The 141025-nt window shown below is 46.6% G+C and overlaps 7 protein-coding genes across 27 annotated transcripts in view; 5 read left to right on the top strand and 2 right to left on the bottom strand.

Annotated features, from left to right (window-relative positions):
- The window catches only part of gdpd2 (glycerophosphodiester phosphodiesterase domain containing 2), a 7570-nt gene extending 6038 nt beyond the window's left edge, over positions 1 to 1532 (top strand). For 2 of the 3 annotated variants that reach the window (XM_040174905.2, XM_078100604.1), the window contains 4 exons: positions 203 to 350; positions 439 to 521; positions 620 to 648; positions 1218 to 1532. In XM_040174905.2, the coding sequence (XP_040030839.2) occupies positions 203 to 350; positions 439 to 521; positions 620 to 648; positions 1218 to 1285 (328 nt within the window). In that variant the 3' untranslated portion in view covers positions 1286 to 1532. Of the gene's footprint in view, positions 1 to 202; positions 522 to 619; positions 649 to 1217 lie in introns of all 3 variants that reach the window. The other variant, XM_078100603.1, reaches the window with a different exon arrangement.
- Positions 1533 to 1715: 183 nt separating this feature from the next.
- On the top strand, positions 1716 to 63043 carry dlg3 (discs, large homolog 3 (Drosophila)). 16 transcript variants are annotated; one of them, XM_040172870.2, is made up of 24 exons: positions 1716 to 2063; positions 2875 to 3006; positions 7324 to 7409; positions 10796 to 10909; positions 36351 to 36404; positions 36794 to 36844; positions 38026 to 38150; positions 38634 to 38803; positions 39065 to 39201; positions 40051 to 40195; positions 41112 to 41256; positions 47133 to 47289; positions 47899 to 48001; positions 53944 to 54058; positions 55662 to 55838; positions 55940 to 56015; positions 57307 to 57352; positions 57987 to 58028; positions 58204 to 58254; positions 58349 to 58450; positions 58554 to 58726; positions 58922 to 59034; positions 59117 to 59208; positions 59930 to 63043. In XM_040172870.2, the coding sequence occupies exons 1-24, from the start codon at positions 1727 to 1729 to the stop codon at positions 60034 to 60036; spliced, it is 2850 nt and encodes a 949-aa protein (XP_040028804.2). In that variant the 5' UTR covers positions 1716 to 1726; the 3' UTR covers positions 60037 to 63043. The 16 variants fall into 16 exon arrangements, with proteins under 16 accessions (XP_040028804.2, XP_040028797.2, XP_077956718.1 ...); XM_040172863.2 differs by lacking the exon at positions 57307 to 57352 and adding an exon at positions 56548 to 56647; XM_078100592.1 differs by having other exon boundaries at positions 40051 to 40196; positions 41095 to 41256.
- A 39-nt stretch (positions 63044 to 63082) lies between these two features.
- tex11 (testis expressed 11) lies at positions 63083 to 72040 on the bottom strand. Its single transcript, XM_040172860.2, has 29 exons — positions 71875 to 72040; positions 70895 to 71007; positions 70503 to 70587; positions 70276 to 70355; positions 70092 to 70172; positions 69888 to 70007; positions 69582 to 69662; positions 69394 to 69479; positions 69255 to 69312; positions 69058 to 69153; positions 68868 to 68949; positions 68413 to 68491; positions 68110 to 68261; positions 67906 to 67991; positions 67591 to 67728; positions 67336 to 67438; positions 67116 to 67240; positions 66682 to 66767; positions 66077 to 66130; positions 65945 to 65985; positions 65784 to 65861; positions 65612 to 65682; positions 65286 to 65399; positions 64987 to 65059; positions 64735 to 64884; positions 64524 to 64632; positions 64267 to 64387; positions 63498 to 63665; positions 63083 to 63410 (listed from the first exon to the last, which is right to left on the bottom strand). The coding sequence occupies exons 1-29, from the start codon at positions 71906 to 71908 to the stop codon at positions 63342 to 63344; spliced, it is 2733 nt and encodes a 910-aa protein (XP_040028794.1). The 5' UTR covers positions 71909 to 72040; the 3' UTR covers positions 63083 to 63341.
- Positions 72041 to 74706: 2666 nt separating this feature from the next.
- kdrl (kinase insert domain receptor like) lies at positions 74707 to 109879 on the top strand. Its single transcript, XM_040174198.2, has 30 exons — positions 74707 to 75281; positions 81077 to 81167; positions 82436 to 82647; positions 83837 to 83964; positions 84900 to 85059; positions 85158 to 85294; positions 85397 to 85568; positions 85762 to 85885; positions 85994 to 86163; positions 87166 to 87322; positions 88925 to 89039; positions 90979 to 91087; positions 92149 to 92433; positions 92555 to 92701; positions 93339 to 93467; positions 94424 to 94530; positions 94908 to 95037; positions 95625 to 95729; positions 97291 to 97404; positions 97512 to 97600; positions 97687 to 97840; positions 98422 to 98519; positions 98926 to 99048; positions 99352 to 99463; positions 101412 to 101511; positions 103626 to 103731; positions 104589 to 104713; positions 105348 to 105426; positions 105772 to 105875; positions 108057 to 109879. The coding sequence occupies exons 1-30, from the start codon at positions 75218 to 75220 to the stop codon at positions 108238 to 108240; spliced, it is 3930 nt and encodes a 1309-aa protein (XP_040030132.2). The 5' UTR covers positions 74707 to 75217; the 3' UTR covers positions 108241 to 109879.
- A 6500-nt stretch (positions 109880 to 116379) lies between these two features.
- cdx4 (caudal type homeobox 4) lies at positions 116380 to 119777 on the top strand. Its single transcript, XM_040172576.2, has 3 exons — positions 116380 to 117136; positions 118312 to 118457; positions 119064 to 119777. The coding sequence occupies exons 1-3, from the start codon at positions 116701 to 116703 to the stop codon at positions 119295 to 119297; spliced, it is 816 nt and encodes a 271-aa protein (XP_040028510.1). The 5' UTR covers positions 116380 to 116700; the 3' UTR covers positions 119298 to 119777.
- An 837-nt stretch (positions 119778 to 120614) lies between these two features.
- On the top strand, positions 120615 to 126273 carry chic1 (cysteine-rich hydrophobic domain 1). The gene is made up of 6 exons (XM_040174141.2): positions 120615 to 120904; positions 122187 to 122241; positions 123259 to 123414; positions 123800 to 123856; positions 124314 to 124373; positions 124862 to 126273. The coding sequence occupies exons 1-6, from the start codon at positions 120759 to 120761 to the stop codon at positions 124910 to 124912; spliced, it is 525 nt and encodes a 174-aa protein (XP_040030075.1). The 5' UTR covers positions 120615 to 120758; the 3' UTR covers positions 124913 to 126273.
- Positions 126274 to 127460: 1187 nt separating this feature from the next.
- On the bottom strand, positions 127461 to 140619 carry lnx2b (ligand of numb-protein X 2b). Of its 4 annotated transcripts, none has more exons than XM_040174136.2 (10): positions 140274 to 140619; positions 135697 to 136276; positions 134448 to 134641; positions 133059 to 133258; positions 131706 to 132131; positions 130746 to 130895; positions 129738 to 129912; positions 128973 to 129216; positions 128718 to 128876; positions 127461 to 128623 (listed from the first exon to the last, which is right to left on the bottom strand). In XM_040174136.2, the coding sequence occupies exons 2-10, from the start codon at positions 136101 to 136103 to the stop codon at positions 128488 to 128490; spliced, it is 2091 nt and encodes a 696-aa protein (XP_040030070.2). In that variant the 5' UTR covers positions 136104 to 136276; positions 140274 to 140619; the 3' UTR covers positions 127461 to 128487. The 4 variants fall into 4 exon arrangements, with proteins under 4 accessions (XP_040030070.2, XP_040030069.2, XP_040030072.2 ...); XM_040174135.2 differs by having other exon boundaries at positions 140449 to 140619; XM_040174138.2 differs by lacking the exon at positions 140274 to 140619 and adding an exon at positions 137211 to 137343.
- Positions 140620 to 141025: the final 406 nt, after the last annotated feature.

The raw sequence follows: 141025 nt of genomic DNA, 5'->3' as shown, positions 1-141025 counted from the left end.
CCGTATAAAAGGACTGAAGAATGATGAACAAAAAAATGTGAATGCCGCGGAGCAACTTCTTTTGAGAAAGTGAAACTACATAAAAAGGGCCGATGGAACCGTACACCTTTTTGATCACAACACCACGGCCCTCATTCACATCCTCGCCCTCTTCGTTCACCCCGCTGCCACCTTCTTTCAGCCGCGTGTTTTCACCCGACAGGGGGCTTCGCGGCAGCGGGGTCACGGTGAACCTGTGGGTGGTCAATGAGCGTTGGCTGTTCTCTCTGATGTGGTGTGCGGGGGCCAGTTCCGTTACCACCAACTCCTGCCACCTGCTGAAGGACGTGGAGCGGCCTGACTGGTTAATGGTGAGCGCCGCACACGCCCGCGCGCCGTTGGTTCCCTTTCCGGTTGTTTCAGTGGCGTTCAAGAGCCACGTGTTTGTGTGTGTTCCAGGCGCCGCTCACTTACCAGGCGATATGGATCACAGTGGACGTCGTGTCCGTCCTGGTGATGACCGGATTCTTCCTCTTCCAGCGGTAAGCGGCTCACACTTTAGCGCCTGTTGTTGTTGTTGTTGTTGTATAAATATGTTGGAGTGAAAAGACTGACTCATCCGCCTCACTGTTTCTGACAGGAAAACCCATTGTCTCTGTAAAAGAAAAGGTACGGTTTCAACATGAGGTTTATGTTGTCATTAATCGATTATTCAATTAATAATTAAAGAAACAAAACAAATTTGCCTTTTTGCTTTAAAAATGACTTAAGTGATTAATTGATTATTATTTTCTCTTGATTGACTGACCTATTAACCAACTCTTTTATTGATCCAATCTATAAATGTATTTAAAAATTGTGGATCTATTGCTCAATCAACTTAACTAATTTAGCTTCAGTAAACAGTATTTATTGAGGATAAATTTATCAACATTTTATGTTGGATTGCCAGGTTGTAAAAAAAATCTTAGTCTACAAACGATTTAAAACTGCAAACAAGTCTTTATTGACACGGTTTTGTGAGAAACCAATCGAAATGGTATAAAGGATTAGGAATATTATGTCATCATTCAGATATATAAGGTACACATTATTCTACAACCTGGTTACCCAAACGTTGTGCCTAAAAATAAATCTAGAAATTATTAGAAAACTATTAATCAACCAAAAACAAATCTATAGTAATTCAAAATGCATTGATTTATTTGTTTTTATAACTTTCTTGTGACTCTACACAGGGGCAGAGGTGCAAAGAAATACTTCAGCCTGGAAGGAGAGGGAAATGTCCCCTTTCTTATCCGGGTAGTTTGCCGGACTTCAGCCGCAGTAATCTGATATAAATCCACGTCTGAGATTATCATTGCAGGAAAGATGTGTGCATATTGTAAACCTGAGCCAAATGACTATTTTCTACACTGTCATTATAAACATTCTTGTTTCTTCATGTAACAAATGTTTACACTCGTGTTTCACTCGGTATGAAATAGACCATAACTTGTAATACTTTTTTTGCATTTTTTACTGCATGTAAATAAAGAACTCCATCACTGAGAATACTGATGCATATTTAAGTCTCCTGTGTTTCCTCCACAAGAAGATGCCTTCACTCCTCACTTCACAATCCTCTGACTCACCACTGTTGCGCTGTCATTGGGCTGCGGTGTCCTGCAGCACCACCAGGTGGCGCACTGCGCAAACACTTGGAGGAGAAGCTGCTCGTGGAGGAGCCCGGTCCACGCATGCGCGCATGCGCGTGCGCGCGCGAGGGGCGGGGGAACGTGTCTCGCTCCGAGGCCGTTCGTTCGCCCAGCGGAGGAAAAACTTGTGGAAAGTTGACGTGGAGCGAGTGGTCTCCGGTGGACGCATCTCGGGCTTGTGGGCGTGGGACCTTCTGGGGAAACGTGGACGGGTTTTAAAACTCGACTTCTGTCTCGTTTGTGAAGGACGAGGCGACACTTGCGGTTTGTGCGTTTTACTCGGGGCTGTTATTATAAATTTCAAGAAAAAACAATTAACAACCCTCCAAACTCCTGGTCACGTGCCCTTTTTCCCGGAGTTGTTCCCCACAATGGTCCATAAATACGGTGAGTACCGTTACCGTGTCCTCCTCGTGGAAGGGTTTAGATGAACGTCACACAGTCGTTGACGTTTCTTTTTTTTTTTCTTCATTCCACGACTTTTTAAATGACTCAAGATTTTTTTAATTTTTTTTAAGTAAAAGGTATCTGAATAATTTAGCGACTTCCGGGGAGAAAGTTACCGTTGAGATGTTTTCACTCTTCGATGAACATGTTGGGGCTCCGGTATGGAGCTGTGAAGTTGTGGATGTGCATCATCTCATCTCCACCCACCAGGTTCAACCACTGTCTGCACAGCCGTGACGCGAGAGAAACTTTCTATAGTCTATTATCTAGTCTACTATTATTATTATAATATAACAGTTCACGTAACGTGACGTCATGTCTGTGATTGGTAGAATCATTCTCATATATAATGATATTTAATCTTCTGTCACACTTTTGGTATTTTGAGGAGTTCTGCATTAACTGATTGTTTTAAATCTGTTATTGCTTGTAGATTTTTAGGGATCATTAGAGATTTTGTAGATTAGCAGAAATGTAGTCCTGCCATAATTGAAAATACACTTTTTTTTATCAACTATTAAAATAAGCCACTGAGGCATCTGTATAGTGGCTGGTAAGAAGAATAACACACGTAATGATTCCAGGGGGGGGTTATCCTATCACATTTTTTAATTCTCCCGTTGGATCAAATGACTTTCAAGAGCAATAAAAAGCATATTCATCGTAAAAGTTGATGAGAATAACATGAACAACTGCTGCCTGGCGTGTGCAGTCCCGTTGTGCTGAGTTGTGTGTTCATTTTGTGGGGCAGACGCCGAGCGAGCAGTGGGGCTGCTCACGCGCTACCAGGCCAACCTGACCAGCCCGGGGGAGCAGACCCTGAAGACCAGCGTGGGCAAGGTCTCCTCCATCCTGGGCAGTCGGCTGTTCCACGCCCTTCTGGGTAAGAAAAGCACTCGTTTTGCAGTGGGGAGTATTTCTAGAACTTGGCACGTATCTTAAGTTACATCACCGTTTTTCTCATGATGAACTCTTCCGGTTAAAAATAACCTTCCTCTTTTCGAAACGGGACGGATGGTCATCGCCTTGTTTTCTTTCTTTCGGCTCGCTATGGTCAAGTTATTTTGGGTGGTTTAAGTACTCTTGAGCTGTGTTGTCATGTGATTGGCAGCAGGCAGACGCAGGATGTAGACGGGGTCAGGTTGTATTTCTATGAGAAGCTGACTGGCTCTAAATGTTTCCCAATTAAGTCTTATGAAAGAGGCCTTTCAGTCCGCCTCACAAAGGTTTCCTCTGTAACGTACTCGCATTGTAATCAAACCCCAATAAAACAACCTCTATCTATAGAGGGGGGTTGTTATAAGCTCACACTCGTCGCACTGCGAGACCACAATTCTTCCCCTGAATTTGACAAAATGGCCTCGTTTGTACCACATTCCTCATGAACGTAGGTTATTTATCATTGGAAGCCCAAAGCTTCCCCTACTAAAGTTGCTGCTGAGCAAACTCCCTAAAACTTTTCCCCAGGAGCATCTTGTAGCTTCTAACGAGTAACTGAAGTCACTATTATTATTTTATGCAAAGAGCTCCACCCGTCACCGTGAGTCTGGTGTTCTTGAGAAGAGCCCAGGGAAGCCAAAGTGAATCCCAGGCGCTTTTTTCCCCCCAACGCAGATAAAGCACATTACTTGAGTTCAACTGACGGTTGAGTGGGCCTTCTAATTACCGCAGACATGTTATAATGATGCTGGCCCCTGGGTCTCCTCCTGCTGACCCACTGCTGGGAACCCGGGGGGGGGGGCAGCACTTAAAGAAATACAGTATGGCAGTTTGCACCAGTGATGATGCATTAGTCAACCCACTTTTATTATATATTTTCTTGTTTGCCTGATGCAAAAGTACCATTTTAACGGAACTAATACGAAGTATAAGACTTGTATGTATTTGCTCGTTTTCCACCACAGTGAACTCTGAGTCCGGACTCATTTTTTGTATCCCGACATTTTAAGGTAAAATAGTGCTCAGTGGTCCAACAAGTCACATCGCAAAGGCTTCTTGGAACCGGTCAAAGATAAGCAGCATTCGTTAGGCCGAGCAGGACGTCGGCGCTGGTGCTCGTGGCTACTTACAGATCCCATTTTCATTCATATCTTGAGGCAAGAGGTCGAGGGTCAAATCTGGACGAATTTAGGGTAAAAAAAACACATTAAAAACGTCTCTGTTTCGCTTGTGTTTTACGTGCTATTTTATCAGACATGTTCATGTACCTCTCAAGAAAAATATTTGTCTGTGAACAATTTTGATCTAATAAATATTGATATCAGATGTGATACATTTTGTTATTTAGTACTCAGCGATCCGGAGAGACGACCGGCTTTCTGAGTGAGAATTCCAAACATTCCTCACGAAGAATGTTCAGTCAGGGAAATAAACGGCCGGCCCTCTTCCTCAGCTCCCCCCGAGTCATCCGCGCGCAGCGTGAAGGACGGAGGCCTTCGGTCGCCGGGTCCCAGGTGCAGGGCTTCGTTGAACGTCGTCGGGGAGGGCGCAGCGGAGGAGGAGGAGGAGGCCACGCAGCGCTGTGTAAACATTACTCATCCTCCCCTCCTGTGGCGTGTTTGCATTGGCATGCTCGGGGCCACGTGAAAGGATTCTGTGGAGAGCTTTCTGAGCGGCGCTGACGATGCCGTTAAACTTTTCCCGTTAAACTTTTCCCGTTTCTCTTCTTCTTTAGTCAACGAGAAAGTTTTGCTGCTTGGAGTCCGATGCCGTGTGGGACGGCTCGGTACGGGGAACTTGATTGGATCTCTGCATGGTTGCACAGTCACGGACAAAGGTCGCCTTAACCGTGCGTCCAGCCTTTTGTTCCGGCATACAAACATGCAGTGGGAGGCATTGGATGGGGGGGTTGCAGAGAGTTGTGGCACACATGCATACGGTAAATTACAGAAGACCCTAAATGTCTGGGGATCGTTTTTATCGAGGGAGTGAATTGTTTGCCCTGCTTTGAAATTGTGACCTAGTTCTCTGTGAATGTGTTATTCTAGTGAGCTGTGACTTGCTCGTCATCATGTAAAGAACCACGGGCGCACTCTTTTTGTTGTTGTGTGATTCACCCAGGCAGGCAATGCAGGGATGACTTTATTCCAATTGAATAGGTACATGACAAATGGGAGAACTCACTGATCTGCATGCAGAGGCTTTGTGTGACGGGGGAGTAGGTGCAGGGACTTCGCTGCGACCAGGCCGTCCTAAAATAGTCAAACTGCATCAAAAAGAGATCTGGGAGCAAGTCCTGTGAGGGACTTCTGGCTTGGGTTTGTACTTTTCATTCCATGGCAAGAAATGTATGTGGTCTGTGAGGGTTTGGGTGAGTTCAACGGTTATTTTGGACAAGTCACAATGGTAAAAAACAAAACTCTGTGTGACTGTGAACCTCAATCTCAAAAACCTTTTTTTTTTGCCTTTGCCAGGAATAGATATTGTATTTAATTAGAGTCATTAGATGTGTGAAAGTAAGTAGGCAAGCCAGGTGCCTGCGATGCAGCCGCGTTCTGCAATACTGAGCCGATGCAACATTCTCAAGGTTATTTTAGCAATGAGTCACATGACGCTTAGTGCCACAATTCATCTCAGTTTTAGACAGCCTTTTAGTGTTTTTCATCTCATTGTTTTGGTTTTAACCAAACTTCACCTTTTATGAACCCTGAAAAACCAACTGTACACTAAATGCTCCGCACCAAATGAGAGACGTAGTGGAGCATTTTTGAGCAGTCAAATATTTCCATAAATCATATTTAAAAAAGAAGGTAGAACATTTAATATATTAACATTTTTAAAATAAACCGCAATCAAATGGAAACACTTGCAATAATAGAAACATTTTGGGTCATATAGGAGGGAAGAATATTTTATTTTCATTCTCGTTCAAAAAGTTCATGTTGCAACGCAACTTTAGCATTTGGTGGTGCATCTAAAACATGCTGCAGGGTTATTGCGAGTATCTCTGTGGCCGTATGGAGGTGTGTATATGCAGGTAGTGTGTGTGTGTGTGTGTGTGTGTGTGTGTGTGTGTGTGTGTGTGATCTTGGGAGAGTGAGATCGCTCTTCAGTCAGCTGGGCAACGAGCTCCTCTGCCCACACATGGCTTCACTCCTCCACATGCAGACACCGGGATGAGTCACATGCTCCATTCTTACACTTTTGTTCTCACAGTGTCTTGTTGGGACACACTCACTCTTGTCCCTCCATCACACACACACACACACACACACACACACACACACACACACACACACACACACACACACACAGCTTTTAGTCCGCTTTTAACAAAAAGGTTCACATTAATTACATTAATTGGAAAAAAAAGCTTTTTCTGTGGGACGTCTTGTCCTGAGATTGAACTTTGGGAAGTTGAGGGACGCCACGGCAACCTCTTTATGTCAACAGTGCAGTGACCAGTCCGGTGTGTGTGTGTGTGTGTGTGTGTGTGTGTGTGTGTGTGTGTGTGTGTGTGTGCGTGTGACATCAGCAGACTTGTCCAGGAGCATTCTCATCAAACGGCTGTCACTCAATAGGTGACCCCAGGACACGGCCGTATAATGAGCCAAGAGCTGACGAGTGGAGAAGGGACGAGGACAAAGGAGTCTGAAAGGAAAACCCCAACTTTAAAAGACACATCAGTAGTTTAATAGAAAAAGGAAAGAACACTACTCTCCAATCGAAGCATGTCACAGCGTATCAATTGCCCACTACTCAACTAGGGGGCAGTGTCTACATGTATTCTCCATGTGCAGCATCTCATGTACCCCAACCCTAAATCGTAGCTTCAAAGAAGCAAAATGTAGCGAAACGGTGCATTGTGCTCTGGTAGCATGACGTGTTATAACGCGGGCCTCGTAGACACCGAGTTGATGATTTATTTATTCAGTCACTACCTGAGCCATATAGTTCAGCAACAAGATAAGAAGAGCGCTCCACAACTGTGGACACATCACTTCCATGTAAACGGACGGCTCTGCCTCCCACGTTTTCACCCTGCTCACCGCTGAGGAAAACCTCTCCCCACGTGTCCCCCATTGATCGCCGGATTCCTTTACTCAACCCAAGCGGTGCACTTTGGGGGGCTGCGAGACGACATAAACACAACTAGATATTACAGAGTGGGAAGGAAACAAAGGGCCAGCAGCTGTTTTTTTTCTTCTTTTTTTTGCAAAGCACAAAGAAGCTCATTATTGTCTGCTTGTTTTTCTCACAGATATTCAAGAGTGTTACGAGGTGACCTTGCAACTGAACACGGAAAAAGCTGTTGCGAAAGAAGACGGCAGGAAAGATGCGATGGCGGTAATTTTCCTTCTTTGCGTTAATGTAGTTTGGGAGAAAATGTGCATAATGTTTATCTGGTGTCACGTCTTTGTGTTTTGAATACTAAAAGGTCAGCTAACTAAAGGGTTCACTCTCACTCGGCGAGAAAACGTGGTCGTGAGTCACGGCGGCTTCGTCCCGGCGAGCGAGCGTCGGCCGGGGAGGAAAAGTTGGAAGAGGGGGACACATGCGTAGAAGGGAGAAGAGGGAATTAGACGGAGTCAAAGGAGCGCTGATTGCTCTCGTGAAGTCAGCCGGTCCTTTTCGCTTTAACAAATTAACCTGTTCGGTCTACGACACCAAGCACAACGGCAGAAGTGAAGGAAGCACAGCTGCTTTTTGTGGATTTGAACCATTTTCAGATTCCACACGAGAGTGGGGGGGGGGGTATGGATAATATGGATAATTTAGTTTGTAGCTGCATGTCACTGATCTCCTAATGGTCTTCCGATGGGCAGGAACCCCTGACTTCATGTCACTTACGTGATTTAATATTGCCTCATAACCTTCCTTCAGCTATGCCAAAATGTTAATTAAATTTATCTTTGGCTGACTTCTGGAGCCCATTAGCTGAGCGATCTGTGGCCCGCTTTTGAGCCGAGATTAGGAAAAACACAGTAGCTTTTGCTCAATGTGCGCGGGTCCGCTTATTTGGCTCCACTCAGTCGGACAACATTGGGCCATGTGCGACACGTGTGGGGGAGTGTACGGATTTATTACGAAAAGGCGGAGAAGTATCTATGGACATGCAGCACGCTGCCGGAGAAACCAGCACAGATCTCCAAATTCACATGTTTCGCAGTAGGCTGTCGTTTTAAAAATTTACGGCAGAGAGACGGTCGGGAAACGTGGGGCGGAACGCGGGGCCCCGGCCCCCCTGCGGTTATATGGGTCTGTGATTAGACTAGTGGGCCACGTGACACCCCGGGTGGTTTTCTTTGCTTGCGTGCGCGGGCCGGGAAAACTTGGGCTCAGATGCGGTTGAGACGGAACCTTAAAAGTATTGAATATGTTCTTCCACTTGGCTGTGAAGAAATGCCTCAAGATAAACTGTTACTTACACAATAACATTTAGTGCTTTTAGCTGCAGTATTTTAATACAACGCAATGTTCTGTGTGCTCATTTGGGACGTTCTGATTAGTTATGAATTACTAATGACCTGTTGCTGCTGCAGGAGCGTTGTGCGTTTGGCTCTATGGGATCTATACTTGATTTCAATCAGAGCTCATGAAAATAGATCTTTACATACGCACAAGTATTTCTAAGTCATGTAGAGTGCAAATCACTATTCAGTGCTTTTTAGACCTATATTATAAAGGTGGTATTAAAGTGACACAATTTAGTCCTCACATGGGATAAGAACTTTTAATCCAACATCCTTCCTGTGTGCTTAACGGCCCCTCCATTCAGTCAATCACTTAATGGCAATATGTTATTGAAATTCATTTTCTAAATCTGAACTGGATTATGCACGGTCAGTCGAACAGGGGAACTAGAATAAACTTGTCATTTATTAGACTGTATTAAATGGACGCTTAAGTTGTCCCGTCTATGACTGCTCCTGAACACGTAACGCTCGGGCGTTTAAGAAGGATTCTTGATGGCGTTTAACTGTTAATATAAAAGCAATTACATGTAGATTTGAGTCGAACACTGTTCCTGAGAATAAGGCTTTTAGACCATCGAATCATCACTACTTGGATGAGTTTGAAGTTTGCATTTGCACTACAAAGTGGAACGCACAAGGCGATATATTCCCTCCTCCCGGGTAGACAGGAAGGTAAGAGACGAAATGTAGGTCAGCGCCCCTCCTTGATGCTGAAACGCATCAATTGCAATGCCAGATGTTCATCATGGAAGAAAAAAAAAGAAGAAAAAAAGAAAAACTATGACTGTGGTCTGAATTTTATTCTGAAGCCTTAAACTCCTCTCAGTATATTCTGTGATCCACCCCGTCGGGCTGCTAAGTCGGTGCAGGATGGCTCCTGATCTCTCCCCACCTCCTCTGCTCTCTCGATCCCAGCTGCTTGTGGGGCCCGGGCCCAGTCCTGGGCAGAGAAGGGGACGTTTGAGGGGGAGGGATCTGCTTAATGGACACCCAGTGAGCTCATCAGTATTCTAGCCATGCTGTCACCTGGCTGGAGGATGGGATGGAAACTAAATGAGTCTGCAAATTCCCTGATTTTGGTGCAGAGAAGCAGGTGAGGGTGAAGAATGGCTCCTTTTACAAAAGAAATGAAAGATTTTTTGTATTGTAATCTGTTTTCACAGCGAAAACCTGTAATAATCCTGGAATAGCCAAGAAGTAACTGAAAAATGTCATACATCCTAAATATTGTATGACTTCAAATGATTAATTCATAGACGCATTTCATATGTGTCCGCACAGTTTAGTAAGTGCAAGCGTGTTTGCCAGGATGTAAGTGTGTGCGCACAGTGCAAAGGGCTTAGTTGCCACTATTGTCCAAAGTCGGTTGTCCCGCCGGCCAGCACTGCCGTGTGGGAATATAACCGACAGAGAGAGGCTCACCTCTCATCCCTAAAATCAAACACACTACATCTGATCCATACCAGTGGAGCAGCAACCTAAAACAAACCCCTGTGTTTTCTTGCAAACAACCGGCCGGTGGTGGCTTCACGCTTCGGGGTCGGTACATTGGTACATGCACTGTTGAGCAGCTTTCTTATTTATTAAATGTATCAGCTGAGAGAGAGAGAGTTTGGGAAATGTGTGTAGCTTGTTTGTAAGACTTTGCACCAGTGATGATGTCCGGCTCTGAAGGCCGCCCTCTGCTGTCCGGTGAGGTTCCGTCTGGTCTTTCACCGCTGGGACGGTCCCAGTGAATTACGTCTGCACTCGGTGGGCACGAGCGCGGCCAAAGTGCTGCCGGAGCCAACAGCCTTGATCTCGGGAGGGGGGGGTGGTGGGGACCGGAGGTCGGGTGCTACGCTCCCGCGACAACAGCTTATAGGCCGTGAGGGCTGTAATCGCCAAATGAGCAGCGCCTGTGCTGCTCACATGCACAAACGTGCACCGAGGGCGCGCAAAGCCGGCCAGGCAATGTCAATAAAGCAAGGAGGAGCTTCGATAACAACAAACAGAGGGAGCGGATTCTTTCTCTTTACGGATAGATGTCACCCCACTCTGTATTTTATGTAAACAGTGGTTGTTTGCTGCTATGTGAATGCTGTGGATCTGCTGTATCGCACCTCTTAGAGACTCTTATAACCACCTGGATGTCAATAAGTGATCGCGTGTTTGCTTCACGGTAAAAAAAAAAAAGAAGAATTCCCCAAATGTTTGACGCACTCTTTTTAAAGATGTTGTCGATGCTTGTAATCTTTGACGTCGCCTGTCCCGCAGGACCAGGAGGAGAAGGACGGCGTGTCCCGGGTGCAGGTGACCAGCAGGACGAGCCCTCCCAGAGTGGAGCGCGTTTCGGGCTTGGTGGCGCTGTCCCACGTCGAAGTGCCAAAGGTCAGTAAGTTTCCCCACAGGGTCCTTCTGAGCACAACTTCTGAGCGGTGGTTCCGAAAAAAAAAGGCAGCTGCTGCTAATAGAAGCAGATACTAATGAACCCGACGATGTGATGATCACGCATTCACCCTGACGGTTCAGTGAGGCGTCGCAAAACTCATGAAACATCCGTTTGGGTTCCTAAAGGTTGACGACCTTTTCTGAAACATTTTATTGATGTTGAGACAAGACTGCTAAATCAGAAAGTAGTCCAAGGAGTCCAGGAATTTATTTCTAGGGATTTGGTTTGAGCCGTTTAAATGGATTTAGTCTGTGTGTTTTTATTGTTGTCATGCTAAAAATAAATTTAATTCATTTTCTCCTCATTTTAACACAATGATCATTTGCATATATTACCCTCACGCCGATGGCAGTAATTAATAGTATTTAGGACAGCCACGTAGTGAATATTATATGAATATACTCTCTTTACCTACAGCGGTAAAACACCTCAATCCTAAAGTTTTGGTTTATTTGTACCGCTGTGTTGCTCTCACTGTGCCCTGTGCTATTATCAAAGATTTAAAGGAACAATTCAACACACCTTATCCGTCCCATTTAAAAACAAAACTAGCAGCAGGTGGTTAGCTTAGCTTAGCATAAAGCCCGGGAAAGGGTGGAACGGTTAACTTTACTCTGTCTCAACAAAATCAATAAATGTTGCATGCGCAACTGTCATGACGGAGACGTGTCTCGCGGGCTAGCCGTGTCCCTCAGCATCGTTAAGAGCCGCGGTGTCCACATGCCTTCCCCGATACAACACAGCCGGCGGCCCGTGGCAGCACAGTGGCCGCAAGCGTCAGCTTTTCAGCTGAGGCCGGAACTAGTTCAATGGAGGAGGGAGGGCGGGGGGGGGGGGGGGGGGGGGGGGGGGGCAGGGGGCTTGGTGAGGGTAAAAGAGGAGAAGATGCACGCTGTAAGCAAATGGATTCCATGTGTTTCGTATGAAAATGCATGAGGATATAGTGACGACACAGGTTGACTCTGGATAATGTGGAGCTTGCTGTGTGTGTTTGTGTCTGTGTGTGACTCCCTCGATCACATGCAGGAGGGAGGTGAGGGAGCTAAAGAGTCACAGGGAACGTGAGGGGGAGATTGAAAGGGGGGGGGTATAGAGAGAAGGATATAGTGGGGGAGGCTGGAGAGAGGGAGAGGGAGAGAATGCAAGGCGGAGGAGAGGCGAGGGCCGGTGCAGTGCAGAGCTGGAACGGACACCCAGAGCTCAGCCTTCCTCGCGGTTGCCATGGAAACCACATTCCTCCCCCGCCTGCATCCCTACAGACTGCTCCGACTCTATCTCTCTCCTCGCTTCTCTGTTCTTCATCCTGTCTTTTTCATTCCCCTTTTAATTTGTGTCTTTGTCCCCCCCCCCCCCACTCCCCTCCCCACTCTTTCTGCTCTGCTCTACACCATCCCGGCATCGAGCACAGTCGTGATGATGCACACTCAGCAATAGCATTGATTTCATCTGCGTCGCTCTCTGGGACGAGGTGAATCGCTAATCAGACAGGGTTTATTTTGCATTCCCCTGCGCCATCAGACCCATGAGAACTCTGTTGTTTTCTCGGCATCTCTCTATTTTCTGCTGTCTATTTTTATTCCCCCCCCCCCCCTCCCTGTTCAGCACCATGCTTCGATAATGCCCCCTCTAGTCATCGCGTTTCTACCCACACATACGGCACCTCAGCTTCTTCTCTCTTCAGTTACGGTGTCTGTCACGGGCCGACGGCCCCTTCGTCGTATTTGATCAACTGCTTCCACGCTCATCTCTTAACCCTCCACTTGCAACCCTTTTGGTAGTTCTCTTCCTGTCTGCTTTTATCTTTCGGTGCCAGACCCTGTTCCTCAGCCACGCAGCTCCGATAAAATCTCCCACTCTCGCCATCATGTGTTACTCATTTTGCTTCATGTGCATGCTTCTCTCTCTCATTATTCCATCAGTTGGAGGTGCTGTGTTTGGTGTGTGTGTGTGTGTGTGTGTGTGTGTGTGTGGTGGAGCAGCAGCAGCTGCTCTCTGCCACCGAGGCCTATTAATAGGAATCTTAGCCATGTAGCTTTGTTTTTTTTTCGGCGGCCGCATTGTTGGGAAAGCATCGCCGAGGCTCCTCGCCAGGTTACGCTGGCTTTTGGTACCAAGCTGATGAGAATCTTTCATTCTGTCTTGAGGGGGATGCTGTTGGGGGGGGGGGGTCTTTCTCTCCCTTTGCTCCTTCACACGTAACAAAGCTACAAGTCCTTGAGCAGTGACAGCATTAACTGGAAAGACTCTCTGAAATATTTATTCCTTTCAATATCGGCTTGGAGGCAAGAGAAGTGGATTTTTGCTAAGATGCAATGGTGCCTGGGAGAGACTTTTAACCCACCCCGCCCCCCTCTTGCAGTTAGTTAAGGCTACAGTGAAGCTGCTCAGTGCGTGTTGATATGGAGCTGCCTCTTTAAGGCCGCCTCACTACCGACTGTCCTTTTATGGCACCGCATCCGGTCAGGTGACGAAGGAGTAGTCACAAAGCTCCTCTGAGAAATGCCTAGAAATGACTGAATAGCTCAATACATGGTGTGGTGTGGTTGGGGGATGGTGATGAGGGAGGGGGGGGTTGTAATGCTCAATGCTGTGTGTGTGTGTGTGTGTGTGTGTGTGTGCGCGCGCATGAGGGTGTCCAGGTTGGTTTATGTAATAAAGGGCTGTGCAGGCTGATGCTGCGCCGATAGGGTTGGGGGGGGGAGCTGCCAGGTGGGATGCGGGAAGAGCACCTCTGTTCAAAAGCACAGGATCGTTTCCTCGTTTATGCCATAAATCACGGGTCCTTCTTTTCCATTTGTCAAGGCAAGGTCAGAGGTTACTGCTTTCATTTCACAAGATAAATTGCCTGATGCTGTTGATCCTGTTTAATTGGGCTCAATATTTATCAAGGGCTGCACACACACACGGAGAAACCCCCCTCATGCATGCATGCATGCATATGTGCACGGATGTGTATTATAGGTGAATGCTTTGTATTGTCCTGAGTCTTACGGTATTGCTGTAGTCTTCTGGGTATTCTAAAGACATATTGTTCTTGTTGTATTTTCTACGATAGTTATTACATTCGGTAAGAGTCAGAGTGTAATTACGGGCGAACAGTTCAATCCTCGTGTCAATATGTCCTTCCCGTAATTGTGGCAAGGAGGTTTATTACTCTTCTTTGAAACTGCAACATCTTTGTCCACATGTTGGAAGAAGAACTAGAAGATTTCCACATTTCTTTGATGGTTTTACTACCATCTCTAGTATTATTTATCTTTAGTCACTAAAGAAATGCCAGTAACGGAATATTGCTTTTCCTGGTGGCCACTGTGTCACAAATGGAAAAATAATCGTATATATTTGACAGCTTTATTACGTTATAAACTGCTGATTAAATTTGACAATATCATGTAATCTAATACAAGGACACTGCAAACGACAACCTGAAAAATAATAGTGTAATTGAGTTCAACAAAAACACGACCGCAAAAGAAATCTGCACAAACTTTGTATTTATTGCCGGGCCATGGATTTTGATCACATGATATTGTACTCATGTGCGTTTTATGACACTCGCATGAGGTTGCAACTGCATAGATTTCACACTCTGCTGACACGCTGTTACACAAGCAGGAGTGAGCAGCATTTCATTTCTTCAGGAATATGTTTTGTCATCATCCACAAAATGAAGCTGGCAAATTAGACGTCTTACACGACACGTACACCAACACTAAGACTGTATTTCACTTCCTGCTATTCTTACAGAAAACCAGCCATTGATTGGCTCTAAACAACCTACAAAATCCTTTAAATATTTTATATTATGTAATATTTAAAGGGAGAGTTTTCTATCCCCCCGAGGTACGGCATATGTCTACTTAACTAGTTCATATCACGGATCTGTGTGTGTGTGTGTGTGTGTGTGTGTGTGTGTGTGTGTGTGTGTGTGTGTGTGTGTGTGTGTGTGTGTGCGCGCCCACCCATACAGATCACATATCTGTCTTCGTTCGGGATCTTTCTGTCTGTCTCTCGTGCATTGATGATGTGAAGCTTCCCTGACGTTCCCTCGTTTTGTGTGCCGAACAGTATGTGTGTGTGTGTGTGTGTGCACATGTGTGTGTTTTTTGCAACTACAAATCTCCTGTGTGGTAAATGTGACGTGGACAGTTTATGAGAGAGAAGCAGCCGGCCTCGGTAAGGACGGTAGCAACATGTGCTCGGTCATGTGTGCTGTGATCGATATGCTTACATCGTCCTTTCAAGCCGCTGCCTTGTAAGCCCCGCCTCTCCGCTCTGATTGGCTGGGTCTGTGGCTGCATCCGACAATTTAACTGGGGGCAGTTGTTGTTTTTTTTGGTCTCTGTCCAAAAAAAATGCCCAAGTTTCTCCTCCTTTTGTCTGCTGCTCGGCTCACCTTTGCACGTCGGAGTGAAAGAATGCCATGATGATGGAGTTAGCGTTGCATGCCATTTAGTGTCACTGAGCCTGCTGTGTGCGCCTGCAACACAATGTAGTGTGCCCCCGCCTGAAAATGTTTCCCAATTTAAAAGGAAAGTGGTACATTGAAATGCAGTTTGAAGGCACCGGGTGCTGCAGTTTAACCAAAACAATGAAAGCTCTGTATCATCATGCAGGCTCTGTAAATAAAATGTACTCCCCCCCCCCCCCCCCATGCAGACACACCCTGCTCTGTTCCCCGTCACATTTCATTAATAATGCATGTATGCAGGGCTTTAATGGCAACACTGTAACATTCTATCTTAAAAGAAAATACACCTTCACCCTCCGTGTCAGTGTGTTTTGTATCGAGTTGTGATCGACAAACAAATTCACAAGCATGCAAAACTGTTCACGGGCAGAACAATCACGTTACTGAAGATTTAACCGCCACACATACATGAAAGCATATAGTCGCTCCTCTCCCCCCCCTCACACATCCTCACTCTCAATCCCTTCCTCCACCCACTCGAAAGCCCAGGCGTGTAATCTTGTTGGTTTTGTACACATGTGTTGATGTCATCATTGTGAACATAAAAATATTTCACTTATGTTTCTTAAACGAGTCTCCAGGAGTGCAGTTTTTTCTCTCGCTGTGCTAATTGGACCGAATACTGCAGGATTAAACAATGCGATTAATTCAGCTGCAGTGCTGCTTTGCCCGTGATATTGCTGGGAGAGGGAATTGGGGTAGAGAGTGATGTAGAGTAATGCAGCGTGATTCAAAGGCATCAATGCTGAGAGGCAGGACTAGTGAGACCCAGCTGAAGAAGAAAAATGGTTTCTATCTGCTGCTCCATTGTGAGATTACAGATGTCTGCTGGGACACGCAGTCTGGCGAGAAAGCCGTTAAATCTGCGGCTGAACTGGAGTTGACCGTGGAGGTGACCAGTTACCAGTCGGTGGGTGGGGGGAGGGGGGGTTGCTCACTGTAAATTGAATTTTGGCTGCAATGGTCTGATGAAAAACGTGGATTAGACCCACAATTAGTGGATCGGGGTCATGCGTCGCACAACTTCCTGACCTTTGTGTTTTGTTTGTTGAGGAATTAGAAGAACACAACGCAACGCCTTTCATTGTGCCTTGATTTGTGAAGCAGCACCTTTTCACCCGAGGCGGGCGGCGAGGTTCAGTCGTCGTCGTCGCCGCCGCCGCCCCTTTAAGAGCAGCTAGCGAAGCGCTCGGTCCTGTTGGTGCTGCTGCTGCTGATGGCAGCGCTGCCAGTTGATTGGTTGTGGCTGTCAGGGCTGAGGTGCTGGAGGGATGCTGCTACGTATCTCTCTCCCCCACCCCTCCCTCTCTCTCTCTCTCCCTCTCTCTCTCTCTCTCTCTCCATCTCCCTCTTGCTTGCTTGCATCCCTCTGAATAATCCACATCTAGGGCAAGCAGGCTGAGAGGCGATCCAGTGCTCAGCTCCTCTCTGCAGGCTGAGAGAAGAGACAGAGAGAGAGAAAGACAACGATTTTCAACGCAGGAGGAAAAGCGTGAGATTTTGACGGACCGGGGAAGATACCAAGAACAGGAGAAGATTTTCGTCCGAGGATATTATTTATTTATACATATTGTTTATATATCTATATATATATATTTGTACACACACATATAGATATTTCTATATATACATTTATCCCTGTACATAACTGTATTAGTGCTCGTCTGTTTATATTCATATTTTTATATGTATTTGTGTGTGTAAATATATATGATATATAAGCAAAAGAATATATATATATATATCTATGAATTTATATGCGTATCACTGTGAACCAAGAGAAGCAAGAGGAAATTTCTACCATCGGGGCTGGTCTCTGATTGTGTGGTCGTATACAATATTTTGAATTTTTCCTTTTGATCTTCTACGTCAAGAGGACAAAGACTACGTGCCCATTTTGTATTTTTGTTTTCCCGTTGCCGCTTCTCCTCTCTCTTGATCCTTTTTTTTTTCTTCTTTTTTCTTTTTCTACATCCGAAAGGAATAAAGCGGAGAGAGTGGCAAGGATTTGACAAAAACGAAAAAAATCTCTAAAAATTCCTGCGATCGGCGTTATTTCCGTCGGCATTAGCGCTCCGTGAGCCGATCACAGCGTGTACTGTGAGATCTGAGGAGGCAGCAGAGACAGAGTGCCACGCCGCTCAGCTCAGCTTCGGTCCAGCCAGCGCAGCCGGCATGCACAAACACCACCACTGCTGCAAGTGCCCCGAGTGCTACGAGGTGACCCGTATGGCTGCCCTGCGCAGGATGGACGCCCCGTCGTACGGAGGAGACTGGCAGGCCGAGCCCTATGGATACCCGCCGGGGTACGGGGGAGGCCAGACCTTACCCCCTCCGGCCTCGGGGGGAGGTGGAAGCATGGGAGGAGGAGGAGGAGGAGGTGGAGGTGGTGGTGGAGGCAGCGGTGGAGGAGGAGGAGGAGGAGGAGGGGGCACTTTGGGGAGAAGTAAGGGCAAGAGTATGGCTGGTGGGGGCCCTGGAGGCCCCAACCCGAAGGGCCATTCCAAGTGTGGCCCCAAAGTCAACGGCAACTCCAGTGGACAAGGAGGATGGTGGCCCGAGTGCACCTGCACCAACCGGGAGTGGTACGACCAGGTAACTCCTCTTTCTCACTCTGCTAGATAGCTGAGGCCTGTGAGGCCTGTCTGTGTGGGTGGGGGGGGGGGGGGGCGCAGGGGGCCGCTGTTGTAGAACAGAGACCGTCATGTATCAGCTGTCGATCCAGAGGAGAGAATTCATATTTAGTATTCATCCCAAGCCCTCCGTTTCCCCCCCATTTGTTGACCGTGGGTCCTCTGTTGGAAGGCGAGTGAGGAGACGAGAACAGGACTGAGCCGGTTCCGCTGCACGCGCACAGGGGATGATCTTCATGTTTGGATTGGATGCAGATGACTAATGCTTATACATTTAACACACCTAGTGTGTGTCGTCGAAGGCTCACGCCGATGCAGTTACCGTAGGCCAACAAAATGGTGCATTTTCACCCACTGAAGCAGCACCTGGGTGCAGTTTGCAATTATTTCGAGTTACCTCTCAAGCTGGTAACATTGACGACTGGTTTCGCGCATCAGACGTAAGAAATGGATCCCTCAGAGATCGACTGATGTAGGATTGTGTCTCATTGGCTCAGGGTAGAGAAAGAGATGATGAAGTTGATCTCTGAGACCAGGTCCATTTCTCATTTGGCCTCCATCTTTTTAGCAAGCAGTTATTGCTCAAAAGGATCACCATACATCGAACGTGTTGTCAGGAAAAAAAAGAAGGGAATCAGCAGTAATCTGTGCCCAATCGCTGCCTGTCACACACGCCGCACAGTGTGAATGAAACGGCCTCTTTGCATGTGTCCATTTTGTTTCTATTATCCCCCAATTATTTACATGTATTTCTAAATCCCAGTTGATTAGAAGGTCAGAACAGCTTCAGAAGCGCAGTCTTTAATTAAGGAAGGTGCATTGATGTGAGCACGAGAGTGAGCCCGGGTGGGGGAAGGGTAGCTCGGCGAGCATGAGATTCAAGGAATGATTCTAGCTGTGCATGAGTATGCGCCTACGTGGTCCCGTGCTTGCGGCGAGCGAAGCGAAGCTGCATCGTTTGTCGTCCCTGCGTCGTGAGGCCACGTTTTGAAGAAATGTGAGGCCACGGGAGGAAAGGGAAGGTGAGAAGAAGCACAGGGGTAAAATGGAGGCTGAGATTTTAGTGGCAGAGTGCAAGAGATCCCCCTGAGCTGAGCCCACACATGAACCGCAAACCCGGCTGCTGTTGGCGGATTACTACAGGAGGCAAAAAGAGATCGACGCGTTCTTCGGTGTAAAATCTATCCGAAGACTTTTTCTTCTTGACCAGTCGGGCTTAATTTCATGTTTCACACATTCCAAAGCTCACAGCAGATGGGATTATGTAAGCCTTTATTGCTCACATGGAGCATTTTACTATCCGACGGTTATCGCCGGCTAATTTTTCTACCGCTCATTTCCAGCATTCCACATTCAACTTCCACAATGAAACAAACTGGCGTCTTAATTGTGATCCGTGTTGGGATCACACGTTGTTGAAGCAGCACAGTTGATGGACGAATCCTATCTGGTCCTTTACGAAGCATCCGTGCTGTAACATGTGAATGTGCACCACACAAAAGGCTCTGTGCCTTCAGACCAGCAGCCTCCACATCGGAATAAAAAAAAAAATAGAATGAATCAGCGATGGACGGCGGCGAGGAGAAAGCAGCAGTCCCTGGGGTGAAAATGCCAGGGTTGAAAAAGAGAGAAATAAGCCAATAAAGGCCGGCAGTGGGCCTGGAGAGGGGGAGGGGATTATGTAAGAGGAGGCAGTTGGTGGTGCTGTCAGAGAGAGAAAAGCGAGCGAGCCCTGACACTGTGGACAAGCATCTGTCCCTCCGTCTCTTCGAAAACCGGGCATGCAAGCGGCCAGCGCGCTGCCCGGGAACGGCCCGCGGCGTGGACGGAGACGCACCCCACCCACCACCGCCGCCGCCTCCGCTCCATCCTCAGTCATCGTTGCCTATCCTCGGGTGGGGAAATGGGAACGCTGCCCCTCCCCCGCTACCTACACAACACACAGCCCGGAGAGCAGGGCAGCGATCGCACACACACACACGCGCGCACGTCTATTATCTTACAGTTTCCGCGGCAACTCTGTATTTCTTTTTGGGATGCTAGCGCGAGGAAAAAAAAACGATAAACCTCACACGGTCACCCGGAATTATCTGAGCTGGCTTTTATCATAGCTGGATCGTTGACATTTTCAATGGCTACTGTAGCCGTCAACCTTTCATGCACATGTGAGGAAATCGTTACACAACCCCGAGACATGATGATGATGGCGGCGTATTCATTCATTTGTTTCTTATTTATTTACCAAACAATTGTGCCGTTTCTGTCAAGCGCTTGCTAGGTTAATTATGGATGATCACAGTTGGGATTATGAGAACATTCTTTAAAACAAGGGCTTTTGAATTTAAATCTGAGAGAAGTAGAGACCCCGGTCTACCGGGAGCGTCATTCAGAAAGCCCCCCCCCCCCCCCACCCCGGCCTTCAATATGTCTTTGTGTGTTCTCCAGCGCCGTGGCTAAAATATTAATTGGATTTTACTTTATTTATCAGCATGGAGATTTGGCACCGAAGGCTCTGCCCAAGCCGTTGTTCTTAACAGGCCTCCGCGGTGACTGTGGTAGTTTAAGTGCAGGCCGAGGCGCGGTGGGCGCTCCATCTCAAACACTCCCAGAGGTGATTACGACTGGAAAGCCTTCGGGCCCGGATAAAAGATGTTGGCGCTCGCGTGCGTGTGTGTTTCTCTTATTGTCTCGTTGATTTATTGGTACCATTGGTTTGTACGTCTGTGCGGTGAGATTTAGCGTCGGCCGGATTTCATTTGCCATTCCTGTAAGAGCAACCCGGAGAGTATTAACGGATGGGATGTACCTGTGCTCCATGTCCCGATATCGCGAGCTGGATCCCAGGCCGTTACCCTGAAAGGCTCCATCTTAAACTTGGAATATCATCATCAGATGAAGGGAGATTTAGATGAGCTCGTTTTAGGATTAAAAAAAGACAGAACACATTTTTTTAAACAGGTGAGGGCTGCGTTTAAATGCAGATTAAGAATGGAGTAAAGCAACGAGGCGTAATGGATGTTCTTGATAATTCTAAACCAGAGGTGTCTCTCACTACTCATAAACGGAGGACTCCTCGTGAGGCCAGACAACGTCGACCTCGAGAGACAAGGACACGTTGAAAGCGCCGCCTGGTTGTGGGATCTTTCTTCTCATGGGACACAAAATATGTGCTTGTGTCTGTCGTCCCTCTTGCGGTCGTAGGTTTCCTTCACGTCACAGGCGCTGGTGTGAAGCAGCTGCCGTTTGGTCATTTTGTACGTCTGGCCGAGATGTCGAGATGACGACTTCAGTCGTCGCTCGCCCGACACACGTCTCAGGTGTGGGAGAGTTTGAAGGCTTTCTCAAACCCCAGATTTCTGTCCACTCGGCGCATTCATCCTTCTTTCTCTAACGGAGCAGTGGTCGCGGTTCCGATGATGTGGCTCACCCCAACAAGCTGAAACAGTGTAAATACCCATTGAGATCTGTTCATCCTCCACTTCAAACCCTGTACTCATCTGTCTCGGACACATGCTTAATGTCAGATTCAACCAGAGATGCTCACAAGTCAAGTCAAGAGTCCAAGTCAAGTCTCAAGTCTCTGAGCTAGAGTCCAAGTCAAGTCTCAAGTCTCTTGTGGTTATAATAAGTGTTGCCACACGTATATTAGCTTACAATTATATGTCCAACAAAGCCCACCTGATACCACAAGGTTATGAACTGAAAAAATGGTACTCTGGGTATCAAGAAAATATTGCAAAATGCAAGCAATGAAAATTAGTTTTTCACTTGCAGAGCGTAATAATTTGTTCCCGTAACGTTGGGTCGTAGCTAAAGCCAGAAGCAAGCTAACGGTAGATGGTCAATGCTTGCTTAGCTAAACATGTTTACTCACCTATCGGTGAGTTTTCAGATGCCTGATAAAATTGGACGTGGTTGAGCCCGAATCTTTTATGGTAATACCGCATGAATTGCATTTCGCGGTTCTTTTGTTGCCGTCTTGTAGGAAAGTTTTGAACCCAAAGCTCACGGCGAATGGCACAGTAGCGGCCGGTGCATTCGACATCTTTGACAACACACGCGCCGCCGCAGCCAGCAATATATGTCAATGTATGTGTTACGTAGGCAGGTATCGGAGGGAAACATCTGATGAGCTCGCTATACCGAGCTCATCAGATGTTTCCTAAAATTAAACATTGTTCACGAGTCCCAAAGCTCAAGGTCGAGTCTGAAGTCTTTCGAGGACGAGTCTCAAGTCAAGTCTGAAGTCACTGTGTGTGCGACTTAAGTCGCACTCGAGTCCGAGTCTCAAACTCGAGTCCCCATCTCTGGATTCAACCACCAGCAGCGGGATGTTAACCTTTTAAGAGTTTGAATTTCACCACCAGGAAAAGCATGCAGGTCTCGGTAAACTTGACGTTTAGCCATCCAGACAAATGGCTTCAGATCAAAGGATACAGGAGATGCCAAATATCTCTGGTTGGTTCCTCCCACTTTATCATGAGGCTGTTCATCTGCAAGCTCATTGTATTCACAAAAACAACCATAATTTAAATTTGGGCGAACAGGACCGATCTTTCTTAAGTAGCAGGAGATACTGTTCTCATCTGCTAGTTGTTTTTAGTGTTAAAGACATTGTGTATTTTTAAATACACCTCCGATTTTGAACCCGATGCGAAATCTAACGACAGAATGTTGCCCTTTCTTGTAAGTGTTCTTGCAAACTGTGCACAGCTATTCGAAAGTGTTTGCACCACAGTGAGCTCTGATTTTAACACCATTAACGGCTTTTAAGTACTTTTCTGGACTGCGGTTGCTTCAGCGAAGGTGCAGGTGCACCACCTTTACTCTTGTGTGACGATGCAGGCAGTAACAACCAGTACTTATGTGAAGCCTGTGTTGCAGTGTAGTTTCTCAATAATCCGAATGAAGGTCAACAATTGTTAAGCTCTGCCAGACTTTGCACAAGATTATATAAATCTGCTAAATGTAATACAACTTTGCAAGTTTGGCATTCCAAATCCACAGTTTGTTAGATAAAACCTTTACTTAATAACTACATAGAGCTGCAGTTGCATCGTAGATGTGTTGTTCATCCAAGCAAGAAGATCATTGTATCTGTACTTTGTTATGTGGACTGCAGAGAACATTCGCTGTGGTTCATTTCTACAAGAACTAAATTATGATTTAAAACCCAACGTCCCATTTTGCAGATTTCATACAATTTCATAGTAGCACCCCTTAATTGTAGTTATCTGCAACAAGCAAACCTCCTACATCGTATCTTCTGTACTGCCCCCCCCCCGAATCTGCTCTCATACGCGGATCCGTGCGGTCATTGTCGGAGGCCCTGCCAGGGTTCAGACCCATATCAGCTCGCCGGAGGAGGGAACGGAAGGGAGAGGGAAGGGGGTCCGGGGGGGGGGACGCTGTTTGTTTGCGTGCTTGGTTTTATTCAGTTGTCTCTCTTTTAGCTGATCACAGCTACGACGGGGCCCAGAGATGTGACTGTGCTGTGCGCGGCCGAGTGGGCTCCTGATTCAGCGATGGAAGCGTCTGATTTTCTGTGAGCGAGCGAAGCGAGGGACACGGGGGCCTTTGATAGAACACGTTAGGCGCTGCCGTCGGCGCGGCTGTTAATTAAAAGAATCAGACGTCGCCGTGTGATAGATGGTATGTGCAGATATGAAAGCTATTTTATCCCCCCCCTCCTTCTGTGCCCGGCTCTTTTCAGCGAGAACGTGCGAGCGTTCTCAGCCAGGTTTTCGCCAGCTCCATCACCCACGTGCTGCCGTGGAATATGTGTATATCCAATCAATACCACAGAAGAGCTGGTCCCTAAGCCTTCTGACTCCTCTTCATTTTCGTGTGGGTGTGCGGGTGCTTTCAACAGCGCTTGTGCTTTCATTGGTTTTACTCAACCATCATATCAGCTGTTATTTTGGTAACACTTTACAAGAAGGTACACAAACTCCTGAGCGGTACAGTTCCATATCAACAGGGGCTGAGGGCTGAATAATGCATCCCCATAACCAATAATTAGGTTCCAAATGATTTCAAATCAACAGCTAAACGGTAGATAAGCATGTGGTTCCATAGAAAAGACACAGTAGATATTGTGTTCAGCTCACATTTAACAGGCTATGGCTGTTAGTTGTTTTATATATTTTCGTGAGAAAGTTATTTGGCTTCTGAGGAAGCGTAGTTTCCTCCGTGTTCGCCGGTTGTCCTGATAAATTAATGTATTCCATCCGTAAAGCTACATGATCATGTCACACTCACTCCTTTCTTGCAGTTTTACTGTTTTTATTCAATAATTCAGTCGCCACCATTTTCCAGTTTTTTTAAAATTGCTTTTAATAAAAAACACTGCCTTCTCCGATGTTTCACAATAAGAGCGAGCATTGCACATAGGGAATAATGTCTCCCATTCTAGGCAGGCTTTTAATTTGGAGCAGTTGCAGAAAGTGTTAAACACGCTTGTCTTCTGTAGTGTACAGAGAGGGTCCTCCTCACGGACCTCGCCGCCATGTTTTAGCCCAGAAGCAAACGCCGTCCCTCCGTAGTTCTCCTACACACTTGGCACACAGTAGAAGCAATGTGAAGTGAGTCAAAGGCAGCAGCTTCACCGGTAGGAATTCAGTCAAACTCCTGCAGAGATCTTTAAAGCCCGGCCGTACCTGGAGATGTATAAACTCCAATAAGTGATCCAATGTTCATCTCTTTAAATCATCATTGCTCTTACATTTTCCGGGGCACATGTCTGTAAGTACGCCGCTGCGTGGGTGTGGAGGAGGACATTTGGCGAGGCAGTGCATTTCCTACCATGTGTAGCTGCTCTGAGTGCCATCTCTGCCTAATGCATTATCCAAGCGGCCCTTCAGCCATTTGGTCTGGCCTCTCTTTTTTTTTCTTCTTTTTTTTGTACGTGCGTTGTTTTCTCAGTGTTCATCATTTCTATCATCCCCCTCCTGTCTTCCTCCGCCCTTCTCCTCCTCCGCGCTTTATTTCTTCTTGCATAGTACGAATCAAAGGCTTCATTTTCGCGTGTGCAGCAGAATTCAGAGAGGACGCTGCAGCAGCAAACTCATCCGTATGATTAGTGTAGCATGTGTTTAGTATGTACAGGAACACACAAATCTATGCCTCGTCACGTCATGTTCACAGCTGACTGAGCTTGGTGACGATTGTTTGACTTTATGTAGATGATGAAGATCTTGAACACATGCCCAATCTATTCTAACGCTAAAACTGCCATGTGCCAAGGGCGGTTGGCACTGAAGTTCACAGGTTAAAACTAGCAAGAGCAATCCCAGTTTTTAACCACTTTTAGAGTGGATATTTAGTGGTGGATTGTGACGGCATATGTTTGGCTCAAATGGACTTCCTGTTTTCCCCCACCAAACAGACAATCCTTTATTATTTTATTACCATTATCTACCCGCTGAGACGGATAAAGAGAGATCAGGCACTCAACCTGTCGGGGATGAAAACAATGCAAGCGATCCCTGCTTAATATCATACGTCTTATTACGCTGTTGTTAGTACATCTTTGCCTTTGAATTGCTTTTATGGATATAATACCAAATCCAGATTCCTCCTCACCTTTTCTTGGGTAGATTAGTTTTATATGGCCTTATGTAGAATAAACTGCAGAGAAATGTGGACATGATGTTGCCAATAGCTTTCTGGATGAATATATATATATATATTTTTTTTTTTATTGCTGGAATAGGGTTCTATTTTTGTCTGCAGTCTAGCCAGTGGTTTGTAAAGCAGCGACAGCCAGGTATGATCAGCTGAGCCACCTGACCATCAATTCGGCCTCTTGATGGAAAGGTCATTTTTCCAAATTACCAGCAGAACAATTGCTAATGAAGGTGCGACGCTTTTTAGAATCTATTTTTAGTCAAATACCAGCCGAGGTTTCTGTTTTCCTAGAACATCCAACAGCCATGTCAGTGGGATATAGGGTCAAATGTAAGTTAAAATCTTCTGGATTACCATGTTATGCTAAAGGTTTCTGTTTATATCAAGTGGTTTGCACGCGGTGGTCCAACCTCTCAGTTTGCAGCTTCATTTACATTCATTACTTTCATGACTGATTGTATTTATGTTTAACTCCGTCAGCTTTATGTGTTTGGGATTGTCTAGGCTCACATTCACATTCCATGTTTTGCATAATTAGTTTTGCAATAAATGATCATTGTTTTATCACTAAATGACGGCTTCTACAAATCATTCATTACAGTAGTAGTATGTTTGTGGGGAATGTTTCAGTAGTGCAAATCTAGAAAATTTAAGTTAGATTTTATATTGCATCTGCATTCTGAGGATCGTTTAATGTACAAAATACTCAACCAAGAATAACGTAGATAGATATATTACCCCCTTTAGAGGAAAAAAGAGAGTGTCCCACTGGAATTTGAATAGCCTAAAGCAGCGGTTAGGTACTTAGCCCATTGATGTCAACGCAAGGTCAGGTGGATTTTATAGAAAGGTTTCAGTAAGAAGCTCACAGATCACACCCGTTAAGTTCAGTATGCTGTCATATCAGCCTCCCATAAGGACACAATACAATGTAATGTGCTCATTTGTTAGTTTCCGTCTTTGCACTTTTAATAATTATTAGCAGCTACAGTAAAGTCTGTATTGCTCATGAGGCGTCTGACAAAATAGTGCATTGATACTCTCATTAGCAACTTTGCATTTGGCTTATTTTCCATTCCCAATACCTAATCATAAAGTATATTCTTCAGATTACTGTAAACCCTTCTCTTACTGCTGTAAAAACACTACTTAGAGGGAGGAACTGCTCTCTCGTAAATACCTCCAAAGCTGCAAGATGCCTTTTTCTACCCACATTCCTCTCATCCAGATGGATCCTGGCTGGATGGACTGAAATAAATTCAGATCAGTTAATGCGCACAAAAAGTTGACACATCGCCGCCTTTTCTCAGGCCTCTTCTTTGTTTGGTTAATCCAGTCGCTAATTATATATTAATGTCTGTTGCGTGACCTTCTCTTTAAGACAGAGGGAGGTGGGGGGGGGGGGGGGGTGGAGGGGGCGGAGCATGGGCTGGACACGGCGCTGTTGGTTGCCATGGTGCCGCCTCAGTCAGAGCTGCACAGGAGCTTTGCCGCTCAGCTGGCTAATTACCCACAGGCTGCAACGCTGATACGCAGGCGGATGTTTTTTGTTTTTCTTTTAAATGCCGCATTGAGACCAGAGTACAAGTAAAGTACAACCTATTCGCACGGAGAAAGAATGGATCGAAGATGGGCTCACAGAATAGACGCGTCCTGAGGGCGAGCTGTAGGTACGCGGTGAGCGGCGCTCTGCTGTGTCCGACGCGCCTCCATCGTGGTGTGACGAGCTCCTCCAGCCAGCAGCTCCATCGCCTGCAGGTCCTGATCGGCCTGCTTGTAAAAGCCAATACGAGCCATTGAAATGTCCAATCGTGTAATCAGCCACGTCCTGCATACCAGCCAGGAGTAAAGGTCCTTATGATTGTTTATATTAGAGATGAATCCTCCTTGAAACATATTTATTGAAACACGATATTTCAATTTCGCAATGCTGTTTGTTCATAACGAATTTCAACGCAAAACCGCTGTGCTTTTTGATTTCATCGTCAAACAGCTGCTTTGCTAAAAACACTCAGACCGGAGGTTTTCATAAAATTCTAACAATGAGAAATTGTTAAACATCTTACATAAAAAACAATGACCATGATTGTTTTTTTTTTTGTTTTTGTTAAACCACTCACATTCACAAATGCGGAATGATCACTACAAATTATTTTTGGGGGGTGGGCGGAGTTTAAATTAATAGAAAATGTATCGATTTGGTGTTTGACAGTAAATTATTTAACAGTTTTCATAAAAGATTATTACAATATAACAGGATGCTATTTTTGGTTCTCATCTTTGACTTTGAGCTACACATTTATTAATCAGACAATCCCCAAATGAACATTGTTATCAGATAAATCCCTATTTATTTACATTATGGATTACAATTTTCCCAAGATTCTCGAAGGAAACCTGCAGATGTTAAATTGAATAAGATAAAATAAAACACCTCGCTGCTTCTCGTTGCATTCAAATTGTATTTTTGAGGCCATCTCACCCCATATTCTGTCCAGCAGAGCTGGTTCTGACGGCCAGCTGGTACCGAGTCTGTGATCAAATGAACCTCTGCTAAAGCGTCCCGGCATCAACGTTTGAGTGTTTTCAGATCAGCGTTTGTGATATCTCTTCAGTACATTTAAGCAGCTGCTTTCATCGCACGCTGTGAATCCTCAGCGCTCCCCGAGGTGGGCAGAGAAGAAGGGTAAATCTGGACCCTCGACAGGAGGCAGATTGATTTGGCAATCGCCAAAGTGCTACAAACGTTAAAAACAATGCCCTGTTTTCTACTCCCTCTGCTATTTGGCGCTAAATACATCAGCATATGGATAAATGTGCTCATGTATTCATAACTATCACAGAGAAACAAGAGGCACGGCTCCTGTTTCTGTTGCCTCGCCCGTTGTCCTACTTACTGTAATTCTTCATCACTTTCAACACCTACACTTATTGTGAGCCAAAACTCGCGCTATTGTAGTGAATGGAGATATGTGGGTGCGTGGGCGTTCCCCCGTGTGGAGCTTATAGGACGGCACGAAAAACTCAACCACGACAGCAGGATCGCTGCCGCTGTACGTGGAGACGGGCTGTGACTTCGGAGCCCCCCCCCCCGGATCGCGAACCAGTATCAGCTGAGGAGCCGTAGTTTCCATATGTTCTAGTCTGAAATGTTGGGGCCACATTTTAAAGACAAAAAGGAAGAACAACTGAATGAAGGATTACGGTTTTTAAAGGTCGTAAAGGGATGTTTTTCTGCATCAGATGGGTTTAAGGACCACGGTGGCCTGAGGGGAGAGTGTTTCTCACAACCATGGGTTCATGACGCAGAATCACACTCCAATGTTCCCATTTAAAAGAAACGAAAAAGTCTTAAATTGGAAGGGACTAATTGCAGCTCAGAAGATTGTGTTCTGGGGTGGAAATGAATGAGAGAAATGAAGGTGACAAAAAGTGAATCCGATCAGAGTGGAACAGATTAGAGAGCCCTCCTCGTAAAAGTACAGAGCACTGTGGTTCATCAGGGGAGTTTTCTGCTACTACATGTTTTTTTGTGCATCCCTTTTCAGCTGCTGTGAGCTCATCTACTCAATAAGTTTAAGCTGCAAGGAGAGAGTTAAGACTGATGGAGGCAGCTTAACACCTTTTAAAAAGGAACACTTTGGGAAATTTGCTTTCTGGCAGTGTGATAGATCAGAAGATTGATACCTTCTACTTATACCTAACTCCAAAGACTGAAACGGCAAGAGAAACTAAATCTGCCTCCACTGGGATCCCTGAAGGTCATTATTTCTATTTTCTCGTTTAACTCTTGCAAGTCTTGTGTCGTCTAAGCTCAGAACAAGCCGTACAAATGATACCACCGTTATTGGGCTTTAGAGGCAGCAAAGCCACGCTAGCTGTCTTTATGCTAAGCTACGCTTCTTACTTGGCTGTCAGTCTCTGAACTCACTGTTAAGCAAATCGTTTGATTTGACTTACAAGTATTTGATGCGCTTTGCTTTGACTACACTAAAGAGAGCCTTCATAGGAAAATGTAGATGCAGCGCTTTTGTAGAAAGATGAATTAGTGGAAGCGTCTCTAATCTGTTTGCACAGGGAGATATTTCACCTGTCAAATAAAGACCGTTTCCTTGGCAACACCGTCAGCATCAAAAGGCGACACACACACACACACACACGCTCAAATAAACAGAAAAATATAATGATTAATATAAATCAATCAAGACAATCCGCGTCTCCATAATGACGCCACAGCAGCAGAATCATTCAATATAAACGTAATACAACAGCGCTGGCGGAGGTGACAGTGGCGAAAGCATCAAAATGGAAGCGCTCTCAGTTGTGTGGTTTCAGGCCGTCGCCGGTACTCAGCGCAGGATCCAAAACACCAGAGACGAACGGGCTTAGCAGCTCTCTCGGCTTAGCAACAAGGGATAGCAACTAGTCAAGAGCTGTGAGGTAACACGCCGCAGTGACCTCTGATGTAGAGGAAGCAGTGGGGGCGGGATCATAGGAGGCATGCTGATGACTGGCTCCCTTTCATTATGGAGCCTTTCCAATCGGCAACTTTCGCCGCGGCCGTTGCTTTGTGACGCAGCGGCCTGGTGGCGTTGGCGTGGCCGCCGTCATTCCGCCAGGCAGGGGATGAGTCGATCGGAGAAATGGCGCCGTGGCGTCTCTTCCAATGTGGCTTTGCACACATGGGTTTGTCGGCGCTTGTTGTTTTTTTGTGTTTAAAATCAATTGTGATCTAGTGGTCACCAGTGCACATGTGTACATTCTGCACGCACACGGAAATCACGCACACGGAGCCGGCTGCCGCGTTCAAAACCTGATCAATCGTCCGCAGAATTGCGGAGGGCAGCAGCGTTCTGAATATTCATCACGCTAAGTACATTCCCCTCTGTGGCTGCACTTGTGAAGGTCAAAATAGCCAGCTCTCGTTCGGAGCTGCCCAGCATGACGGAGAGGTAAGCCAGAGCATGCTTTTGCAATATTACATAAAGATGAGGAGGGAGCGCCGCTGACAGCTGCGACTGGCTATTAATTATGGTCTCGCGAATGAGCGTCTGCGGCGTTGGGAGGGTTTGGACGAGGGGGCCAACACGAGTCACAATGCTCAATCATAGCCATCAAACCGCAAAGACTTTTAGCTTTAATGGGGCCATTTTATGAGAGCTAATTCATTTCCTTGTGGCTGCCTGGTCGAAATGAACGGCCGGCGTCGCGGCACGAGCGGGGAGCGGTTGACCTTTGCCGCGAGGGGCTTTCTTCTTTATTACATCTCCGCCATTTCCGCCTTCGTCCCCGAGCAGCGGACGCAGCGGCGAGCTTGTCGTGGGTTCTGGGCTCCCGTCAATCCGTCGCTCACCTTGCCCCCCCCCTCCTTCCCTCTTCCCTCTGGCGCCGGGAGAGGGGGAGGGAGGGAGGGGGAGAGAGCCACGGCGTGAACGAGATGTTGGCTGCATGGTAATTGAGTCGGTATCGATTGGACTGCAGCGCGGCCTACGAGAGGCCGACGAGAGCCGCAGCGGCACCGGAGGCTTCGGGAAAGGAAGGAACACGAGCACGGCCCGTTTGTCCTGCACGCATCTGCTGCCGCCGGCTTCGCCTTGTTGCCGAGGGAAGAGCTTCCTTTGGCGTCGGCTGTATCAGTTGAGTGACTGGGGGCATCTCACTGCGATGTCGCCACTGGAGGCCGGGCTGCCATGTCGGCGTGCCCGGCCCAGAGAGGAAGCCCGAGCAGGAAGGGGTTACTGCGCTTGCATCTGCACATGTGAACCCCCCCCCCCCCCAGCTTGTTCTTCCCCTCCATGCTACCAGCAAAAAAGTATCATCGGTATCATTTGTGTCATCGTGCATTTAAAAAAATCGATTTTCTTTTGATGGTCAGCTGCAGCGCATTTAGTTCTGTTTTTGGGGCATTTGCTAACAGCATCACTGGTATGTTGTAAATAAAACAAGTTTCATATTTGAGAGATAACTCCTTGCTGATTATGAGATGACGTCTTCGATACCACTCACAGTTCGAAGCTGAGCCGCAGCATCCAGTTGAACGGGTCTTTGCTTAAAGACTGAACACTACAGGGAAACAGTCGGCCTGAATCCGCCCGACGGCAACAAAGTGGCTAACTTAAATGTTTTTGTACGGATCAAACCAACAAGATATATTTTGCATCATTGAGTCGTGGGTACATTTTTCTACCAGTTTAGACGGAGCAAACCAGCCCTCCCCCACTTATGAGACCACGCTGTGTTAGCCGACAGCTTTCTGTTTACAGACATGAAGGCGGCCTCAGTTTTACCATCTATTTTTCAGCCAGACGGTCAATGATGGTATTTACCGAAATGTTGAGCCGTTTCATTTACGCCCAGATCATGTAGCGTATACAGATATATTCATATCTATGTACAGCTATTAAATGCAGTGTGGTCGAATTGTCAGCTGATGCATTTGCGTGTCAGTGTTTGCCATCGAGCTGTTTCCTGACTCCATTGCAGCGTTAACATGTGGATTTAAGGAGTGGTGTGTGTGTGTGTGTGTGTATGTGTGTGAGGCGTGTGTGTGTGTGTGTGTGTGATGTGTACAGGGAGCAGTGAAAGGCAGCTGGGCACAACCGGCCCCCATCAGGCACGTGTGAGCGCAGAGCCGCATAAACTGCAGTGAGAGAGCCCTGTGAGGTGAAGCGGGGAAAGCGGTGGGGGGGGGCGGGCGGCTGAGCGGGCTCGCGGGCCAATACTGTGCGAGCCCCGGTTACCATAACAACACATTGATTATTTAACAATTTGGACGAAGCCCGTGCCCCTTTTTCTCGCCGAGGTTCAGCGGGAGTCTGTGCGGCCCCGAGGGTCCGCGGGGGCCGAGGTCGGCGCTCTGTGGCGCCGGGACGACGAGAGACAAGAGGCAGACGCACGCGGTCTCAGCTGACACCACGGCGAGATGATGGATTGATGAAGAAAGAAACCATTGCGAACAGATGGGCGGAGGAGACGAGGCAGTGAGAGGAGGAGGCAAAGAAAGACGCGTTCTTCTCTCCTCGGCGGTCACGTGGGACCCGTTGTAATGATCTCACGCTGTGGGAGCAGTCTGGCCGCATTGTCGTTGTGCGTACACGATGTCTCTGTGTCACTCGCCTCCACGTCTCAGTCCACATGTACGAGTGTCCACGGATCGCCTGAGCCATTGTCGTCCTGAGTAAATTACAACTGTCTGTGAAAACATTTCACAATGACTGAATTTAAAGGAAAGGTGCAGATTTGATGGTAACCAGGATGCCAAATCTCAACACAATAGAGCTGCATTTATGATGGTTTCTTGGACCGGGCACGTCCAACATTGCTGCCTTGCTCAACAGGACCATGGATCAGATGTCACCATCCAGAGAATAAAGGGGTCACGTGTTAATACCAGGTGCAAATGAGGCCGTCTTGTCAAAGTGTCGTCCATGTAAAAGGTCTTCACAGGTAGAAAAGTCTTTCCGGTATTGGATTTCTGATCGTTGTAGCGTTTGAACATTTTCCTTTGAAAGCCGCTAACAGTGATCCTCGTCCTTTTCGATGCAGAGGCATAATGTGTGAAATCTTGTTCTGCCTCATCCATTGAATCTCTTTCATATGAGCCACATTCACACGGAACACACCCAAAGACATTTCGATCGCCTCCTGTCCTAAAAACAATCAATCTGCAAGAGGCTGCTTTTCAAATGCTATTCAATTTGGTCTCCTGTTAAAGGCCCTTAAAGGCAACTTCCAGAATGTGTCACAAACATCGGTGGTGGTCAGAACGGAAAGTCTTCAATCCACCGTTTTTGCTCCTCTGGGCGTCTGGTCAGCGAAGACGTTTACCAACAGTCGTAAAGGCCCGTCGGCGTAATCCATGCTAATCCAAGTTACCTGAGTAAATCGCCGAATCATATTGAGATTATATTTCATTATTCCTTTTGTCCGCTTGTTATGTGAGATTTAAATAAAGGGATTATGCGGCAATCCCGGGCCAGGATAATACGTCCGCTTCCTCCAACTGATGGGTTTATTGTCTTTCAGATGCTCTTCTAGGTCCAGTGATCCCACCCGGTGGGGATGGGGGGCGGGGGGGCATTGGACCGCTCTGATACTTGCGATAAGCACCGCAGGCATTAGACTGCAGCAGGTGTGTTTTGGCACATGTGGCCTCGGTGGTGGATTCGGCAGCTCGGCCTGCCGGTCGACGAGGGGCAGCGGCCCTCCCCAAAAATCGCAACGCAGCCATGTCAGATGTGCAGACGCGAGCGCAGACGCGAGCATCTGTTGGTCCGTGTGCAGATTACAACGGCGGTCTGATTGTGCTGACGGCGGGGGGGGGGTTACAGCCACAACTGTCCAGAGTCATAGCACATCATCACCGAGTGGAGTAGGTCAAATCTGCTGCTCCTGCTTATACAGCGACCCTTCATTACCGTGAACGGACTCGGTGAGGAGGAGGGGGGTGGGGTGGGGGGGGGGGGTGAAGTGACACCTGCACACAGCTGGCGAGGAGATGAAGGGTTCAAGCTTCCGGCTCGTGTTCCGCCAACTGGGTTATAAACCCCTTCGGTGCCTTTTTGCCACATGATATTGCCAATGTAGTGTAATTTTTAACATTTCTGAGTAAATTGTTGAGGGAACATGTTGCCAATGTGAAGGTAGAGTTGGAGTTGTCCATTGGGGATCCCTTTAATGTCTTTGGATATGTTATACCGTTGTGGGACATTTTGTTATTCGCAGAGCAGGACTGCGTTTAGGTTCTTTCATTTTATCACTGGGATAAAATAGCTTCACTTGTCAGGTTAAAGATGTCAAATGAAGAAATTCCAATCCTTTTTATTTTAACCAGAAAAGTACTAATTACATTAGTAGTATAGCTATTTATATTGGAGATGTACGGTAATGTTTTTCTGGAAATACAGTTGAGAATTCAACATCTATATTTATATTGAGCACATGGTGATGTCAAAAAACGTGGTTCTTGTGATGTTTTTAAACAAATACCAAAATATCAACATATATTAATCAAAAGGGGGGCTCACTACTGAAGCGTTTGAAACGCTTTTGAGGAATCTGTAATGTGAATATAATGAAAGTACTATAATTCCTTCTTCCTTCATTCCATTAAGCTGGAACACTCAAATATTGCCGGAAAATGAAATCACTAAACTGAAAATCAACCTTGAAAGCCTCTAAAAACTACCAAATCCAGGGTAACATTGAATCTTACATCACTATATCCTATTTTATTGATTGATTATCCAGCGCTACATACAGTATATGTACATGCATATTGTAATACAGACAATCGTTCACAGATATCTCTGCAGGTAGTTCCACAATAAACAAGGAAAAAGTGCTGATTTTCTCCTCTGTGTCGGACCTCGGCAAGTGTAACGTCCCCCAGCAGCGGCGTCAGCATCCCGCCGCCCGCGCAGCTCAATCGGATCGATGAAAAGTAGACCGCCGGCGTGCGGAACTACAAAACGACCATCAAGCTGCTGCCAGAACAACCGCGCCGCAGACCTCACATTGGAAATAGAAACACCAGGGGGCGCAGCAGAGTTGAGCTGAACTGTGGAGCTTAATATGTAGCTGCGGCGGTTTGGTTGGACTTGGTCGTACTGGCGGATTCTGTCACCGAGCATCGACGTGTATCCAATAGTTCATTAGTTTGTTTCACGTGCTCCAAAAAGACGAACAGAAACCGCTTTTCCCCATAAAGTTGTATTTATGCTGCAGGCGAAAGAATCAAAAATGAGATTCAAGGTCAACAAATACACTGTGTAATCCATGATGATACATTTTTATATGAATAAAGTATAGAATTTAACATTCAAACTTCTTTAGCGATTGTGATTATTAAGTCAGCACAATTTTTGATCTACTCCCACAGATGAATTGCTATAGCATTATTTGCAAGAATGACACATTCATTCCACACTAAACTGATGTTTAACACGTGGTAATTCTTTTTCATTAATTGATTAATAGGTAAGCTTCCAATATCAGAAAATAAAGAAAAATGTCCTGGATGACATGTTTAAATTATTTGTTTTGTTTAAAAGACCAAAAGAGTTAATCAGAGAAAATCCTTATTATAGAAACGGGACCAAGTACATGACTTCTTGCTTGATAAATGGCTCAAACAATACATTCATTATCCAAATTGAATAATTGTGTCCAATCTGTCAATCAACCATTTCAGCAGTACACATAAATTAAACTAAATTACGTAATCAAATAAGCTTATTTAGCGATTCCTCGCAGTGTTCTGAGAGTATCACATGTTGTCAATCTAACTGAATGATTAAGTAGCCATGAAATCATGAATTCTTTATGCGATCATATGTGGTGGTATTTCTGTGTGAAGCCAAAGTGAAAAGGATTTGTGTGATAAACGTATCGTCCCGACGGCTGGAACCACAAGCCGGCCGCTATTATGAGACGTCTGCAGGACGTCCTCCAGCTGTGGCGGTTAATAAAGACACACACACACACACACACACACACACACACACCGTATCATCCCCAAAGAAATTGAACTGACTGTTCCCATGGCATCCGTTGCCTTTGCTCCCGAGTGATAGCGTGTGTACCGCGTGTGTGTGTGCGCTGCCAGCCTCGCACAATAACATAACGTGTATTTCTTCGTCTTCACAGGCCAACCCTCCCCCCATCATCGTCAACGCGGACTCAATAGATGCGGGCCCTTATGTAAGTATCTGGTCCCCCCCCTCTCTGTACAGCATACATCTCTCTCCTCCACGCAGCCTCCTCTTTGCATGAGCGCAGGGTCTGTTTGTGTGTGTGTGGAGGGAAAGGCCTCCTCCTGCTAGCAACATGCTGTTTGCCATGTGGACCGACATCCATTATGCCTCTTACCCTGCCGGTTTGGGGTGAATGTGCATTCTGCAGTCGCGCGTTTTCTTTTTGACGCGTTGCTTGTGCACCGTTAAAAGGAAAGACACCTTTTGATTGCAACAAATCAAAAAGTCTACTCTGTAGGAGTCTGGTGAAGGACATGGCTGCTTTTTCTAAACTGTATTTCTAGCAAATGCGGTACTCGGGTATGAAACTAACCATCATGCTCTTTGTTTTCACAGGTAAATGGCAGTGATGGGATGTACAAATATGAAGAGATCATTTTGGAGCGGGTGAGATTTACCTGTTGCTTGTTACAACACATTACACAACACTACACCTTCCCCCTTAATTCATTTTCCGCATGACAGAAACATTTCTCCCCACTAGGTGGTAGCAAGCAGCTCAGTCCTCCTTCAGGGAGTTTAAAGAAAACCCAGAGAAGGATCCTGATTACTGTACTTCAGGAGAATCATACGTTCTTCTGCGGCGTCGGTGATGTTTGTAGCTGTCGCATCGCCGCTCTGTGCCTCATGCGAGCCTGAGCACAGCATAGCGGCGATGAGACGACCTTTTTACGTAATCCCCATGCGCGCCGTCCATCCGCAGGCAGCAGAATTTGGGACGTGCTCTCCTGTTCGATTGTTCAGCGGCGGTTCAGCTTGTAGTGGCCGAGCTTTATGTTTCTACTCTCATGGTTCAACCCACATACGGCTGCACCTCCGATCCACTATAGATGCACACGGTCTCTGCCGCTTCCACTCTTCCAAGTGGAGATTTTAAATAAGCTATGCAGTCACACACACACACACACACTAAAAGGCCTGTGGCTGTGTAACATTTGGCCGTGAGGCCCCGCGTACTCCTTTCTGCTCCGGAGCAGCACACTGGGAGGCCTCGGCCTCACTCTGTCCTAATTCGTTGTGACCGTTGTTCATTAATTATAGAATGTAATAAAGCGAAAGTCTTTTCTCGACCGTCTTGTATGCCGCTGGTCTCTGTGGCAACCGCTGTCAGATGCAGCAGTGCACTTCGACCCACCGCATCCAAGTGGGTCCTCTGTCGTTTCGGCGACGGGAGGTGCTGGAGTGTGTCTCCAGCAGAGGGTGAGATGCAACGGGAATGATGCTCCTCAGCTCGTCTTCGCTTTGGATCTTAAATCAACCTTCAGCTCTAAACGCGGGGCATTCCTGACACTGATGCATCTCTGCCGGGTTGACGGGATGACTGTGACGTTTCAATGAAGGGCCCTCCTCTAATGAAATACGCAAGGACACGCACACATGCGTCCCGAAAATGCACATCAGAAATGCCCGGAGCAGCATGCATCGATCACGGGTTCTTCTGAGATACCGATACACTGAGGAGCCACATTGCACTGACCCTGAGCCCACATTGGGTGCATCACTTAGCGCTGTGTGTGTCTGTTGTCTGTGGTTCCCCACTGAGGATGCCAATCATAACCTGTGTGCAGGGGAACTCTGGCCTGGGCTTCAGCATTGCTGGAGGAATAGACAATCCCCACATTCCCGACGACCCGGGGATCTTCATCACCAAGATAATTCCCGGTGGAGCGGCTGCTATGGACGGAAGGCTCGGGTGAGTTCCACTCCTAACTGTGCAGATACAGGTGCTGCCCAGGTGAATGAAGAGCAGATAACAAGACGAAGGAAGCAAGACAATAGAATCCTGGTTTGAAAACGCCGTGAAATAGATTAAGAGCTACTTTAACGGTACTATGAGAAAGACGGTGCGAAGTCAAATCTAGACTAGATGTCCCCCTCCCTCCTCGCCTCCTTCTTTCCCTCTTCAAGCTCCTCTGCACCTTCTGTCCTCTCCATACTTTAACCTCCCTACTTTTCGAGCTCGCCACCACCGTTTCCCGCCAGGCAGAGCAGCGTGGGAGGCGGAGTCTCCGCAGTCCTCTGCCCCCGGGCTCCGTGTGTTTCCTCAAAGTCGTGATTCACTGGAACACCAAAGCTAGAAATATGAAATAGTCATGACACGGAGTGCGTTCTTTGCCACCTGACAGCGTGCGATGAATGTCCGTAACTAAAAACGTCCCCCCCCCCCCCTCGACAGCGTGAACGACTGCGTGCTGCGGGTGAACGAAGTGGACGTGTCCGAGGTGGTTCACAGTCGGGCGGTGGAGGCCCTGAAGGAGGCGGGGCCAGTGGTGCGGCTGCTGGTCCGACGGAGGCAGGCGCCACCCGAGACGATCCTGGAGGTCAACCTGCTGAAAGGGCCCAAAGGTCAGGGACCCGTCCCACTCATCCCTCGCTGAGATGGAAATACATCTCTTCTCACGATAATGCTGAACGACCACTTAAGACGGTTTTGAGGCTTATTAAAGACCAACTTGCTGGAATAAGTAGGTGTTAGCTGACTTTTAGGGATAATGGTCATTCAGTTTAGACTCCCGGAAGTGCATTTGTTATAGAGAAGGCCTCTCACAGGTCACAGGTGATGTGTTTACCTGCAGACGTATCTCACTGTGTGTATTACTCCACCAGGCCTTGGATTCAGCATTGCTGGAGGGATCGGCAACCAACACATCCCAGGAGACAACAGCATCTATATTACCAAGATCATAGAGGGAGGAGCCGCCCAGAAAGATGGACGGCTGCAGACCGGAGACCGCCTGCTCGCTGTACGAGCCTCCCTCTGACTCATTCCCACATTGAATATTCAAATCAAAGGAGAACTCGTGTAGTTCACTGGGGCGTTCAACAAAAATCCAGCTGTCGTTAGTCGGACTGATTATGAGCACCTATCGCTTCAGCCGGGCACGTATGTGCTTTGCGTAGATAACCGAATGGGTTATGTTGTCCTTTCCTGTCATAATAAGCTGACTGAGACAGACGACACACATTGAGCTTTCCTCCGTTGGCCATTACTCGCATCCGATAACTGGCTGCATCGAGTGTGCTTGTTCAACATGCTTTGTACTGGCTCGACCTTCCCAGTGCAGCAACTTCTGATAAGACATAATGTAAAAAGTATTGTCAAACAACCCTAGAATTCACTGCCCTTTCTGATTAGCTTTTTTAATGCAAAGGCAAATAAAAGTAAATAAACATTCAAATTACGATTATTAAGAAATTATAATTTACTTAACTTACTTACTTTAATGACTACTTTATTACTTACTTATACTTATTATTAGACTGGTCGAGATCCAGACCATTTCCCAGTTTACACAAACTTTCCTGGGATTCCTTTTTAAAGAGCAACTTTTCCACATTCTATTTCCATTTCATTTCCGATTTCTTTTCTTAAAAGAAAAACCGCAGAAACTCAGAGAGCGTCTTGCCTGCCTACTTCTTTTGACCTCTGTTAACGCTGTACTGCTAAAAATGTTCTAAGCTGTGATTCATTGTCTCGGCTGCTGTGATCGCCGGCGCTGCGGCGCGCGACGTTGTCACAGCGCAGGTAAGAAGCTCTGCGTTGCAGGTGTTGATTTTTCCTCTTCTCTCCTCGTGACAATCATCCCATCCAGGTGAACAACATCGTGCTGCAGGACGTGCGTCATGAGGAGGCGGTGGCTGCGCTGAAGAACACCTCTGACATGGTTTACCTCAAGGTGGCCAAGCCGGGACCTGTGCACCTCAATGACATGTACGCCCCTCCAGACTACTCCAGCAGTACGTATCTCCCTCGTCTCCCCACCGGTCACACACTCCCACTACGTCTTTATACTCAGCGGCCAGCTGCAAAACAACAGCTGCTTGAAACTGCCTGAGGTTGAGGGTGTTTTATAAGTCGCGGCCCGTGTTGGAGCCTTTTTTCTTTCACTGGGAATCATCTTTTTTTTTTTTTAAATCTTTGTCAAAGATGTTGGTGTTGTATCTCTCCCCAAAAGCTGCTATGCCCAGACACCCACATAATGAATGTAGTGAATGCACACACACACACACACACACACACACACATCATTCTACCCACAGCAACAACAAGCGCAGTTCTCTGCCTCCCACCGAGTGTGGATGGTTTCTCACATCCCACCTGCTCATGGGAGCCCACGATCTTGAGCTGCAGCTTCTCAAATTTCCTAAGAACAGTGATGTAGGGAGCTAGTTTCTATGTTCTAAAATGTTTGCAAGGAGGGTTTTTCCGGGTTCTGAGTGCACCTTCACTGCAGACTTAACCTCGCTTAAACAGCATAACCGTAACAGATTGTTTATGTAATTCTCCGACTTTTCAGAAAGAAATCCACTCAGTGGAGAAGAGGACGGACCGATTTAAAATAAGTCTAGATTACTGGAACAGATCCTGGTCGTTAAACAACATATTACGTCTAAAAAGCCAAATGTCATCTGAATTCTGGTTTCCTACAACCGGGATCCTATTTTTTTTTAATTTTGGCCACCATTCCAATCGCTAATAATATCCATGGATGTCACTGAGTTAAAAGAAAAGAAGAAACACAAGCAGAGAACTGCAAAAAAAATCATGGTCATTGTTGTTTTTGTTGCCTCATTTACAGTTTGTCTGCACCTTTCGCTGTTGTGTTGCGTAATCATGTGTTCTTTCCCCCTGCTGGCCTGGCCCTCCCTCCAGCCTTTCCCACCATGGTGGACAACCACGTCGGCCACAACTACATGGGGGCGATGGAGCCCAAGCCAGTGTACCCGCCGCCCCAGGTCACCCCGTCCAGGTACTCGCCAGTTCCCCGTCACATGCTGGGAGAGGAAGACTTCACAAGGTATGTTGCACCCCACTTCCTCCATGATTGACCCCCCCCCACCCTCACACATTGCTTGTGGAAATCCACTTTTTGAAGATTTAACTGCTGTGGAGCTAAATTCTAATTCTGAGTCTTTTTTTTTGTTTCCATGGGTTTCCCTTTGTCTCCATTCTCTTTTAAAAAAAAATTTTCAAGGCGTTGTTATGGTGTCGAACAACATATCTACATACAGCAACTTCAAAATTGCTCCAACGAAGCGTTTCATGAAGCAAAAAAAGCAATGCTTTGTTTCCCGTTTCCTCAGCTCGTCGGGGCCCTTGTGGTCGCGTGCTGCGTTGCGGCCCGACAGTGTGTTGGGTGTCTGTGTGCTGACCAAATGCTTTGCAGGAAGGCCCCTTGTCACTTCTTGTGCTTGTTATGACTGTGTTTTAACCTTTGACCTCATATCCAAGTAGTGGATCAAAAGTAGCATTCATAGAGGCTTGATTGGAGTGCCCCACAAGGCCTTGAGTCATCTTAACCCACAGCTCCAGTCATCTTAGCCCACAGCTCGAGGGGAGAAGGGGGGGGGGGGGGGGGGGGGGGGGGGGGCTGTGTGTGCGACACTGCATGCGGGCGTTTGTGAGCCTGTGTGCAGGGAATGTGTTACTGGATGAGTGTTTCGCTATGTGGCCCCGCAATGTCCCTTGTACAAGCTGTGTACGTGACTCGTATGTGCATTCGTGGCATCTTTGTCGGTGTGTGTGTGTGTGTGTGTGTGTGTGTGTGTGTGTGTGTGTGTGTGTGTGCTTTGTTTGTGTCCCGTTCACTGTGATTCCTGTACCCCACAGCAGGGCTGAACCTATTTACAGTGTCATCCACAAACCTGGGGACATCAAGGTGCCCCAGGCCCTCTACAGAGGCTTCTGTCCTTCCCCTGCTCCCTTGTGCCACGGTCCGCTCCCCTTCTCTGGCAGGTACTAACCTAGACCATCACGCCTCGCTCAGCTGACCCTCGTCTATGCAGCTTAGCACCGGGGTCCGGCATTAGACAGGGGTAGGGCCAAACGGGAACCACGACCACAGCCAGTCGCACGTTCCGCCACAGAAATGGGCCCGAGAGGAGAAAGACGGAAAAGGAGTTCTTTTAGCGTTCTGTGTTTGCATGTGTGTTTTCTCACCGCCCCGTCTTTGCCGCTTCGTATGCTGTCACGCCAAGTGTGTTGCCGCTTCGTTATGTTTGCTATGTATGCTAAATACTATAAAAGCAAATTGGCTTATTATTTCGTGCCTTTAGTGGCTAGGTTTTGTTTTGGGATTTCAAAGGTTCGCCCTGCGGTTATTTGTTTGTCCATCAATTTACGACTAATCCGCTCACATCTATGAATCCAAATCGCTAGTGTCCTGTTTATCGCACTTTAAAATGGAGTCGTACCTGCTCCTCTCCAACACATCTCCACGGGAGTGCAGCCGAAAGGGCTTCACGCTCCCACAAGCTGCTCAACTCCATCTGTCAGGAGGCATCGACAAAACCAAGCCTCTATCACGGACCGAGCTACTGCCACCGGTGGCTACTGAACAATAACACACATGATGCTTGTGGCAATTTGTTCGGCGTTACCAAATGTGAAAAAGGCCTCCTGTTGGTTGATTTAGTTTAGCTTATTTGTTTCTCATATTCATTGCATTGCATCTACAGTCTCGCCCATTTTGCTTCACTGCACGCATGAAAGCCCCGGTGTGTGTGTGTGTGTAGCATTGCTTTTGTGTAGTGTTTTTTTTTTTTAAAGTAGCTCATATTGTGTGCCATTTATGCATTTTTTTGCCAGTATGTGTTTTCCTCTGTGTGTGTGTGTGTGTGTGTTTGTGGGTGACAAAAGGACCGAACATGGTGTTGCTGTGACTGAAGGCCGGTTGACGTGTTTAAAAGAGGGGCCTGATTGGAGACACCCAACACAAATATTTGTTGGAATGTTTTAGCTGCTGCTCTATTTATGTAAATATAAACACCAAGCCTTGCTGTGAATATAATGGGAGTAGGAGCCTGATCTGTAGGGGCCAGCGGACCAGTAGCAGCAGACAGTCCTGCAGCTGTCATGTTTCATCAGCACACTGGGAAAACCAGGCCATGCACTCGGGTCTTAGCCCTCTCATCACCAATGCTGCCAGCACCGATCACACACACATACTGTACGCTGACACACTTGCTCATAGCGTGCTGACACGTAGGAGCGCTTCGCAGACGAAGGCGCTTTAAGTGCAATGCACAATAACGACAGGGACATATACCTGTGGGTATACATCCTGCACACCAGACAGCTATATCAGCGGTGCAAATGAAAACGGACCACATACTGTGACCACGCGTGCACCTGTCCGTCCCTCGTGGCTTTTGTGTGTCATGTCCGCTGCATAATCAGAAAAGAATGTCTCTGAGGACATCATGGTCGACAACCGACTTGATCCCAATCACAGCGGATGAGCATCCAGCCGCATCACACTGTGACGGACACGTAGCAGACCCCTCCCTCCGAGCTGCAGCAGCTTCCCCCATTGGCTCCGACCGGGAGGGGCTTTTTTTACATGGATGCTGTAGTAAGCGCGGGCCTCTGCAGAAAGGGAGCAGGCTGGTTGTGAGGAGTGAGTCAGATCTTGTATCAGTCCTCTGCCCATCTGCCCATCCCTCTCAGTAGTGTCATCGCAGACACATCCTCCCCCTTTCCCATCTGATATTACCCCCTTTTCTTCTGGGGGACATGTTGGTACTTTACGTCCTTTGTCTCTGCCTTTTTTGCATGTTTGGTGTAAACATACTTCAGTGGTGACAGTGTGCAAAGTCCCTAAAAAATAGGGACTATAAATAATAAAAAAGCAGCTCCCCTCTGCTGGTCGTACCGGGGCTGCAGTTGTTAGATGTACACAACAATGCTTGCAGCCAGGCTGCTTTGTCCAAGCACGGCTTACATGAACACGGAAGCTGCTGCAGCAGCAGGTGAGCTAATCAGTTACTTAATGCGTCTGATGTACATGCACAAGCGCAAGAATTCAGTCATGGATAACAGGGAACACGTTTACCTTTTTTATTTTTTATTTGAGCACATTCAGCCTATTCTCCTCTTAGGTGTTAATCCTTCATCGCTCTGTTTTATTCTTACTCACGACCAGAGGCTTGAAATATCTCCAACCGTCAATCACTTTTGCAGTGAATTATTTTGTCCCTCCGAGGAGAAAATAGCGAGGAGGAGCCAGACACAGGAAATACGTGGAATTAAGCAGTGAGAAAAGGAATACCGCGACAACGCATCATTTTACTTTTTGATCAGTACACGCTTCTATTCATAGGGGGGGGGGGATTCAAAGTGCAGCGAGAGGTGGCGCCTGTCTATTGAAAATGGCGTCCATCTGCAGTGCCCAACATTAATCAGCCAAGCGGAGCCAATTACTGGGCCGAGTCCAGGGCAGCATGACCCGCTGAACCCTGCAGCCCAGATATCCATTCACAGCTTTGGGATTGAGCTGTGACCAACCCCGAAGCAGACCGGGGGGGAAATAGCCAGGGAGAGGAGGGAGGGGGGGGGGGGGGAATTAGAGAAAATAGTCGCAGGAGAAATGGCCGGGCAGAGAGAAAAGGTTTTTACCGCTCTGACTGTTTACATTCCTGGCACGGATGAAAAGGCAAAGGGGGGGGGGGGGCAGGTCTTGTGATAGCGAGAGAGGACTCGATCCCTGCATTTCAAACTGTACGCCGTCGCTCCCATTTTCCACGAGCGTGGTCCGGCGATGCACATTCTGCAGGGAAAACGGTCTATGCAGAAACCCACGCATGCACAGGGGGCCGGGCCTAATGCGGCTGCCAGGTCGCAGGAAATGTACCATAGTATTATTATTATTTTTCGAGGGGCTACTGGGAATGTGTCTGCCTATTCTCCCGGGGATCAGGGCTGATGGAGAGGAATGCTGGTGTGCTGTATTTCCTTTTGGTTGAAGGGGGGGGGGGGGGGCTCCTCTCTTAGAATTCAACAGACGTTGTTTGAATGCATGGGAGCGTTGGGGTTAAATGTTCAGTCTCGCCTTCCTGGTGATGCTGTGGAGAGAGTGTTTGTGACAGCCTAAAAGAGGAGCTGCTTCCCATCACAGCACACAAGGATGAGATAGGGAACGCCGGGCTCCAGACTCACGAGCTTCTAAAACCGTGGCCCGCCTCTCGGTGGAGGGCCAGACAGGAGGAGGGCTCGAGGAGTTAAGGCGATGTGCCCACAGCCACCATGTTCACGGTCAACATCTCATCTTCCGTGTTGCTCATGAGGAATCTGCCTGAATGCACTGTTAGGAAATGCTCTTTCCAAAGCAAGCGCCATTTCCGGACCCTACGGTAACCATGGAGACCTGAGTGCCTCGTTGAGATGGAAAGCAAGGTTATTTTAAGCTTGACTCGTTTGAAGGCTAGTCAGTTGTTTTAGCATATTTCAAGGCATTCTGCACTTTTTATTTCATTTGAGCCTTTTCTCTCTTATTACCAAGAAGAAATAAAAAATAGTTCTCTTTTAAGCTTGTCGGTACGATCAGAATCTGTCCTTGATTCTGCCTTTGTATAAAAACTACTCGCTGGGAGTCCTGCAAACCCAGACTCACTATGCTGCTTTGGATCTTATGCAGTGGTCTTACTAAATATAATCTGCATCTAAGTGCAGTTAATTTCAAAGGAATACACATTAACAGCCCGGTTAAACATCCGGGAGCCTTTCTGTAGGCACAGGTTTACTATTTAGGACTTTCCGATGCTCTTAATTTATTTTTGTGGAGCAATCTAAGCGTTTAGTCATTCCAGTCAGTCATGGGTACGATTCTGAGTGTGGAATGCTGCCTCGGGCGCCGTCAATTGGGGAAGATGATCCAAACTGCAAGTTCGAGCGCAGCCACGAGGGATTGAGTAGGAATTGTTGGTGTACACTGCAGGCTTGAGTCCTCAAAGAAAAGACCACTAATGGAAACCATGCAGTGTTTGCTGTTAAAAACTTGAAACTGTGTGTGTGTCTGCGTGTACGTATGTAGGTGCGTGCGTGCGTGTCGGTCTATGTGCGCTTTTCTAAATAATGTGTACATGGGTGTGTGTGAGTGCGTCTTTGTGCGAGGCCAACGCTGAGCTTCCTGGAGTGTGTGTGTGTTTGCGCTCGTGTGAAGTGTGTTCTCAGAGGGCTTTTTGCCGGACCGTTGCAGCGGTTTGGCCTCTCTCGCATCTTAAAACTGTGGCAGTCTGAATCGCCTGCTGAAGGATGAGTCATAGTGGCTAAAGCTAAAGCAGAGTGGGTCTGTCGAGCAGGAGGTGGCTCATTGTGTCTGTGCACGTTAATATGAGTGGGTGTTTAAATGTGTACACGTGTGCGCATTTCCATGAGATTGCCATGCAAAGCAGAAAGTCCTATGGCCAGCAGTTGATATGCATTTTGATCTGATCGTGTTGCTGCTTGTTTTATCGCATCCATTGTGTCTATTGCCGAGCGCTTTGCATTGTGATCAATGTAACCCACATCATCTATGTTTAGGATCACAAACGAGCTTTAGATACTTTGGATTTCTCCCAAGGACATTATCCACTAACTTCCACAACAATAACTAAATGATTACCTCATGGTTAATCATTGTGTGTTTCTGGTGAGTGGTCCTGCAGAGGTATCATTCAAATGTTCTATTTAAAGCACTCACAATGGAATGTATGCACAGTGCATCTTCTAAAAGATCTGCAGGCCCACGGCTTGCAGCACTCGACATTTTTGCGATCACACACACAACAGAAGATGGCTGTCGCCTCTGTATACGCCTCGCCTTATTTCGGTTTTGCGCATATCTCGCTCTGCCCGTTTCTGCTGTGCTCTCTGTCCTGCCCTTCACCCTGGACCTGTCACTCTGTTTGGCAGGGAGCCGAGGAAGGTGTTGCTGCACAAGGGCTCCACAGGCCTGGGCTTCAACATCGTCGGCGGCGAGGATGGAGAGGGCATCTTCGTCTCCTTCATCCTGGCAGGAGGTCCGGCTGACCTGAGCGGCGAGCTGAGGAGGGGCGACCGGATCCTCTCGGTCAGTATCTCAACCCCAAGTTTCCTGTTTGCCCACATAAACGACGGTGAAATGTTTTAGGCAGTAAAAGCAACCTCCCATTGTCGGAATATGATAGAATTATAGAACACAGAATTAAGCTGGCCTAGTGTTGGTAAAGCCCGAAAGCATCTGCTCTGCTGGAATGTCCTTGAGCATAACATTAAATTAAAGAGGTAGCGGAGCTGTGCTCTGACGGACGAGGTAATTAAGTCGATCAATAAAAAATGTATTAAATTACATATTTATATCCCTTGACTTTAGAAGCCACTTTTGCTCCTACTATGTGTTTTATGTAAAATGAAAATATACTGCGACACCTTCTCAGAAAAACAAAAACAAGTAATTCCAGTTGTTCTAAGCGTGAATTATTTGCAAAATTGAGGTCAAAAGAAGTGGTCTTTCTGTAGTGGCATAATATTCATACAAACCTGTAATCGGATTATATTTATTGAGAGCAGATCTTAACTGCTCCTTCCAGCTAGACTTGTTTCTTCTTCAGAACTACAGAATTAGACAAGCGGCACACCTTTAGGACGTACACTGGGGTTCATTGTTTAAAGATCTTGTTGTCTGCCTGGTTCTTTGCAGGTGAATGGAGTGAACCTAAGGAATGCCACACATGAGCAGGCGGCTGCAGCACTGAAGAGAGCTGGACAGACTGTCACCATCATAGCTCAGTACAGGCCTGAAGGTGAGGCCGTACTGTCTCGCATCACACATTTAATACTACATGGTTATTGAGCCAAAATGGGTCCGGAAAGCAGTTTCGGAAAGTGTTATCAACAATCAAAAATATTCTTGAGCCAGATTGGCCTGTTGGGTACAGATTGTTGTGCTATATGGCCCCAAGCCCCCCTCCCCCTCCTCACACATCTATTGAAACATGGATTGTTGCCCACTTCTGGTTAGTAATCCAGTTTTATATTGCAGCCTACTTTAGCACGCTTATGTCTGTCTGGTCAATGTTTAACGCACTGCAGCTCAATGCAACCTCCCAACGACGACAAGATTCCAGGAAATACCAGCCTGTAAAACCAGACTGTCTGTTTGTACACTACAGATTATGTAAAGATGAGTTAACATGCGGTACATTTAGTGGCGCTAGTAATAAGCTTTTGTTTTTTAACAGAGGCTGTGCAATGTTTTGTTTTTACTTTTTTTCATTGGTTTCACAACTATTTTGTATTACTATATACTGGCTATGTGGGGCTGAAAACTGCATTAGAAATTATATTCATTATTTTATTATTATAGGCAGGCTAGCTGTTTTCACCTGTTTCCAGGCATTGTGCTAAGCTAGGCTACTAGATGTGTAGAGTGGTGGACATCCTCTCTCGGAACTTTCTATCCCGTTTCTCTCCCACGGACATTGAGCAAAGAAAAAAAAACACCTTTTAGGGCCAACACTAAGAGAAAAGCAGAAAATACCACTTAAAACTCCCAAACGAAGCCTCAGCGGCCACCTCGGTTGGCCGGTGGATGCCCGGCCAGCAGCTAATGAGGGCAAAGCCCCGGCGAGGCTCTGCGTATGCAGCATCCAGGTTCCGGGGCGGTTAGCAGGGTTAGCGTTAGCAGCGTTAGCTCGTTGGCTAGCGGGGCTGAGGAGTTGAGCCGAGGCGGGCAAAGGAGCCGCTGCTGTCGTCCTTCCTCTTTTAAGCACTCCGGGCAGCGCCGTTCGTGGGCACCGAAACCGAAAATGGAAAGACGACACACCTGAGCTTAAAAAGCGTGACCCGCGACGCCGGAAGGAACGTTTCTTTAAGAGCTTTTAAACAAAAGGTGGAAAACGAGGGTGGAGGGGAGGGGGGGAGAAGAGAACTTCCAACTGTTATCTGTCTAGCAGTCCCGTGCGGATGGGGGATGGGCCGGACTGAAAGCCGCGTGAACTCCCGAGTGACTGGGTGAAGAAAAACCCGGCGAAATAACAGCCAACGGTCCGCTCTTTGCCGAGGGGAGACGAGGGGAGAAACACCGCGGAAACCGCCGGGCAGCCGACAGCAGGAAACTAAAACCCGCACGAGGTAATTAACAGGTCCGTCTCGACCGCTAACGTCAGCGCACCGTCGGCGACGTCGGCTCGCGTCTCTGTACCTGTGAACCCGTTTGGACTCAACGCGGACGCCACTCGCGCAAACGCGACGGTTACGGAACGCGGGTTTGGCGTTTCCCTCCCGGGAGAGTTGACGAGTTTCGGTCTTCTAAACGGCGTGAAAAGTGAGTTTGTCGCGAGAACAGCCTCACCCTGCTGTCCTCACCGCGGCAGCTTCCCGGGTGAACGACTGCTGCCATTACCTGGGCCTGTTGGTTTTTCGTCTCCTTCTTGGAGACAGTTTTAAGACGCTTTACGTCGTAAGTGATACTATGCGGGAGTAGTGTTGGTCACACTGTTACTGTGTTTGCTGTGTCACAAACCTTTTTTTGTTTCAGGTGGGGACACAGGTGTGTTCCAACAGGTGTTTGTCGGCCTGCTGGTGGCGGTTTGGTGACGTCGCCCTGTGAAGCTCTTGTACGAGTTGGCTAATTAACTAATACTTAAACAGTTTTTAATTTCACGAGTCCACCACTCTTTGTTCGTTACAGCTAAGTTACCTGTGCAGCCAAATTCTCCCTCTGTGTTTTTGTACTTCTGTGCATGTGTACTTAAGCGTGCTGCAGAAAGGCTGTACCAACAATGGGAAGGATAGCGTGAGCTTTAGAATCCAGGGCTGAGTTCTGAAGTTGGACTATGACAGGAATGTGAAGGGGCATACGTTGTAGCATGCGCTCACTCCACATTTCACTCCCTTTCAATAAAACACAAGCCCTAAATGTCCAATAACTCTCCAAGGTCGTTGACGTTTAGGTGGATCGGTGAAGTTGAGCAAAGGCGCAGGCTTGGATAAAAATGGGCTGAATGGCTGGAATACTGATGCACAATGCTTCGTTCTGGCCCACGTGAGTAAACGTCGTCCTGCCTGCCAGGCCGACCGGGCCCGCGGCTTGAATGACGACGTGGCTGGCTGAAGGGAGCCTTTTGTTTTCCTGTAGCAAACCATCCTTTCGGCTTTCGCGACCCCCCCCCCCTCTTTTGTAACACGGTGAAGGACACTCGTCTGTTTGTGTAGAACGCTCGACTGCTCAAAACAGACGAGCCGAGCGCCAGCAAATGATTGACTTCCTGCGTCTCCCCTGGTGACCTGAGATCTGTCTGCAGTGATTCTGCTGGCATCCTGAAGCGCTGTGACATGTCGTACGTTTTTGAGTTTGGAGCGGGAGGAACCCCCCAGTGAGATGCACAGTTGCTGGGTGGATTGGGGGGGAGTTGTGGGTGAATGCCGGTTTACGCAGGGCAAACTGCCTGCAGAGTATTCTCGGGGGGCCCGGGGCGCTGAAATATCTCTGATGGAAGGCCAGCACTGAAGACTACAAGAAGCCGCCCGGACTCTCCGCGGCCTACTGGAGCATCAGCGAGTCTTTGACTGCTGTTCAGCTGGAAGGAATGGAAGCGAGGGCTGCGTATCCACGCGCTGCCTCGCCTCACTGTCAAAGAGCGTAATTACACTAAAATCTTTTGCGTGTAGGAAATGGGAGGAGAACCGAGGAGGAAACGTTGAACTCGACGGCCCCCCTCGGCAAACTCGCACCAGTGTGCATCACAGAAATAGTGGAGGCAGGGTCTACATGTTCCTGCTGCAGTGTATTACTGGGCAGAGGGTGGGAGTGTGTGTGTGTGTGTGTGTGTGCGCACTGGGTCGACTATCCCAGAGAACATAACAGTCTCCCATTACACGTACATGCCTGCTGTGTTGCATAACCGGATCAAATAAGAAGCCACCGCCCCCCAAAATGAAAAGGCTGGACGCCTAATGAGGACACGCAGTGGCAGTGGGTGATCGAGTAGTCCCAGTTTCTATTAGCTGTCTTTTTTTTTTTTCCTGTGGGTCACTCCTAAAAATAAAGGCTAGCTCTTGTGTATTTAAGCGCTTTCAGGGACAAAGTTGTACCGTTAACAATTGAGGACTTCTGATCCCCTGTATTTCAGCGGTTTAATCGTGAGTAGTGATGTGAATGAATAATTGATGTCGGGGTGATCCATAAAGACTCAGATTAGCCGAGATTTGTATGAATAAATCTCCTATACGGCTGATTCCTAACAGATATTCTGTTCTCGTAACAATCTGTAGCCATCAGATCGTTTCTAAATGTAACTCAGTTCACCGCCCTGATTGTGGATAGAAAAATTGAGTGTTCTGCATGTCCATCCATTACTTGTTCTATTCCATACAAGTTGAGCAGGATTACGTTTTTATTGTCTCCCTTTAGTTCAGCTGTTTAATATCAGCAGGCACAGTGGGAGCAGCAAGTTGGAGTAATTGCACTACTCTTTTCTTCTCACTAGTCATTTTATTATTTTCTGACTTGTATGATTCTCAGGAATCAGGAACATTTATTACCAAAATATGTTCGACGTACAAGGAATTTGCCTTGGCATTTGGTGCATAACATCAGACAGTAAAACAATGGACAGCAAGACCGATAAGAGAACATGGTGCAAGTAAATGGCGTGTTAAATTGACAAATTTACCATTTGAGGGTGTTCAATATCATTTTTGAGTCCAAAAAATATTTTACAAGACACCAATAAGATGAATGCATGGAGATACAAAGGTTTATTCCTCTAAGCCACACTTGGTTATGCAAACTGCTTTAGTTTGCCTCCCTACTGGTGGGCGATCCCATGAATAAATGCTGCTGTTACAGTTGTGACTAAGATTTGTGTCATTGGAGCATTTTTGTCCTCCTGTTACCCGGTTTCAGTATAATCTTCTGATCTCCTGTGGCTCTGTTGTGATGTTCATTCTTCAGTAGCACAGGGATTCCTGTACTGGGAGTGTCCTTCCATTTCTGTGTAAGAGGTGTTCGCTTCCACTACTGTTGCATGTCATTCTGAAACGACTGCAACTCGAAAGTTCTTCCTTATAAAGAATGTAAATACAGCACACCAATCCGAGCCTGATTGGTGTGTCGCCCTACTCTGTTGCCCAGGTGTGTGACGAAAACGTATGTATGTGGATGTTGTCGTTGACGACAAGGCGCGGCAGCAATTGATGGTGTAGCTGAAGATTCCCACCCTAACTCCCGAACGATCACAGTGGGTTGTAGTTCAGCGCTCCTCTTGAATGTGTGTGACGATTCATTTGGAAATGGAAGAACGAGAACAAGGAAAGCGCTCCGCTCCTCCACCTGCCCCACATCACCGGTGCAGCTCCCAGCCGGCGCTTCCGGCCGGGCTTTAGGAAAGACACCTCAGCTACTCTTTATATCGTCCCGAGGAAACAAAACCAGCAAGTGGACTTGTCTTAATGGCCGCCTGTGCCGTCGCTGTGCTGAGGGGTGCTTGAAGCGTTGCTCGTGGTTACGGGCAGTCGCGCGGTGTCTGGTTACCTCACTTCGCAGCGTCACCCTGTTGTGTCGTTAACCCTTTGAGCGGAGACCAGGGTGGAGAGCTGGCGCCGGGCCCACTTACGGGTTTGCTTTGACTTCTTTCGCCAGGTGGTTGGAGCTCGGCGGCCATGAGTCTGTTGTTGCACCTGCTCACAGCTTTCCAGGGACTTGGCGTGTCTTCTGCTAAAAAAGCATTGCAGGCATGGGCGTTTTTGTTTTTCAAGGCTTTATGCAGGATCATAATCAGGACTTTGATCTCGGGTTGTTCACGTTACAGGAAGTACTGGCAGCTAAGGATGATTAAGCCATAAGGTAGGAGACGGCTCCTCGGGTCAGGGCAGTAAAAACAGACGTGTGGAATGAATGTGAACAATATTCTGTAGCACCTGTTTCCTTTTTATGGGCTAATTGGGATCAAGTCATGTGTTGTGTTTTCAGAAAACGTGATTGCAGTTTTTTTTCATGCACTATCTTCCCTGCCACAGCTTTAAAACCTGAAACGGCGAAACACTCAGTCCTTCTTGCGATTGGTTTCCTGTTATCAGCAGTGTAAATAGTGTTTTATTATTTAAACGTGTAACCATGGTGGCTGCTGTCACTGCTGCCTCCGTGTGGCCCCTCACGCCTCCTTTGTGTGATCACACGAGGGAACTTGTTTTTCTAGCTGCATCTGCCGCTCTGTTTGTCTGACCGTGTGCTCCGGTAACCTGCCTCGTTCCAGCAGCCCGGGCACAGCGGGCTAACGAGAGCCTTCTTAATGAGGAGGTCCAGGTGGACTCGTATATCATCCCTGTGCTCCAGAGCTGCAACTGGATCCACACACCTAATGACAAATGGGCATGCTTTTGGAAATTGTTGGAGGCCTTTCTCTCTCTCTTTTTAACCACACTAAAGAGCCCATGTAGAACTTAATTAATCTATGTAATTAATTGCCTGACATGAGGCATTACTGAATGTGTAAGGCAGATCTGTGATAAACCCTCTGCTCCCGGGGTCATTAATCAGCGGTAGGATCCGCCAAACCTCTCCTCTCTCCTCCGCGCCGCCAACCGAGGTCTCAAGCGGTTTCCCGGTGGAACGAGGGAGCGTCGTCCTCTTTGGGGGGGCTTTTTTAATAGACGATGATCAGTACCACCTCCCCAAGTGGCCAGGCAAACTTCCTTTTTGACACGGTGTGTTTTTGTCTGTTCCCCCCCCCCCCCAACGCAGAGTACAGTCGCTTTGAGTCCAAGATCCACGACCTGAGGGAGCAGATGATGAACAGCAGCATGAGCTCAGGATCAGGCTCCCTGCGCACCAGTGAGAAACGCTCCCTCTATGTCAGGTAAAGCTGCGGCGCGCACACACACACGGGGGGGGGACGCTGCTTGCACTCACAACGTGATATTGTAAGATCTGGAGTCCAAAAACCTCTAATGTCTACCTGCCGAGGGGGAACCCTTACAACACATGTTAAAAACCTTTTAAAAAGAGGCCCCACTGTCAGAGTTCAAACACATGAATCTTCCCACTGCGCTTTTTGTAGGGTAACGTATGATCTACAGTATGGTGGCTGCAACTCATCACTGCTGTTGATGGACGCGCCGCCCCTGTTGTTGTTCTGATGCCTCATTTGACATTGACTCTACTTTGCGTAACGCAGACTGACATCGGAGCTTGTCGGAGGGGCCTGTGTTATGACACTTTGGGCCGGTTGCCAATCTGGACGGAGGCTCGTTTAGGATTTAAAACCGGAGACATTGCTCCTCTCGCATAGAAGCGGCGAGTCCAAAGGGCTTTACGGGGGTCAAGGGGAAAGGACGGTGTGATGTAACACGCCGCGGCCTGAGTCCTTTGCTGCATTTCTGCCGCAGCACGAATGCGCTTCACTTAACCTAAGCCTAATGGCGACATTACCAGATTGATTTAGGCCAAGTTCAACAGCAACGCACCGTACTCCGATGTATCAAAAGTAGGTGTTATCTCATTGGACCCCCGCTACAGAGAGAGAAGTGTTAACCATCTGACTCACGCCTCCCTCATGGACGGGCTCCCACGGGGCATGTAGAGCCTAGCCTGCTCCTGTGCGCGTGACTAAGCCCACAGTTATGTTGGAAAAGCTGTCCAGCTCGCCGACTGCTGTAGGAGCCGCCATGTCCTCCCTAACGCGAGCAGAGTCTCAGGAATGTGGAGGCGTTAAAGGTGTTCTCCAAAAAAAACAGCAACGAAAAGCCAACAGTGTGACATGTGCTCACTCTCTGAAACCCTTTTGGAAGTAACCGGGCTATAGAAGGTTACGGTTAGCGATCTGAGGTAAAAATATCGGGATTGTCACAGTAATTACTTCATCAACTTCTCATGTGATATGTCCACATTGCCCGTTTTACCTGCTCGTCTGTCCACATAAAAATGTCACCAACATGATGCTGGGATTGACAGCAGAGTTGTCACTTACCATTAGAACACTTTAATAGAAGGCAGTGAGTGCATTTACATAATTAGTTACTAGCAATTTATCTTCCAACTACAGCTTTGGCCACAGGTCTGGCATCGGTTCACCCATCGAGCAGAGCAGCATACAAGCTTCCACAGGATTGCATCATGAATATATCCTACATGTGCTGTCGGCTTGTGGGTCAGGGAAACGGAAATACCTTTTTAAAGAAATGACTGGGTTTACCAGTCTGACGAGACGGTGACGCACTCGGAGAGACAATAAGCGCCGAATGTTTGTGGGTGAAAAGTATTTGACGTGGAAATCCATGAATGACACACTTTGTGTGTGTTTTTTTTTTATATTGTCAAAACTAATAAAGTAATGCAATAAATGTAAATCCTGCCCTTGTGTGCCGCGTATGTAGTAATTGGATCTCAGCGAATCTGGAATCTCTTCATGCAAGTTCAAGATGAAAAGCCGTAACCCCGGCAGCTTTTTTTTTTTTTTGCAGAGCTTTGTTTGACTATGATCGAACGAGGGACAGCTGCCTGCCAAGCCAAGGCCTGAGCTTCTCCTACGGCGATATCCTCCATGTCATAAACGCTTCTGACGACGAGTGGTGGCAGGCGCGTCTGGTCACGCCGCACGGAGAGAGCGAGCAGATTGGGGTCATCCCGAGCAAGAAAAGGTACACTTCCCCCTGCTGACGGCAGACAGCGCCGATGCAACGCCTGCCCTTCATGCCCGATTCTAACCTTGCCCCCCCCTCTTCTTCCTTTCTCATCTCAGGGTGGAGAAGAAAGAGCGGGCCAGGTTAAAAACAGTCAAGTTCCACGCCAGGACGGGCATGATTGAGTCCAATAGAGTAAGTGAAGCGGGCCAGCTGCTCCCCGCCCTGGTGCCGGCGAGGCGACCCTCAGAGCTGCTGCTGGCTCCCAGGGAGATGGCCTGCCCCCCCCCCACCCCCCCCCTCCCTCCCCCCTCCCTTACTCGAGACCAGCGCTGAAGCAGGGCACAAGAAGCGCTCGTGTTACTGTATAGATTACACGGGAGCTCCATGGAGACGCGCGGCCCCCCCGCAGGCCCTCGCTGGTATTAAGACGCGTGCTCTTAGGAAATGGCCGGACCGTGGGAAGTAATTTGCGGAGGAATAATTCAGCTGTAATGTTGACGGCCGGTCGGGTTTGATGTGAAACGCTTCACGTTTACGTCACTCATTTTCACCCATTACCTGCTTCCCATTTTCATCATTGGATGTGCTGTTTTGTTTTTTGTTTTTTTTTACATTTCATTTGTTTTTTGCGTGGATGTTGAGTACCCTCATTGAAACCCATTCTGTTTTTGTTTTCACCCTCCCCCCCTCGACCCCCCCCTCTCACCCACACATCGACAAGCAGACAGTCAAGGTTAAGCGCAAAAAAAGCTTCAACCTCTCACGCAAGTTCCCGTTTTACAAGAGCAAGGAGAATATTGTGCAGGAGTTGGGAGATTCTGAACGTGAGTACCAGCTGTTTGATCGGGGAGGGGTCTGGGGGGGGTCGGGGGGCGGGAGGTTCTTTTTCTTTGTCCTATCTCCACCTCATGCTTCAGTTCTGTCTCTCAACTTTCATCTTTCCGCTCACCTCCAGGGACGCTGTGTGCGACGGCACCACTCTCATCCCCTCTCACACCCCCCGAGAGACGCCCCACCTGCACAGTCGGCCTCGGGCTGGATGTGTGGGGTTTCTCTCTGGGGGTGTGTGTGTGTGCGTGTGTGTGTGTGCGTGTGTGTGTTGTGGGGGGGCCTGGCCGCATTAACACACGGGCCTTCTAAAGCCGCAGTGCTCCTCCCTGTACGAGTCCTGATCAATTCTGCAGTCAGTCACTGACCCACAACAAGAATCTCCTTAACCGGACCGCAGCTTTGACACTTAACAGGTCAAAATCCCATTTTAATGGGATTGGGTCTTGTGTAATTGAAAAGGGCCGTGGCCCCCTATGATCAACGTGGGGCTCAGGCGTAATGCGCACAGCGCCATGTGTCAGTGGGACCGGCGAGCACTGCACAGCGCTCCTCTGCCTCCCCCCTTCCCCTCCCCCCAAACTCTCACTAACCTCTTCTTCTTCCTGTCTGCTCTCTTCTCTTGGTTTCTGCTCTCACCTGTCGGGACACCTAGGACTTCCCAGGGTTAAGCGATGACTTTTATGGATCAAAGAGTTTGAGTAAGTGTGTGGTTGTACTGTGTCAAGCAACTGTCCCCCGAGCTCAGAAAGGAAATGCTTCGTCACTGCGGACGCAGCAGGGAATGCTGAACCACACACACATTTAGTTTAGAGTGACACACACACACACGTATATGTACAGATTCACAGCACATGTAAGATCTGCATTCCCGAGGGAGGCGGTGAGCCGTACACTCGCCCTGACTGTCTCATGGGGTCTTTTGGATAAATGTATTGGCAGATGAGGTCACAGAGAGCTGCAGTACATCTGTCGCACAGAGCCGAGTGTTGCTGTGCCTCCAGTTCCCCTGAGTCAGTCAGCTCCTGCCTCCCTCCTGTGGACGTCTGTTTTTCCTTTTTGTTTTCCCTGTTATGAGATCGAGCAATAGGAAACCTTGGCCAGGGATTTGGGGGCATTTGGGATATTGTCAAGGAAGCACTTAATTTCCTATTGCTTGCCCCTTAAACCACTTCCCTGATATTGCGAGAAGCATGGCTGCCGCCCCACACAGTACTTCTCCTTTATCCTGTTCTTTGTAATGGTGCAAATGTTGAGGAACCGGGGTCTTTTTTTTCCGGAGGCTGTTGAGGCAGGTTTTTAAATGTTCTGTGACTCGCTCTTGTGCTCCTGCAGAATGCCTGACATCCAACACAAGTGACAGTGAAAGCAGTTCGAGTGAGTCACCTTTGGTTTGTTTTACACTGCCCACATAGATGAATGAACAACATGCTAGATTACGTTTACCTGTGACATAACATCTCTAAATGAATATTCCCCTCGGTGTTTTATGGTCCCTCTCGCCTCCTTTTTGTATTTCTTTAAATGAGGTGATTGTGTTTTGTTATTGCAGAGGGTCAAGAGGACACAATTCTTTCCTATGAGCCCGTCATTCGACAGGAAAGTGAGTCATTTGGCTTCTACACAACAGGCAAAGTGCAAACGGTACATTGTGCGTTCTTAAATGCGTCCTCACCCCGTCCTCGTCTCCGTTGCAGTCCACTACACGCGGCCTGTGATCATACTGGGCCCAATGAAGGACCGAGTAAACGATGACCTCATCTCCGAGTTTCCCCACAAGTTCGGCTCCTGCGTACCTCGTGAGTTCACAGGCGCGAGCGCGCACAGGCGGTCCGACTCAACGCAACGGCAGCGACGGCTAAACACCCCCCACCCCCCCCCCCCCTTTTTGTTTCGTTGCAGATACGACTCGTCCGAGGCGAGAGAACGAGATGGACGGCCAGGACTACCACTTCGTGGGCTCGCGAGAGCAGATGGAGAAGGACATTCAGGATAACAAGTTCATCGAGGCGGGCCAGTTCAACGAGAACCTCTATGGGACGAGCATCTTGTCGGTCAGAACTGTGGCGGAGCGGGTAAGCACCGGGTCGACCAGGAATCGGGAGGCGTGTGCCGCTTCCTGGCGACTTCTGAACGCAGATGTTTGTAATTAATGGTCCACCGGGTTATTAGTCTGCACTTTTGAAGGAACACGTGAACCAAAGTGAACATGTGGCTCACCTGTGTCCCGCAATCTGAAAGTGTAACAAAGATGTGTCTGCGCCTTCCAGCAGGGGAAGCACTGCATTCTGGACGTGTCGGGGAACGCCATTAAACGACTGCAGCAAGCACAACTTTATCCGATCGCCATCTTTATTAAACCAAAATCCATTGAAGCCCTAATGTGAGTCCCAGCTTCTCTCCCGCGCTGCAGTCCAGTCGAGAAACGTAAGCGCGTGACTGATGCAGCTCGTTGTCGTTTTCAGGGAAATGAATAAGAGGCAGACGTACGAGCAGGCCAATAAAGTCTTTGACAAGGCGGTGAAGCTGGAGCAGGACTTTGGAGAGTATTTCACAGGTTGGTCTCGCTGCGCTTCTGCTTTTTGGGTCACTAATGAATATCAGTAGCTGATGAACATTCGTAATATTTAATGTCACTAATATCCTTTGATTACTTGCTTAATGAAAGACAATTGGAGAAAATATTAGATAAGAGAAACGTTGCTGTCAGATAGTCTCAACAATTAAAACCTGTTTAAGAATCTGATTTGTGTATCAAGCATTTACGTCACTGTTGTAGTGGTCACTAACGGGCCCGGGAGTGAATGGTTTTACGCTTATATACATTTGTAGAATTATTTTCCAGCTGTGGCTTCTGAAGACGTGATCGTTTTATTTATTTATAATTGTTTTCAGCTTTTTAAGAGTAAAAATTGATGAAATTACCCAAAATTCACAGGTTAATTTAGCAAAATATTCTTTTAAAATGAATATTAATTTAGCCTTTCAGAAAACTGCAGTAAGAAAGTGATCTCTAGCTCGTGACATATCCGGCGCCACACCGCCACAGACAAGTAATATTCATCAAGGGAAATTGATTTTCAAAAAAAGCACCGATGAATCACTTCCTCCAAAATTAGGATTTCACCGAGAACCTCAATAGAAACGGCCCCTATTTATAACACAAATCCTTCCATTTGAATGAAACGGTGACTCGGCTCACCGAATCGTTGCCGGGGAACAACCTGTTGCCACGTCAACGAGTCCACCTGTTGACTCTGCTGTGTTTGTGTCTCCAGCTATTGTACAGGGTGACTCACTAGAGGAGATCTACAACAAAATCAAGCTAATCATCGAGGAGCAGTCCGGCCCCTACATCTGGATCCCGTCCTCAGAGAAGCTTTGAGCTCCCTGCCGTCCCCTCTGCATCGGCGCAGAGCTCCCCTCCTGCCTCCCAGAGACCCCACCTAAGCCCAAATACCCCCCCTCCCTCGTCCCCTTGCCCCCTCCCCTGCCTCCTCCTCACTTCCTTTTTGCAGATATGTTTCATATCAAGTTTTAGTGTCATCATTATGTTACTCTCTAAATGAAAAAGAAGTCTTATCACCATTACTGTGACTGTGCACACCCCCCTGCATGAGTTTCTCAACAAATCCATTCAAGACTGGAAATGCCATTCCAAAGGAATTTGTCAAACGAAAACGAAAGGGAAGAAATCCTTTTGTGAACTGGGACTGCCTGAAGATCAGAATGTTACAGGAATCTGGAAAGAGGAGTTGGGCTTCAAAAAAAAAAAAAGAAGTAGCAGGGAAACGGAGACAAATCGGACCAAGTTGGAACACTTTGTAAATGTTCATCAAAATCACATTTAAAAAAGACGTGCCAGATGAGAAGTGAAGACCAATTAAGGTTTGTCTTTTCTTTTTCTAAAGAGACTGGATAAAATCGAGCCCTGCTGATGGTATTGTTGGAGGAGGTCGTCTCTCTTGTTTATAAAGACTGAGGAAATTAGTGGGGCCTACAAACTGGCGATCTATTTATCACGAACCAGCTTGCTGTTTGGTCGTCTGCCAGTTGTCTGTGCTGCAGCTGATAAAGACATCTCGGGAGGCAGGTCAAGAGGAAGAACCGCGTTGTGAATCTCTGCATTTATATTATGAAATCACAAGATAAATTATAAAATCCCACTGAGATTTTACTACATATTAAAAACTACACATTTTACACTTCACTAGAATTGTCAATTTGGAGGGCTGTGAGATTTTCTTTCTTTCTTTTTTTTTTTCTTCTTTCTTTGTGGGATTATTTGCTTGTGGTTTTTAGCTGCTCTGTGTAAAGGATGGAGGTAGAGATGTGTAACTGGGCTCTCTGCAAAACACCAAACTGCCTTACATCAAATACAAATTCTGTTTCGTGGCTACCTGTTGTGTGTGAGGGAGGCTGCTCGCGGTCCACGCCGAAAAGAGAGGAAAACTTCTCATCTTTTCTTACTTTTACTTCTGTGTCCTCCAACTGCCAGGAGGCCCGACTCAAGTGCAATAGTTGAAACAAAGTCTCACCTCTGCAATAGATTAAATAAAATCCCACCTGTGGGCGCCTTTTTTTTTTCTCCCCAGTGCTTTCCTTCCTATTTAATGATTTTTAATTGGCCATTGGATTAGAATTTGGACAGCCAGAGCCTCCGAACTCATGTTGAGCAGCAGACCACCCGATTACACTCTCTGCCTTCCTAGAGGAGTCTCTCTTCTGGTTGAATGGTCACATGGTACTGTCCTATCTGCCGCCATGACGGCGGCCTTAAAACGGGTAGAACAAGACAATAATTGTATTGGATGTCCTAACAATTAAAGAGTAAATTGAACCTGTTTTTGGATTGTTCCCCCTGCCACCCCCCCCCCCCCCCCCCCACCAAAAATATCACTAAAGTTGGGTTTGATTAAAAAGAAAAAACCTACATGCTTTGTGCATCTATACACGTATGAATTCTTAACGCACCCGTTGTTGATGAACCACTGTGTTGAGCTCTCGGTGCGTCCGGGGTGGATGCGGATTGACAGAATGACGGAGCGGAACGAGTATCAGCAGTAGTAGTAAAAGGCGTTCTCTGCTGGGCGGTTCAACCAAGCCCGAGGGATCGAAACTCGCTGCTCCGCCCTCCCACGCGGATCTCTGCGCTGTATGTTATAATGTGTGCATGTGAGCGAGCACGTCTGAAGAAGGAATACTGTGCTCCCTCCACCTCCCCCCCCCCTTCCCTTTTTTCTTCTTTCTTCTTCTTCCCCTTGGAGAGCCAGAGCCAACAGGAAGTGGTAACCCAGACCTCCGGGGTCCCCTGCTCTCGCCCGCCCACAGAGCACCTGTACCTGCAGGCGTTTTGTGAACAGGTGTGCCCACCTGCCAGGCACCACTGCTAAACCAGCTGTCATTACCTGTGTCAAAACCAGAGTTCAGGGAATAACCGAAGGGAACAGAGCCATTAATAAACTGCTTGCAGACTGTTTCAAAGGGTGTGGTAGCTGTACAATGTAAATACGGCCCCAGCAGATCGCCCTCACCTGTGCTTCATGCATGTGTGAATCCAACTGGGACAAACATGTTTTATAGACCACAAATGTCAGGTAAGTAAAGTTTGAGCTACTCTTGAGATATAATTTCCATACAAATGTGCTGTATTGTTGGTAATTCTCTTCAAATGCCTATTGGAAAACTTTTAACTAGTCAGTTGGGAATTCAAATTCCCCCAAGTAGGGCCTGTCTACATGTGATTTCTTGTGGAACGTGTCTGGGTGTATAGATTACAAAAAATATATATATATATATATTGTAAAATAAATAATTTAACAGATGCAGGCAGAAACCTACGCTATCACGGGATCCAGGAGCATTGATCAATACATCAGTAGACGTTTAGAATTGGTCCTCTGGTGTTTAGTTGGAATACAGCTGACTGTTAACGATGTGTGTGGTACTCATACCTCAGTCAGCCATATCAAAGCCCAAAGAACTTGATTTCATTTTACTCTTTCCATTGAGGTTGTGGTATATGACGAGATGGAACCTGAATGCCTCTGTGTGTGTGTATAATTGGTGAGGGTCTTTGTTCTGATGAGAGAAATTACATATATGCTTTTTATTTTTTTTTCGGGGGGGGGGTCAGGGTTCTTGTTTGTACTTTTGGGTGATGTTTCTATTATAGCACATCTGTGCAGTAAGTGCTTGCAAACATGAACCCTTTGATTGTACAGTCGTTTCCTTCCTGTCACAGCAGGTGGTTCAGCCTATCGGGACACTCGGCCTCATGGTCTTCCTTGTCCCCGTCATGAGGGAACACAGTCCTGCTACTTTTGTTTGGGTTTTATTTTGGGACTTGACCAGAGTTTATTTGTTTGAAAATAAAATATGTGACTCAGTTATGATTTTGATCTGCTCGTCATTGCGCTTAAAACAACTCGTTGGCGTTTTAAAATAATTTAATCTTTAGTCTTTATGGGCCGAACCTAAATAGAACATTATAACATGCTTCTTGACTAGTTGTCTCACAGAACATCCCACAATTAAACGGATTCAGAGCATCTCATTCTCAAAGTTAAATATCTGAACAATTTACCACTATAATAACATTTAACAGCAAGAAACTGTTGGAACTGAAACAGTTTAAGTGAGAACAAGCCGTTAACAGTGGACTGAAACCGGCAACTCGTCCCAGTTTGATTATTCCTCCAAGAGGTTCCTCTTGGCTCTGTCCAACCTGTCCAGGATTTCACTGTAGAGACCGGACATCTGTGGGGACACGTACAAACCGCTCACAAAAGGTCTCTTTAAATGCCCAATTCGGCATAAGACGAGTTTCTCCACGGGGTCCCGTACCTGCGTCTGGTAACTCTCCTGCAGCGATGTCAGGTGGCGGATGAAGGACATGGCGAGGCCACACCACCTCTCGGCCTCGTGGTACTGAGCCAGGCTGTACAGCAGAACCCCCGTGTTCCAAGCCCGAGTCAGCAGCCACAGGGTCTCCGTCTCTGGGAAGTTTTCCGGCTGCAGAGGAGAGCGGGAAGCCGTTCAAGAACCTGGCAGACTCCCCAAATGTGCTGAAGGAAGTCATTTTTTTCTTCTTCTATTATTCTAAAAACTGAGTAACTTTATTCCAATCCTGTTCTGTATGTCAACCATTTACTGATGCTGTGAAGTCTTAAACAGACTGAAGGTCTATCATTTCCAAAGTTTCATTCATTGATTTCACACCACTTTAATCTCGGGCTTTCACTTTGATCCAAATAATTCCACAGCTTTTGAGTAATAACTCCATATGAAAGGGGAAATATGCACTGCCTCTGAAGCAGTGTCTCAATAATTTGATGCCTCTTTCAGAGCTGCAGCTCACCGGCAGTATGATGTCTTGTGCAGCACATTAACATTCAAATTGGCAGGAAGGGGCTGGTGAATGGAAGCATCTGCTAATTGAAGTGCGGCTGAAAGCCCATTGAGGAAAAAAAGAGGAAAAAAAAGCGTCTTCTCAAACAGCAGGCAGCGCGTGGACTGGAAGAGAGGGGGTTAATTATACAGCAGGGAGCGGTGGTGTTGGAGCTAACCGGGGTGGGTGCTGAGGGACGGCCACGTGTGATTGGTGCTGACTCACTGCGGTTGTTCTGATGGACAGCGCCTCCTCGTAGTAGTCCCACACCTCCTCCAGCACACGGGCCTCCATCTCTGACACGCCGCTCGGGAGGGACAGCTGGATCAGGCTGTGAACGCACTTACTAAGAAGGAGTCACATAAACAAGCAAACTTTCAACAACAAAAAACGTTCATCCCAATAAGGCTTTTGTGCCAACGGATGTCACTTTGTGAAAATGTCGAGGGTTGGTTTTCCACGTTGCGTGGTGAAGCGCTTGCCTGCAGCTTGCCGGGTCCGGCTGTGGCTGCTTTTTGTGCAAAGAGAGCGCCACCCTCAAGGCCTTCTTACAAAGCAAAGGGAAGTGGGCCGGACGCTCCATGGCTAAGGCTACGTGTAGGAAAGAAGAAGAAACAAACATACTGAAACGTGTCTGTTTCTTGTCACGTGTCAGCAGAGGTCAGAGGGGACGCCGCTCGTCTTCGCTTTTACCCGCAATCGTCTCCAGCACTTTGGTCTCAACATTCTCCAGCTCCAGGACGGACTCCAGCACCGCCTCGGCCTTCGGGTCGTTCAGCTTGGCTCGAGCCTCAAATTCGTAGAGCAGCAGCAGCGTGTCCGTGCGGTCCATCGGGGAGCTTCCTGCATATACGTGGGGAGAACACACCTCTGTAGCCCCCCACTTTGTAATAGATGTCTTAAACACGGCTGTCACTGGGGGGGACGGGGAGCTGCTTAAGCTACCTGTTGCTTTCAGGGTTCTCCAGACCTCCCCACAGATCTGAATGTACTCCAGAGCCTGAGTGAGCTGCTCAGCCTGCGGACCGAACAAAAACACACATCTCATGCATTCTGGGTTCATCATCGCCACCTAGCGTTCGCCTCCTCTTTAAAAGGCGCAGGGGTTCAAATTAAACGCCCACGCCGGCATCAATAATGTGGTTAGTCACCGCTCTTCTCCACTGGACTTGGTAAATTTCCATCCGTGTGGATGGAGAGCGTTCTAAATGTGGGACGTGTGCAGCACGGAGTGGGTGGCACACCTGGTCGGAGGGAGGAGACTTCCTGCAGAGGTGCAACAAGGCGGCGGCGGCCAGCAGCAGACACGTCTTCTGGCTCATGAGCAGCGTGCGGTCGGGGGGGCACAGCAGCGAGAGCTTCATCGGGAGATAAAAAAGAGAAACCCATTGGCTCTTACAGGGGTTCTACAGTCAGAAGGTCAGAGGACAGCGGGGTCACTGTAGTCCACTTGGATTCTTTATCTCATACCGGGAAATCTTACCACGGCAACGTTAAATACCCTGTTCAGGTGTTATCGATCCTCAACCCTCGTAATGGAGATATTGATTAAGCTAATAAGGACACTTGCCTGGTAAGAGAGCATAAATAAATCCCTCATCCTGTCCGGACGGCTCTTGCACTGCAGAGCCGAGTTCCACGCTGTAAAAAGGACACACACACACACGCGGACACACGCAGAGAAAAATGAAGGCGCTGCAAGATTGTCGAGCGATAGCATGCCAGTGGGGAAAGATGAGTACCAATCTTCCTGAACCAGTTTGCTTCCTCTGTGCGTTGCTCAACAGTCATGTGACACTGGCGTGAAACCTTCTGCAGAGCTGCACACAAAACGGGGAACACAGCAGTTGAGGTATTTCTTCTTCAAAAATGCAATTCAAGCCGCTGCTGCACCTGCACTCACCCATTCTCAGGTACGGCAGCAGCACATCCGCAGTGCCATTCCTACGCGGGGGTAATGTAAAGCCGTGGGTGTAAACCTGTGATGGACGTGATGGAAGCAGCACCAATAACACTATAATACCCCCCCCCTCACCTCATCTCATCGCTGGATCCCTCTATTGTGGAGAGCAAGAGTCGAACCAAACACCTGCGAGGAGATGAATGGAGAAACTGGTGTTGACCTCCTTTCTTTCACCTACTAACTGCATTATACAGAGACACACTTTCAGTGGAGAAGCAAAGGAATATAGGTCAGTGGATCATGGAGGTGTATGGGGAAACCCACAGACTCACTACAGCCTCTCAGAAGCCACATGAGCCTGAATGTCGTCGCTTTATGTGTGAAACTACCATCGCGTTTTGGTCACACGTGAGCGCTGAATACTTCAAAGTCAGGAAAATATACATATATTTCTTCTGGCAATGCGCAGGATGGGAGACAAAAGACAACATGTGTCAGCGGAAAAAACAACAACGTAAAGCCTCCAAGGTGAAATACATGTGAAATGTCCATTCATATAAATGCCTGTAATGCTTTCTGAAGCACTGGGACCCGTGTGTGAGCTTCTGGCTTCCTAATTCTGTCTCGCCTTCAGTTGAGAGCAATTTTCTCCGAACAGATTACCGTTTTTATCATGCGGACAAATACTCGATTTGACTATTCAACTTGTCGTGTGTACGTCGCCGGTCACCACAGACCTGAGAGCAGTCAGAACCTGAGTTCCATCCTCGGAGATTTCACACAAGCTCTCCAGCGCCTTCATGGCAGTTTCATGCTGTTCATTCTGTCACAAGGGGAACAAACAACCTCCTCATTTATTCCACCACCCACCAGTCATATTCCTCACAATCAGGCGATATCCTTAAAATAGGATTCATTCTTTACACCTCACTAATTGCTAATGGCTGCTTGCTGTTCAGTTGTGTTTCCTGATTGTAGCTCAAGCGAGGCAACTTTTTGTATTCATAAATGAAGTGAAATAGGCCTGCTGAGGTGACAGACAGCCATGTTCCGTCTCTGACAGCTCATTGTCTTTACCCAGCGATGAGGAGCTTTTCCTGGAAAGATGCAACGTGGCCCAACCTTTGGTTTCATGCTTTAAATGAGCAACGAGTCCCCGGACGTGTCCTACCTCCAGAGCAATCTGAGCAGCCAGACTGAGAAGCTGGGAAGCAGCGTTCTCTGACACCAGCAGTCCGTCCTCCCGAGCGGCAGGACTCCTGGACAGAAGTCCTATCGCACGCACGGCCTCTGCAGCTGGTACAAATCAACAAGCTCATCACCACAGAGAGAAAAGGCCCAAAATGTGGCTGTAATGAAAGAGCAACACTACCACCCAAAGCGCTCCTTACCTTTCTCCACATTGTTCTCCAGCACTGCAATCTTGTAAACACTGAACTGAGTGAAAATGCTGTCAGGATCACTTCTCTCTGCTTCCTTAATCGCTTCCTTAGCCTATAAAGCACAAGTTCTTCAAATACATGCAAACCCACATGAACTGTGAATATGCAAGAGGAGTGTTTGCCTGGTGACAAACGAGCTGGTGGGTTCTGACACCACCCCCCCCCCCACCGTTCAACATGTTTACTCCGCTGACTTTGGTTTACCTTGTCCAGTTGCTTCAGCTGCAGGAAACAGGAAGCTCTGTTCCTCTGTAGTTTGGCTAAGTTGGGCTCCATTTGACCTGCCTTGTAGAAACTCAGGGAGTAGTTGTACCACTGAAGAGCCTCAGAGTGGTTTCTGGCCTTTGAAGAAAGACGCTGCATTGTCATCCTTTTGTTTATCCCCGTGTGGACATTCGACCTTTGCAATGAACCCGCGCTAAGTGACCACTGAGCCACCATGCTGATAAATATACATGGCTATGCACCCTATGAAAATAGCTTGTGAATTATGCAATAACATGGCTATGTTTGGCATACCTCAAAGTGTTTGGACGCTTTATCCCACAGTAGGACGTGTAGACCCGTGAGTGCCTGTGGAGACAGCTGCTTTCCTGTATAGTGGCCTGTGTGGGTGTAAAAAATGGAAACACAAACACAGAGGCACATCTATTGTATTCTCTGCATTATTAAAAAATTAACCATGTTAACCACCTTTTGAATCCTTCTTTTTTAATGAAGTACCGGTGATGACGTCCTCTATCTTCTGTTTGCCCAACAGCTCCTTGCCTTTCTGCAGCAGCAGCTCGATGTGCAAGACAAGAGCAGTTCCCAGCTCAGGGAACGCCTCAAAGTGCTGACAAACACGTTTCAAATACTCAAATCCCAACGTTTCTCTAGAAAAATCAAAGCAGACATTCCCAGTTGAATAGCAGGCGTTCCTTAAAAGAATGTGTATGTTTGCATACACATTCTTTGTGTAGGCTGTGCGTGTGTTATTTGACGAAGAGACACATGACTGTACTAGTAACTTATAAATGTTTGTACCTGTCTTCAGACATCAGTAGTCTCACGGTGCTCAGACACAGTTCAAGAGAAACCTTTGACTCCAGCATCTCATTAAGACCTGAAAACATATTCGTTTTCAGGACGTTCTCTGTTCACATACATATATAATATATTTATATATGTGTGTATGTGAACAGAGAACGTGCTTTTAATTGTGCATGTGGCAGCGTGCAGGACGCCCAATGAGACACAAGAACACATGGATGGGTCCAAGCACAGATCTGTGTTATGGACCACCAGACCGGTCTTGTGGTTACATCATTGTGGAGTTTTTAGAATCCACTTTTCTTTCCTGCAGCCTCAGAGAATCCAACTGGCAACATTTCCTATTTGAATGGACTTCTCGAACCTCTCAGCTGCGGATGCCCCGCTCCCACTGCTTGGTTAATGAGGCTCTGTATAAATAATTCAATGACTGTTGGGTAATAACTAACCTGCTCTGATATGATCGTCAGAGGCGCCACATCTCAGCAGTATCCTGATCTTTAAGTACAGCCCAGAGGCGCTCACACATTCCTGTCAAATTGCAAAGTCCAATTAGAAACAGAGCATCTGTTTTGTTTAAGTGCATGTTTAAAAATGCATACGTGAAATGCAATTTGAAAATCATTTCTCAAATCCGACCTTGTTGGCTAAGCTGACAGCATTAAGAGCCTTCTCCTGAAACCTCTGACAGTCCCACTCTAAATACACAATGGCAAGGAGCCTCAACACCTTGGCCTAGTTTGAGGGGAAGTTGAAGACCGATTACAAAAAATTAAATAAAACTACATTGATATGCACATGTTGCCTGTACTGAACTTCGTATCGCACAGAAATACCTGAACTTCCAATCCAGGGGCGTATTTCACATTCATTTTCCCAATTTCACAGCTTTGCCTAAGAAAGAAGAAGAACAAATTACTTCCACACTGGATTGGTTGCCAGCACATATCTAGATGAATTAAACATTATATTTACCTCAGCCAAAATGCACTTTCCTCAAACTTTTTCAGATCGTAAGTCTCTATTCCAAAGTTATAGCACATAAGGGAAAGGTACGCAGTCTGCATTGGGTAAATATATTCAGAGTTAACATCCCCACTTTAAAAAGCGATATGAACAGTAAAAGTGTTGTTATGGTGATAAGAGAGAGAGAGAGGTTTTACATCTTTTGGTACTCGCAGCAGCATGTCCTTACAGCGCTGCATGCAGACCACAGCCTCCTGGTTACTCCCTTGACTTAAGGCCTGCAAAGAAGAGACCTGAATGTGCTATTAAACATCAGGCCACAATGCCACATTCCTCATTAGCACAGAATGAGATTTTCCCCTCTCATTGTTTCTCCGTTTGTATTTAGCTGTCTCATACTTCACACTGCAAGTCTGTCAGAATAGCGCTTCCTCAGCTGCCAAATATCACAAGAACAAATATTCACGTCGAAGGTGTTGAACATCACGTGCGCCGCAGCTCACCGACTCTGCCTGGCAGGAGAGAACGCGGAGCAGATCCTTCTCCACGTCGTCTTTAGACGAAGCGTTGTCGGATGCTGCGCCGCCTCTGGACGTGAGTTGGCCGTAGAGAGTTTCCAGGCTCTAGGGATAATTAACGTTGCATCGTTTGTGTGGAGTCCATGTTTCTGTGTGCTCTAAATTTGAGTGTTAACTTTTGCCTTTCACCTTGACAGCAAATCTTAAGAAGTTATCTGCCATCTGGGGATTCTTGCAGTCCAGCCAGGTTCTCCCCGTTTTGCTGGCCATCTGTAAAGATCACACACACACACACACACACACACACAGACAAACAGATTGTGTCCCCCTGAAATATCGAGCACTCAGAGAGGCGGCCCGCGGTATTGCTTACCAGGATCTGCTTACGAATGACGCCCTCTGTTGGATTCTCAGGCTCAGAGCAGAGCAGCAGAGTGCATGCGGCATGACGCACTGCGAGGAGGGCGAAAACGATTTCATTGCGAGGGGACACAACCCATCTAACCGTGCCTGTAATCCTCACTTTTTTGCCGACGTTTCAGGTTAATAGTGTCATCAGTAAAATTAGCATGTTGATAAATAATGCAACTACACGTGTACCTTTTGCTTTCTGAGTTGTACTTATAGTGCTGCCCACATTCTTGGTAACTACCCAGTTCCACAGCTGTATGGCACATTCCTCAAGCTGTAATCCGAATAAGAAAAACAAATATGCAAACCACTCACATATTCTGCCAAGTTATAATAGGTGACATGATGCTGTATTTAAAAAAATAAATGAACTTTGACTAAACTTTACATTTTAGTCACCGAGGTCAGTTAAAGTAAGATCAGACAAATGGCTTAAGTTACATTAAATTAACATTTTTTGCACTAGATAGTACTACAAAAGGACAGTTCTGCATTGCAAGAGGAACATTTTAGATTTGACTGTTTGCTCATTTTACTTTATTAATACAAATTATGCCTCTCTTACAAACTTGTGCCTCTACCTGCGGATCTGGTATTTTGGGGAACCCCTTCAGGCCAGAGACCTCAGAGAACAATTTCTCTATCACCTCATCGTAATCTGTTGACTGTTTGTGCAGAAGGTTATCTATGAAACCTGTTTGGGAACAAAAGAAAATCAAAACATGTTGACTGGACACAAACTCAAAAAAGATAGAAAAATAGGTCAAATGTTTTCCCAAAACAAGTTAGTGCTGGAATGGCTAATTTTACTAACAACAGGTGTATTTTTGCAATTTGAAAAATAATTGTCACATTATGTTGTAGCTTCATGTTGACCAAGTGAAAAGGTAATTGGTTAATGTGGACCGTTGATTGTTCAATTATTTATTAAAGTAATTCTGTCTAAAATCACGAATGCATCCCAAGTTCAGAAACCTTAACCAGTAGCGTTAACTTAATGTGTGGTATCATAACTTAAGTAAGTTCTTAAAACTCTCATTAATCGCCCATCTTGTCTCCTAAAGACTAATATTTACTGAGTAATTGGACTCACAATTGGATTAATGAAGTATTCTTTTTGAATATTTAACAAACTTCTCTAAGTTAAAGTTTAAGTTAATAGTTTTAAATACATACTGTTGGTTTGCCACGTTAATGTACCATATACTTAGGTTTGCCATCCGTCCATTAAAATACGGAATGTCCCGTTTTGAAGAAATACGGAGCATCCCATGCAAATCCCACCCAACCCCCCGGTCGGCCGTAGCTTATTTTTCTGTACTAAAGGTGGCAACCCTACATATACTATGCATATTGATGTATTACATTAATTTTGATCATGTTGTGAAGGGCGTAACAAACCAAACTGACGGTGATAAACAAGCTAGCTAGTTAGCCTAGCTAACAGCGCAGCAGTTTCGGTTACCTAGACAACAGTTACTGACCCACCGCGTTTATGGGCTGGAAGTCTCGTCGCAAAGAAACTATCTACTTCGACCAACTGAACGGGATAGCGACTCACATGTCACCGTCGAAACAAACTGCTCCATGTTCATGGTTTCGCCACCGTAAAGGACCTCGGAGGCTGACTTTGGCGCCGTTTGTTTGATTGACAGCTGTAATACCGCGAAGGAGGTCCAGGAGGAGGAAGAGCCCGATGGTGAGGTTAACAAAATAAAGGTACGTGAACTCTGAAAAACGTGTGCCTTCATATCCTATCCATACTATTCATACTCTTGAATATGTAGCTAGTACTCTGTTGCCTTGTTTAATGGAATATTTATTAATTTTCAATGGTTATTTTACTTGTAGCTTAGCTGGCATTAGTTAATGGCTATTTAACTTCCATAATGGTTACTAATGGTCGCAGTAATGTATGACCAGATACATTCTCAGCTTTCTCATCATGTCTGGTTTATTTATTTATATTCCATGGGGAGGATGGAAAGTGTGTCTCACAGGGTCCCTTTTCTCCCCAGCTCAATGTACTCTCAGTGTGACATTAACAACACCTTTCGAGGGCTTTTATGTTCTCTCTAATCCATTTTGCCTCAGTCAAATGTTCAATGTGTGTTTCCAATACATCAACACGTGGAAATCACTTTCTGTCGCACACTGATGTTTTAGTCCAATCTGACCGACAGGATTCTTAGGATTCTTTGATTAAACCGTCTACATATTTGACATACAGGTCAGGTGGGATTCGTAAACACAGCTGCAGCCAATGACCTTGATTATTGGGGCAATACGTTATTGTCAGTATCTGCCGGAAAGGTTGCACAGCTGTAAACTGTCAACCCAACATCGCCAACGTAAGCTGTGTTAGTTTTATCTTTTCTTTTTTGAGAAAAAATGTGAAAATCCTGACATATCAACAGTGACATATTTTACAGACTTTTAAGATACTTCAGTTTCTTCTTTATAAACAGTCGTGGATATTGAACGCGGTATACGGACATGCACCCCACTACAACCGATTTAATTGAACCCTTTAATCATTTTGCCTAACGTGACTGAGCGCTTTTATAACGGTGGTGTGCACATTCACTCTGTTAAGGGAGAGCGCTATTGTTCTAATAAGTAAAAAAAAGATATCCAGGTACCTTAAAGTTGACATATAAATATTGTATCATTTTCTGTCCAAGACACGGGCTTAAAAATCAACCATTTAGGTTGTTCCTCTGGTTAAAGAAATAGTTGTATTAATATTGTGGCCTAAATCATATTTCTCCCAACATTTACTCCATAAAATGCTTCCAAGGCCGAGTCTGCAGAATTAAAAAAACACATTTCTTCCGGTTGATTCAAAAAAGAAGACATTGCCGTTGGGGGCGAAGGGAAGAGCGCATGCTGCGTGCGTAGGACCAGTTAGTCGCCCCGTAGTGTGTTTTGAACACCAGATTCTAAAATAAAACACTTCAAACCCCTATCAGCGAGCAACTTCCAGCAATTGTTCATCAGGAGACGTATCTGCTGCCCTCTTGGCCAAGTGGGAATGTCTCCTTTAACTGAGGACTCAAATATGAACACACTCAGAAGATTGTTGTAGTTTTTTTGGCAAACCTCACATCTTATTTGTGCATTTATTGGTTTCTCGTCTTTTACGTCGAAGTCGTAAGCGTATCTTTGTTAATGTGTCACCGTTCAGACATGTGAGCCCAGATATTTTCTTGAAAATGAAACCATTTGACAGAATTTGATGCCATGGGAATCCAAAAAGTGAAGAGGAGTGACTTTAATGTTTCTTCATTACCAGATGGTTGTGGTGAGTGTCCACTGAGTAGTGCACAAAGTAGAAGTGGAACAAAGTGCACAGACAACAATCCTCTTTTGTCCTCTTTATTGGATTGAACCGCTTAGAAGAGAGACAACTTTGTGTGCTCTTTCTATCAAATACTATTTTTTCCGCGACCGAAATGTCACGAACAAATTGTTTCCCATGTTTCTCCTGTGGCTTTTCTGTTTCCCTGCTACAGGAGTGGAAGGGTGGTGCTCATCACGTGTCACCACTTGTGCTGGGACAGATCCTGCACTCAAGATCCAGTCCCCAAAATGTTGTCTGTTCCGTGGCGACGTGGGCGGAAAGGTGAGGGCAGGATGTTCTTATTTACAATGCCTGCTACCGTGACCCTTCAGCAGCCGAGCAATTGTTGTGGTGATAAAAGAAAACAGTCTGCAGCACATCCACACACTGCAGGGTACTGCTGCACAAAAGACGATTGTTTACATTGATATAAAAAGCAGTGTGTCCTGTTTCTGAAGCTAAAAACAAATTCAGCAAATATTTACTCTGAACGCTTAGATTCTCTAGACTCTAAACAGATAGATTTTGATCTGATAGGACAATGATTGTTAACGATTTGCTCTATTTCCCCTAAAAACAAGATCACTACTGTTACCTTTGACCTCGTTGGTTGTATCAGAGGCAGCTTTACACAGATGAGATGAAAAAGGTTTAATGATCTACTTCTCTACTAATTTACCTTCAGAGAGTCATTCAGCAGCCCACAGATCAATAAGATTTTATTAATCATGATTGAAACAATGCAGTGATTAATCTATTTTTCAGGCTTCAACTGAAAATACATACAATAAATGTGATATTTTTTTTGGTTGTTGTTCTTGCATATTCTCATATAACAACCATTCACCATCTGAAGCAGTTACAGGCATCTAGTTGTTCTTACCCAACGGGCTGCACGATTGCCATAGATAATCATTACTTCTCATGATTACCTCCCTCCTCAGTGGCCTGAAGGAAGGACTCTAACCCCCCCCCCCCCCCCCCAACTAAAGGAGTGACGTTGCGTCCTTCCTCTGCCTCTCCATATAAACGCGCCTCACGCGCGCGCTGTAAGTGTTGCGCGCAGGCGACAGCAGCGTAAAGTGTCCGAGGCGCGCGTGCGGAGCGGATGAATCTCTCCACTTTGGGTTTTTTCCCCCGCAAACCTCCGAATTGAGTTCATCCTACATTATTTTTGGGGGGTGTTTGTGTGGTGGTGGTGGGTGTAGGGGAAGTGGGCGGAGGAGGGATCTGAGTGCACCTGCCTCGGTACATCCGTCTCCTCGGTGCCGGATCGGGAGTCGGACTCATCCAGCTGCGCAGGAGCGCCGCGCTGCGAAGAACGCGCCATGGGACACGCGAGAATCACCGCCGCTCTGCGCGTGCACACCTGAGGGGGTCTGCGGATTAACACCACGTTTGTTTTTGTTGTTGTTGTTGTAGTTGTTTTTAAAGAAAAAGGAAGAGGACTCTTTGATTCACTCGCTTTAAGGAGAGAATCTAAAGCCTCGGCCAAAGGACTTTTATATCACTCCACTTGTGACGGTGTGAGGGTTTTTTTTTGGAGTGGAGAGCTGCCAGGATGGTGTCCTCCGGCCGCGTCGGGTGGTTCGTGGTCGTCTTGTGTTGCTCATCACTCACAAACGGTAAGAAGTCTACGGAGTTTGACGCGTGAGAGTTTCACTGCTGGATCCGTTTCAGTCAGAAAGCAGGTCGTGTAACAGATATTTGACACTATCATTAGAAGTCATTTAATAATTACTACCATTGCGATGCTACCAAGGGTTGAATTATTTGGCCTTTTTTGTTCATTGTTCCTTACATTTGTGAATCATTTAAAAAATGTTCCGAGGATATTTCATATTTCAGTAGATTATTTTATTTTAATATTTTTGGAAAAGGTTTTGAGCCGGTCGTTAGACCCTTTTGTAGTTCTCTTTGTATCCGGTAGGCGTAGCCTTGTCCCATTGTAAGTGGGTGATGAATGATGTTATTAAAATGTGTTGGGTCATGGGTCATTGCAACAGGCGGGTGGACTACATTTTATTATCACAGATTTTATGCTGAAATTTGCGTTTGTTTGATTGTGATTTTCTTTTTCTGACATTGCAAAAAAAAAAAACGCGTATCCAGCAATTGTTATCTGGTTTCAAATATTTTGGGAAGAGACAGTCTTGTTTCTTGAGACAGTACAAACAGCTTCATTGTCTCTGTGTCACTGCACGAAAACAAGATAGACAGATAAAAGGTGGATGTTCCTCCACCTTGTGCCAGGCCTGGTGTGCCACTGAGATACACGGGGAGCCTTCCTTACCATTCCCAAATAAACAGCCTATCCAAACAAAGGAAATACCCCCCCCCCCCCCTCCCATCTCACACACACACACACTCATACATGCTTTTAGCCTCTGAAGCTTTGTCTGCGTTGTTTTCAAGTAGATTTCCTTCACTGTCCACTCACAAAGCGTGGGAAAGACACGAGGAGGAAGCGGACGTGGGGGCAAGAGGCAGCCTGGAATTGTTCTGGCGAGTAAAGGTCACGGAAACGTGACACGCTACCTGAGCAAAGATTTCTTCCCGTAGCTCCTTGTGCTCTTATTGAGCAATGTCAAACTGCCTCCACATGACAATGGCAGGGCGGACAGGAGGGCATTGTTCCTGCAGGGGAGCTGCTGGCTGGTAGAGACATTAGTTATCGTTTTTATTCATGCTGAGCTGTGTTGCACCAGATCCATGAGTTAATGCCTAAAACAAATATTAAGGATTCACGCTGCACCCTGTGAGGGTCACAGCGTCCACGTTGTTTATCATTCTTCTCATTCATTTTAACAGTCTTATATTTTTACATTCATACTCCGGTAGATTGACTGTTTCTCTTAACGATTTTCTGTTTTGTTAATAATTCACTTCTTGAAAAGTGAGCACAAGTCAAGTGTGTTGCTCGGTGACCTTTTTGACCCCAATTTAAACGGAGCGTAACGGCTCAGACTGAGAGAGGGAAGCTCTCCGCCGCTCTCTGCGACGGCGTGTGTAATGGTCACTGACTTCTGGGGTGTAATGCATGTATTATTGACTCAGTCAACTGCGTCTGTGAAGTTCATATAGATTTCATGCCATGTGCAGGTAGTTAAGGACAGTCATACCATGTGTTGTTTTAGAGAATCTCTCCAAGGAAAGAGTTATATGCGTACTTGTGCATGGTCTTTGGTGGTGTTTTAGGGCACGGGCCAAATACCTTGAAAAACAAGTGGAGATAAAGTGCTGATTGACCCTGGAAGCCGCCTTGTTATTTTAGTATCTTAAATTTCCTTCACCCACTATGGTGGGATTTGTTCTTTATTAGTCTGCGTTACGTCAAACATCTGTTTTTATCTCAGACGAGGACGGTCGTCTTTCTAACAGAGTGATGAGTCAAATTAGTTTTGGAGTATTTTTTCTCTCTCCTGCTTCGACACTTGAGATGGAGTGAAAACTGTGGAGAGATGAGAGGTCAACCAGGTTCAGTGGGGGCTCATCGCTCACTGGTGGTACGTCTGGGCCCGCACAAGAAAAACATGTGCACGCACGCAAACGCGCACACACACACACACACACACACACACACACACACACACTCACCTGGATTGGGAGTGAAAGCCATTCCCTTACACAGGGATTTAAGTTAACAAATTGCTTTGTGTTACTGTTCTTATGTGATGAATGCAGCATCTGGTCCATAGTAGGCATGTCCATTCTGAACCAGCTGAACAGCAATACATTTTCTTTAAATCTGGCATGAGATTTCAATTTCAAGGGGCTTCTGTCTGCCAAATGGTCTTAATCACATGTTATGGAACAGGGATCCTCAGGTTTTACCATTTCACACACTCACGCATGAAATTCCTGTTTGTTGGCACTACTCAACTTTATATAACCTGGAATGGCCACCCAACCTTGGCCAGATGTTCATTTATTTTGCCTTTTTTAAGAGCAGTCTGGGGAATCTTTGCCTCCTAATCTCCAATGGCTAATATAGCGCTAATAAAAGAGGCACTCTCCTTAGCTGTTGTCTTAACCTTGCAGCCGGCAAAGTGGACGGTAGAGAGAACATTCAGGCCTGCGGACAATGTAGGACAGCCGCAGCATGGGTAGCCACTACTAATTTTGGCAGATGGTCTCAGGTCAAGTCAAGGTTTCATCTTTGTTGTGTCATTTCTTGTTTCTCTTTAAAATCCCAACGTAAACGTATGTAGCCTCCCATGGTAATAGAGAACAGCGTTGTGTCCCGTATGTTGCATTGGTCTCCAATTGCTCCAATTATTGGCGTGTCAGAAGGCTGAACAGATCGCGTGCTATCTGTCTAAACTTCGGGGAAGGAAGTTGGACCCGCTGGCCGGCGGAGATTGAAAAGGTTTTAACTACTGTTTCGCTCCTCTCGCCACGGCCGCATTGCAGCCAGGATGACTCACCTCGGCAGTCTGTGACTGCGTCGACACCCATCCAACGTCCTTTGTTGTCCGAGGAGCACAAGGAGTCATTTGGCTCGGTTCAACAAGGGAATCATCATTGTTGCTTTCGCCTTGAACACACCCAAAAAAAAGATTGTCTCACTCTCAAGATAGTTGCGTTGTTTCTTCACGACACGGGAAGTACGGGAAGATGAAGTGTCCCCTCTGCAAAATAAAAGGGAATTGCGCATATGCGGCATGCGAGCTGTTTTGTCCCGAAATATTCAGGAACTGTACAGTCATCTCGTCCAGTAATAGTGTCTTTTTTTTATGGCCTCGCCAAGTATGAACTTCTGCCGGCCGGCTGCAAGGATGGCAGAGGCCCAAAGTCCCCCCGCCTCTTTGTTCTTCCTCCATTGACTTTCCAGAAAAATTAAAAATGAATACCAACAAGAAGTAAACTGCTAAAACAATTAGGACATAGTCAATTAGACGTTCTGGTCTTAGACTAGAATTTCTAAATTTAATAAGGGATTTTTAATACGTGTTCATGCTGAATTTTAGATATTTTAGGTTCATTTTAGGTAACTTATAAGCAAATCTCTGATAATAGCAATATTAAAAAATGTGTGCTTTTGCATGATCACATTCTACAGAACTGTTGAGTTTATCTGCAGTTGATTATTTTACTAAATGTAATCTACATGGGTTTGGTCAAGGAGATCTGAGAATACCAGCTAACAAGAGCTCTGCTCTCCGATCATCTTGCCTGAGCTGAGTTAAATGACTCACCATGTAACATTTCAATTCATCCCTCACACAAAACTCATATTCACGGTCAGCGTGAAAGGGCATCCTCGGGTCACCAACTTCAGCTTCACTGCTAAACCTCTGACTCGCGTTGATCGAAAGCTTTTGTCCACGTCCGGCTGTTTGAGACTAAATATTTAAATGGAATTTTCTGTTCCGCAAACATTTCAGAACGGTGACGAACAGATCCTGGAGATCCGAACATGTGCCTGGTCTGATGTCAGTAAACAATATTCAGTTTGATACCGTGCGACCTGCTCAGGACTCGATCGTCAGTTTAAAACCTCTCTCTCTCTCTCTCTCTCTCTCTCTCTCTCTCTCTCTCTCTCTCTCTCTCCCTCCTTTTGTTTGTTCCGTCGCTGTCCCCTTCTCAACGGCTGTAAATGAGAACCAGCTCCAGGGCTCTTTGAACCAAGCGCACAATTTCTGGCATTTTTCAGGCTCTCTGCTGGAGGAATGCGGCACACAGCTGTTTTGGGGTTGGGGGGGTGGGGGTGGGGGTGGGGGCTTCGGGCGGTACCAGGGGTGTCCGGACTCTTTGCCGAGGTCAGCTCCGGGCAGGCGGTGGGGCAGGTGGGAGTTGTGACGGTGTTGAGAGACAACCGCGGGGATGTTTTTTTTCTCTCAGGGGCCCCCTGCGGATTCCTCCATCTGTAATGTGTTACTGAGGAGAATAAGGGGAAACTGTTTTGAGGGATGAGCTTCATGTCGGTGCAATTCAAAGCCAGCGAAGATGCTTTTATTCGTTGTAGATGCCAACATTCTTACGTTGGTTGCTTTTGTATCACAGCGTGGGAAACATTTTTAGCTTGCCAACGTATTTAAATCAGTAGAGACAGGTGAGAAAAGGAAAATCTCCATGATGAAGCTGATCAATCTGCAGAGAATGGGCGGTGGTGGAGGGATGCGTAAACAGACGCGTGAACGTACCAAAGGTTGAGAGAGGTCACATTCAAAAGAGACAGCAGCTACATGAACCATGTAATTGTGTCATTGCGTTTGTTGGATACAGGAGACCAGCTGATCTACACAGCTGACATCATGATGCAATGACAAGGAAATAGTCAGTGAGCATGAGTGAAGGTGAAGGGGAGATGCGTGATAAATAAACTACAACTTACCACACAAACTTGTTGAGAATATTCTCGGGGAAATTTGGTGTGACCTTTCAAGAGAGCTTTACCAACGGGTCGTTGTTAACTCGCAATTTGTGAGTTCTGGGATTGTTTGCTCAGGTCAGGAAGCTTGATTTGTATCCGTCTAACATGCAGCTGAACAGCGCGTGGTATCACAGCGTGAAAGAGCGTAAGCCACATCCCTTCCCCTCTGCACAACCTTGGACAATAAAACAATGATGTGCTAATATTTAGTGAGGAAGTTGATATTGAGTGCTACTGCCAACACTGGCACTGTCAGCTCATTCTTCGCACAACAGCTGGTCTGAATAATAGACAAACACTACTAGCGTATGTGTATTTTTTTTTCTTCCATTGTGCGTGTGCATACACACGTGTATTCAATCATGTGTCAGCACGGCAGTCAGCAGTTGTGTGGCTGTTGTGCGATTGTCTTTCTGGACTATAAATACAAATAACTGTCCCTGAAGACTCGCTGTTAGAGGGTTGACTCATTACACTTGTTATTTGACCACAACCACAAGCTCCCAAGGGAGCTCGCTGAAAAGAAGAATCGAAAGCTGTGACAGCGACACCCCCTTTGGCTGCAGGGAGAGACCGTGTTTCCAATGTGGATCCCCAGTTCCCAAAATGAACTTCTCAGCAGATACAGCTGGCTACAGGCCACCTTTTGAGGTGGTTGGAACAGGTTGATTTAGAGGAAATGCGTGAAAAGAATCTCTACAATGTCTAATATGCTCCCAGTTTGGCCCCCTCCCTCCTCCTGTTCCACTTTCTTTGTTTCTCCCGGTTCATCCCAGACCACTATTCATTCTACAACTCGACCTCCCGGCGCCGGAAACACCCCTGTTGCTCTCACGGCGGTCCACCGCTTGCCTAAGAGGCAGGAGCATGTCAGCACAGAGTGAACCCACGTGCACAGCGCCGAACGGATTTGACGGGGGATTTTCCTGGAACGGGTTTTGTTGTTCAGCGAGAGAGAGAGACGAACAAAACTAACGGGATGCGGTGAATGAGCAGGTTTGTAGGTCTGTGTCACTAACAATGCTCTGCTTGTGTCTTCAACAGGACATTTGGGGACAGAGCCCTTGCCCGAGATTCTGCCCCGTAACAATCCCCTCATTCGACCTCAGGGCGATTCGTTGAGCCTCGTGTGCAGGTATGCAAGCCACCTACTCGTGCCAAGTGAACCAAAAAAAACACACTTAAATACAATTGTTATCTCAAATAATGCATCGTCACAGCTTAAACTATCCAACGCTATACAAAGTATTAGGATTGGAAAACCGCCAAATCGGAAAACTCCTCCAGTCCAGACTCCAGCCGGGCCTCCGGCAGCAGCCGGTCCGGGTCCGGCTTCTGTGCCGCCTTTCTGCCGCCCGAGCAAAGCTTCTCCTTGCTGCTCCTCCGGTCCCGTCACGGAGCGAACACCAGCACCGCGTTGCTGGAGACCCGAGCGGTATTTCTGGACCCACCGAACCGGGACCGTGCGGGGCAGCCTGCCAGACCCTGCTGCTGTAAGATGGGCGGTTCGCTAAAGAGACGCCCGATGCTCGGAAACAATGTCCCCTTTGTGCAGGGGGACCACCGAAATCAGCCAACAAAACCAATGTTCCTTCTAGTGGTTTATCTTGCTCTTCCTTGGTCAGTAATCAGAGTGAGGAAGTTTGGACTCTGGACTCATTACGTGACTGAAAGGCCTCGGGGGAAAGTAAACGGCACATTGCCGGGACTCTAGAAAGATGCTGGGACAGTCCTTGACGGGAACGAATGGTGGACCACACTAATCGGCCTGTTGAGATTTCCTTTTGGTGCAGTCCACATTTGCTGAGAATTTAGAGAGCCTGCATCATTTAGTAGGCCCGCAAGGAATGTTCAGGATCTCATATCTATCTAATGTAATGCATCCCTATAAGGCCATGTGCTAAGATGCTGTACCGTCTTGTTTTCTGTCACTGGACGAGAGCCGGAGGTTACACGACCCAAAATTCTGCGGCCAATGGCAGTGGTATGCAAGACATGTTTGATGTTCCCCTGGGATCTCTTTAATGAGGCTTTTTCAAATGGATGCTGTGTGGAAGGAATGTGTTAGCTGAGCACATGTTCCCATGTGAAAGTTCAAGTCACTGGATGACTCGAGATGAACCAAAAATAAACTAGAAATGAGTCAGAAAGTTCCAAGGAAGAAGAGTTCAAATGGCATGTAGGTCGCCAGCTGTGACACTTCTGAAATACAAGCTTTTGACTCAAGGATTTGTTTCCAGAGAACAGATCAGCGATTTAGCGAAGAGGACAGCAATTAGAAAGAAAAAATTGGATTGATAGTAGATATTGTTTTAAATGTTCTACCACTAGCCTCAGTCATCAAACGGTAAGGAATACTTTCTTTGTGTACATCTAATATCGTCCCTGTCTGTCTTCTGTCAGAGGTCACAGCCCGCTGACCTGGACCCTCGGTGATCCCGGTCGATCGATCCCATCAGAGGGCGTGAAGGTGGAGCAGTGCGATTCCAGACATCGCTCTTCTTCACACTGCAGCAAACTCACGGTCACAGGCTTAAGTGCCAATGACACGGGCAGCTACAGATGTCAACATACCAAGAACCAACACGCCACCTCCATCTACGTTTTTGTCCCAGGTGAGACCTGTAAGAGTCAACCGTCCTGATGGAAGACTTTTTCACAGGGTGATGGAGGTATGGAGTTGAACAGAGACCATAAACAGTGGCATATAATGGACTGAATAAGCTTGCTGATACGCATTTCCCGCAAGATTTGAGAAAGAATCAAGAAAAAAAATCTCAGCGAGAACAAAAGAGAAGTCCGTAAAAAAAAACGTTTTTTTAAAAGAATATACAGAAAAAATACTTTTACTGTGTGTGCAATTGCAAAAGTTTGCAATTGCGAGCAATACAATGATTTCTATGAGAAGCTGATTTAATTAATACGCATTCAGATTGTAGTGCCACACCTCTCCTTCTCAGAAAGAGAGAGAGACGGAGAGAGGAGGTGTTTTTTTTGGCCCTTTTTTTTGTCTCCTCCTGAGCCGGGAGGGTGAGCGCGATTGCACGGAAAGCCCAATCATTTCCTCTTCCAGCTACTGTTTTCAGAAGCCTCCGCTAACGCGTCACATGGTCCCAGATTCTGTTACAGAATCGCTGAAACGGATAATTCATGTCCATTTCAGTTCCAGGCGTGTGCTTTTTGACATGCAATATGACCAAGATGAAATCCTGAAATATTGGACTGAGGGATGTGAAATAGATGTAGACAATGGCTGAACTGAAGGCTGGATGCACTTTGTTCCCTCTGTGTGAATGTGGTTCCCAGGCCGCCTGCTGTGCCTGTGTTTAGTCTAACGCTCCCTTTTCAATGCCCTTCAGCTGTTTATTACATAATTGTCCATGCTTTTCAAATAATGGTTCCTTTATCACACCACTACTGCATATTTGACTAAACTATTTGTGTAGTTGTGAACTTCCCACATCGGCTTTGTGATGCCTGGCCGCCCAGTATGAACAAACCACTGGCCCGATTACTCGATCTGTGCTCTGCTGCCTTATCCGGTTGGAATGAACTGATCCGGCATCTGATTCCTGTGCTGGATGCCCTTACGTCGCCCTGATGCAATTGCAAAGCAAAAAGCAGTTCTAGCATAACAATTTATTCCAGAACAGCAGCTTTGGATTTGCTTCAAAGTATGGTTTTCCCAAAAGACGAAACATAAGTGGCCACATCTGCTTTGAAATCCAAAGTGATTTCTGAATGTTTCTGTGTTGAAGATCTTCACTTATTTTGAGGTTGTTTTCCTTTTATTTTGTCCTTCAGATCCCGAGCAACCGTTTGTGGTGCCCCATCCAAAGACATTTGAAGTGTTTTACGTCTTCAGGGATGAGAGCACCATGGTGGTTCCTTGCCGGACGTCTTCTCCCGACACTGTGGTTAAACTCGTAGCGGTAAGATCTCTCAAATCACATCACACAAATTGAAGAAAATCACACACAGTGCACCATCTCCAGAAGCAACAGACCAGGGGAGGTGGCTAGTCTGAATGGAGCTTTGGTTGGGGGGTGGGGGGGGGGGGGGGGGGGTTGGGAGTCCTTCTGTCTGCTTCCTGTAAAAGCAGGAAGGTGTTCCAAGAGGTTTTTTCTAAGAATAGACTCCCAGACTAAATTTATCCCACCCTTCAAACATCAGGAAATCCAGTATAAACGGAGTACCGGCTGTGTCCCATCACAGGAAACAACAGGGAAGTTATGATGAGGATTGTAATATTGTAATATTTGATACCAGAATGCAGCCAAAGACCTCATCAAGCCATGTGGTTTGCTCAAGGCTTTAATCTTGGTGTGAAACATAAGAGCCCGGTTATCATCCCCAAAGACTGCACAAAAACCATCTCGACAGAGTTACCATGCCAACCGTCAAGGTGCGCACTTCTCGTCATTGATACAAAATGATCATGTGACATATTGGCTGCCGTGGACCGACACAGCTGACTCTGGTTGATGTGACCTTCCTGCTGTTGGTAAATCTATGGCACTCCACCTTTCTGCTCCCTTTCCTTCCTTCCCTTTCCTTGCCTCCTCTCCAAGCCCAACTCCTGGCCTGAGAACAAACGGCAGCAGGCACGTACATCCTCTTCCGAGTCAACACCTTTTCGTGCTCCGTTGCATAAAGGATTACAGAAGCTACACTCCACAAAACAATAAAACGAATTACATCTTCGCTTTAACAGATGTCTGTCCCCAGCTGAGCCCAGCAGAGCATGAGCTACATGTTAAATGAAGTTGAGTGCATTACGCTTCCGCCTGGCTCGGTGTTCTCAAAAAATGTCCCGAAATATCTACGGCGCTGACCGACCTTCTCTGCTCTACTCTCTTGATTCCAGCACAAACTTTCAACAGAGATGGTCATCCCGGAAACGGTCTGGGATCCGAAGGTTGGATTCACGATCCCCAACGAGCCCAGCACACAGTACGACAGGCTCACCTGTAAAACCACGGTCAACGGCCGTGAGTTCAAGTCGATGTACATGTATCATAAAATGAGTGAGTCTGTGGTCTTTCTACAAATCTAGATTTGTGTTGGTTTCTCTGTCTCTCGAGTGTTTCATTGTCTTCTATTCTACTTGTCATTATTTTTACAGGTCGCGTTCTTAACAATGTGGAGATCACCCCGGATCGTGTCAGGGTGGTGGTCGGAGACACCCTCATTCTCAACTGTAGTGGCGAGACCGGCCCCGGTTCAATAATCTACTTCGAGTGGGATTTTCCAAAGAAGAGCGTGAGTTGAGGGTTTGCCTCTGACATGGGACGGCTGTACGTTAAAAAAATGCACCCGCGCAGGTTACCGGGGTGGAGTTTATAGTTCGTCCTTTGTCTTCAGGAAAATAAACACTATACGAAAAAGACGCCAATCCCCCGCAGTCCGGTTGTTCGGATGAGCAATACTTTGATTCTGCCGAACGTTTCCATGGAAGGCAAGGGAGTGTACCACTGCAGAGCTGCAATCGAACTGGCAAACTTCAAGCATGCCTCAGCAAAAGTCTCTGTTTTCGGTGAGTGTGCTTTGGATGGATTAAAAAAATCAGTTGACGGCCTCGTCATGTTTAATACAAAACATGAAAACACAACAAAATTCACACATTCTTCTTCTAAAATAGTTCTCAATTTGTGACAATTTTACAATGATGTGATGGTAATTTAGCGCTTCGTTGGATTCTAACTTTTGTTATTAATCTTTTCTTCCAGAGCATCCGTTCCTCAATGTCTCCTATAAGCGCGATCGGCCTGAGGTTATCGTTAAAGAAGGCAGAAAGAAGCTTGTTTTTGACCCCAAGGTCAACGCTGTGCCATTACCAAACATTGTTGCATGGTGAGTAATCTCAAGTCTACAAAAAACCCTGCTGATTTTGTGAACAACCACCTTCACGTGTCTTCCCTTGATTTTTGTTCTTCATCCGTGATTTCAAAACCTTTTTAGGTATAAGGACGGGGTCCCTATCTACAAGAATTCCACCTGCTACAATATGTCTGGCTACAGCTTGATCCTCACCAACGTGCAGCAGAATCACGCTGGGACCTTCACCATAAGCCTGGGCAACCAAGCCAGGGGCTTGTACAGGAATCTGAGCTACACGCTGGTCGTCCAGGGTAAGCGGTTGTCATGGACCTGATAATGACTGCTGATCCTGAGGAAATGAAGCAGTCCCCCCGCTTTCAGAGCAGTCCGCTGGACGGCAGGTAGCGACGCGAGTATGAGAGGAATTTCTGGGGCTTGTTGATTCCCAGTCTGGATCGACGTAGCAAGGGCAGCTGTTGTTGATTATTGGGGCTCTTTTGAGGGGCTGGGCTCTGTGTGCAAATGGTCCCGGGCTCTATTCTGCCGCTCCAGACCCCCTCTGGTCCCCAGCATTTATGTGCACCCTCACCACGTGTATATACAGTGCGGTTCAAACAAACAACACGTTCCATGCGATTTGTATACTGCTCGAGGACTGAGCATGATCACGTTAACTGAATCCTACTGATAAGTGTAAACACTAGAGGGTACAAATGTTAAGAGGAAACTTGCTATAGAGAACAAAGATGTGTGCGTGCGCTACTTCAAGCCCGCCATGGGGGGGCCAAGCTATTTTCACTGCCTTCTTTAAACATAGCAATCCCAATAGTGAGCCAAAAAGAGACAAATCAGCCCCCTGTGGTTTGTGTAAACTTTATTTATGACCCTTAACTGTCCCGATTCACAAAACCTTGATTTATTGGAATGACGAAAAAAAACAGACATGACTAAACACGGCGAAGAGAGATTCGTGGTGTCAATTATGAAGTATTTCATTGGTTGTTTGGGGCTGTCACAGTGCTCCAGGTTGGGCCCCTGTGTGAACCGGCGCAGGGGTTGAAACCCTGATGGGCACGGGCCACTGCCGGGCCACTCTCTGACCTACAGCCCCCCCCGGGCCATCCAGTCATCCTGCCATTCTTCTCTACACGCCGTCCAGAGGACAACCCACGTGCACCCTTTTCACGGCTGTCCGTCATGCCTGCCGACCCTCGTTATAAAGCCATTACGAGAGGGAGGCGGCGCGTTGAAACCAACCTGTTGTTGCTCTCCCTGTGTACTTACGTGTGTGTGCGTGCACTTCTCTCTCACAGTGAAGCCAACTATTTCGGAGGCGGAGCTTGCTACTGTGGATGTGCAGCCGTGCACGTTGGGCAAACCGCATCAGCTAACCTGCACTGCTTATGGGATACCTTGGCCAAACATCACTTGGTTCTGGCAACCGTGTCACTCGGACCCTACGCTTACAAAGTGAGTCCCCGTGTCACAACAATGGGAATGTTTGATCTTCCGTAAACCTCCTCCTATCTTGAAGAATTGAAAAACACATCACTGGCAAAGTTTTCCTTGATGAACACCCGACATCATCTGATTTAAAATCATGTTTTACAAGTTCACTGCTCAGATTCAGCTGGCAGTTTACGAGATGTGATTCAGATATATTGCACAGCATTTGCACAAATTGCACAGCTGTGTTGGAAGTCAGAAACTTAAGTGCCACCACATACTGAAATTGTATTTACAAGTACACAGTAAAACAACTGGACTGAAATGACTCAGGCCCAGAATACGACACATTAATCAAAGAGACGCAGCCGTCTCGTCTGTGGTCAGTGGCTGTGTGGGCTGACGGGGAAATGTATTGATCTCAGATTCCAAGAGCTGTAACACAGCCGATCACAACTGAGTGCACGAATACCGGCTTGGTCGTGAACCCAGAAACAACATGAACATTCCCCAATATCCTGGCCCGTCAAAGGCAGCAGGAGACATGCGGGTCGTTAGATCGGGAAAACAATGGGTCATTAGCCTCTGGTTATCAGGCCTCGGCACCATTACCAAAAACAACACTATAGACCACTGCGCAATGAAGAGACACAATCGTGTTTAATACCTCATGGTGTTAATTCAGCGGGGCTTCTATTGTTTTATAGTTGAACTGGTCTCAAAAGACCCGCTTGCACTTTATGATAAATTACAGCCGAGCGCCGGGTCAAAACAACTCTTTCTGCCGGGCCTAAAGATAATCAGGGCTGGCACTACGAACAGTGGCAGGCAGCTAATGAGACAAAGGAGCGGCTGCAGCCCGGTGGGAGACCAATTGTGCAAAAATGTTTGTTTTATGCAGCCCCGACCCTGTAAAGTACCTGTCACTGTAAATCCAGCCTGCGGCCCTTCAAGATCACATCTCATCTAAATCTTTGGGAGTTTGGAGGGTGGGAGAGGGTCGAGAGGTGAGGGGAAGCTCGCCGCATCGGATGAGGAATGAGGCTGATAGTGTAGGGGGGAGAAATATGGTGGTGTCTTTATCGCCAGGTTGAGAAGTTATCAGCAGCCCCTTGTTGACCGCCAAGGTTTTAGGATCAGCCTTATCTGCTCTGGCCAGAAGGTGTGTGTGTGTGTGTGTGTGTGTGTGTGTGTGGTTGGGGGGGGTTTCCTGTTCGAGGTGACGCATAGCGCAGCCCTTCCTGTCGCGGTTGCCGTTTCCTCCCCTGCCTCTCCACTCATCAGACTGATTGTTCCCCACCCCGGGCGGTGTGCAGGGTTCGGGGGTGGCGGTCAAATCAAGGCTTTCTCTTGGTTTTATAACCCCGACGAGCTGGTCTAGACCTCGACTCAAAATCTCAGTGTGAAGTACCCTTTGGATTTTCAGAATCGGGGTTATTTAAGAAGGGCAGCACATTGTATATTTATTATAATCGCGGGATGTAGGCGGGGTATCTTTCAGCATCACGTCAAGGTTCCCACGAGTCTTCTGTGTTTTATTGTTCTGAATCCAACACATCTGCATTTGCCTCTACACAAACTAGCTGCATGACTAGATTGTCTTAACACATTTGTTCTGTCCTGCAGTTGCGTTGCTAACACCAAGCCACTTCCGGTCCACATTGGTGAAAGGAGAAAGGACTCTCACAACTGGATTAAGAGCATAAACGTCAAGTCTGAGTTGGTTCAAGGCAAAAACAAGGTTTGTGAAAGTGTTTCTAAGGGTGTTTAAAACATAAAATGTGGTTGACAAATATCAGTGATCGACTCAACAGTACAAATTACATGAGAATCGGATCAAGTCAAAGAATCCAGGGAAGAGCTCAACAGCGTGTGACCGGGGCTTAAAAGTCAGATGTCACATCTGAAACCCATAAATCCATACATGTCCCTGCTATTCGCACTGATTCTGTTTGTCTGAAAGTGATTCATTTTTGTCTGCGTTTAGTTTCAATAAAAAGTTAGTTTTCATATAAAGGTTCATAGACGAAGCAGTTGAAGCTTCATCATGGGCTTTGGCAAAGAAACATTCTGTAATTTTATTCTGTAATCACTTTATCTTTTCTGCTGTTTGGACTTGCAAATAGCGACAGGGCTACATGGCGTAAGCCATGAGAGAGCTCTGAGCAGACATTCAGGGATTCTACCTGACACCATTACCTGTGAAGAGCTGCAACACACACGAAATTGCTGGAACTGTGTTTTCCCTTTGTGAGCATATTCTGATGGGATCGCACATAATGCAATTAGAAGCAAAATGAAAACATTTAAGCATTTAAGCAAATTATTTTCTTCTGCAAAACATCCATCAGAAAAACATCCAATATCCATCAGCTTTTCTCAGAAAACAGCAAACACATGTTTTTGTGCAAACCCAAACACAATATGGAAACGGTAGACAAATGTCCTGTGGGAGCCGTTTACTAAAACTGTTCACCCCGAATGTAATTAAGAGCAGGCCTGCTTTGCTCCTCCAGCCTGTGTATAGAATTAGGTTAAAGAAACCCATTATAGCAGCATGGGCCAAGTAAGGTACACGTGTGGCTCTAAAGGAGTTCAGCTTGAGAATCAGTGATCATCAAACTTACAATCATATAATAATTGTAAATTCTGTGATTTTCACAGGGCGTCAGTTCTGATACATCTCTGACATAACTAAGGAGGAACCGCTTATTTACAAGTACTTGTGGTCAAAAGCTGGTGCTTTATACGGGTTAAAACTAAGGGTCAATGATAACAAGCAAAAGTTTCAAAGAACAGGGATCTGTTGGAAGTGAATTCCTCTCTGTCACCCCACATAAATCGCTTTGGCCCGTGAATAGGAACGCACCAAAGGCCGAGCCTCTCAGTGCCTCCCAGGAAGGCCCAGCAGAGAGGCAGCCTGGCCCGGGTCATAATATAAGGAAAACACAGGGGGGTGCACAGAGGTCACAGTGCGTCTGGTCAGGTCACCTCTAAAGAGCCGTGCACGATTGTTTAAATGACTGTTAAAGTTTGGGTTACACCACTCCATCAGTATTTTGAATAGCATCTTTTAGTTACATATTTTGTTACTGCCTGAGTGTTTGTATCGTGAGTTTTGTGAGTACAGAGACGCTGAAATTGCTTCAGCTACAGTTGTGTGACCTGACAGTCAACACAATAGCTCACGCCCAGACAATACACCCACATCATTCACTCTCTTTGATGTAGCCAACTGCCCCCCAAAAAACAGATGTCCCCATGAACCCTCAACAGAGCCCCATGAAGTCTGGCCCTCACGCAACTTTCAATTATTATTTTGTATTTTGCACTGGTGCAATGATAGAATTGAGTGTGGCGTCAGAAGGGCTTTCCAGGAAGCGGCCGTTGAGCCGTGGCTCTAGATCTATAGTGCAGGTCTGAAGGGGACTCGGCAGGTTTTAAAATCCAGATGTATCCTTTCATTATGGTCACGGCGAGTATAAAACAAACCAGGCTCTGGACCTCTTTCCCGCCTGCTAACAGCGACTCGCCGCTCTGATGGCGAGTGAGTCTCGAGCAGAAAGAGCAAGTCGAAGCAGAATTCCAAATAGTGACATTGAGCATTTGTTGTTTATCACATGTTTTTTTTCCCCTGTTTGGAACAATCAGTAATAATTGCCCCCATTTATCCCAATTAGACTGTGAGCACCCTGGTGATAGGAGCGGCGATCACGTCAGGAAATTACTCGTGTGTGGCCCAGAATGAAGTCGGCAACAGCACAATGACGATTCCCTTCTACGTTGATGGTAAGTCGGTCAGCTGAAATGTATTAAATTTGACACTGATTTAAATTGAAGAATACAGGGCATAGGATTCGTTTAGATGATCCAGGCGCACAGCACACGCTGTAACGAAGTGCAAGAACAGCAAAGGAATGTGCAGATTGCATTGTGCAATAAAGAAGCCAGAGGAGGGCATTAATTGGAACCATCTTCCAGTAGAGCTGAGCGGCTTCAGGGTGGAAGAGAGGCAAACATGTCCTGAACCATATGGAGTGCTATAATGGCACACTTTTAAAAATAACTGTGAATAGCTGCATTCCTGATGCAGTGCCAGCAGGTCATTCCTCTTTCTGCTTTGAGAGTTTACTTTTTTTAATGAGCATTTCTTCCAACATGAACATCCAGTAAGACATCGGTGTATTAATAGCTGGGATGACGTGTCGCGTAAAGAAGCACAGTTTCTTCCGAGTAAATTTGAGTTCCTTAAAAGCTGAGTGAATCACATGCCCTATGGGGTGACGAATTGCTTTTGGATTTATGCGGGTCAACCGTGTGCCTGATGGGATGCCTAGCGCCTGAAACCAGTGCCTATCTCCCAGAGCGGGAGAATTCCCACGAGGAATTCCGTTGTCTTCCAGAGGTGAGGGAGACAGAGAAAGATGGAGACCCCTGCTTCAAAAAAAAGAGGACACAAATCTGTGACAGCTGTCTTCTCTTACGGAACACCGAATGCTTTCCAGCAATCTGAATAAACAAGCTGAGTCGGTTTCCCCCGAGGCCCAGACTCCGCTGCTTCTCCCCAATCGGATGAGCGCGGCAGCGCCGTCATCCGCGCGCTGCACCGGCAACGTGCTTCCAATTAACAGTGATGAAACAGGAAACAACTGCAAATTTGACATTCCTGGCATTGCAACAAGCAGCTTTGCGTCCAAAAGTAGTGTCCCACACTCGGGCCAGCAGGATACGTGTCTCTGTGTAAAACAGATGGCGCGGACTCGTGTTCAAAGCTCTTCATTCATAATTGGTAACCGTTGTTGACCTCATCTGATCACTGAATGCATCTGAAAACCCCGCTGTTCCACTAGATCACCCTGAGCAAATGACCATCACACCTCGGGCGGCCATCGAGGGGGACGACGTCACTCTGACTTGTCGGGCGGCTCGCTACGTGTACACTCACCTGCGGTGGTTGGATTCGAGGAATCAAACGGTCGCTGCCAACGTGTCCCGTCTCCAGATCGCCGGCTACTCCATTTCTCTTTCTCTCCTTCTGCGTAACGTGTCCCGAATCAGCACCGCGGGTTACAAGTGCCAAGCGTACAAGCCCGACAAGAGGGTGGAACTTAAGACTGCTGCACTTTTTGTGGATGGTGAGTTTAGTGGAGGATGTAAGAAAGTGATAATGTACAATTCATGATTATTAGACATTCTGGCAGACGAAGAAAACAGACAAAGAATAGCTTTAATTCATTGTAATTGTTTTCTGTGCAGTGAGGACAAGTCCCTGGCTGAGTCGGAATCTGACCGACCAAGATGTGAACAGCAGCAGCACCCTGATGCTGGCCTGCTTTGCTCTGGGAGTTCCTCGTCCGTACATCGTGTGGTACAAAAATGGTGTTGAGGTGGAGGAAGGACCAGGTAACCAGAGAATGCTAAATTATACTATATTTGTGTGCATACATGTGATCAGCAGGCGAACGTGTTTCCTGCTTTGAAAGCCGAAGACCCCGTGTCAAAGGCCAGGCCGGCGTTTATACAGGAAACTTTTTTTTTCATTCTAGCTCGTACTTTTCTCGAGGCTCAAGTAAACAGCATTCCTGACGCAGTGAGGATTATGCAATTTCTGAAGCCGAGTTTTGATTACCAAAAGCCCAAATGTTCCTATTTATATTTACTGAAGACATTTGTGCAGTTAAGCTGCAGTTAAGCAATTGTTTGTATAGTCACGGCTAAGTGGGCAAAGTAACGGATGCGTTCATTTGTGTTCAGGTGGTCTGATTCACATTTGCACTGTGAGAAGATGACTTTGCCGAATCCTTTCATGTAATCGCATCGCCTGAGCGCCCACAGAAAATATTGTGTCTGGCTCACGGCGTCGTAAACATCCTGAGTAGAAATGAAATGATTCCGCGTAAACCCAACCTCAGCTGCGGTGAGAGCCGTTGTAGCATTCACTCTGCTTTTACGCCGCCGCTTGTCCAAAAGAGCCCCCAAATGCCAAACACCATCCCCTCCATAACCAGGCCAACTTTGACTGGGCGATCGCGTGTTGCAGGTATCATCCTGAAAGAGGACGGGGTTCTGACCATCGAGAGGGTGAAGAAAGACGACGAAGGCGTCTACGAGTGTGTGGCCAGCAACGGCGAGGGTATCGCAAAATCCAGCGCCGTCGTCACTGTGTTCGGTAAGTCGCGCAGACACCTCGAGGTATCTCGAGCTCACCTGCGACTCGGCTGCAATCGTCCGCGTCGTGTGCCGTGTACACGTCGCATCAAATACGCCAATGATCCGTCTTTGACAGCGGAGTCGCTTCGGATCCCGCGAAAACATATCACAGGCGCTCTTGTTTTCTCATCACCACTTCAAATAGCTCCGGTCTGACTTCATTAGGAAAAACGTTCCCCTGACAGATAATCTGTGGCTGCCAGGAATGCCGAGTGAATTCCTTTCACTCGGCAGGTTTTATGATCGCGGCTCTGACTGAGGGTCTTTACCTTGAGGGCATGACCTCTGCGAAGTGTTAAGAGGGTCCACTAATGAGTGTACGAGAGTGCCCGCTACAACAGCCAAGGGACTGGAAACACACTGCCGATAATTGGAGTAGCGTGTCTGTTAACGTGTGTTCGTGTAAATGAACTGATCCGAAGGTCAGGCTTGCAGTTTGGGTGAGATTTTATGCACGTCGTCTTTTCCAAACAGATTCTAATAAGTAATCTCTCTTGAGCTTCAGCAGCAAGGGTTATCAATTCCATCTACACCACAAAGAATATCTCTCTAAACAGCTGTTTAGTCTAAGATTAAATAATATCGGAGCCAGAGCAACTTGTTGTGCAGATTCAAGGAATGCAATGTTGTGTCGTCACAGACGGTTAAAAAAAACATAGTTTGGAAAGAAATATTATTGGAAAAAGTGTGGTATTTATTTCCCAAACAAACAAGAAATAAACAGAGAAGTGTGTTTCCACTTCCTTTTGGTAAATACCCTCAGAGAAAATTAACAAAGAAAGAGATTTGGAACAGAATGTTTCCTTTTGAGGCCAATTCTCCACTAATCCTTTTCAATATTAAAGGACAATTTACACAGTGGTTTCTTTGCAAAGGGGCCTCGCAGTCGACGATATATATATTTTCTCCTCGCAGGGGATGAAGGGAAGCCGAGCGTTGAGGTCATCATCTTGGTGTGTACGGGAGCTGCAGCCACGTTGCTCTGGCTCATGCTGATCCTCTTCATCCGCAAGCTGAGGAAGGTAAGACGCGATGCTACTACTACTACTTTATTTCGAAAAGCATGTGAGCATTCGGGCAGATGTGGAATGTTCAAGTGTCATGTGATCTTTCTTTTGCGGTTCCTGTTTCCCGTGTTTGGACAAAGGATGAGGCTGACTATTGCTTCTTGTGTAATACACTTAAATGGAAGGACAAATTTATCGTTTCTCACTGTTTATGATTTCCACATTTCCTTCAATGAGTGAGAAATGCTGAGCTCATGTTTCTGTGTTCGGCCAAAGGAGACCAGCATTTACTCATGTAAATAAAACAACGAGGTCACTTGAAGTGAAAATACTTTTTATTGTGGTCACAAAATGTATTAGATAATTCATATGTTGTCATCTAACACCCTCAGCAACCGGGACATTATAAGATGGGCCCGTCTATCATCATTGACCCTGACGAGTGTCCCCTCGAGGAGCAGAATGATCTTCTTCAGTACGACAGCAGTAAATGGGAGTTTCCTCGTGACCGACTGCGACTCGGTGAGAATCCAACGTGCAGGAAAATGCTACAGATACGATTCTCATACATTATGTGCAACTTTAGACACAGTTCATTACTTTCAAAGAGGTTATTCGCAAAGTGGAAATCCACAACTTTGGTTGTTAAGAGGATAATAACAATAACAGGATATCTCATTGTGTGTAAACACCCTGCGAGTTGGACAAAGGAAAGTGCACACAACGCAGCACCTCGCCGCTCTGCAGATGTGTTACTATGGTGATGAACGGGATGATAGTTACATATTTTGATTTCTCAAGCTTGAGCATATTTGATTGGCATTGTCCGGACCAGAGGTCCAACCACTAGAGGTCAACAGTTCATCTTAAAAGTGCTTCATGTTGAGAATATACACGTCCCCGTCGAGGTGCGCGGCCTAGCTGTCACCCCTCACTGCAGCTGTTGTGTACGATCATTACTCATCAGTGACCCGAGCTGTCATCCAGTCTTAAGTGAGCCATAAATTCTCTAGAAAAAAACACCGGCCGTGCGTTGCGTTGATTAAACACCCACAGGGAAACCAGCCCGAGGGACAGGAAACTCATCCAATACCTTCTTCTTTTGCCAGGCAAAACCCTCGGCCATGGAGCGTTTGGAAAAGTGGTGGAGGCTTCTGCCTTCGGGATCGACAAGCTCTCGACCTGCAAGACTGTTGCTGTCAAAATGTTGAAAGGTGGGAAATAGGAAAGAAAATGGGCATTTGCGTTGACAGAGCCACCTGTTCTTGTTCTTGTTGTTCTCGAGCTGCCCTCTTGCTCGTCCCGGTGCCACCACCTCTCACGGCAGCTACGCCTTCTCTCTTCTCTATCGTCTCGGTATCTACTCCTGCATTGGGCAGCAGATGAATAATGAATGTCGTTTTCTGCACAAGATTTATTTCTCGCGCCTATTACAGACTCGAGAGCTGCAGCATCACATGTGCCTGCAGTTAGCGTCTGTATGTGCGTGACGGTTTTTTAAAAAAGCACGCGGCGTCTGTTCCTCTCAGAGTGCAGTTGGAGGTAAAGGCTAAGACCTGTAACCCTGTTCTTGATAACGAGTGTAAGTGTATGCTGATTTGACGGCCCAGATCAGAATGTCCAAAATATGCGAGTGAAGAAGAGTTCAAATGGAGATGAAAGTAACGTGCGAGTCGTAAAATCCCCTTTGCCCCATTTGACAGTTTTCAACATTTGGAAACTATTCGCTGTATTTTCCCATTCCAACGTCCTTCCAAGTTCTCACATCAACTGTTGGATCAAGAAATGAAAACAGGAAAACCACCAGGCTGAAAGGTTTTCCTTGTTATATTAATACTAGAGAAGCCGACTAAAGAACCATGTAACCGGAAATCCGGGACCGATGTACAATGAAAGGTAGGGCTTATGCATTAGGTGTATTGGTCACGTCTGTGTCATTAATCATTTACATTCACAGACTTTGTTGTTGGTCGTAGGTCAAACTTAATGTAAAGCAGCAGACTGTGGTTTAGCTGGTCTCCCTTTACCCTCAAGCCCATATATATCAAAGGGATCAGAGCCGCATAAAACAACCCCTAAATCCTGATTTTCATCATTCAAAGTTGAGTCATTGGTCAAACTTAACACAGTCGCGTATTTAATGTCAGTCTTTTCATATCGCCGGGCCGAAAGCTATGATGATTATTTTCCATCATGTTGAATCAATTTTCAAAATTAAATTTCAAGGTGTATTTTTTTGTCCCCATATGCAAACTGTTTATTTGGGAAATGCAAGACGGAAAAGATATCATCATCCGTATGTTGAATTTTTATTGTATATTATTGTGCACACGCATCCGACGGTTGTGTTTCCAGCTCCGAAAACACGAAACCCAACAGGGAACACGTTCACTGCGGTGGAAATGTTGATTTCACGTTGTGGGCTTGAGGGTTTAAATAACGTTTGATCCCTCCTGTGTATGAAAATATCTTTAAACAAAGGAACAGACCTGCGTAGATTTGCTTATTTTTCATATGAGTTTATCTTTACTTATGATCTTAACTGAATAATCTCATTTTGTTTAATGTTTTCCATCTTAACTTTGTATGAGCGAAAATCGTATCTAATCCTGTTTCTTATTATTTTTCAATGAGTTTGGATTCCAAGCGGTCACATCGCTGAACGGAACATTGTTGCTGTGATCCTGAAACCAAATTAAAGGACAACGAAGCACACTGAAAATAGAGCTAAATGTACAAATGTTCAGTACACTTTATGTGTCTGCGTCATCACAGGAGGCGCCACGTCCAACGAGAGGAAAGCTCTGATGTCAGAATTGAAGATTCTGATCCACATCGGCCATCACCTGAACGTGGTCAACCTGCTGGGAGCCTGCACGAAGCCCGGAGGTCAGAATTACTGCCGAGGAAGTCATCCCACTGTGGGGACAGAACATTTACAAGATATAGGAAAGAAATGACCATTTTGACTTGACGTGATTTGCCATTTTCAACAGGCCCGCTGATGATGATAGTGGAGTTCTGCAAATACGGCAACTTGTCCAACTACCTGCGAGGCAAGAGAGACGACTTTCTCGTCTACAAGGTGGGTCACCGGCAACTTTTCGTCGCTCTGGCAACCTGTTCATCCCCCCCTTTACCTAACGCGACGTCTGCGTGTCTGCCGGTCAGAGCCAGGACGACAAGGTGGTGTCGTCGGGGTCGCGCTGCGAGCTCAGCGAGCTGATGAAGCGCCGCCTGGAGAGCGTGGCCAGCAACGGGAGCTCGGCCAGCTCCGGCTTCGTCGAAGACAAGAGCTACTGCGACTCGGAGGAAGAGGAAGAAGGTAGAGGCCTCTTGCTTTCCTTCAACCCCCTCCTCCCTCCCCTCTCCGCTCCCCCCCCCCTCCTCTCACCTCTGCTCCACCCCTCCCGGGCCAAGGAATGAAAGCTTCCCGCGGATTGTTTTCCAGCCCGAGTCTGATAGGACATTTCCTCCTCCTGTTCGGCAGTACAATCACTGCAGCGGGAGCCGCCGTCACCCCACTGAGTCTGGGGAGGCGTCTGTTTACTTCCTGTCCTGACCCCGAGTGTCGCTCTGCTGAGGGGCTCCAGCTCGGGACGCCGCGCGCCGGCCCACTGTTGTTCCCCACGTGTTATTCCTGCTTTGTTTGGCTGTTTACTCAGGTGGGCCGGTGGAAGGACTCCTTGTGAGTTCCTCTCTCAAACCCTGCGCGCTCCACCTGACGTTGTAAGATAGGCGGGTTGTACAGTTTGTTCTAATTTTCTCGTCTATTGAGGGAGTTTTGAAGACGGCGTGTAGGAGATGGATTGTTAAAATGATTGACTTACATGAATACATCCATGTAAATCACAGGTGAAAAATCCGTCTCACTGGGAAAACGTTTTGTGTCCTTGTGCTTCACAGAGTCTGAGGATTTGTATAAGAGAGTCCTGACGTTGGAAGATCTGATTTGCTACAGTTTCCAAGTTGCAAAAGGCATGGAGTTCTTGGCTTCACGCAAGGTATTTTCTTCACATAAATCACATCTCTCAAGACTTTTAACGGCTGCATTTACATGTTTGGAATCTGTCGCGGAGGTGTTTTGCTTATCAATTCAATATCATGTTCTTTTGATATTTATCATCCGATAGCAGTAAAAAAAAGAACCGTTTGAACCGTTTTGCCTCCACTATTACTACCAAGGATGTCAAGGATATCAGCCTGGATGACGTTCATTCATTGTTCAAGTCGTTCTCAATTTCCGGATGTGACTGATTGAATGAACTGACTGTGAAGCCATTGTTGTAGATAACCTGCTACCGAGTGTTTTGTAGCCCGGATATGGAACACATCCTTTTGTAATACAGCTGATGAGTTTAGCATCAGCATTACATGCTGAAAATGTGTTGCTTCCCTTTTCTTGATCAGTGCATCCATCGGGATTTGGCTGCACGAAACATCCTGCTGTTTGAGAATAACGTGGTGAAGATTTGTGATTTCGGACTTGCCAGAGACATCTACAAAGACCCGGATTATGTGCGCAAAGGAGATGTGAGTTTATTAACGTCCTGTCAAGTCTTACAGAGAAAATACTGAAAGCAATTTGACCAAAAAGTGAAAGCACTGAATAAATATAGCAGCACTTTGTCTCAAAATCTCACAAAAAGTAATTGAGACGTGTATTTGTTTGAATATTAGATTATGAAACAAAATAAGCTAAATTAAACTAAATCAATAGCAGTACCGGCTCACCCAGTTTAAAACCAACCAGCTCGGCGCAGATGTCACATTAGTGAGACGTCAACTCCCCCGAGACAAGAGATTAAATCATTTCTTATCTTAACATCTGCACAGGCCAGACTGCCGCTCAAGTGGATGGCACCTGAGGCCATTTTTGACAAGATCTACACGACTCAGAGTGACGTCTGGTCCTTTGGTGTTCTCATATGGGAGATCTTCTCTTTGGGTAAGTGTCACGGCTCCGTATTCAGCACTTCTTTTAGAGACAAACATCACAGAGCCACACATAGTTCTTTGTGAATTAAAGGAATATCCCTTCAGTCGCAGGTAATTATTTTTACCGTGCACACATGCACTCAGAAGAACATTTTCACCATGTGCGTATTTCCATATGGCAACACTCGAACAGATGGGGGCAAGAGACGGCGCGGCCAATGGCTGTTGTGCAACTCTCATAGATGCCAACAGCCATAAAACTCTGAGTCCCACGCACCCGCTGAAAGACGTGCCTCAATATTTTCAGGACCGTGGCAGCGAGCTGTTGTCGGCGCAAATGCCAAAGTGTAAATATATCTTGGATTTAAATATGACGTCAGTAGAGTCACGTGATCGGTTCCAAAGCTTCGTAATAAAAAAAACGTTCTCAGCAACAAAGGCCGGCATCGCAGTCAAACACGGGTTCCTGTTATCCGAGACGTTCCCGGGAGAAGAGGCGCGCTCCACCGGCTCAGACTAACCAGTGAAGGTATTCTGTGATTTTTAGCAGCCATGGGGCATTAAAGGAGGGAACACCTCCTATTTAACTTCTCCGTTTTGTCCCAGCTGGCAACACAAACTCATTGTAACCAGGCAGCCAGATCAGTGTAAAAGTGTTCCCCTGCTGGGAAACCACTGCCGGCTTTAAGACCCCATTGTGTGTCGCCCCCACGGCTGCCTGTGCACTGTGGCACAGAGCTCCCCACACGTCTCTACAGCAAGAGCCAACGTGAAATATGCAATGTTTAAATGCCTCCATGGGAAGCAGTGGAAACATAAGAGTAAGTGTAACCCAGGATGGATGCGTTTCTTTTCTGTACGTTTCAACTGTGTCGCTTTTGAATCTCCGCCACGTGGCGTCGTCACCCGCCGCAGTTGAAAGAAAAGTGTGTTAGACTGCATATTCTTTTAAATGTAAAGCACACTGACGTCATTATGATCCTGTTCCTTTTGTCTCGCCTTCTTTTTCACGTTTTCGTTCTCCCTCTTTTTCACTCTTGACACATTCTCACCACATTTTTTCCGTTAAAGAAACACTTACACATCTGGGTACTGTTAGCGGGGCCTCAGAAAAATAAATCAGGAAACAAGGATACAAAATGACCAGGAAAAATGGCAAAGAAGTGAGCTTGGCAGCGTGAGCCTGCTCAGAGGTCAAGAGTTTCAGGGTAACCAAAGTGTGCTTTTCAGATCTCTCTCTGAACCAAAAGTGTGTCGGGTACGTTTCATGAGTTCAAATATTCCAAATCTTGTTTGAATGGTGTTGACGCCCAAAGGAGAACCAGGCCTGAGTGGTGTTTGTTAAACTAGATATACATCATGATCAGCATGAGATCGCCTTTATGTAATGCGGCCTCGTATAAACACAGGCCATATTTAAACAAGGTAGGCCTTCATTAGAGGGAAACGAGAGTTTATTACACATGCATGATGAGATAAATCGAGGAGTATCTGATGATTAGACTCCCCGTGCCAGTATATCAAAGGGGAGTAACCATGCTGTGGTTAGATGAGTAATATTTATTTTGGAGTTTTATATTATTAATAATTTTAAAAAGAATGAAACCACCGCAGAATCTTTCAATTCAATTTTACCTGAAAGTGAATACAAGCCGTGGAGGGAGAAAGAAGCGAGAGAGAATTGGGTATGAATGAGAGAGTAAAAGGTCTTCCTGACTAAAATTCCTGCGTATAGATATTTTATAACTTAAAAAAGACACAATATGATCATTTAGTTGTTTAGCTGCACAATGAAACGCACATAATACATCAAATGTAAAGTAAGTATACTTTCTTGAAACTGACACCATCCAGTGTCCTTTCTCAAGTGTCAATTCATATAAATATAAGTAGTTCGGACTTTTTTCATGCACAAAGGTAACGAACGCCCCCCCCCCCCCCCCTGTTCTCTCTCCCAGGGGCCTCCCCGTACCCCGGCGTCCAAATCGACGAAGAATTTTGCTGCCGGCTAAAAGAAGGGACCAGGATGAGAGCCCCAGAATACTCTTCCTCTGAAATGTGAGAATCTTTGCGATTTTATTTTTCTTCAGGGAACAACTCATGAAAGTAAAAACACACCCGCCTGCTGTCCAGCCTTAATAGAGCGCTGAAGTGGACTGCGTCTCGGAGCGTTGACTTGATGATCTGTTAGACAAGAACCTGTCCATGAAAAATGTGGCGTTGTAAATGTTCTTTTTTAACGATCATAATATTTGAATCTCTGGAACGTTCATCTTGTACATGGCTGCAGAGGTCTCGCGTACCTCAGCCAGCTTCAAATACCAAGTACGGCCTCCTTAGAGATTACAATCGTAAGTAAGAGCCTCCCGTATGGATATTCACCTCAGAGGAGGCGTTCTGTGTGTCTCTCTTTGTGGTGCACCAGGAGGTCAGGGGTGCCTGATAAGAATCATGGGTAATCCCGGCTTGAAGGCTGCAGGAGGAAACATTAGTTACTGATTATCTCTGCAGCTCCGAGGCATTTTCTGACTGACGGCGGCACGGATGTAACCGGGCACCAGCGGGTGAAACGCCGTGCCCGGAGTTCGGGAGAGGTTCGTTTCGGAGTGAGGGCTATTGGATAACAATATCTGTGGGAGAACAGAGAGTCCTCGTCTGTGGAATCACGGCTGTCAGTCCGGGATGCAGCCGGAGAGCTATTTTTGTAACAAGAGTACGAGGACTTCTAAGTCCAGTGTCCAGACGAAGCACACGGATCACGTGTGCCAACTTCTCTTCTGGTTTTAATTTAAAATGACTCATATGGTGCACAAATCTTATTTGTTTTGAAAGCCTAATGCGGCACTTCTGCTTAATAATGATGGGATATCAAAAGGTCTAAGTTTAAATGCAGCGTGTGCCAAGTGAAGCTAACTGATTTAGTTTATCAGCCTTGCAAAAAAGACAGTGATTGGAAATGATGGAGGAAATCTGATCCAGACTGTTGTTCAGAACAGAGGATCGGTAGACGCAGACCAGCTGGTGGAAAGGATCTCTGCTGCTTTTCCGCTCACAAAAATGGAACTGTATTTTGCACGAGTTTGGTTGTGAGGCAGAAAAGTAAACTGCTGACATCCGTGCAGATGAAAGTCCGTGGGGTCGTCGCTCCAGGTCACCGTGCGGGTGTGTAAGCGCGGGTTTCCAGCCCATTCACCCGCGCAGCAAACTGCTAGTATATGAATGATGCACATGTGGTTGCAGTGTTGAGCAAACAATTTGTGCTTCTGCAGCAAGAATGTTGTCTTCCATCTGTGAATGAGATCCCCCATCGTGATGCATCGCAGAGGAATTTAGCGGATACGCCTCACAGAGTGGGAGGTCAATAAATAGGATGCTCTCTTCCCATCATAGCACAGTGTCCCAACCGGACAAAGCACCTCAGAAAACTCCGCGCTCTTTCAAGAAGGGGAAGGCTATTTGTTCTCATTGCGGTGCTGGCAGGAAATGTGGTTTAAATTGTACGGTAATACAATGTGTCCACTTCCCCTCATCAACGATAAGAATAAAGGCTGCGATGGGGCTCTCCACATCCTGTCGCCGTTAGGAGGGCTCCCACCTGGCGAGTACACTGTTTGCGCACCAAATTGGACATGGCGGCCGCGCGGCTTCCTTCGGACCCGGGCCCGACTGCAGCGGGAAGTTTGGGCGGCCGGCACGCAAACGCAAAGAGCGAGAACGGGGGGGGGTTAATAAGGCAGCAGCGGACCATCTGCGGCTCCAAGTCCTCTAACTTGAGCTTGACTGAAACGTATAGCATCCGTGGGGAGGGATTGGTTCGCCGCAGCAGAAACCGCAGAGGGGTCCATCACCCCCATCATTCCCAATCAGTGACATGCTGTAATTTAAACACGAGCCCCGGTGCTCTGTGTCTGAAATGAGACAGGCCACTGTGATGGAAGCTCACATTAAGGCTCAGGGACGTCCCACATGGGCAGAGACGCTGTCAGAGAATCAGATACAGCCCGAGAGGCTCTGCATCGGATCACCTGACAATAGAAAACAGGGTGTGCGTGAAGGCTCTAGATGACCAGATGTGGTCGTTCAATGCAACGAGGTTTCTTAAATTGTCCCAAATATGCTGTATATAGTCCTCCCAGTCAGTGTGTGTTCAGTGGTGTGTTCTTTGCCTTTAGATATCAGACCATGTTGGACTGCTGGCAGGGGGAGCCACAGGAGCGACCCACCTTCACTGAGCTGGTGGAACAGCTGGGAGATCTGCTTCAGGCCAGCGTGCAACAGGTACGGAGGTCCAGCGGCAGGATTCATCGGTTCTCGACCCGCAGCTGTTAAGCTCTGGTGTTGCGATTCATTGAAGGCTTTTCTCAGTAAACAAATGCTGCACTAAAAAGTGTATTTAAAATTGTATTATGTTATGTGATACTAATAAGAACAACAGTGGCTCAGATCTATTCAAGTGTCCCAGTCAGCCGAAGCAGTGTGTTGAAACTGAAGAGGACGGACAGAATTCAGCTTCCATTCGTTTTATTGATTAAACCTTTGCTTTTCAAGAGAAAAGTGTGTGTGAGAAATCCATGGGATCAGATGGACATCTAGGCCTATTCTACATTCAGATGAATATATATTTGAAGCGGCACCATCACCTCCTAATAGCCAAGATGACCTTAAACCAACAGGCCAATGACATTTTAAACAAAAGTGGTGGAAACATAAGAGTGCTTCTGAAGATGATGGATGAAACTTAAGCAACAACGATCCCAGATGACAGGAAACTGCAGCGGATTATTTTCAGCCAGCACAACACGCTACAGCATGTTGCATTACAGATGAGTCTTTTAAAAGCCATCTTGATGATAAAAGCTCCGACCGGACAAAATAAACAGCGGGGAGGTTTGAATCTTATTAATTAAGGTATTGTTACGGTGCAGGAAGCCTGGCCACAGACTCAATGAACAAAGTATATTGTATTGGATAGTTAAGGCATGTCTTTGGCCGCTCGCCACAACGTGTGTGTGTCTGTGTGTGTGTGTGTGTGTGTCTGTGCATCGTGTGTACGCAGCATCGACCCACAAGATTCACATTGTGGCAGAACAAGGCTCCGCTCTTACACGTGTCTGTGTCTGATTGATTCGATTTAGGAGGGGAAGCACTACATACCCATCAACACTGCCCTGATGTCGACGCTGGGAGACCCGTCCGCCGCGCCGCCCTCCGAGGAGACTCCCACAAGACCCGCCTCCCAACGCGACTCGGGGAACGGATGGTGAGAACGCGCTCGTCTCAGAGTCGACACCGTGAACTCCGGCGTGGTTCTGTAACTCCTCACACGCGTCAACTGGAGCAGGAGTGTGAACATTATAAACGGTCATCGCGAGCCTATAAAATTCCAAACATTTGTTGCTCCTGGCACAACAGGAGAATGTTTAGGGCCGAAAGGACAATGAGTTCCGACCGGTGATTTAAAAAATGTACACACAGCAGCTGGACGGCCAGAGAGCTTTCAGTATAGTTAATCCTGTGAGGAATTTTCCCCAAAACCATTGAGCCAGCCTCAAGATTTATGTCCGCTTACAACAATATTTGTCGAGCTCTTGGTTTTCACTGGTCCGCCAAGAGTGTTTATTGACGAGGTGTTGAAAAGCAGTAATGACAGTTAGCCTCTGAGCTAAACGTAGCGTGGTGTTGGCCTCTGATTGGTAAAATGCAAAGTAAACAAGCTGTGTTTTTAAAGTTCAACGTCGCAGATGCTGCGTGTTATTGTTTTAAGTGATTAAGTTCTTTTGGTTTTATTGCTGAACTTTGCCTCTCGGCTCCAGTGTAAGCAAAGGATTCCTAAAACCCAAAGAGATCGTTGTAGGGACATTTTGAGACTAAGCCTGGAAATGTTTTCCCGCCAGGAACATCAAGATCCGACCCGCTAGCGTGAAAACCTTTGACGAGGTTACCATGGAGGACGGGAGAAATGGGAGCCACGAGGTGGGTTATTCATCCTGGACGCAAACTGGAAACAGACAATATGCACTCCAACTAGAAACTCAACCGTGCAACATAAATGTTGTTATTTATATTTATTTGGTGCAAAAACTCCCACAAACAAAATGTTATGATGTTTTTGGAATATATTTAACTTAATTCCACTATTTTCGACCAATATCGTGATACTATTGTATTTCATGTGCACCTTTGAAGCACTTTTGAGTCTAGTTTTTTTTAAAGTTGACTTACTTTCTTAGCTGATTTCATTTGTTCCCCTTCAGTTAACGACAAAGTGGCTTTAATTGTTGTTGTTGTTGTTGTTGTTGTTGTTGTTGTTGTCCTCAGGGCGGTCAGTCGGACAGCGGGATGGGCCTGTCGTCTGACAACATGGACACTCTGAAGCGCCTCGAATCACTGGCGAGTCGACCGCTGAGCATCATGGCCCTGGCGTACGTCCCGTGCACGCACACACACACACACACACACACACACACACACACACACGAGTACCTGCTTGGAAACCTCCCCGCTGGGCTGGAATGTAGACGCTGTAACTGTCACACACACAAACACGAGCTCCTTCGGCCGTCGGTGGGTTAGTTTGTCTTTTGTCTGGGAAGCGTAGCGTGGTGGGAGAGACCGTGGCACAAAGGGGAGGTGGGAGGGAAAAAGCTTGAAGGTGACAAACTGAAGGACTGAGCACAAAAGCCGAGTGTGTGCATCGCTTGAGGTTCGGCTGTTTTAAGAGCGCACACTAAAACGTCTTTGTTTTCACTAAGAGAGCCCTGAATGAGGTACCTCCCAGTTTGATTTAACTTATGAGTCATGGCTGTTGGTGTAAATGGGATGCTAGGTAACAAGTGATCTCAAAGGGGGCACATTGACTCAAAGTCTGTAACGGCAAAATCCAGCAGATCGTTGGAGGACTTTAAGAAGTGGATCACGGAGACAAAGGGTCCTCTCTCTCTCTGTGAGAGCCTCACACATGTTCTGTGTGCGTCCTGGTCTGCATATTAAGTTTATGCAGCTCAGTGACAGGGTTAACTTACCGGGTCAAACCTCTGAACTCCGCAATTACACTTTAAACATCTTGGTATTATTCCGTTGGGGCTTCTACTGAAAAAAAAATGCAGACATGCAGAGAAGGACCCACGTTAGCAGGGGCCTCCCCCTCTGAGCTAAAGCCCCTTTGTTAAGCTGAAGTCCACCTGTTGGCACCTCCGCCTTCCCCTCCTCATCGAGCCGGACTTCTTTCATGCCGGTAGAACACGAGACAACTTTTAATAGATTAAACATACACAGAAGCAGAGGAGGCTGTGACTCATGTCGCGTTACTCAGTTTCCAGTTGTACCCCACGATGTGCCCGACACGGGCAGGACAATGCTCTGCTGTTGTTAATTGTTTTTGATGGCTAATTCATCAGGTAAGTTATTCATTAGGCCGACATTCCGATACGGCGGCCTCCCCGCCCCCGCTGGGCGCCGACCCTTTGGCCCCTGGAGAGGAGCTGTGGAAACCCGTAGCAACCGCCAAAGACAATAAGAGGCAATTACTCATATTCTGAGGCTCAAATGAAGCAGAAAGACTCAGGATGATTGATTACATCATATGTGAATGAGGGGAGGTTTGTCTGATCCTACGCCTTTCACAAAGAACATCGGACAGACCTGTAGTGTGAGTGGAAAAATAACGTGATATTATTTATAAAAAGTGCAAATCTGGTTGTGTTACCAATTTCCTGCTCTAATGTACACGCTGGTCACCTTGTTTTTCCAACCAGCCCAGCGAAAGTATTTGTTCTCCTTTTTGCTTTAGAAATTATTGTTTAATCATCAACATTTGTTTTATCAATTAATTGATTTAATTCTAATAGAAAAGTTATAAAATATAGCTGAAGTAATAATATTAATTATTCACAAAGCATTATATATATTTATGGAAGCGCTGTTTAAAAAGTACATTACATACAGCAACAATAAAGTATAAGATGATGTAAACAGGTCAAACTACTCAGGTGGACGAGGAGTGGCCTTTTTAGAAGTCATTTAATAGATTTATTTGGTTGGTCACACAGTTTAAGTACAATCTCCCTAAAGCAGAAACCAAAGTCACTTTCAGGCTCGTGGAACAACCGAGAGACACTTTCTTGAGGATCAAAGGTTGCGTTTCGCCCCATTAAGAGTTAAAAGGTCAGCAATAAAGATAGTGGCCTGTGCTTTAGAGAAGAGTCGGGGTATCTGCTCTCTGTGTTTAGTCCCGTTAAAATTCAGAGAGATTGATTTATGAGGCCGGTGGTTAACTTGCAACAGTCAAAGTGTAAAGCTGCATAAAAATCCCTTTTACTTTTCAGGATCAGGAATCAGGAATCAGGAAACATTTATTTGCCAAAATATGTCAAACATACAAGGAATTTGTCTTTGTCTTTAACCAGAAGCGTGGATCACTAATGTCTAAATCAGCATGAGATACACAGAATAGAATTTCCACTTATTTATTTTCATTTCTGAGCTGAAGGAAGCGGGACAGCTCTCCTCACAGAGGACCTGGTCTCCGCTGAATTGCATTGTGCAGCAGCAGTCTCATTGTTATGTCTCCGCTACGTTCACGCCGCATCTGCTTGTGTTTTTAGGATGAAGGCGATGAGTAAGAGCAAAGAGTCGGTGCTGAGTGACGCCGACAAGGAGAAGTTCCAAACCCCGGTTCCCTCTCTGGACTTCCTCCTGGACGACTCGGCCTTGGACGCCGGTCTGGAGTGTCACAGCCCGCCGCCGGACTACAACTACGTGGTGCGCTACTCCACGCCACCCGTGTAAAGCTCCCCCCCCCCCCCCCCCCCCACCACCCGAGCGACGGCCTGCAGGCCTTCCGCTTTGCCCCGCTCTGTTTGTTCGCTCTCATCTCTGGACTGGAGCGAAGTTTGAAGAGGAAAACACGTGAAATTCCACCTGTTAAAGTGTTTTAGACGGAACGCTGTGAAAGGAAAAACGCCCGATCCACCCGACTTCAACCTCCAACTTCCGGGGGGGCAAAAAGGAAAACGTGTAGACTGTCGATTTCGCTCCGGTTTTCAGGAGCGTGCTGCCGTTAACGCTGCTGGTCCGTTTCCACGTTCACTGTGATATGTCAAACAGCTGGAGACAGCCTCAGGTATTACTGTCATCTACTGTGAAAGGAGCCGCTTTGCTACACAGCTGTTCTCACTGCAGCCTTTGATGACGGAGAATAACCACCGGAAACGGGACAATCTGAATAAATAGCTCAGGCTTTTCAAGTTTATGTTGAAAAACTCATTTTAAGATTTTATTCCAAAAGTAAAAACCGAAGTAATACGTGAAAAAAAAGAAAAAAAACTAGAGGAAATATTTTTGTTATGTAGCTACATCCACTTATAGATCCGCTAAAAGCAGATGAACAACAATATAACTGATTATTAATCGTGAAAAAGTACCGTATTTACGGTGTAATTACTCCTTCATAGAAATATCCACCCACCCAACTCAGGTTGACCCAGAGGGACTCCGTCCCGTAGAATCACAGGTTAATGGGGATTAATGGAGCACAGATGGAACGTTACAGATCCTCCTTGCTTTAAATGAATGTGGATTCCTCCTCCTGCGCCCATCGAAGAAACTCCAGCGCTGTGTCGTTTCTGTTCAGTCAAACTGAAAAAACTAACAAGAAGAAGATCAGATTGTGTATGGGTATTTATTCAGATTGTGAACACTGCCACTTGGTAATCCAGTTGTATTTATTCCTTTAGATTTCTAGATAAAAGTCAACCGACTGATTTTCCAGCTCAGTCTTCATCACTTCAACATTTAATATCCCAACTCTTCCCTCCAGCTGTGTATATGTTTGTGCTGCTGTATTCACTTTGAGTAAAAGCAACTAAAACCCTCTACGTGTGTGAAGTGAGCACACGTTGTGCGTCCTAACCGGTTGCAGCATCACAAGTGCTGTGGACCAAACGCACACCTGCAGCACTGCAGCTCATCGACCACTAAGGAGAACCGTGTTCTGTAAACCGCAAACTATGACGTCGACATTTTGAACCCTTGTGTATCTTCATGTATTGTGTTAATGTGGAGAGGAAGAAGTGATTATGCACTGATGCTTTATATCAAGTATAATGTTTGTATTCTACAGGTATGTTATTATGAAACAGTGTTGAGGATCATATCTTACCAAGATTTTCCTTTTTTGTTTTTATTTAACTCTTAACTTTAGTGCCTAGTAATTAACATTTGCAATATTTGCTTTATTATGTATTTCCGTCAAGCTTGGTTCCTTTATTTTAGTTACTGCCATCACATAACATTCAGTGGGTTTTATTGTATTCTTTCATACATAACCATGAGTAATACAACTTAGTTTTGATGAAAGTATTGTTAACACTGTTAACTGAGCATATGAAGTAAATAATTGAATAAAGATTTATATATTTATACTTTATTTGCAGTGCTGACTCATAATTGCCCTTAATCCTTTTTGCTAATCGGGTATTTACCCGACGTTCAGGAGCCGCAGAGAATGAATCCTTCTACCGTCAATTTTCTTTATGAATGTCAATTTAATCATTTTAATAAAGCGATTCAAATAATTTTAATAGTTTCTAGAGGCTAAAAGTACTAAAATATTAGTTATTACTATTTAAGAAAAAATCTGTACACGATAGAAATAAAATCGAAGTTGTGTTGTGGAAATATTCTATTTGTTTCTTCTGATTTCTCAAAGTTTCAGACTATTTCTAACCCAAGTGGATTCACACAAAAATGCTCCTTGATTATTCTTAATGTAATGACAGTGAGACACCCGCTTCCTCCCCCGGGACAAGACGTCGGCAGCCTGTCTGCTCACCGGGACAATGCCTCTCCCAACAGGACAGGAAGGAACCATTAATCATCGTGGTCACGACCGGAGGACGCCACACACGGGCCTTCCTCTGGGGGGGGGGGGGGTGGGGGCCGGAGGGGGGGCCCTGGTTACCGGCACCGGGTGTGTCCAAGGAGACCACACGTCAGGGGACAGGACGGGCCCTTGACTGTCTCCGCTCGTCCTGAAAGGATTCGTGTTTACTGCGAGGCGAGCGTCCGACGTGACATCAAAACACGTCAACAACCTGCGACTTTTCCCAGAATGTGACAAACAAACAAGGGAAGGATGTCGTGTGGGGGGGGCAGTGGGCGGGGGGGCTGTTGACTGTCATGTTTGTGTGTCTGCATCTACTCACAGGGTGTTTTCTGACGAGCTGAGCTCCAGTGCTGCCAGGAGTGAAATATATTTGGTATTAATGATCCAGATAGCAAAGGTAATCCATAGCGGGGAAGGAAGTATTAAATGAAGTACAAGTAACTCAAAAGTGTCCGACATGCAGCACCTGAGTTTTGTTCTAAGTTACATTTCCAGTTTCTCCAGATGTGATGAAATCAAAAATCTCTCCTGCTTGTATTATTCTTATTTCCTTTGTGTTGGCAGCAATTAGATGAGATAAACTGTATTAAACATGTGCAAGAAATATATTTAGAAAAAAATGCCACAAGAAATAGAGGGAAAAAACTATTAAATACAATAGAAAAAGGTAAGTTCACTGAAGAGATCCACTTGACTCGTCTGGTTCAGACTGCTGAAGCCTTTTACACATATAGTCATGACAGCAGCAGTAGAGAATGTGAACCTATGAACCCTGGTGGGAAATACACACTACTGAGAATCAAAATCACAATATCATAACAAATAGCTCCCCGTCATTGTCTTGTGATCCCAAGTATTACTAATAAAACACTCTGCAATCTGTTTTCGTTTTTCCCAGTGGAACGTTTGCATGTGGGAAAAATATCTCTCAGTTCCTTCAACTGCAAAAAAGGTGGTCTGATACGACACCAAATAACATCCGGCTGAATGTGTGCAGCTTAACATCCCACCATACGGCCCCCCCACCCTCCACCTCCTGCCATATGTATGCAGCTGCGCAAAGCTATTCTCAGACACCCGCCCAAGAAGGTGAATGGTGGGTTTGCCGCATCCGCGCCTCTCACCTAAATGCAAAAACAATGAGCCGGATGGCGTCCCTCGAGACACCTACGCTCAGTCCACCTTTAACGAGGGAAGGTCTGAGCCCAAAACACAAGCAGCTAAATAAAGACTCCTCATACCTCTCCGGGTCGGGCTTCGGCACCGCTGTGGTCGAAAGGGCGAAGAGGAAGCAACAAACGCGTCAGCCGCTGGGTTGATGCATTGTTCATACGTGTGGCGGCGTAAATGTCAGCCATCTTGAATGTGCTTTTTTTAATCACACTCAGAATGCAGTTTCATTCTGGTTGGAGCTGCTCATGTGTTGTGAATTAGTGACAACAATCCATAAAAATAGCTGAAAAAAAAATGCGGATCTCGTAAAATCCCTTTCTATGAAAAACACCAGGAAGCTTGTGTTTTCGGCCTTTACTTTAATCCCCACATCTGGCACCGGAGCCATTGATATAGTTCAACGATCACTTTATTCATAGCATGTGTTCGTGTTTTCCCCCTGATGACGGACAGAAGACAGGCTATCAGATAAGGCCGGTGCCTGGCATCCCCTCCTGCTTCAGCGCGGACAGAACCAACAAATATCGGCCTTCTGATAGTTTCCAGGGCGCTGCAACGCAACGATGTCGTGCCGGCACCCTCGGGAGTCTTCTGAGTCTTCATCAATGCCCATTCAGAGGCTACAGTGCAGTGGAACCAGCTCACCCACTTGCCCCTTTGTTTACCTCTCTGGCAGGGGAGGGGGGGTGTGAGTGTGCTCACACACCAGGAGGGCCTGGGAAAAACTCCTGTTCACAGTGGCATCATGTTCACATGGCTGACGGGTATTTATTTTTGTGTGAGTCACTCTTGTGAAACGCTGCTGCTTTTCAAACTTAAACTCCTTTCGGTGCATCCGTGCATCTCTGCAGACGTCATCTACTATCTGCGATTGGGGGGTAGTTTGTTTCCTCGGTTCTTTTCTTTTGGAATGTTTTAAGGCAAACGGTTAAAAACCTTCAGTCGGTTCGGATTGAAACGTCTAAACAAATATTGGATGGATCGCAGCGAACCACGGGGTCCCCAGAGGATGAATCCTCTTCCCCCCCCGCACCACGAGTTTGAAATTTACGGCTCATTCTGACCGCGTTGGGACGAGTACTGAATAGAGGAACAGATCGCGGTGACATCTTATACACGTGTTCCATGTGTCAGTCAGTCAGGGTCAATTTCAATCACTTCGCTGATCCCCTGACTTTCATCTGCTTTGAATTAGTAGGTTAGCATTGTCATTTTCAGCATGTCATCGTGCATAAATATAGCCTTCACAATAAAAGGGAACTTCCTGTGTGAAGTTGTGTTCCCCTTTTTCTAGGCTGAACGAATGACTCAAGCGCTTTCGTTTTCCACGTGATGTCAAAGGGAAAGTTGTATTTTACAACACCTGTTCCCCCGGGATGTAAAAACGGTTCCCTACCTTTTAAAAATCAAAACAACAGCTGAAAAACATACTTTTTTTCCGCCCCCAAACTTGTCTGCATCTTCCGTCATATGCTGAAAGAATCCGTCGAAACACACGCAAGCTCCGGATCGTGCACGTGCGTCGGCCGTTTCTCCAGAAATAGTAGCAGATGGTCCCGTTTCTACCTCGCTTCCTGCAGAGACGCGCCGCAGTACACTTGAACAACATCGACAAAGTTATGCAACAACCTGAATTGTAACGCTGTCTGTCACTGACCCCCTACGTGCACCCCGTGCTGACCTCGGGGGACGGAGGGACGTCTGTTTTCCCCATGAACGTTCTCTTTTGTTGTGTCTTGTGTGATTGTTGGCCTCGCCCCGATGACTTTCACCTGTCGCCCCTCGGCCCTGCTGCCCCCCTCCTCTTCTCCCTCCGCCGCTGGAGTATTTAGTGTTTCTGCTTCTCCCAGCAGCACCCGGCGGGCTTTTAGACCCTTGGCTTTTATGAAATCAGCTCAAAGAGCGCCATGAATGATTCTGTGTAAAAGAATGACAGATACACACATGTGGGTATTGTGGTTGATTTAATTGCCTTTTAAACACACATCTTACGGTGAAAAGAAACAAATTCCATGACAGTGATTACTTGTGATTATTAGCCTATTGTGAAGCTCTGTTCTGCTTCCCAGAGAGACTGCTAGGAATGTGCTTTATCAGCGTTTACACAATTTAACTGTCAAACTGGCTATCGCACGCCGGTTGGGTCTGAACCAGAAAACCCAGAATCACCCTCAAAACATCTCGTCCTTCTTTGCCAAAGCACTTTGTAAACCCTCAGCATACTAAGCTGCACGTCTTCACGGACCTCTGGGGCTGAAAACAGACAAACGCTTCCATCAATCCGTTAGAAGACCAGAAAGAACTAATAACCAACTCAGGCGGCATCTGATAAATTCACACGTGGTCCGTTCACGATGCGCCAACACATTAAAAAACGACTTGTATTTGTGTCTAACTTACTAACTTAAACTTGTTCTATTTCATTCCTCTTTGAACAGGTCTGTTCTTGTTGTATATTATGCTCAGTGACCGGTTCCGCTCTGAGCAATAAGACAGCAGCCAAGATGATACATGAGCATAATTATCCAAAAATATCTCCTTGAACAAAAGATCTGAAAGAGCCGGTAACTCAACAAATGTCACTGGAGGACATGGCATCATCGCTTCCCATCCAGAGTGCATTTCTCCTGCAACATCGCGAACCATCCGGATGTGGAAAACACCCGATGACTGGCGATCACGCTCTTCTGAAACAACGCTCAGATGATTGCACAGTCATTAAGAAAGTGAAACAAGCTGAGGTGGTGTCTTTCATTCATATTTGTAATAGGTCCCATGAAAGGGCAGCTCATTGTTATCTAACGGGATACATATCTTACAAAGGAGAGTTAGTTTGTTTGTAGTCTTCGTGGTCTCTAGTCACTCTGAGCACCTGTGGGATGAGCATTGTTGAGCTGCGTCTGTGGTTGAACATGAGAGGAAGGTCTGTAGATGTTTCTGTTGGTGGAGGCTGCCCTCTGGAGGTCATCGGTGCCGTGAGTGGAGAGCAGTGGAGGGGAAAAAGTACCAATACCACAGTGTAGAGAAGCTCTGTTACAAGTTATATCAGCATCGAAATGTACCAACAGTTGAAACATGTATCATGCAGAATGGCCCGTTTGAGAATGGTGTTATTGGATTAAGTTCCTGTGTTTATGCTTTAACGTTGCAGTTTGTAGAGGTGGAGTGAACACTGCTAGGGGCTTGTGTATTTGTTCATGATATTTTGAATTCTAAAGCAACGAGTGCATAATATTATGAACTAAATGTCGAGGGTTAAATATATATTTGCCTATGAAGTGGAGCTGGAGTATAAAGTTGATAAAGAATGGAAATACTCAATTAACCCACAGTTTTACCTAAGACTGTATTCACCGTTTTAGTTAGTTTAGTTAGTTAGTTAAAAGTTCATACAGATCTTTTTGAAAATCACCGGCTGCTGTTGTTGAATAAAAGCCCACCAGAGGGCAGCAATGATTCTCTCTGATCCACCATGTAGAATCCACGGGGCGAAGCAACGCAGCGGATACAAAGCCGACTGGGGAAAGAGAACCACAAAACCAAGTCTGACACATGAAGAGTAACTGAGCGAATGTTTCCTCCTCGTTCATCCGCATGACGTCTCACACCAAGAGAACAAACTGTCTCCGGTCAACAAGAACACACCTGTTCAAAGAATGAATGAAACGGAACAAAGTTTGAGTTAGTAACTTCATTCATTCACACTTCTTATTAGGCTACACGTGTTTAGGCCGTCTGATCGTGACAATCGTAAGCCATTAAAAAATGAAAACCAGTGAAAACAATTGGCTACCGGATGTCTTCATTCAGCAACAGCACGCTGAATGATGTGCAGATCAGAGACGTGACTTTAAGAGCCACACCGCGTCATGAATATATTGTGGCCAATACACTGATACCTCAGAGATATCGATCGGCAATGATGATTTATGGACGAGGCTAATTAGGCAAGAGACCCCGAGACACCTGTCAAATGAATCATACCAAGAGATGAGGGAACGAAATGAGGCCTCAAATAGAAAAGAGAAAGCGTGCTTTGAGAAATGACTCTTAAACGTGTCAGGCCTTCTCAGATGTTTGTTTGTTTGTTGTTTCGTCAACTGATAAATGCATTTAGCTCACTGCGCATGTGCACATCAAGCTATAAACTCTAATTTTCTTTTAACTCCAATTTTGAGACGGGCTTTTAACTTTAAGAACTTTAGTTCCCCGAGATGCCTGACACGTAGACACGAACACAGACAACTGAATCCGATGTCATTTCCAGAGGCGGTGGTGACTGATGTGCGGAGGGCCCATGTTTGTCACAGGGGGGGTCGTTGGAGTTTCCTTGTAACCGGAATTAGCTGTGAAGTGTGACCTTGAGGTGTGAACAAGGAATACGAAAGATCCTGCTCGCTTCAAGAGAAAGTCTCTCATACTGTGCAGCTTGTTTGCAAGTGAATCTCTCAACAAATAAAACCGGACTTCACGTGTAAAGCGTGGTTGAGAAACCGTGTGACTCCCATAATAACAACAACAACAACAACAGCAACAACACATTTTAAACCTAAAATAATTTGGTAAATGTTCTGGATTTAGTTTGGAGAGATAAAACCATTGAGCTCATGTGAACAATACGGAACCGTCTGTATTCTGTGTCAATGTGAAACCTGCTTCTATGAGTGAATCCTTCCAACATTCCCAATACTATCAAATATATCCGCGCGCAATTACGCGCGGGGCCTTCTCCTGCGCGGCGCGCTTGAGGACGTGCCGCCTCGGTTTATGGCCGGTGTGTGCAGCTGATAGGCCGCGGTGTTGATTTATTCATAGCGCGGAGGACCCCTGCTCAGGATAGGCCCGCTGCCAGGTGATGACGCGCTGCAGGCAGACGCGAGGGGACAGCTGGGCCTGCCGCACCGCTCACTCTCATTCTAATGCAAAACTTCAAGAGTTTAGGAGTTGGCTGACGTCAAGAAGGCCTCAGTACCTTTTACCATCTTGTCAACAGAGACACATCATGTGAGAGTGGAGACAGACTGGAACTACGTGGCTTTTCTTACTTGGAACCCATCCGGACTTAAAGAGCAGGAGGATTGTTGTTTTTTTTAAACACTTTCAGGGAGACGATGTCGCCTTGAAATAGGCTACATTATTCCCTTTGCTGCGTCGTTACATTCCAGCGTTTTTGTTTGTTTTTACAAGTCATGTATGTGGGATACATTCTGGATAAAGAAAGCGGCATGTATCACCAGGGTCCAGTGAGAAGAACGAGCATCAATCTGCCTCCACAGAACTTTGTTTCTACACCTCAGTACGCTGACTTTACTGGATACCATCATGTGCCGAACATGGACACGCACGCACAGTCTTCGGGCAGTTGGGGGCCCACTTATGGCGCTCAGAGGGAAGACTGGGGCGCATATAGTCTGGGACCACCTAACGCCATTCCCGCGCCTATGAACAACTCCTCTCCTGCACAAGTTCCGTACTGCTCACCTGAGTACACTCACATGCATCCTCCGGGGTCTGCGGTGCTACAGCCGCCGCCGGAGAGCGTAAACGTCGCACAGCTTTCCCCCGACAGGGAAAGGCGCAATTCGTTCCAGTGGATGAGTAAAAACGCACAAGCATCTTCTACGGGTGAGAGGCCGTGTTCTTAAATATTCTTGCACGTCGTTGGTTGTGTTCCCGCTGCGGTCTGTCTTTATGGCGGCGCTGGATCGTTTAGGAAACGAATTTGTTAGATTTAAATCAAGGGGCGAGCATCGACTTGCCAGTTATTATATTTTGAAAGGAAATGTCCAAAGAAGAGTTGACTAACAACAATTTCACATTTCGATAGAATGATTATCGAAATGTGATAATTAAATACTGGTAATAAAATGCACAAGTCTGGCAGCGGAGAGTCAGTCAAACGCGTTCATAAAACATTTCCATACGTCATAATTGTGATGGTGGAATTGGACTGAAGGCCAACAGCTCTGTCTACTGTATTCCGTCCTGTGGTGGCTATAAAACCAAAAAAAAGGTGAGAGGAATCGGCGCCAGGCCCAGTTGTGATGTTAATGGCATCATTCCTGGAGATGTGAGCTCGACTTCCCTGTCACATTGTTGGCTGTTTTGAGTGTTATCCGTCATATCCAGGCGGTGGCCTTTGCTTTCATCACCTCTTCACTTTGATATGCACCAACCTCCCTTCCTCTCCCAGAGTTATATTGCCGGAAAGAGTGACGCTTTTCACAGCCCGTGTCTCAAAGTACAAACTGTTGGCCTTCACGGAGGCCTGAGCTGCAGCTTTAAATTGAATGTGGGTCAATTGTGCGGATCTTCGATTACACATTTATACCAATCAAGATCATTTAGCTCTGAGTTATTGTCAGGATCAACTTTTAATTTTATCTTGATGGGATTTTTCGGCCATTTATTGTGCAATTTGCAGAGAGTAAAAGTTATGACAGCTCTAGGACAAATCTAACGAGGTTTGTCTTATTGTCCTTGTCTCATGCGTGTCTTTTTAACTTGTTAGTGCAAACTCTGTGTTGTGTTCGGGCTGTTTGAAATTCACTGTACTGCAGCTGTCATCAAAGCGAGATGAAACGGCTCAATTTGCGTATCAGTGGAGAAAGCCGGGATGTGGATTTAAGAGGCAGCTAATAAAGATGTTCTGTGCAGATAGGCCGGTGCTGGCATGCAGCCTCCTCGGCGTAAATCTTCCAGTTCCACCGCCTCGCTGCTCCGATGAAAGAAAAGCGTCACGTCAATATCTGATTTTGTTTTGGGTTTGTCCCCCCCCCCCCCCCCCCCCCCCCCCTCAGGTAAAACGAGAACGAAGGAGAAGTACAGGGTAGTTTACACCGACCACCAGAGGCTGGAGCTGGAGAAGGAGTTTCATTTCAACAGATACATCACCATCAGGAGGAAATCCGAACTGGCCCTCAACCTCGGTCTGTCAGAACGACAGGTACGTCCGAAGGGGGATTTATTCCCGTCGCACACACGCGTGACCATTGATGGAAACCTAAATTACAATAGAAAACGTGTCAGTTGTATCTACAAAATAATGGTTAGTCTGCACACTTGTAGTGGTGATTACCTTTGAACTGGATATATTTAAAGACTCCTCATACATTCAGATATTTTGGATTAGTATTATGAATAACTGTACTAATTACGGACACGTATTCAATATACTATTCATTTGATAATAGGCAACGCATTACGTTTTATTTGGTAAGGAATGGAATGTAGATTAAACGAAGAATACACCCAGTGTTCATGTACTTTGTATTACCTCATAGGCATTTATTTTTATGTATTTAATTATAAAAAATAAAAGGAGTAGTACGGAGATTTAACGAGCTATTGGGATCTAAGTAAATGTATTATTCCTTCATAATAAAAATGTTTTTAAGGTTCATTCTTTCTGTTGATTTTTTTTTACTTTAAGTGTCTATTTATTAATTTTAATAATGGTTTATTAAGTCTCATCGCATTGCGTGGAGAGTAAAATGTGTCGTCGGCACCCAATAACATTGATCTAATTTCCTCTTCCCGTGTTTCACTTCAGGTAAAAATCTGGTTCCAGAACCGCAGAGCCAAAGAGAGGAAACTGATCAAGAAGAAGCTCGGTCAGTCCGACGGCAGCGGGGGGTCTGTGCACAGCGACCCGGGCTCGGTGAGCCCTCTGCCGGTCCCGGGGTCCCTCAGTCCCTCGGACATCCACAACTCTATGTACCCTCCTCAGGGGATGAACACCTTGCCATCCATCAGGAATATACAACAAGTGACTGTGACTCAGTAGTGGTCAGTTCACTCTGCGCACCATCCGACATAACCGAGCACTCCGACGCGCGACAGGACGCTAAGGCACAACGCCGTGGATCCACATTTCATCCACAGCAACCACGTGGAGGCTCTTCACATATTGCTTTTTTATAGAATAGTTCTAATGACGTGGGAAGTAAAAAAAAAAAATAAGAAAAGAAAAAAGAAAAAATCGACGTGTTTCAAACTTAAAAGCTTTTGATTGTTTGTGAGTTGATAAGATATAAATATCCTTTTTTTGTGTATGTGAATAAAACGATAATTCAGGGACATTTGAATGAGGTTTTAAACTAGATTGTATGTAGCTCGTGCCACACAAACTGATTTGAATGGACAAATCATTTACTAAAGTTTTTCAGCACAATTTTATCCGCTCCAGTAAAGCGGGGACCAGCTGTTGGTGATACGGGTCGTGTGATGGCTAAATGTAAATAAAATGTTGCTTTTTTTTGCAGTACACCTGTCATTTTTATCCTTTCTGAGTAGCAATGCTTGGTTAAGTTTTGAATTGGAAATTATCCTATGTGCTGATTACCGACACAGATAAACATGGGAGCTACTTCTATTGGAATTGCGTTACAAATTCAGGCAAATAGAAATGAACACGTCAAAGAAAACGTATGCCTTTTATTCTCTTGCTTGTTTTAAATGTGTATTCCCAGTGCTCCACAAGATTACTTTAAAAATACGCTATTCCCAGTTTAATTAACATAAAGATCTGTTGACAGAGTTTTTAAAAAACCCGTTTGTACCGTAACAATAGTTTATTTCTCTCCAAAGTTGTATAATGAAATGCGTGTAGTGACACGTGACGTCCATCTATTTTCCCTTTGGACGAAAAATGCTCATTTACAGAGCAGCAAAGTAACCTCACGTCTAATCACATTCACACAGAGAGCCTCACTTTGGGCTTAAAAACGACCAGGAAGAAGTTTGAACAACTGAAATGATCTTTCTGTTTTATTCTTGTTAAAAAATAATGACCTTTTATTTTAGCTTTTTATTTAACGCACGTCACAACGGGTAGTATGTCATTAGCAAGTGCATTTTAATCTATTATTCGATGTCAGATAATCGAGCCCTCATCGGCTTCATCAGCACCTGTAGGCTGTGAGGAAGCTTCACGCTGATGGAGCAAAGTGGACGTTCATGTGTAATTATTTGAGGTGACGTGCTAATTGCCACGTGGCTAGACTAACTAATTTTTGTAGTGAGCCTTTTCCTAACTTCCCACCGTGTCCAAGTTAATTCTGAGACCCCAAACTCCTGGGATATGTTATATATTATACACAGACAAGGTCGTTCGATCACCATTATCTACATATGCGACCATGTCTCACTGGTATCAAGTGTCGTTGATGCTCGTGTTCCGCCCCGGTGCCCCAGATCACCGGCGCTCGCGCACGTTCAGGCAGCGCGCGGCCCCGCGAGAGACGTCATGAGCGTCTTACTGCCCAACATGGCGGACTTTGATACCATTTATGAGTTGGAAGACGAAGAGGATGAACGCGTAGCGAGCGAGGACCACTTGCCCAGATACTGCCCGGAGCCCGTGGTGATGCGAGGGGCCGGGCACATCACAGTGTAAGCAGAGTCGCGTCCGTCGCTCCGGCGGCCGCTTTATTGTTCTGGCGTCTTCATCCTTTAGCCTGTTTAGCTAGCCTGCTAGCCTAGCCAACGCCAGCTGACGTTAACGTTAGCTAACAGTTAGCCGCACGCTCCTGTTAAGCGGACCGCCGAGTTGGTGGTGGACGCAACGTGACATCATTTGGACAAACCCTAACGTTAACAGTTATTAATCCCCATGACAACCACAGACGTGGTGGACTAGCAACCGGTATATGTTTTGTTAGCTGGAAGATGCTAACTGACCAGACAGAAAGTTAACGTTATTTTACCAAGTCATCACAATGTCACCGGCTCAGTTATTATCTGAAGGGTTTTTACTGCCGGTTTGACAATTCTCTACACGGGGTGTCAGCTTCTTAACTACAATATATTCATCTCTATCAGAGGGGGGGTAACGTTAATTAGACCTTAAAGCGAGTCACCCTCCATCCCCTCCTCCCGTATGACGTCATGTGGCACAGTAGTGAGGTCAGTTTAATTTGGGGGAAAATAAATGCTTAAACGCTTAATCACTGTCATCATCAGATCCTCCTTCACTGTGAGCGAGTCCCAGCCTTCTTATTCAAGTTTGCATCTGGATTCTCACAGATTAGAAACATTAGAAAGGAAGTTGACGTTGCGTGTTTAAATGTAGTAGCAGGTGTATAGTTGCGTTATGGGTTTGACATTTCCAGGTAAGACATCCAGACGTGAACAATTTTCTGGTAAAAGTAAAAACCAGGAACAGCAATATTGTCCACTTAAATTACTTTGAGCAATCACACACACACACACACACAATGCATAAGAAGTTCACACAAAGTCTGCGGTTTTAACTGGGCGGTTGCTGTAAAAATACGGCATCTGTGGCTGATGGGAAGTTTGTTTGCTTATCCTAGTGATTTTTGGGGATGTGTAAGTTGAAGTGATTTTGCAGATACTAATCTATTGTGTTGATTTGTTGGTCATATGAACATAGTCATCTGGACTCTTGCCTGTTTAGAAGAAGAAGAAAAGGAAGAAGTATTTTTGCTCTCCTCTAGATGTGTGTGTGATGCCTCGTAATCTCAACTAAACCTTTTAAAAAACGCTGCAGTGTGTACATCACCATGCTATGTCTCCTCATCACACAATCAATATCAACATATTTCTGCTTTGCATTATTTTTGATGTAACCTGTTTATAAGCACATTTCTTTTCAGTTATTATTCAGTTTTACTTTTGTATAAATGCTCCCATTTTATTTGTCTAATTCCAGGTTTGGACTGAGCAACAGATTTGACACAGAATTTCCCTCTGTTCTCACGGGAAAGGTACAGTTGCTTTTGAGCTTTCTTGCACTTCATTGTTGCAAGCAGCTTTTTGTTCAATTCCAAGGGGGAAGAATTAAGCAGTTAAAACCACACAGAATCAGTTGTTCTTTTGGTCCTTTTAATAGCCCTTACTTCCCCAACCCCCCCCACCCCCCCCCCCCCCTCATACAAACTTCTCAGAGAGGTTTTGATCTGATGGAGCTGCGTTTGCAGTAGCGCACCACGGTGTATAGAAAGGCGCCTGAATGTGCTGCTGTCCAGCTCTGTCAATGAGTAAGCCGTCATTGGGGCTCCGTCGGCGGGGACCCCGGTGGTTTGGAGGGTCCAGCTCCCAGTGATAAAATAATGAAATGAAGACTGCTGCTGTAGACAAGAAAGGAAAGCTTCCTGGGTCGGACGCAGAAACACAAAAAGCCTGCAGGGGTAAGAGCAGGCCGAGGGAAGTGTGGGGCAATAAAAGGTACCTTGAGTATTGTGACCCAGGGTGACATGTGACGGATGAGGTCACAATTATGATGATTGAAGGGTGCAGATCAGGCCCTGCTGGGCTTTATTCGGAGGTCTTTGGCTGTTTGCAAAGAGACCTTTGCATCCTGTCATAAAAGATTACGACCCCGGTTTTATGGCGTACAGACTCGGCGAGGAATGAGCATCCATTCAAGTTGTTTGGCCGCCGCTGCCACAGGCTCTGGGCTTATCTCTCCTTTGAGTCCCTCTTTGCCTTGAACAGTCTGGAGCTCGGTTAGCGAATCAGAGGCCCACTATTGAGAGATCTCATCTCTGTACAACATCTGCAATTATCTACCTGTTTTCTTCTGCTGAAGCTCTTTGATCCTTGTGCACAATTAGGGATATTTTATGTCAGCGCCACTCACGGACACTAGAAAGCCCCCTCCCCCCATCGTGTTTTTAGCAATCGCTTTAATTTTCTGATAATTCCATCCACTGCATAGAGCCCCCAAAGGAGCTGTGCATTTTGGTGTGTGCGCATCCAACCTTCCTCTCTTTTTATTCCAGGTAGCACCAGAAGAATTCAAAACCAGCGTCAGCAGGCTGAACGCTTGTTTGAAGAAGAACTTGCCGGTGAATGTGAAGTGGCTTCTTTGCGGCTGCCTGTGCTGCTGTTGTACAGTAGGCTGCAGTCTATGGCCCGTTATCTGCCTCAACAAGAGAGTAAGTTCCACACTGCCGGAGACACACGTTGGGCAGTTTTACTGTCCCTCACATCGGCGCTGATTACGCAGGGGGCTGTTGCGGCAATACAGCCGCATCGCTCCGAGTGTAGGCGGCAATAACGACTCGTGTTCAATTGGTGGCCGTGTGCAGAAGTAGGTGTTACGCTGCGGAGCTCCTCTCCTGCTCTGCTCAATGGCGGCGTGTCGTTTGAGGGTTGTGTTGCCACCCAGAATTGATGGCAACAAAGTGGAAATTACTAGCTGGTAAATTGGGAGTTCAGTCCATAAATCCTAACACTGTGGCCGTTTTACCGTTTTCCGTTAAAGTTTTCACTCGAGTGATGAATATTCTGCTACATACATTTTGTTTTCTATTCCAACAGACAAGACGGTCTATCCATAAATTGTTAGAGTGGGAGAATAACCGCTTATACCACAAGGTAAGGACGTCAAAATGTCGATTAGCACCTGTGTGAAAGTGTTTATTTGTCTGTGCCACTGTGCAGTGCAAGTTGACTATTATCCTGATGGATAATGACAATTAATCTGACTTGTCAACTTCAACCTGCCACACAAGTCCCTTTAAAGCTGAGTCGGAGCTGGTGCACGAGGTCTGAGAGGTCCGCGAGGTCAGCAGTAAAATGCTCTGTTAATTTTGTTTTGTCTCTCAGCAACAAATTACAGCTAGTAGCCGTGCGAAGGTATAAAGGAAGCTCTTCAGGGTGTCCACAGTTTGACCCCAGCGAGACCAGACAGCCCTGCTCCTAAATTCCCCCGACACTGAAGGAGAGATTTCAGACAGATTTCCCTTTGTTTGTTTGTGTGTGTGTGCGTGTGTGTGTGTCTGAGAGTGAGGGAGATGTTCATTCATTGTGTCTGTGTCGTTTCTTCTTTCAGCTGGGGCTGCACTGGAAACTCAGTAAACGGAAATGTGAAAGCAGTAACATGATGGAATATGTAAGTGGGTTGTCTCAACCAAACACATATGAATCACCATGAATGTTGCACAGCTCAATAAACCGTGTCAGTGCATTCATCTGTGATTTATCGCACAAATTGATCGATCTTGTTTGAAAATGAATGAGTCCAAAACACAACATATTTAGTTTGCTGTTGTACACTTTGTGCATTTTTCATGCATGCATTCCACTCTTACACAGCTTTTCAAATAGATACGCTCTTCATTAGGTGTCCTTTAGAACTTTACACTCTGTTGCAAATGATTTGGATATCCACATTAGCTTTAGGAAGCACGGTTGCTTTATTACAGTTGTGTCCCTGTTAGAGCTTTTGCATGGCTCTTTATCCGTAACTTTATTTAAAAGGACAGCGCTCGTAAAATAAAGCATCATCGCAACGTTAACACATCTTGCAGTTGATTTAATTAAACAATAATTTAATTAAACCAATTAAACCCCATTTATGTGGTATTTGTCTCTCCGTAGGTCATTCTTATAGATTTCCTACCGAAGTATCCTATATTCCGACCGGACTGAGGCGGCTGGCGAGAGAATGGACGCGTGGCCCTTGAATCTCCTCCTTAGTGCCTTGTATATACATGTGTTGGAATGAGGGTCTGCACCGGTGTCTCCCAGGACGACCCCGTACATCTCCCAGTATCTTGTACATTAGAATTTGCAACACTGTCACTTTTGCTTTAGAGCAGATTTTGCACATTTTCCCAACAGAACTATACATGCCCCCCCCCCCCCCTCCTCCCCCCCACATCCCCTTGTTGCACTTGGATGTGTTTTTTTTTACATGTGACAAGCAAGTGAAACTCTCAAAGTGCATTTACCCCAAAGAAACCATCAGCTTCTCCCGTGGCAGTAATCCCTTGCAAAGGATGTGATGCCTCCACCTTCCCCACCTGCCCTTGCCTTATGTATGTCTTTCTCTAGAAATAACTCCACGTGGGAAGGAGGGGCACCGGGTGATCCGACAGGGTGGTAGATTTAAACGCTGTTTGTTGGTTTACCCTCTTTGAATCCAGTTCTTTGCAAGCAGATGGGACGGTTGAAATTGCCTAACGTACAGTACGTCATGTTATTTCTTTACATTTCACCCCCTGTACACGGGAACTAGCTCGTAAAATAACTTGACGTGTAAATACCATGTTAGACTAAGCTGTACAGTGGTTTGCCATTGTTTACATAAAGTTACGTAGCTCTTTAGATTTTTCTTTTGCCAATATATTGCTGTACCATAGTTTTGATTAATGAAAGATGTCTATGTACCTCTAGTTTGTACGGTCCTGTTTACCTGGTAAGCCATATAGTTACAATGTACACGATGCCAGAGTTCGGACCAGTTATTGCACTTGAGCCCAGTAGAAAGTCGGGACTGGAGACGATTCCTCCACAGCGGCGTGTGTTAGCACGTGGTGTTTGCCAACCAACATGATGTCCAATCGTTTGTCATCCATAAACCTTTAAGTTCGAAATGGTCGCATCTCTGTTATGCAGTTGGAAGAGAAGGATTTAAACTCTACTCTTCCACCACGCATTTAATAAAAAGTCGTTTCATCCCAACTTTGCATTTTATAGTCTTGTACCTTTGACTTTCCTGTGCTGTGTTTGTGCCTCCTCTGCGTCTACGTCACATGACGTGTCGAGCAGATGGCGCTTTGGATCCGGTCCTTCTGTCCAGTGTTAGCATTATTTTCCTGAATGTTAGTGAAGAGATTGCTGCGTTGCACTAGAGTGCCTCTGGAATAGTTGGTGAGAGAGAAGACGGATTGAAAAATGTCTTCTTGTAAAAAAAGGAGATTTGAAATCCTCCCCCGTTACAATTCCTGTAAGTGTTCGTCATGGTGACCTCGTCCCTACGGAGAGGAAATAAATACTCCATTTTTAAATTTCTTTGCTTCTTTTTGTGTCATCTTAGTAAAAACAGATCGTTGTCCACCCAAACCTGCTGTGCCTATTTGTCACGTTTAACAAGGTGTTGAACCGTTAACTTTAACAAGACAGTTTGAATTTCGTCGACACGTTGGAGGAAGAACTGAGGAATGCCATTACTACAACTTACTGCTACTTTCTGACGTTATGGGTCAAGGGTCAGAGAATACTGCGCCACGTCTACTTTATCTCTGCACAACCCCCGAACGCCGAGGCAGAGGGCTTCACTTCAGTCCGCCTGCTTTTATGGTCCTTTGTTTCACGTCCAGTCTCTCCCCGACTAGTTTTCAGCAACCTTTTACTGCACCAGTGCTCAATCCTTTTAACTTAGTAAAATAAATCAGAATCGCATCGAAAGAATAACTAATATAAGTTGAGAGAACTACTTTTACTTGACTAATTTATGGTTTTACATTTTAATCTAAATGAATCTTTTGCAGTTCCTTAGGATTCGTGAGGTCACAAGAAGGAATGAGAAAGTTGGAGATTATACATACTGTATTAATCCCCAGGGGGAAATTGGAATAATGTGTTTTACTTATAAACTTGAAATGCAGGAATTTGACCTGAGTTACTTCTTCCTCTACTCTCATGACACCGAGCAGAGCGGCTGTAACATTCCCATTTCTACGTTTTACATTTCTAGAAAATTGTTTTTCGCGTGCTCAAACACGTGCGTGTTTGTGTGAGCAGGAAAGGTCGTAAAAACATTACAGCGCCTCTGAACCGACCGTTCCTTTGTACTCAGGCGGTGTGCGAGTTTGTCCATTTTTAATTCTGCATGTAAATGGATTGACTGCTGACAAAATGCGTCTCCAAGAGACTGAATTAAGGAAAGACCCGAGTCCCTTCTGTACAGCGTCCGTCCACAAGGTGTCAGACGGAGCCGTGGACACACCGTACGGTTGGTTGGACATTTGTGTGGTAAATTATTTCAATCCTTTGCCCTCGTCCTGCTGTTCATGAATTAAATGTGTGTTTTACCAGAGAACTTGGCATAACTACTAAACCCCCGTGAAGATTGGAACAAGTAGCAGCTCGTGAAGTGCAGCGTCGACATGTACGGTTTCACTATTTTATCTTATCACGGACAATTTGTGAATGGAAATATTCCATGTTATACACCACATAAACAGGAACAGTGTGATTTGTAATGACTTTATTGAGCATAATAAAACAGTGGACAGCCTAATACATACATTACCAACTGTATACACTGTATTCCACTGCCAATCTCAAACAAATTCTCAATTAAGTCTTGTCTCAAGTGATGCACAAGAAAGGCCACTGGGAACGTGTTGACACACAAAAAGAACGAGGTAACACCGATTTATCTGAACAAATCTGTCCTTTGAAATTCCGTTTACGTTGTGAGAAAATTATGATGGGAAACACATTTTGGTGCAGTGGAAATTTAAGGCAAGTATACATTCTGGTTTGTCCTTCAATATCTACAAGGCACACACCTATGGAAGCCATTCAGCATAAACGCTTCTTAAGATCATCAGCTCACAGTTTTAAAACAACAATATAAAAGTATTTCCTGTTGCAGAATTTGCTAATATAAGAGAAAATGAACCAACGGTTTCCATCCTGTTAAAAACAGAGTCACTTTATGTAGCTGCAGCTGTTGATTTTTGCCTCGACTTGGACTCTATTTAACTCAATTACTGTCATTGCTTCATCATTCTGATGCACGTTTTAAAAGTGTAAATTAAAGTTAAAATAAAATCACAGGAGGTACAAAAGCTACAGAAGAGGATGGTTGTTCTGTCTTTGGCATGAGTCCATTACAACAGCAGCTATTTTTGTTATACAAGTAATCTACATACTTACACTTCATCTACATACATCGTAAGCGCTACATCTCATCGTTTACAGAAATCCCTCCGATGATGGCATGATTTAAAAAGGAAAGCAAAAATAAGAAGTACTCAGAAGAAGTTGTTCCAAAAAGACCCAACAACCATCTTTCCAGTTTGTCCACAATTCACTGATTGTCATCGTCTTTGCACCCCGATCGATCCCATTTTGTGCATCTGCCCTTCGAGTGTGAAAGGAACGCGGAGACAAACATGCTTCTACAGTCCTCTTCAGCAAACACGCTCTGTGTTACAAAAGGTTCAACAACGACGAGCTGCGCGCCGGTAGAAGCAAATAGCGCCGTTTGGCTACACGAGACTGCCGGGCCAGGACACCACCGTCAGCGTGACTTTGTTTTTCTGCAGCTTGAGCATGGGGATGAGGGAGGAGTTGTTCATGCCCACCGTGGTGGCGCCGTTCACCGCCACGATCTCGTCGCCGCACCTGCAGGGAAGCACGGAGCGTTAACGCCCAGAGGAGGCGGACGAGGAGGGGGGACGCCGTGCGGCGGGGAGTCAAAACCGCCGGCTTCACTTACTTGAGGCGCCCGTCGAAGTGAGCGGGCGTGCCGGGCACGATGGTCTTGATGAAGAAAGGCTGCTGGCCGTGGCTCTCCTCGTAGCCGCCGACGATGCTGAAGCCCCAGCTCTCGTTGTTAGTCTTCTGCAGGACGATGTCCCGGCACCAGTGCATGGGACTGAGACGAGACAATAAATAAAGAGTCAGCCGTCTCTCACGCATCCCAATCACCTCGAAACGCGCTTGAAGTGGTGGAGCGGAGTCCACGGCGTACCTCGGCAGTCCCAGCCAGCGGGTCCACAGCGGCGTCCAGTTGAGGGCGTCCTCTCGCGGGTCGTCCGCGGCGTCCTGTTGGTCCTGGTTGGCGGCCTCGGCGTCCTCCTCCGGGTCCTCCGAGTGTGTCTGGATGACTCGGAGTGCCACCTGGGACTGAGCCGTCTGGGTCTTCAGCGCTGAAACCGCCTCGTTGTAGGTCAACTGGGTCAGGTCCACGCCGTTGATGCTCAGCAGAACGTCGCCTGGGGAGACACACGCACCAAGGGGTGACCAGGGGGAGAAAAACGTTGTGTTTAAGAAGACACTTGGTGTAAAAAAAAAAAAAAAACAGAGGGACGAGCTGGAGATAAAAAGACTGCATCTACAAATCTAATCCAACGTGGACATGCGAGAACTTGCAGTTCCATGTATTTATTCCCCACAAAATGAAGAACCACACTTCGTCCTGTGTTAGTTAATCAACTGATCTTTTGATGGAAGGACAACTCCTTTACGTATTTAAGTATTCCGAAAATAATTGAGTGTATATCTTTGGTCGACATACTGTACAAAGTGTTAGGGATTTAAGCCAGAAGTGCACCCCTAGTGGTGGAAATAATAATAATACGTGTAACAATGTTTAGTGTTATAATTGTAGTTTGTGATGTTAGATATTAGTTATTACATTAACATGTTAGATTAAGTGAATGCAATTTGAATCAGCTTTCAGTACCAATTCCTTCTTCAACGTCAACATCACACATCAGCAGATGCGGCTTCGTACCTCTTTTGATGGTGCCGTCCCGGTGCAGACAGCCCACCGGCTGCACACTCGTGATGTAAACGGGCAGTCGGCTGCGACAGTCCCTCCCCCCGGCGATGGTGATGCCCAGGGAGAGCCGAGGCTCCTTCTTCAGACTCACAGTCTTCTCCTGGCTGGAAAACCCACCCGGAGGATCCTTCAGGGACAACGGAGAGGGTGAACGCTCGGCGCGAAGAGACACACCGCTTGGAGTTACAACGGAAAGTTTTATCACGGCCTCTTTAATTTGAAATCAGTTTTATATTATTTTGTTCGACAAAACACACACTTCCGCCTCTCCAGGACTCTTTGACTGAAGTGGCTCCTACAACAAAAAACACTCGTAGAAACAAATGTGAAGCATTTGAGAAGGAGCTGAGAGGACGGCGCCAACGTGCGAGGATCAACACGCGGCTCTCGTAGTGGAAAAGACGTGTGGGAAATGACAGCTCCGGCCGGCCCCCCTTGTTTCTCCGTGGGGTCTGTAGACCCATCAGAGGGGAAGCCCCCCCAGCAGGGAACCCCCCCCCCCCGCCCAGCAAGACGAAAAGGCCCGACTCTCCAGGCGAAAGCTAACTGTCACCAGCTTTGATCCTCGGCCACCCGAAGCAGCGAGCAAAAAGGAGGAAAAAAACAAAAAAACAACAAGACGGCGGCCCGGCGGCGGCAGAGAGAGCAGCACCCGGGGCCTTTTGATCAGGCCGGAGGGCGCGCAGAGGGGCTTTCATCTCCGCTCAACGACGCAGGTGTCTGCTCTCAAAGCTTCTCACCCCCAACCGGGGGAGGAGGGGGGGGGGGTTTACTGGCGTTGAATGGTACAACAGAGTGTGACTGACAGCAGGAGCGATCGTCACAATCTCGCCGCGTGAACACAGACGTGTTAAGCCGGTGGTTCGTGGCGTACGAGGGAGTCCGGTGGGGAAAACAGCTGGCGTGGGGGGCAAAATAAACGCGCATTGAAAACGTTGTGCTGGACGTCGCCTGCGGTACCTTCACGTAGGTGGACCGGCGCTTGAAGTACTGCGGCTCAGGCGCCCTCCTGTTGGCTCGGCCGTGCGGCCCATCCCGGCTGCTCGCGCCCTCTTCCTGAGCGTCGGCGGCGGGTCGCATCACCACGAAGTTCACGCGCACCTCGCTCCCCTGAACGCACACGGCAACAGAAAATACACACACACACACACACACACACACACACACACACACACACAGCGCTTCATTATAGATTGAACGGTCACTCATTGTGGGGGATGATAAACACAGCAGCGAGCATTTTACAAGCCAGTTGTTGGATTGACGATTGATTTCTTCAAAACAATACATTTGAGTTACTGCATTTTTATCCTGCTGGAAGTGCAGTCTATGGGAGTATTGAGTGTAATTGGCATATTTTTTCGGTAAACCCACGAGATATCAATCTTGTTCAATTTGAGGCCGAGGCCTTTTCTAGTGCACGACGCTCAGCACAATCTCACACGGGTGAAATCAGTTGGACCGCTTGGAATATTCATTGGTCAGCATCTTGTTTCCTCTTATTGATCACTTTTGCATAATGTGATGAATGCTGCAACTTCTTGTGTGTTTTTAATGATAAACCATTGCAAACTTTTTTTTCTGCATTTAGGTGCTTGAGAGAAACAAAGAACTGATTGTTGGGAAAATTATAACAGCGGAATAATCTTTTTAAGATCCATATCTACATATTCACATTTGATTTTCAGAATGCTCATGTTTGCATACGGCGCGTTTTCTTTGATTTTCAGCCTCAGTTTGATTTAAAATAATACAATATTGTGCCAACCATAGACCAACATGTGTCTGTAATTCTCTAAATGTACCAACACAACATCTACATTAACAACTATTCAGTATTTCCAACATACCGAAAAGAACTCGGTCTTTAAACACATGCAGGCTTTAGAAAATGGGCCTTTGCTACTCGGCTCGCTCTACCTGAATGATCTGGGCTGCGCTCTCCGGTGTCCCGTGCCTCAGGTCGTGTCCGTTGATGGCTAAAACCTTGTCGTTCTTCCTCAGCTTTCCATCTTTGGCTGCCAGACCACCCGACAGCAGGTCCAGGATGAAAACCCCGCTCTCCTCCGACTTGCGGATGAGTTTGATGCCGAGCGGTTCGGTGCGCAGGCTCTTCATCAGCGTCACCTGGAGGACCGTGCCGGGGTTGTGATTGGAGGTGGCGTTGCCGTGGGGATCGGGGAAGGGCTGCGGGGCAGCGGGGCAGGAGGAGGCGTGATGGTCGGACTGTCGCTCCCTCGACTTGAAGCCTTTCTCCTGCATGACTGTGAGGCGGAGGAGGGAGGGCAGGCGGAGCACTGCGATGGCTCGGGCGTGCGGGACGGAGGCCAGACTGACATCGTTCACCTGGAGGCGAGAAACGGATAGCGGACGCGTTTTCATTGAGCAGAGATTAACAAGTTATGTTAATACTAAAAGCTTTATTTCATTTGCCATCCCACGTATCTGACTTCTACGTGTAATTGTATTTCCTGCATCAGAATGACCAGAACAAGAGCAGGTCAAAGTTGCAACGTATCATCAGCTCGCCCGTCCGGTTTAAAATAACAGGCTGTCAAAACTATACATTTGCCTCTAAAAACTAATGTAAAATGAAGCCTTTATTAAAACCTACAGATGGATTCAGGAGTACGAGAAGAGCAACCTCCAGCCAAAACAACTAAAACTGCAGCTAATGTTTCACACCCTGAAGGCAGCATTTTGGGTGGCAGGTTTTGGTTTTCATTTCTGGCTTTGGGATTGGTTGGCTCTGGGGAAAAAGCAACGTTTTGGAGGAGGTCAGTTTACCGCGGTGCCACATTCCAGGAGAACCGGCGGGTCGACACACGATCAGGGAGGACGGGGTTGTTATGAGGAAACCACAACTGAGTAAACTCTTCAGGGGATAATCTGCACTTCCATTCTTCTCTGAGGAAATCAGTGTCAGGACCACCAGTACCTACTTGGAAAAGTTAACACTTGTTGGGCTCCGGCATACGGGGTGTTAAAAAAAGAAAAAGACGGGTGAAGCCAGGAAGCAGCGGGCGGCGAAGAACCTATTCAATAGTGCAGCGGATCCGAATCGGGGGGGGGACAGGTACACGTAGTATTTCTAGCTCGAGGTGTGCCCGCGCGGTCACAACAAACCAGGCCAAGCTGCTTACACGTGATAAACCCGGGAATATTTACCACGCCTCGTTGCCATGGCGCTAGAACTCGTTTTTCTTGAATATCCACTTTCGCCGGGGGCCCATTCCGTGACGCGTCTGAAACAAAGATGGAGACCGCTCTCACCTCTAAGATGTGGTCCCCCGGGGCCAGCCTGCCGTCGGCGGCTGCCAGCGTGTCTCGGACGACCTCCTGGATGACTATGTTCCCCAGCGGCGTGTCCTTCCCCCCCACGATGCGGAGGCCCAGGTCCTCCTCCGGCTCCCCTCTGAACAGCTCCACCACGATGGCCTCGGCCACCAGGCTGGACCGCAGGGGGGTGTTGTCTGGAGGGAAGAGGCGCGGAACAAACACAGCTGCTCATTACGGGTCCGTGGAGCAGATGGTCGCGCTGCCTCAGACCTCTTCGGCCGACTGCACAGAGCCTCAGGAGCGACGTTCGCGCCGTAAACCCTCCCCACACCCTACTTTATAGACACACGGACTCCTTCGACTCCCAAAACACCCGGCGTTTCCGCGCAAGGACGGATCATTTCAGAGATTCTAACCCAAATAAAGTGGTTTGGCTGTTGTTTGCTTACTTACAATTTACTACATCTGACCGCTCGGGTTTCTCTGGTCATTGTGACGACGTCTCAGTGCACCGTGTATCAAATCACTAGAAAAGACGTTAAATGGAGTATTCTAACCTTTAGGTCCATCATTCTCTTTACCAATTTATTAACTTTCTTATCAAACTCCAGCAAAATATATATATATTTTTAAACTGTACACAACAACTCTACTACTGGAATGTACAACGTTGTTTCGACCAGGAACCAGTTTTTAAACTTGAGGTGCCTTTGTCTCTGTTGCTGTTTACACCAAACAATGAACAGCAACATTAAACAGGTCATCGAAATGACGTCGCTCTAACACACCGAGGATCTCGAGCTTGGTATTGATCGGCGTCAACAGGAAGATTTTAAAAACCACAGATAACTTGAAACTTTTTAGTAAAAAAGTAAAAAAAATAATAATATCGTAACAGCAAACAGGGGTCACATGATTAAAACTGAGATTCTGATGACACCAAAGGCAAACTTCTCTGCAGACACTGATTACCAGTTGCCTGGCAACCAGTTGTTTTTGGGAGATTTTGCCTCTGGTTCTGGCTTGCAGGGTGCTTCAGAGGAGATGACACCACATGTGAGCTGGTACACGAGCCGACGACCTGGCTGATGATTCACCCGTGACGGACTCGGAAAAAACAAAAAACCTTGAGGCTAAAACATCAAACATCAATTCCCGTCTGTGTGTCTCGACCAATGATCTAAGATGTATACTATCACCGTCTCCATCCAACCTACATACGTCTGTCAAAGAGTTTAACAACCTCCCATTGCAGATCATTTACATGAAGGTGGCTTCATTTGTGTGTACAAAGAAAATAGAAAGCTGCTTGTTCACCTTCACGAAAACACAGAGTGGACGATACAGTGGCTGCGAGGAGGATAAAAAGAAAAGACTTCATACCATCCTCACTCTCTTCGTAGGCGGGATTAATCAGCCCCGGCTCAGGCGGATCTCTGGCCGGGTTTCGGGACTGTGTTGCTGAATGTTTGGCATCGCCAGCAGTCTCCCCCTCGCCCTTACGCCCCTTCAGCTCGTTCCACGAGGGCCTCTTCCTCTTCTCTGCTTCCTCCCTCAGTCGTCTAAAAACAGGACATCTGAGGCGAGATGGGGAAAATGGAGGAAACGGGTAAAGAGAACGACATGGCGGATAACCGACCAGTGATTTTAAAAACAGCAGGAGGGGGTTCTCGAATGTTGAGTGTCAGATGCAAAGAAACTGAGGTTGAAAAGTTTTTTTGAGAGGATTCAGAGGGGACAAGAAGAGACTGAATCCTGCGTATAAATAGAGGGGAAGCACAATGCAGATGAGCGGACGGCGGTGCTGCATTGCAGGGTGTCTGGCCGAGACCGGTGGAGTCTGATTAAGTCAGTCAGAGTGCTGGGACCGCTGCTCGTTCCGTACGCCTGAACTTTGTCTCCTCGCTGTTTGCACAGAGAGGCTGCAGCAGGACTACCCGCCCGCCGCCTGCGTCACGGCCGGCCAACGGGATGATAAGCACCACGCCGGCCGTGTGGAAAAACAAGTGGACTGAGCTCAATCATTAGTGGTTTATGTGTCCACAGATGGGACTGAGCTTCCAGGGAGGAGGACAACAGTCTTTGAGGGGACTTGGGGAAGGAGAATGACCATAACTGACTTGTTTATATGCAAACAAACCGATAATCAAAAACGTTTTTCCCCCACTGCTCCTTTAGGGAGTCACGGTCTTATCCTGGTTGAGGAGTGCAAGGTCAGAAAGAAAAGCAGAGTGCCAACCAGGCACACGGGTCTGATAAGGATGAGAGGCACGCCAAACACCATACAACACCCACGCTTTGTGCCTTATGTTTACCTTAATGTTAGGAGACCACACATTCTATGTGATTGGACCTGCGCTGCTTCTGCAAACGCAGCGCTGATACTTGACCGGTGCTCTAACCAATAAATCTACCACAACGACAGAAGTTGTTTGGCTGAATTCTTCCAAATATCCCCAACTGGGCTTCCAATTTTGATCACGTTCTTTCAGTGTTTTAGCTAGCTTTAGTGGTGATTAATTTTTCGGCGTTTCAATCTACACCAATAAAGCCCGTGACCGATCATCTCAGCCGCGTAAAGGTCTGTCCCATCTCCGCCGAAAACCTTTCAGCACGCCACCGGGAGTCTCACCTGTTGTGCAGGTGAGGCTGCAGCTCGCAGCGCTGCATCTGCTGCTGGCACTCGGCCGAGTGGGGGCACGCCACGCTCAGCTTGTCCAGCAGGTTCCTGACCAGCAGGCTGGAGGGACGGCACTGGTGCAGCTGCAGCCGCAGGCGGTCCACGGGGCAGAAGTCCTGCTCCTTCAGGAAGTTGCTGAGACAGTGAAAGCAGTACGTGTGGCCGCACGGGGTGTCCATAGGTTTGAGGAGGGGCTGCAGGCAGATGTGGCAGATCAGTTCATCGTCCACCTCGTCCCGGTACTCGTACAGGTGGCAGTCCGAGCCCTCGTGCTGCTGGCCGCACTCCTTGCACACGCGCGCCCACGAAAGGCCCGCCGCGCCGGCGCCGCCCGCCACTTTGGTGTCCGTCGTCGCCATCGGCGGGAGACGGTCGCACCGGACTTCGCTGGAAACAATCAGCGGCCTTTTATATCCTTAAAAAAAAAGCCCCGGGTCGTACGTCTACATGTCCGAATCCATTCAAACTGCGAAAATGAAGAGACGATCCAGAGTCAACAACGCCATCTTCCCGCCTTCATTTTGGGCTTTTTCTGTTGAGGAGAGAAACACGGTGAGGTTGAGTGCAGAATTTGGGACTTCCGACTACTGCCGGTTAGCTGCACAGGAAATGACAAATCCACAGAGCAGAAGCAACATGGCAGCGAGCCGCAGCTGCTTCCCCTCAGCCGACTTCCTGAGGGACAAAAGGAATTCTCATCTCAGCTAAAAGTCAGCATGCTTCACACTGAAAGGGGCCAAACTCTGTGAAATGAGGCAGGAGAGAAACAGACTGAAGTCAAACCCCTGCTAATGTGAGGGAACAAAGGCACACGGCGCTACACCAGTGAGAATGAACTGGGCAGAAATGAAACCCCCATCGCTAATGACCCCTGGCGCCCAATCGGCACTGGTCTCCATCCCTTTGTGCGGCTCCTAATCTCCTTTAGTTCTCTCATGAGGAGAAAGCTGATTAGGATCACATTCTTTGGAGAAACGTTTGGCCACAATTATGAATTAAAACATCCACTAAATAGACACATAAATTATGCCAATACATTAAGTTAACATCCTATACAATCTAGCTTGTAAGAGGAATTGCAGCCATTAAAACATCAGTATGGATTTATTAACTGCTCACTACGGCCGGCAGCAAAAAATGCCATTCGCTTGTGATTAGTAGCTTTGATACAGCAGGATGTATACACACATACATCTAAAGAGAGAACACCTCTACAAGCACGGCCCAGAAATAAACAAAACCCCACCAATTACCACCTCAATGCAGGATTTTGTCCTAAAACACAAATATAATCTTGCACATTTCCAGATACAAAAAAGAGAAAAGAAAAACACAAAGCGACCACGATGAACTCACTACATCTACTTTCCTCTCTCGACACAAAACCAACCCAAAGTCTCTTGAGAGACGGCTTCACCTTCACGTGTCGACGGCATCTCTAACGCGATCGCCTCCGAGCGGCTCACCTGAGACGAGAGCTCTGTTGTCAGGCGCCGAGTGGCCACCGCACGCAAACACCACTCTTACCTCGCAGCTGCCTGAAGCCTGAATGAAACCAGAGCCCTGCCTCCCCAGCAGCACAGCGTCACAATCGTCTGTGTGTGTGTGTGTGTGTGAGTGAGTGAGTGAGTGGACACAAATGTGCACGCCCGTGGATGTCTATGCGCTATGACTGCACCGGTGTGAGTAATGCATTGGGGAAATTGGTGTAACTAGGCAGAGTGAAAGGAAAGAGTGTGTGTGTGTGTGTGTGTGTTTGAGGGGGCTGCTCAGCCTGCTGACGTTGCATCACTACAGGTAAAGTCCAGTAAGAAGCCGGACGACTGACTGAACACGAGAGATTGTGTGTGCAGGTGATACCGTGTCTCGTAATGGATCGGGGTTCACGGTAGAAACAAGGCTCTGCTCCACGTATTTGGAAACCAAACGATGTGTGAAACAAAAGACAAACCCCACAATGCACTTTCCTCACAGGCCCTACGCCTCGCCGGCCTCCTGCAGAGCGCCCGGCTGGCTCTCCCGTCAACAAGACGCTCCTGGTTTCATATCGCGTTTCGCATGCAAGGAGTCTTATTTGCTTTGTGATGATGTGGCGCGCGGCCACGTCGGGTTCCTCTGCGAGCGAGAGGCTTCTTTAGAGCAGAGGTCGTCTCCGCAGGAAGACACGCAGCGACCCTGAGCGGCTGATGGCCTCCCGCTCGCCGCGTCTGTAGAAGGTCGTCTCGGGGGGGCCGTCCGTCACTGCGTCAAGGGTACGGCGCCACGTCGATAGACGGCCTTCTTTCAGGTCCTCCGCGCGAAACGGAGACTGGGATCAGCGGCTGAATCGATGAGTTGATTTATTATTGAGAGCCTTTTAAATCCGAGTTTTGCAGGGGGCCTTTTCATTATTTTACCATGGGGCAGTTTGTAGTATCTCGATTGCAGCCCTCCAAAACCGTTAGGGAACTAAATTTTACTCGACCTACAGTTCAGCCTTGAGTTTCCCTGAGAAAGTTTACATCCATATCACCATTAATCAACCTCGACATCACAAGTACATGTATTCAATTTAATCCTAATCCTGCTCAAGGGCGAGAAAACGAATTCACAGGAATCCCACACGTAAAGAAGCACGTTTAGACTCTTGTTAAAGTTCATGAAGGTGAAACCAACACAAGACAGCGTTACAAAAGGCAGTGTACATGTTTTTACAAGTTTACAGCCAACCAGAGAGGCTCAATACCGCCAGCAACGCAAACGCTTCACCCAAATCAAATGCCTCGTGACCATGTGACGATCTAAGCTCCCGGGGGGGGGGGGAATGTCCGTGGCCCCTCAGTGTCCTCCGGCCCCCCCGGAGGATTACAAGAGGCGGCGCTCCCTGGAAGCTGAGCCCGAAATCACTCGCGGGTGAGTCACATGCGCCGCGCGCGGGCCACACCCTCGGCGAGCGCAGGTGAAGCCTCGCCAGACAAATCGTTCTTCCAAATCATCCCTCGAGACCGGAGGTGTGTCTCCGTCTTACACCAGCGTCTGGTTCTAGCGCAAAGACACCCGGCGACGACCCTCCACCCGTAGGAGCCCCGTGGGTGGAGATCTGGCGGCGGGGCTTTAATATAAGCCGGTGGCAGTGGCCTCACCTAGTCTACTACCACACGGGCTTCTTTTCGGTTAAGACTCACGTGTGGTCGCCCCTCCTTTGTCGACCCGGACATCCCGGACAAATGGCAGTAAAAGCGTCAAGAATCGTTCTCGGGATCACGTCCGTGGCTCTCAGGGGGAAACGGCACTACAGCGACATCCTACCAGTAACCCGTGAATAGTTAGCAGCAGGTCAGATGTTTGAGGTCCTTTGGGAGTGTCGAGTGGTTGACCTCAACTCAAACTACGGTCTCGTGCGTTGCCCCACACGCGTGGTTTCGCTTTGCCATCAACTGCCATAACCTTGATCGGCTCCCCCGCTCGCTCAGAGACGCTTCCTCCGATGCCAGAGCCCCAGGTGTCTGATTGTGGACAAACGTCCAGGTTATTTTAAATAAACAACTTCAGTCAGAGCTCTCGTGGGGTCGATGGTCTAGCTGGCTTGGACTTCACAATCAGCGGCTTCAAAAAAAAAAAAATATATCAATTCTGAAGATGGTGATGCAACTTTACTAAAATAGTACACTTGAGTATAAAAGTGGTGCGTTTGAAGACTGATCTTTGAAGTAACTGCAGCTGCGCGCAATCATTACAAACATGGCCAATTTTACCATTTGTGCCTTTCATTCTACCCCAAATACTAAAGTAAAATAACTAAGTGGCTCCTTCACAGAACCAACAGCATCAGATCGAGGTGGAAATAATGTAACCTTCACTGTTGGTATAATATAAAGGATGTATTTGATTGTTACATATCTCATGTTATACAATGTCGCTTTATATATATATATATATATATATATATATATATATTCAATATATATATATATGCTTCAATATAACCGTCTGTTGTGCTACATAAAGAGACGTTGACTTTTCTACCATTTAGACACAATTCCCCACTATCAGTTTTCTCAATAACTAGTTTTATTTATAGAAATAAGTGTGTGTGTGTGTGTGTGTGTGTGTGTGTGTGTGTGTGTGTGTGTGTCTGTGTGCGCGCGCGCGCACGTGTTGTGTTTGTGTAGGTGTGTGTGTGTGTTTTATGTCCCCCCCTCTCCCTCCCCCCCGGACTGCTGGTTCGATCCCAGTCACTCACACCACGACGTGTCGCACCGCGCTGACCGGAGAGCTGCTCCCGGTGGGCCGGTACCTGGTCGCGTGGGCCGGTGTCACGGCTAAAAACATCCGACGTGGCTTCACCTTCACGAGGCGCCGCGCACCTTGTGCACCGCCACTCACTTTGCTCACCGATACCTCCGCGTTACATTAAAAACGCGAGGGTTGTTTTTTTCCCGTTTGTTTTTTGTTCTTTGTAAACACACACACGACGTAAAAGCAGCCGTGTTTTCCCGGTAAAACAACCGGACGAAATCCGCTCGCGAGGAGACCGAAACTCTCCTTACCTGCGCGTGAAGGTTGTCTCCCGGAAGCAGCTAGTTAGCTAAACGCGGTTCGCCTCGCTAGCTTCAACGCGACGGAACACACAAACATCTAAAACAAAGCAGCGCGCTTTAAGAACACCGGACGCCTTTCTTCGCCGTGGAGGACGGCGGGCGTTAGTTTAATTATTTCATTTACCGCATTGCTGTCCCGGTTCGATGTCCCCCAGGTGTGGCTCAACCTGGCGGAGAGGACTGGGCGACTTTCCCAGTTTCGAGCAAACACACTTGGAAGCCAGAAAAAAAAAAGAAAGGCAGTTGAGTAGCACAGGAAGAAGTGCGCGCAGGTGAACACACCGTGCAGCATGTATCATACGCTGCTCATACATGATGCATATTATCTTCTTATGCATAATAATGTGACATGCAAACATTTATGTTTCATGTTTGCATGTCGTATATATGTGCTCGGCCCAAAGGCATTATGCATTTACTTCATCTGCAGAAGTATTTGCACCCAGGATTAGAAATACAAACACTGTACAAAATATCACATTATAAAAAAAGAAAATCCTAATTGCAAGTAATGCAATTAAAATGTTATTTAAGTAACAGTTCAGTTCAGCAAACTGTAGGCTGGTTATAATCTCCTATTGCGTTATTAAGAGTGGTGCATTACATTAATGTTGCAGCTGGTAAATTTGCGGTTACACGGTTTGTATTTCGTATAATATATCAATGTATTTGTTTTCATTTAAATGTGCAAACAAACTCTA

Source organism: Gasterosteus aculeatus, chromosome 4 (genome assembly GCF_964276395.1).
Source record: "Gasterosteus aculeatus chromosome 4, fGasAcu3.hap1.1, whole genome shotgun sequence".
NCBI classification, from domain to species: domain Eukaryota; kingdom Metazoa; phylum Chordata; class Actinopteri; order Perciformes; family Gasterosteidae; genus Gasterosteus; species Gasterosteus aculeatus.
This window is presented reverse-complemented; position numbering and strand designations above follow the sequence as displayed.

Coding starts and splice junctions, on each gene's coding strand:
- dlg3 (XM_078100591.1), top strand. CDS start 1,727: ATGCGCGTGCGCGCGCGAGGGGCGGGGGAACGTGTCTCGCTCCGAGGC. Junction 36,845..38,025: donor AAGAGATCATTTTGGAGCGG/GTGAGATTTACC, acceptor ACCTGTGTGCAG/GGGAACTCTGGCCTGGGCTT. Junction 38,151..38,633: donor GCTATGGACGGAAGGCTCGG/GTGAGTTCCACT, acceptor CCCCCTCGACAG/CGTGAACGACTGCGTGCTGC.
- tex11 (XM_040172860.2), bottom strand. CDS start 71,908: ATGAACATGGAGCAGTTTGTTTCGACGGTGACAT. Junction 65,862..65,944: donor GCTGCCGTACCTGAGAATGG/GTGAGTGCAGGT, acceptor TTTTGTGTGCAG/CTCTGCAGAAGGTTTCACGC. Junction 64,388..64,523: donor CCGGACCCGGCAAGCTGCAG/GCAAGCGCTTCA, acceptor ACTCCTTCTTAG/TAAGTGCGTTCACAGCCTGA.
- kdrl (XM_040174198.2), top strand. CDS start 75,218: ATGGTGTCCTCCGGCCGCGTCGGGTGGTTCGTGGTCGTCTTGTGTTGC. Junction 86,164..87,165: donor CTACACGCTGGTCGTCCAGG/GTAAGCGGTTGT, acceptor TCTCTCTCACAG/TGAAGCCAACTATTTCGGAG. Junction 92,434..92,554: donor TGCTGCACTTTTTGTGGATG/GTGAGTTTAGTG, acceptor TTTTCTGTGCAG/TGAGGACAAGTCCCTGGCTG.
- cdx4 (XM_040172576.2), top strand. CDS start 116,701: ATGTATGTGGGATACATTCTGGATAAAGAAAGCGGCATGTATCACCAG. Junction 117,137..118,311: donor CGCACAAGCATCTTCTACGG/GTGAGAGGCCGT, acceptor CCCCCCCCTCAG/GTAAAACGAGAACGAAGGAG. Junction 118,458..119,063: donor TCGGTCTGTCAGAACGACAG/GTACGTCCGAAG, acceptor GTTTCACTTCAG/GTAAAAATCTGGTTCCAGAA.
- chic1 (XM_040174141.2), top strand. CDS start 120,759: ATGAGCGTCTTACTGCCCAACATGGCGGACTTTGATACCATTTATGAG. Junction 123,857..124,313: donor ATAACCGCTTATACCACAAG/GTAAGGACGTCA, acceptor TTCTTCTTTCAG/CTGGGGCTGCACTGGAAACT. Junction 124,374..124,861: donor GCAGTAACATGATGGAATAT/GTAAGTGGGTTG, acceptor GTCTCTCCGTAG/GTCATTCTTATAGATTTCCT.
- lnx2b (XM_040174136.2), bottom strand. CDS start 136,103: ATGGCGACGACGGACACCAAAGTGGCGGGCGGCGCCGGCGCGGCGGGC. Junction 130,896..131,705: donor GCGCAGCCCAGATCATTCAG/GTAGAGCGAGCC, acceptor GTGTGCGTTCAG/GGGAGCGAGGTGCGCGTGAA. Junction 128,877..128,972: donor CGCTGGCTGGGACTGCCGAG/GTACGCCGTGGA, acceptor GTCTCGTCTCAG/TCCCATGCACTGGTGCCGGG.